The 121,896-nt window shown below is 43.3% G+C and overlaps 1 protein-coding gene across 1 annotated transcript; it reads left to right on the top strand.

Annotated features, from left to right (window-relative positions):
- The first annotated feature begins 16,334 nt into the window (after nt 1-16,334).
- Nucleotides 16,335-64,025, top strand: LOC120937693 (MAL-like protein). Its single transcript, XM_040351109.1, has 4 exons — nt 16,335-16,530; nt 55,068-55,238; nt 58,220-58,384; nt 62,137-64,025. The coding sequence occupies exons 1-4, from the start codon at nt 16,423-16,425 to the stop codon at nt 62,197-62,199; spliced, it is 507 nt and encodes a 168-aa protein (XP_040207043.1). The 5' UTR covers nt 16,335-16,422; the 3' UTR covers nt 62,200-64,025.
- Nucleotides 64,026-121,896: the final 57,871 nt, after the last annotated feature.

The following is a 121,896-nucleotide window of genomic DNA, read 5'->3' as shown; positions in this document are numbered from 1 at the left end:
CATACACACTATGGCCTGGATTGACAAAGCACTTACGCCGGCGTATCTCGAGATACGCCACGTAAGTGCAAATATGCGCCGTCGTATCTGTGCGCCGTGCCCACAAAACTAGATACGCCTGAAAATAGGCTTCATCTGACCAACGTAACTTCCCTACGCCGTCGTATCGTGGGCGCATATTTACGCTGGGCGCATTTGCCGCTCCCATTGATTTTCTATTCACATATGCAAATGAGGGAGATACGCCGATTCACGAACGTCCGTCCGTCCGACGCAGTGCACGTAAAGTCATACGTCCGGCGTAAAGTTATGCCTCATAAAGGAGGTGTAACTCGGCAGCATCCATGCAAAGGTCTGCACCAGGGAACTCAAGCCGTCGTATTTTACGTTGTTTACGTTGGACGTGAATATGGCTGGGCGTAGGTTACGTTTACGTCGTAGCCAGTGATCCGTCGTATCTAAGGGAGTCGTTCCGACGTGATTCTGAGCGTGCGCACTGGATGCGTCCACGGGACGGCGCATGCGCCGTTCGTTACTTGTATCTTTATGGCGCTCGGTCCATCATTTGCATGGGGTCATGCCTCATTTGCATGGCTCACGCCCACTTCCACTTACGACGACTTACGCCTAGGAAACCCAGTGCAGATTTGGCAGCACTGGCTTTGTGAATCCAGTGCTTGCCTCTCTGCGCTACGGCGGCATAAATATGCGCCGATGTATGTGAATCCGGGCCTATCAGTTTTCCTGCAGGTTTTTCTCTGCAGGTTTACCAAAACCATGTAGTGCAAGGGCCTGCCTGGTTGCATACAAATTGAAACTCTAAGGCCTCGTACACACGACAGAGATTCTCGGCAGAATTCACAGAGAAACTCGGTCAAAACCCGGATTCTGCCGAGAATCTCTGTCGTCTGTACAGTTTTGGCTCGATGGAGCCGCCGAGGAACTCGACGAGAAAATAGAGAACATGTTCTCTATTTTCTCGTTGTCCTCGTTCTTCTATGGGAGAAGCCGGCCCGCCGAGCTCCTCGGCGGCTTCATCCCAAAACTCGACGAGGAACTCGACGTGCCAAGCACGTCGAGTTCCTCTGTCGTGTGTACGGGGCCTTAAAGTTTGACCTCATATTAGAAGGTTTTGGTAACCTGAAGAAAAAAACCTGCAGGAAAACTGATAGTGTGTATGGGGCTTAAGGAACACAGTTTATTATTTCTCTTCACTTTAATAATACATTCCTGAAATAGAAGGGAAAGTTACCTGATGGGACATGGGCAAGCAGAAAAGTAGATTGACAGAGGCCGTAACTCTTCCCTACTCTATACATTTTAAAAATTTAAAATTATGTACAGAGATCAATAAATCAGGCTTAGAAACTGTCACACCTTGTTTCTAAAATGTATCTGAGTGATTTGGGAAAAGCAAAACCCACGACTTTGTTATGTGGCATGCATTTATTCATAATAATAATTATCCATGCCTATTGATTTTCTCCTAAACTATAATTAGCTTTGCTTGTCAGTCTCCACTAGTTATGCAGTCTTAACAGCACCTATTTGTCATGAAGAAAGATCCTTTGATTCTCCAGTGCCACCATCTTGCATATGGGACCTGTCCATGTCTCACAGTCTCAAGTCTCACAGTCAACTCCCCACTGTGCATAACGAGGCATGGCTGCACTGCGTCAATGGTCCTACTGCCTCCTGGGAAGTGTGAAGTTTCCCAGAAGGTGGGGGGCGAGGGACCAGGCCAAGCTGACATAAGGCATGACACTAGGCAATAATTATGGAAGTGAGAAAGGGTACCTGTCACAAAAAGGTACCCACACCCTGAAAAAAAAAATTTGGGAGGGATAAGGGGTTCCTTTATAATTAGGTGAAGGTCTATTTTAAATTCTTCTCCTTTGCTAGATTATGCGTGTAGTGCTACCCCCAAAGGAGCCGCTGGTTAGATTTTGGGATCGGCGTATTTAAAGCGGGGGTTCACCCTTAGAGGGCACTTTTTCCCCTTAGATTCCTGCTCGTTTTCTCTAGGGGAATCGGCTATTTGTTTTAAAACATGTGCAGTACTTACCCGTTTACGAGATGCATCCTCTACGTCGCTTCCGGGTATGGGCTGCGGGAATGGGCGTTCCTTCTTGATTGACAGTCTTCCGAGAGGCTTCCGACGGTCGCATCCATCGCGTCACGATTTTCCGAAAGAAGCCGAACGTCGGTGCGCAGGCGCAGTATAGAGCCGCACCGACGTTCGGCTTCTTTCGGCTACGAGTGACGCGATGGATGCGACCGTCGGAAGCCACTCGGAAGACTGTCAATCAAGAAGGAACGGCCGCTCCCGAAGACCCATACCCGGAAGCGACGGAAGAAGATGCATCTCGAAAACGGGTAAGTACTGCTCATATTTTAATACAAATAGCCGATTCCCCTAGACCGAACGAGCAGGAATCTAAGGGGAGAAAAAAAAAATTTAATAAATGGGTGAACTCCCGCTTTAAGTTACCTCCGTGATGTGTCCAGGGGTATGATAGTGGTGAGAGCAGTAACGGAATGTCCAGACTGTTGGTTGACATTTTCAATGCTTTATTTCTGGTCCAACATGACCAACAGTCAACTTGAGGTAGACAGGTTAGATTGGTGAAAAGAGAATAAACTTCACAGATTCAGGCCATGGATAGAAAAAAGCAGTCCTGCCTCCAATAATTTCACTTGTCATGTCGCCACTCCAGCCGGAGTGGGTAAAGTGCCCCTGGACAGACCTCTCTCACAGGCCTGGCAGCCAGAGCGTCACTTATAGCTTTTCGGGGAGGAACGGGTCTCTGCCACAGACCCGGCTCTATTGAACTTTAGGATTGGTAAGGGACTCCTGCCACAGGCCCGGTGTATCAAGAACGTGAATAGTAGAGCGAATCCTCCCCGTCAATGATCAGTCTAAATCTCCCTCAGGTAGACCTTGTATCCTTGAGTCACCGACTGACAGTTTGCAGCATACAACCTGTCAGCGTCCGGCCACCCAGATCCCCAATGGTTCGTCTAAGCCCTGTTGGATCACCTGCCCCCGGGTTCACCTCAGACCGACTCCCCATCGAACAGCACAACTCGCTTGGGATCTTTCTGATGAGTGATGGGGAACCCAGTCAATCACTGGGGTCCCTTTGCAGCATCAGTTGCTCCGGGCCATGAGGGCCCAGAGTCAGGAACTCCGTGTAGCACGTGCGCCCCGGCCTGGTAGGCCATATCGCCGTGGCCCGTGATGTGCGCACACCCTAAAGGTGGGTGCCGCACCTGGAACCAGGAACCCGCGAAGAACCCCTGAGCAATGGCCTCGCCACAGAAATACCCCTCCCCAGCATGCTCCGCAAAGGGAAAACTCCTCTAATTGGCTGCTGGGAAGAAGCGGCTCCGCCTGGACCCCTCTGGCGCCACCTGCCATCCAGAGATGAAACGGCATCTCTAAAGCACAGAATGACCCACAGAACAGTTCAGGGCTGGCGACAGCCGAATTTAAATAAATCAACATAAATGAGAGCAAGTAAGTCTCTCATCCCACTAAATTTACCATAGCACCTGTACTGATAAGTACACAGGCGCTACATGCCATTGGGAGAAAAGGCCATATTGTGATTAAAACCTAAATCTATTTATCGTCATGGGTAAATTAAATCAATGATATTATGTTGATGGAGATGCTGCGGGCTAAAGAGCTTTATAAATGGAAAAACATGTACTACCTTGTGGTATATTTGGATGCATTACCCCGCTTCAGAGAAGCGGAGTAATCGGTTCACACTATAAAATAATGTATCCCATTGTTCGTGTGTTTCATTTCTCTCCTTTATCAAGAGAACTCATGTGTACTTCTAGGCCTAATTTCTTCTCTTTTTTTCTATCCTTTGCCCTTTGTTCTTACGTTTTTCTCTGTCTAATTTTCTTATTTCTTTCTTATACTTATTCTCTCTATTAGTATTACCAGACTCTTTTATCTTGAGTCATTGGCTGCTGCACGGTGCCTGTATTGCACAGGGCGCAGGGCTAAGGCATTCACATATCACAGGGCTCAGGGGTGCATATTTCACAGGAAGCAGGGCTCTGAAGTGTAACACAAAGGCCAGTGTACAACCAACAATTACCTTCCCCTCTCCAGTATAGAGCTGCTTCCCCAAATCCCCCACTACAGAGCTCTCCACTCAACTCCCTCCCCAGGACAGGGCTTTCCTCCTAGCCACCAATTCACGCCCCCCCCCCCCCGCCCCAGTAGTCTCCTTACAGTGCAACAGAAAAGTCCTCTGTGCCACCTGGGGTGAGGCTGGCAGTAGAATCTGCTGCTGCAAGGCTGGTATGGCTCACCTTCCTTGTGTGTCATATGGATAGTACCGGGAAGGTTCTGCTTCCTGAGCTGCTCTGTAAATACAGAAACCATCAGAGAAAGTAGGTAGTGCAGCTAACATCCACTACTAACTTCTATGTTCACAAGTGACAAGCTGGTGAGTACAGGACCAGTAAAAGAAAAGAAAAAAAAAGCCCTATAGGTCCTATGATTTACTTTCAATACGTTTTCATTGAGTATGCGAGAAAAACATCATAAAACTTTTTTTTTTTTTTTTTTAACATCAGGTCCTATGCTTTATTGTTAATGACCCACAAATAGGCCCATTACATACCTCTCATCTCTGTGTCAGTTGTTCTCAATCTACCACGCATCCCAATTACTAAAATAGATAAATATAATTTAATATAAAAGAGTATCAGCAGCAGCAAGAAAGTACTTTGTAACAAGACACAAGAAAACCCCATCATCTCTGTCAAATAACATGACAAATGAATGACTTGTTTTTTGCAGGTAAAGGATGATGAATCAGACAATTTGAGTTTGCAGGATATGAATATAGAGTGGTTGCAAAAGTCATACTGGTGACTATGCCTATGTTTCCTACCCTGTTGTCAATCATTTTCAGGTAAGGCGTCTTCTATCTCTGCTAGGACATTCTGCATAATTACATTTTATTCTTTGGCAGGAAGCATGGTGGGGCCAATCAGGAAGTTTTGGAATGGCCTTTACAGCCCCTGACACAAATATCAAATAAAAACCCATGAGTAAATAAACATTCTGCGCATGCAAGATGGCCCAATATTTTCTGAAAATTGGAAGTCATAATTTTCAGAATGCAGAATAATTATACAGACCAGTTCTCAACACAAGAAATTGCTATTGCTGTAAAATTGTTGTCTGACAATAATTGCGGGGACAAATAGTTGCTATCCATGCATGAATGTAGTACAGCAAAGAAGAAAGCGGAGGAGAAAAAATTGGATTTTAGATGTTTTAGAGGAGCACCATTGGGATAGGCCTTAGCTACTGATGGTGATGATAGCCAGACTTCACCTGGCCATAAATTAGTAGAATATTTTTTGTTTCAAGAATTTTCATTCAAATTTCTAATCGCTAGTAGGGTAAAAGTGATTTTCAACCATATTGACAAGGAAGTTAGAAGGAGCAGGATGAAAAATGTTTCTTGACTAAAAAAAATTCTAACAATGCATGTGGTTTTCGTTCAGGAAAAAGCATTATAAAACTGAACATTAGGGGGCGTGGTCTAGCCGAGCTCAGGTATGGCAGCTTGAACGGAAAGCTCCCACCGCCACGGACGAAGCTCTGAACATATAGGCGCCGGTAAGAGGACCGATCATCCCATATTGGCCACTTGACATCCCGTAACCCCAGGGAATCTTTTGATACCATTTTTACCCGAAACGGAGGACTCTTGGGGCAATTACCACTACTTGATCTGTTCAGCCCTATACCGCAATGGCGGAATCACAGAATCTCCCCCTTGGGAACAACGGTGCTCATTTACTGGGAATTAATCAAATTCCCACATACGGTGATCGAGTACAGGCAACCAAGAGCGAGGTACAACGTAATCTAAACCTGGATGATTTAAACTTGGTTGCGGCAGACATAAAAACCACGCTGACAGCTGTCATTACAGAACTGAGTGTGGAGATCCGCGCAGTTACAGCGCGAGTACAAGAGGTGGAATTACATACTGCGCAACAAGGAGCAGCGCTGCGTCATGTAAATTCTAAAGTTAATGCCAATACCCTACACCTTAGGGAATTGAATCGCCAAGTAGAGGAATTGGAAAATCGCAGCAGGAGGCATAATGTGAGAGTGAGGGGGCTCCCAGAATCGGTGGAGGCAGATCAAATTACTCCAATAATAACTGGAATTTTTAACAACTTATTAGGATGACCTCCGCAGACTACCATCAATATGGAGCGCATCCATAGAGCGCTTCGACCGAGAGGCAAACCATCTGATCCCCCCAGAGACATAATCTGTCACATAGACGATTTCTTACTTAGGGAAAACATACTCAGAAATGCTAGACTAAGAGCTAAATATGTGTATGAAGGAAACGTCATCTCCTTTTATCAAGACTTGTCTCATATTACCCTGCAGAATAGGAGGGATGTGAAACCACTCCTAGACAAATTGCGTGACAAGGGGATCATATACAAATGGAAGTTCCCATTCGGTCTACAAGCCAATAATCAGGGTCACGTTGCGGTTCTGAGAGTTCCGGAGGACCTACGGTCATTCTGCAAAACAATGGATATAGAGTATATGGATCTGCCAAATTGGTATGCAGACTTTAGAGCTAAGACTCCCGCAAAAGACGAAGCTAGAGATGATCTGATGGAAACATCCTCCTCCAGGGTCCGGAGACGACGTTCCCAATCATCGGACAACAGACTGCCACCCGGCGCAGATTCGGTGAACGATCCTCGAGCTACAACTACACCTAAGCCCAGGAGGGCGAGGAAAGAATATTAATATTTTGAATTGTTTTGTTTTACTTAAGCCTAGAACTGTTTTCCGTTCTCCCTTTTCTCCTAATTTTCACATTAATTCTAGGTATAATATCTGAAGGGTTATTGAAAAGTAACTTTGTTTATACTGACAAGGCACTTTTCAAATAATATGTCTTATTTCTTGACATATTAGGTTTAAAGTGCCCTTTTATATCCACATTTTCTGGACTACTAGTTATACCAGTCTTGTGCATTAATTTACTTTAGTGAACCCGATTTGCATTATAGCAGTGAATTCCCTGCATTGGCAATGTGCTTGTTTACACACCAGCTGATGGTCGGCATGACTACCAGTTCTGTGATAATCAAACTGAGTGAGATGACCTGTACATGTACGCAACACTTGTGGTTTTTGTTCAATATATGTTTATCTATTCTTCAGTAGGGTGAATGGTTAACTTTTGTAATATATATGTCTTATTTCTTGACATATTAGGTTTAAAGCGCCCTTTTATATCCACATTTTCTGGACTACTAGTTATACCAGTCTTGTGCATTAATTTCCTTTAGTGAACCCGATTTGCATTATAGCAGTGAATTCCCTGCATTGGCAATGTGCTTGTTTACACACCAGCTGATGGTCGGCATGACTACCAGTTCTGTGATAATCAAACTGAGTGAGATGACCTGTACATGTACGCAACACTTGTGGTTCTTGTTCAATATATGTTTATCTATTTTTTAGTAGGGTGAATGGTTAACTTTTGTAATATATATGTGCCTCTTACGGTAAATATTTATTATAAACACAGTTGTGGCGGCGGGTAGTGATTTAGTCCTGTTGTTGATTTTGGACTTAGTTAGATTTCAACCCCCAAGTAGCAACAATCTTTGCCTATCTCACCTTTCAGGTATAGGGCATAGAGACATTGCTACATATTATATTTTGATTTCTATCCTCCTTCAGGAGGTTTCAAAGATACAGTAGATTATCTCTTTTTATTATTTTATTTTTGTTATTTTTCTTCCCCCCTTTTTTTTTTTTTTTTTTTTTTTTTTTTTTTTTTCCCCCTTCTTCCAGACCTGATCATTCAATTCTATTCTATTTACTGAAATGTCCTTTTCCGCTAATAATATGAATGCTGCGAAAAGGAGGATCAAATTATACTCCTTGAACACCAAAGGGCTCAATATACCAGAAAAAAGGTCAAAACTTCTGCTACTTCTAAAGAAATCGGGCTCTGACATAATTTTCCTGCAAGAAACACACTTTAAGACTGATAACTATACCATCTTTACCGATAAATACTTTCCCCACATCTTACATGCCACTAACTCCGATTCCAAGAGCAAAGGGGTTTCTATTTTGATATCTAAACACTGTCCCATACAAATTTTGGATACTAAGGTTGATAGGGAGGGTAGATTCTTGTTCATAAAAGGTACACTATACAACCAATCTGTAACCCTGGCTAACATATACGCCCCAAATAGACTTCACGCCCCGTTCTTTACAGACATAATAGAATCACTAGAACTCTTTGCTTCGGGTCTAGTGATACTAGGTGGAGACTTCAATTTAACAATGAACCCCCTTTTAGACACCTCATCGGGCTCCTCCAAGACCCCATACAGAACATTGAATTTAATTAAAAAATTGCTACACCGTCTATCGTTGCACGACTCCTGGCGCACCATGAACCCCTCTTCTAAAGACTATACCTTCTACTCCCCCCCACATAATCCCTACTCTAGGTTAGACTATTTTTATATTTCGCAAAACGGCCTGGAATTACTGGACAACACTTCTATAGATCCCATGATCCTATCCGATCATAATCCCATTACGATGTGTTTGTCCTTTGAAGACAAACCCCTTTCCCGGAAACCTTGGAGACTGGATAATTCATTATTAAATGACAAAAACATAATCCGAAAATTAGATTCTGCAATTTCTTATTACTTCAAGGAAAACTCAACGTCTGACGTGCATCCTCCCACATTATGGCTAGCTCACAAATGTGTGATAAGAGGCGAGCTGATTTCCTTGTTGGCAAAAAGGAATAAAGATAGGCGGGAACGTATAAAACTACTTACTGACCGAATAGAGATGTTAGAAAAAAGTCATAAACGCTCACTCGCATCAGATGTACTAGCTGAATTAACTACTGCCAGGAATGAATTACTTCAAATATTGGAGGAAAAAATTAAACGTAACAAGGTTTACTCGCAGAAATTCTTTTATGAATATGGTAACAAAACGGCAGACTTCTAGCTAACTCCCTGAATGCTTCTAACAAGAAATTTGACAACATCCACTCAATAAATGATCCAACAGGTAAAAAATTAACCTGTACTTCTGATATTACCAGACAGTTCCAAAAATTCTACTCTAATTTATATAATTTACGTGACACAACGCCGAAATTCGACTCAAGATCAAGGAGATCCATGATCACTGATTTTCTAAGCTCATACTGTCCCAAACCGATTGACCCAAAGATAGCCAAAGACTTGGATAAGCCCTTGGAAACAGGTGAAGCTCTTGGAGCTCTCAAACAACTTAATGTCGGGAAAAGCCCGGGCCCTGACGGTTTCTCAGTTGATTATTTTAAAACCTTTAAAGAACTCCTAATCCCCCATTTTATAAAAGCATTTAATTCTGATCCAGCCCAATGGACATCGACCAAAGATCTGCTCGAAGCACATATAGTGATGGTCCCAAAACCGAACAAAGACAAAAATCTAGTTTCCAACTACAGACCCATTTCACTGCTGAACGTGGATGTAAAGCTGTATGCGAAAATATTAGCGAACCGCCTATTACCCCTTCTGAATAACCTAATCTCTTTGGATCAAGTGGGATTCACTCCTGGGAGGGAGGCCAGGGATAATACCATCAAGGTCCTTAACATTCAAAATTGGTTACTGGTATCGAAGTTCCCGGGATTTGTACTTTCATTGGACGCAGAGAAGGCCTTCGATAGGATAGCTTGGGATTATATGCACGCAGCATTGGGATTTATGGGACTAAACGAACGTATGCTACAATATATCAACCTTCTCTACTCCTCCCCAACAGCAAGGATCAAAATAAATGGCAACCTGTCGGAGGCTTTCTCTGTGTCCAATGGAACTCGACAGGGATGCCCATTGTCACCGATCATATTCATTCTAATATTGGAACCCCTCCTATGTAGGCTCCGAGCCAATCAAGACATTGTGGGGATAACCATTGGAGATAAACAATATAAATTAGCTGCATTCGCTGACGATGTGCTATTATTTCTGACTAATCCTATCATTACACTCCCCAATCTGTTAAAAGACTTTTCCATCTTCCAAGACATGTCCAACCTGAAAATTAATTTTGCAAAATCCAGAGCCCTCAATATCTCCCTACCTCCAGACCAGGTTAATCTATGCAAAAAGAACTTCCCATTTGTTTGGGAAGATAGAGTTTTGTCCTACTTAGGCGTTAATTTGTCCCCCCATTTAAATGACATATACTCTAATAATTTTGTACCATTATTGAATGTGGTTAGATCCGATTTAACAAGATGGGATAAGGGACTATTCTCATGGTTTGGCCGTGCGAATATAATTAAGATGAACATCCTACCGAGATTTTTATACCTATTTCAGACACTGCCTATTTGTATCCCCAGCTCTTTTTTCACATCCTTTCGTAAGATTTGCGTAAACTTTATATGGGGTGGGAAACAACCTCGAATTAAATGGGACAAATTGGTGGAACCCAAGCATCTGGGAGGTATCGGAGTTCCGGATTTGCGCAAGTACTACTGGGCCTGCCACCTATCCAAGATAATTGACTGGCAAGTGCATGCTCGATCCAAAGATTGGATAGCATTGGAGGAACTTTCCTGTTTTTCAAGTGCACCTATAAGACACCTACCATGGATCAACCCCAAAAAGATCCCTCGTATAACTAAAACACATCCCATGGTAGGAGCGTCCCTGAAGATATTCAGGAATTTATGTAAGACGAAGAAAGTGTCTTCCATGTATGGACCAGTTACCCCAATCACAATAAATCCTGAAATGTATCTTCCTGACAGTAACGCATCGACACCCGATACTCTTCCAGTAACGTTATACAGAGCTACAGATTTCTTTAAGAATAATATCCTTTTGTCTCTTGAATCCTTCCAATCTACTGACCCTAATTGTAAAATCTCCAATATCAATTATGTTAAAATCACTAGATTTCTTGAAAGGCTAGAACCAATGAGTGGATGGTATAGGCCAAAGACACTATTTGAAACAATTTGCCTTAGGGAATCCCCTCAGAGCCACCTCATCTCCTTCACTTATAACCTTCTAAATTCTGACGTAGACCCTCAATTGGACAACACAAACCTTCATTGGGAAAAGGACCTTCAAGTTTCTGTGACGAATGATCAATGGGCGAATGTATTTAAACGATTGCACAAAGGCACATTGAACATCTGTACACAAGAAAACGGATACAAAATCTATTCAAGATGGTACAAGACCCCGTTGGTCATTCACAAATTTAACCCAGACACATCGCCCCTTTGCTGGCGATGTATGGTCTCGCCGGGAAGTTTGATACACATTTGGTGGGAATGCAATGTATTGGCTGAATTTTGGACGGGAGTACATAAATTGATAGTACAAATAACTACTTACTCTCCCGATTTCACGGCGGGACAATACTTACTACACTTGTCTAGCCTCTCTCACTCCGTTTACAAAGACACCATTATAATACACCTCATCAACGCAGCGAGGCTTTGCATCCCAGCAAAGTGGAAACAAAATCTCCCACCTACCATTCCGGAATGGATACGTAAGGTAAACCATATTTCCAAAATGGAAGAATTAATATATCAATCTAGAGACTCTTCAAGATCATATCTTGATAAATGGTCCTGTTGGACACACTTTGTGAATTCCGCTGAATGTCATGCCTTACTGGAGTCCTGATGGATTGTTCTGGATAAGATTGACCTTTTTTCTGGACGTTTTTAGTCAACACATAACAAAATGAAATTATAGAATATGCCTATTGATACGTAATATTATTTACTCATTTCAGTAAACAGAAAAACCTTTCTCTCCTCTCTCTTATCATTTCCCCTCCCCATTTACTTAAGTTCTGCTTTAAATATATATACTTATTAAAGTTTATAATATGTCTGTTCATTTAAACTTATGTAAGACAAGAAGTCGGCGTTTCTCAATGCAAAAGTTTGATGTGTAATGCTTTATTGAAAATGCTTGTACACTAATATTTTGAAAAATTCAATAAACATAATTTAAAAAAAAAAAAAAAAAACTGAACATTAAGAGCAAACAAAAATTTAAAGTATTTTCGAGATTGCAATCATCAATTCATTGAATGTATTGAGAATTTTTGCAGTAATGTTTGTACGAATATTTGTGCAAATGTTTGTTCAGCTTTAATATGGTTAGCATGGGTAATAGTAATATTACTATGGGTAGTATTATGGACTCTCAATAGGCAAATTAAGCTGCAGAGTCAGCAAAGAAAAATAACTAGTTATGGGAAATGTATACATGCCTTTAAACTGAGAATATATTTTAAAAAAAATCTCTTTTCCTGTCCAGACAAAGATTTCTCCCTTTTTGCCAAGTATAATCACAATAGTTTAGGATTAAAATCACTTTCGTTTGTACTCTACAACAAGATCCTTGGGGCTTTAAAACTAAAGTTTTTGAAAAGTTGTCTTTGGGCATTTACCTCATTCAAGGTTAAGTTATGGGTTTGAGAGTAGATAGATTGAAAAGATTTCATGTGTTGGATGAATCTGAAAAAGGAATATGGGACCCCCATCTATGTACTTAGAGCGCCAATCCAAGCGGCCATTCTGTCTGCTCCAGTGACTCACTGCACTTGAGTGCCGACGATTGTAAAGCCCATCCAAGCCTTGCGTACAAAATGTAGTTGACAGATGCCGCAATCCTTAACAACCTGTGTACTAAATCGATCTAGTACACGGTCTGTTAAGGTGTGCTGCATGTTTCAACTACACTTTGAAAAAGGAATATATTTTGAATAAACAAAACCCTGGTCAAACCAGGGATGACACTGTAAAGTGAAAATTAATATATCTTCAAAAATATTTCCACCCTCTAAAGGTACCTTTAAACTAGGTTAATGAAGAAATCTCTTGGCAGAGCCAAGGCTAAAGAGATACAGTACCATAAGATAAATGGTCTGCTATACTACAACATGCATAATTAACTTAGATCTGACCAATGTATAGGTTTCTACATCAGACTATTCCAAAAAGAGACAGAGTGAACTACATCTCAAGTTTAACAAGCTGAGTATAATAAATAAAACGCATACAATTAAAGTCTGATAGCTTATTTACAGAGTTCATACACCCTAAAATAGAAATCTAGACAAAGGGCTAAATACAGAGAGGTGAGATATATATGGGAGATGTTTTTAGTTTCCAAAGGATTTGTATCATCTAGTTGCAGAGGGGACATCAAAGGTGATAACTGCAGTAAAAACTTAAATAAGTTAAAAAAAAATTATTTTTTGAGTTCTTTATTGTCCTTAGTAGTCATCGGGGGCGGACTGACCATAATCTTCTATTGCCCAGGGGCCCCATGAGTTGTCAGTCCGCCCTTGGTAGTCATTCTATGTTAAACATTAATGGCAAGAGAGGACATTTTTGCTTTTTACTACATTGCACCTTAATATATTATGTAAGGGAGTTGTTCACTTAAAATACAGTCCAACGTTGTTCTGATACTGTGCGTTTCAGGATACATTAACAAAGCACATTGTGATTTGTAAGGATATTGTTATTTGTTTGCCCCCTATAGACTGATACTGTATACCGTATGTGTGTGTATATATATGTATATAAAATATATATACCGGTATATATATTGTATATATTTACTTGAGGATTTCCCAGAATAAAGCCAGTTTGATCTTGGGGACCAGATACAGCAACATTTGAATATCCAAGGCTTTTTTCTGTGAGAATGCAGTTCTGGCAATTAGCACTAAATGTATGTATTGGGTTGCTGGAGTGTGCTGGAGGGTCAATTGCTCCTAGCTGCTGACGGATCTATTTTTTCTGGGGGATCAAATGTTCCTGGTAAGGATCTACTGTTGAGGGGGATCTATTTTCTGGCTGCTGAGAGAGCTATTGTTGCTGGTGGATCTATGATTGCTGAGGGGTCTATTGTTTCTGGCTGCAGGGGATCTATTTTACTGCTGCTGAGAGAGCTATTGTTGCTGGGGGGGGGGGGGTCTATGGATGCTGGGTGTCTATTGTTGCTGGCTGCAGGGGATCTATTTTACTTATTTTCTTGTTATCATTAACAAATTCCATACAATTTGCTTAGCACCACAAAATGATATTTGGTTCTGTATTCTCAAAAAGGGGAGTACTGGAAGGCGAGTAGGGGTTTTAGGGGGAGACAAGGGTTGTACCTGCACCTATTCTCCAAGAAAAAAAGGCCTGTGCAAATCTGTATGATAGCGTTTTGTGGTGATGTGCGTTGTGTTTTACAGCATGACACTAAAATTCAGTTCTGTGAATGGGTCCTTAAAGCGGAGGTCCACCCTAAAAAATTAAATCACATAAACGGGCTCCTTAAAATACATTTGAAAATAAAAAATGTTACTTACCAGTAGTCGTCCTAACCTGCCAGTTCCTATACCGCAGTGCTCTTCTTTCTTGTCCTCCTTGCGTTGTTTTCTGGGGAATGGGGCACGCTGTCTCCTGTGTGTGTCTCAGAAGACAGCCCACCATTCACAAAGTGCCGCGCGACTCGCGCATGTCCAGTAGGAAACGGGCAGTGAAGCTGCAAGGCTCCACTGCCTGTTTCCCCTAGTTCGAATTTACAGCTCCGGCTGGTATACACAGATCACAGCTCTGCAGCTTGTCCATTCTGAAAATGACTTGCATTCTTTTCAAAGAAAACAAGGCATTCTGTGATTAGAAGAGGTGCGGATGAACATCATAAGTAGGGATGTCCCGATACTAGTATCGGTATCGGGACCGATACCGAACATTTCCCCGAGTACTTGTACTCAGGGGAAATGCTCCGATACTTCACCCGATACCTGGGCGATCAGTGCGGCAGGGGAGTTGCAAGTCTTCTCTGTGCTGTCTTCTCCCCCCGTGCTGCCTTTGTCCCCCGTGCTCCGTGCTGCCTTCGTCCCCCATGCTCCATGCAACTTTGTCTCCCATGCTCCGTGCTTCCTTCGTCCCCCGTGCTCCGTGCTGCCTTGTCCCCCGTGCTCCGTGCCGCCTTGTCCCCCGTGCTCTGTGCCTCCTTGTCCCCCATGCTCTGTGCCTCCTTGTCCCCCGTGCTCTGTGCCTCCTTGTTCCCCGTGCCCTGTGCCGCCTAATCCCCCGTGCTCCGTGCTGACTTCTCCCCCCGTGCCGTCTTCTCCCCCCCTCCGTGCTGCTCTCCCCCCTCAATCTGTCAGAATGGAGAGCGGAGGTAGGAGCCGCTAAACCCGGCTCCTACCTTTTCAGAATGGACAGAGTCAGCGATCACTGACTCTGTCCATTCACATAACTGAGCATCGTAACCTGTGTTTACGATGCTTCAGTTTATGAATGGAGGAGCTTCTCTCCATTCATTTTAGCTGAGGCTGCTGAGAAAGGGACTGGGGAATCTGTGTTCTTAGTCCCTTTCTCTGTCTTAAAGGGGAGATGTCAGAGGTCTGTTAAGACCCCTTATATCTCTCCAAGGACCCCCAACAGGGCTGATAAAAAAGAAATTGCAATAAATATTTAAAAAAATAAATAAAAATAACATAAAGTGTAAAAAAAAACACACACACTGACAATCCACCCCCCCCCCAAAATGAAAAAAAAAAATCACTGTAAAATTTAAAAAAAAAAAATACTGCCACTGTCACATGACATTAAAAAAAAGTATCGGTAATCGGTATCGGCGAGTACTTGAAAAAAAGTATCGGTACTTGTACTCGGTCTCAAAAAAGTGGTATCGGGACAACCCTAAAAGAAACCCTTTTTTTCAATCAGAGACTGCCTTGCATTCACTAAAGATCAAGGTGAATGGGGAGTGCAAAGGGAATGCAAGACATTTTTGGGAATGGATGAGCTGCAGAGCAAGCAACCTGTTGTGATCTGTGTACTCCATCCAGAGCTGTAAGTTTCAGCGTCGTATGTCCAGCCCTGACTGTACTAAACAGGGGGAATGAAAGTAAGAGTGATACTTACACAGCAACAAATGCATGTTGCACACACCTAATTAGTGTTCATTTATTTTTACAGTGCAAATGGCCAAAAATTGTTTTTGGCCAGGGTTCAAATTTTGGCACATTGGAGACCAACTACAGGTGCTGATGGGAAATGTATCATTCCATAAAGAGTTTTACAATCATCATTAAGCTGCCAAATTAACCACAGATCACCTTGCCCTTTTTATCACGCTGGGCCTGCTAGGAATGAAACAGGTTTTCCAGAGTACTACGTCTGTGGGTGTGTCTCTCTGCACAATCGTATTTTAAACTTACATCTTGCTATGCTTGGTGTTCACATAGCCAGGTGTGAGGAAGAAGCTGACATCTCTGTACAGAGCACATAGCTGTCAGAGGGAAAAATGGCAACCTCAGGAATACAGATGCCAGGAACCTATGATGTGCCCGACATTCCCTATGGATGTGGAGTATTTAGAACATTTCCATACGCATTCATGCCTTTAGAATTGGTAAGTTAACCACTTTTTGAAGGGGCTTTATGTGATAGATTGTTGTCCATAATTTATGTGCTTAAGGAATCCCATACATGTCCAAACAGATTAGCAGATTGCTTATACTGACACTTGCAGCTGTCAAATGTAAATGTTCTATGTGTGCAGCTTGTATAGAATGTATGTATACTGTGCCCAGAGAATATTCATACTTTTGAAAGTCAGTAGATTTCTATTGGTTTCAAAAAATAAAATTTGGTACATACTTTCATTCATTATGCTTAATTTTACATCAAATTAAGATATGCAAGGATTGCACATTTATGCTTCAATAGTGTGTACGATTTTATTATAGGAATAATCCACATGCTTGCTGTTCAGAGGAGCCTTACTATTTTTTGCATGATAGTCATTAAAAAAAGGTGAGTTGGAAACAGAGAAGGGGGTCTAAGCTGGGAAGAGGAGGAAAATATACATACTTTTATATCCTCTCACTTTAGATAATCTCTTTCTTTTATTAGGAATCTTCATATAAGCATTTTCTTTAAATGCTATTACAGTGCAACTTAAGACATATAAAATAGGAACCAGTATTTCTAAACAGAATTCCCCATGTTTGGAAAATAATTATAGCAATTGATAAAATAAAACTACATTTATGGCCTCATTCCCACGGGCGTACCGATGTACCCTTTGCGCCTTGTTTTGGATAATTCTATTTGATGCTTCATTTTTGGGAAAGTTTTCGTTGTGAATGATGGTTGGTCTGAGCACATGAATGCACATACCGTATATACTCGAGTATAAGCTGAGTTTTTCAGCACATATTTCTCCTCTACAAGTGTACAAAGTTTTTTGTCTGGGGGACCTACGGCTGTGAAGCACCGATTTTTTTAAAGCCGGGCACCCCTTCCATAGACTCACGTGTTAAACGTCAGTCTAGTCATGGACACAGTGAGGCATGCACATGGACACAGTGAGGCAAAGTGAGGCATGCAGATGGACACCCTAGGCTTAGAGTCAATACGTTTTCCCAGTTTTTTTGTGGTGAAATTAGGTGCCTCAGGTTATATTCGGGTCAGCTTATACTTGAGTATATACGGTACATGTATTATAAACATTTTTTTATTTGGGGACAGATTAACCAGTTTTTGTATTTTACTCCTGATGAGGAGGGACTGCTGTATGGAATAGAATAGAGAATGAAGGCTGCAGGATCATAGCCAATAGATGTCAGAGCCCATGTCCATTTTCTTCCAAACAGTTCTCCTTATGACTGCAGGGTGTACTTAGTAGTCTTAGGAATTGTTCTAAAATGTAAAGGAGCAAATGCTCATTACTAAGATTATAAGGATGCATATTATTGAGTGATTGAAGTGAACACGTGTCACCGTTTTCACTTTCCAGAGCGAACAGCCTTAATTCCTTTAGTAAAATCCCTTTGTCTACAGATCTAGGGTGATTTTCTCTATATAGTGGCTATAATAAGTAGGGTTGTCCAGATACCGATACCAGTATCGGTATCGGGACCGATACCGAGTATTTGCGGGAGTACTCGTACTCGCGCAAATACCCCCGATACCTAAATAGAATACTTTCCCCCCCCTTTCCCCCCCCGCCGCTGCCGCCGAATCGCGCCGCTGCATCGAGGGACATGGCTAGAGGGACATTGCTGCATATGTGAGGGACATGGCTGCATATGTGAGGGACATGGCTAGAGGGACATGGCTGCATATGTAAGGGACATGGCTAGAGGGACATTGGTGCATATGTGAGGGACATGGCTAGAGGGACATGGCTAGAGGGACATGGCTGCATATGTGAGTGACATGGCTAGAGGGACATGGCTGCATATGTGAGGGACATGGCTGCATATGTGAGGGACATGGCTAGAGGGACATGGCTGCATATGTGAGGGACATGGCTAGAGGGACATGGCTGCATATGTGAGGGACATGACTAGGGGGACATGGCTGCATATGTGAGGGACATGGCTAGAGGGACATGGCTGCATATGTGAGGGACATGGCTAGAGGGACATGGCTGCATATGGGGGGGGACATGGCTGCATATGGGGGGGGGGACATGGCTGCATTTGGGGACACATTTAAAAAAAGTATCGGTATTCGGTATCGGCGACTACTTGAAAAAAAGTATCGGTACTTGTACTCAGTCCTAAAAAAGTGGTATCGGGACAACCCTAATAATAAGTATGTCAACCTCTTGGAATTAACTGGTTTTCTGCAGTAATATGCCATAAAATGTGATCTGATCCTTATCTAAGTCACAACAATAGTCTTTAAACAGACAGGGTGTCCATGGCAGAACACCACCCTTTTTTCCAAAAAAAAACATTGCTAAGCACCTATAGCTTGCCGAAGAACACCTTGGCAAACCGCAACGCTACTGGGAAAATGTTTTGTCGACTGACGGAGAAAAGGTTGAAATGTTCAGGAAGAATACTCAGCACTATGTATGGCACAAAAATTGCACAGTTTACCAACATCAAACCATCATCCCAACCGTGAACTATGGTGGACTATGGAGGGAACATCATGATTTTGGCTTGCTTCACTGCCTTGGGGCCTGGACCATTTACCATCATCAAGGGAAAAATAAATTCCCAAGTTTACCAAAATATCCTACAGGATATTGTCAGGGTGACTGTCTGCTAGCATAAGTTTTGTAGACATTGGGTGATGCAACAGGACACTGACCCTAAGTATCGAAGTAAACCCACCATAGACTGGCTTCAGATAAAGAAAACTCACCTTTTGGAGTTGCTCAGTCAGAGATTGGACCTTAACCCCATAGTGATGCTGTGGAAGGACCTCAAGAGAGCCATTCACACCAGACATCCTACCAATGTGTGAGCTGAAGCCGTTTTATAAAAAGGAACACAGGTCTAATCCAAATACACCAAACGCACTTGAAGGTCTGATCTAAAGACACCAAACACATTTGCTTGAAGTCATTGCTGCCAAAGAAAGTTCAACCAACTAATAACTTCAAGGGTTCACAAACTTTTCCTCCAGCACTGTGAATATTTAATGGTTGTGTTCAATAAAGACAAAATACATTTGAGATGTTTGCTTGCTATCAACTTAAGCACATTGGGCCAGATTCAGGTAGAAGTGCGGCGGCGTAACGTATCGTAGATACGTTAGACCGCCGCAAGTTTTCATCGCAAGTGCCTGATTCACAAAGCACTTGCGATGAAAACTACGCCGGCGGCCTCCGGTGTAAGCCTGCGTAATTTAAATGGGCGTGTGCCATTTAAATTAGGCGCGCTCCCGCGCCGGACCTACTGCTCATCCTCCGTTTCGAAATTCCCGCCGTGCTTTGCGCGCAGTGACGTCATTTTTTCGAACGGCGACGCGCGTATCGTAATTAGGGTTGTCCCGATACCACTTTTTTAGGACCGAGTACAAGTACCGATACTTTTTTTCATGTAGTCGCCGATACCGAATACCGATACTTTTTTTAAATGTCATGTGACAGTTTTCAAACCACAATACAGACTAAGGATATTTTCTTTAGAATTATGAAGAACTCTAACTCAAGACATTATAAAAGAATAAAAATGAGTAAAAATGAATAAAAATGTTTTATTTGCTTGTCACGCAGTAGTAAAAAACTCAAAGAATTTTCATAGAACATGTTGATAAATACAAAAAAAGTATTCTATTTAGGTATCGGGAGCATTTGCGCGAGTACGAGTACTCCCGCAAATACTCGGTATCGGTCCCGATACCGATACTAGTATCGGTATCTGGACAACCCTAATCGTAATTCCGTATTGCCGGACAGCTTACGCAAACGACGTGAATTTTTAAATTTCGATGCGGGAACGACGGCCATACTTTATACAGCAATACGTTTGCTGTGTAAAGTTAAGGCACCCAAAACGACGACTAACCTTGCGACGGGAAACTAGACTAGCGGCGATGTAGCGAACGCGAAAAACCGTCGTGGATCGCCGTAACTCATAATTTGCATACCCGACGCTGGTTTACGACGCGAACTCCCCCCAGCGGCGGCCGCGGTACTGCATCCTAAGATCCGACAGTGTAAAACGATTACACCTGTCGGATCTTAGGGATATCTATGCGTAACTGATTCTATGAATCAGTCGCATAGATAGAAACAGAGATACGACGGCGTATCAGGAGATACGCCGTCGTATCCCCTTTGTGAATCTGGCCCCATATTCCTAATGGACAAAAATGTTCTTCTGTTTCATCAATATTATTGTCACTTATTTGGCTAGTTTTACTAAGCAAATTTATTGGGATAGGAACGGTCTTCTCAATGTGAAATCCTGACCTATTACAGTTTTGCTTATGACTTTACAAAATTCGTAAAATGTTCTCAATACATCCAGCATAAAACAGCCCGTTCACAATGCACTAAACAGCTCCTTGAGAATACTCAAAACTTCTGGAATATAATAATTTGGACTGATGAGATCAAAACAGATTCTTATGGTCCCAACCATAAAATCTATGGGCCAGATCCACAGCCAGCCACCGTAACTTAAATATTGCCATTTAAGTTACACTGCCGCAAAATTTCTACCTAAGTGCCCAATCCACAAAGCACTTACCTAGAAATTTTCGGCTGTGTAACTTAAATCCGGCCGGCGCAAGGCGTTCCTATTCAAATGGGGCGAGTCCCATTTAAATTAGGCGCGCTCCCGCGCCGGACGTACTGCGCATGCTCACGACGTCATTTTCCCAAAGTGCTTTGCGCGGTTTTACGTTGCGCCGGGTTTTGAGAATCGCGACGGGCGTAAAAAAAAAATACGAGTTGCGGTGGGAAAAAAAAATTTGAAAAAAAAAAGACGGCGACGCGGGATAGAAGGGTCTACTTTTACAAGGCCTAAACAGTTTAGGCCTTGTAAAAGCAGCCCTAATTTTGCGTTTGTAAACTAATACTTACGGAGAAAAAACGAAGCGTAAAAGCTTCGTGGATCTCCGTAAGTGCTAATTTGCATACCCGAATCGGCATTTCTACTAGAAATGCCCCCAGCGCCGGCCGAGGTACTGCATCCTAAGATCCGACAGTGTAAGTCCCTTACACATGTCGGATCTTCTCCCTATCTATTGGAAACTGATTCTGTGGATCAGTTCCAAAGATAGAAACAGGGATAGATACGCCGTCGTATCCCTTTTGTGGATCTGGCCCTATGTTTACAGAGGAGTCAACAAGACCTATGAAGAACAGAACATTAACTCTGCTGTGAAGCATGGAGGCGATCTCTGCTATGTTGATGGTGTGTGAGCTACAGCAAAACAGAAAATATACAAAAAATAGATGGCAAGATGAATGAACCATATTATCAGAAAATATTTTTGTGGAAAAAAATTGTATTTATCAGTCCAGGAGCTGCACATGGGGCACATTTGGACTTTGCAACATGTTCCAAAACATAGCACCAAGTGGACTTTCAGTGGCTGCAACAGAACAATGTTTAGGTTCCAAAGGGGCCCTTTACAAGGCGTGGAGTTCTTTTTGTTTTTTTTTAACCACGAAGATTGGGCAGCTTTTTTACAAGAGAAAATAAATTGCTTAATTTACAACTATTACAAAACACAGGCCATCATTGGTGCTAAATGGGCCAATACAATAATATTAACCACTAAGGGTATGCAAACTTTTTAACAGGACTATTTCTTTATTTCCTGTATTGCTATGGTTTGTTTAATGGCTGTATTATTCTGCGATACCTAATGGTTTAAATTATTGTGTTTGATTTCATCACTTATGCTTTCTTAAAAAAAGGTCCACTTCCTACAAATTCTACCATGAGTTTATGAACTTATGAGCATAACTCTAGGATAGATTTAATTAGGTAGATACATTATAAAATAAAAATGCTGAATTGCAATGTCTCTTTTAAGACAATACTTTGGACGTACAGCACTTGTATATTGTGTAAGTGTTTGAACAGAGATGACATATGTCTGATCTTTAGGATCTGTGGCAATATATTTGTGGCCAAGCAGTGATTCGTGATGGCTTTAGCAGTGGTGTGGCTCACAGAAGTATTGTATCAGGTCATACATTCTTCATAAGTATGAGGCAAGGACTTGCTTAAATTATACTGTTTAACTAAAATATTTAACATTATTACCCTTAGGAGTAACTAATAAGTTAGAAGAGTTAATAGTAGTAAATTAGATGTAACAGGTAATTATAAATAATTGTGTACAGAAACTGATAGGTGATTAACATTTCTTATTTTTATTCTTTGATTGTAATACTATATAACTTTGCACATTCAGACTAGCCACACTTACACTTTAAGGTTTCTGTAATCTGTATCAACATTCGCACAATAGTCATGAATAACACCCTTGTCATTATTTTTATTATGTGTGAATTTTATTTTCTGATATTTAAGCCCAACTGCAGTCAACTAAAAAAATGATCCCCTACTTCTGTTAAAAAAAAAAAAAAATGATCCTTTGATGTTGGGCTGTGACCACACTGTGAAATGTGATTGCTTGTATAGGTCTATGGCAGTGGTCTCCAAACTGTGGCCCGGGGGACAGATGCAGCCCTTTGCTTGCTTTTATCTGGCCCTTAAAGGTACTATTTTACCCACAAATACAAATAATATACAAATAATGGAGCATAATTCCCCTACTGACACCAATGATGGGGCACAATTCCTCCCAATGACACCAACGATGGGACACAATTCCTCCCAATGACACCGATGATGGGGCAAAATCTCTCCCAATGACACCAACAATGGGACTCAATTGCTCCCAATGACACCAACGATGGGGCACAATTCCTCCCAATGACACCAACAATAGGGCAAATTTCACAAAATGAATTTACCCAAGTGATGTTTTTTCATAAATAGGTGTTTTGCTAATACTTCATATTGCCATTGCGAACAGTCCTGGATAAAGCTCTAGAATATTTGGGTGCTGCAGCAACCACCAGCTGGAAACTGGTTCAAAAAGTCACAATGAGGATATTTGCCAGCACACCATGGATCGAAGTAGCGTCCAAACATATTTTTTTTATTGAAGCATGATCACATCACAAAGCAGGTAGTGCAACGTTTTGGCGTCACATAGGACCCCTCCGTGACTTCACATGCCTGACTACCCTTCATGATCCTGCGTGACTCCGAAATGTTGCACTACCTGCTCTGTAATGTGACCATGCTTTAATAAATAAATCAGTTTGGATGCTACTTGTCTATCCATGGTGTGCTGGCAAATATCCTCATTGGTGTATTGCTTAACTCGTATTTTATAGTGGTAATTAGTACAGAATAAATATAGTTAAACATTGATTATCATTTTAATTAAATATAATTCTAATGTAAACTTAAATAAATACTTGGATTAAACCTAATCTAATATATAAATGTTTTATTAGCTTTTTTTTTTTTTTTACATAAAAAAAAACACAAAAGTTCATAATCTATGTACCTGATTTGTCAAGGTGACTGCAAAAAAATTGTGTATTGCAATGATACATGGTGAAATGTGGGAATATAGTTATCATTTTACTATTTTAATTATGTGTTAGGTGTCACCACTACCATTATTAATTGTGTTACTGCCATTGCTAATACTAGCCATATTATACTTTGTATAATGGGTTTTACTCACTATACTTTTAAAAGATTGGAGGTATCATATCATGGCTATATAAATTTAAGTTCTTAGTAGGTGTGGCATGTTTTGGACTAGTTTTAATCCTTTGTAAATACATTTAAAAACAAGCAATGACATCATTAGGAACCGCCAGTTTGACAAGATGACACAAATCTGATTTGTTATATAAGGTTCACTATATTATCAAACCCATTGACATCAGAAAAGTCTTTATTTTTCTTAATTGTTTTATGACCAGTTCAGCTGGCGTTCTACAGCTAGATCTGAACGGATGGGGAGAATGCATTGTGAGCTCATGCAACTTCCTAAGAGCTCCATAATACAAGAGGAAAGAAATGATGTTGAGGTCTTGTGCTTGAAACGTATATGCACTGATCAAAGCTTTGGCTTTTCACTGATAGAAAAAGATAAATAAATACTGCCGCTTCTGTTCACTTGAATAGTTACCACATTTATTGTTTTAACACAATTTATACTGCATATCAAAAAGAAAGTGCAACTGAAATCTCAGAGTCCTGCCCAAGTGTGACCAGCCCAGCTTGGTCACTAACCAGTAACCTACTGATCCACAAATTAGTCTGAGTCTGTTTTTAACAAAATACATTGCAATTCATTTTTAAGATATTATATTTAACTAAGATTAGATATTTGTAATTCTTTTTTAAGATTCATGGGATATACTTCTATTTATTGTGCATATATTTATTAATGTATTCACACAGGTTGAGCTTTTTTTTCTGTACAAGCACACCTTACCTGGGACATTTTGTGACACACCTTGTATCTCACACCCTAGGCTGTGCGTAGTTATCCAAAAATAGCCTTTTGTAGATTTATGAAATGCTGCTAAGGAACACATCTTTAATTCAAACAAATAATATTAATATAATGAATGCTAAAAGGACTGACAGTTTTCATTTGGTCCAAATAAAATAATTAAAAAAGCAGACAGAAAGAAGAGAAAGAGATATCCTATAATTAAGTAAAAAGATTGAACAATCATTAAAAACGTAATTTATTTAATTTAAAGATCATTCATTTAGTACATGGAGACTATTCCCCTTAAAGGTCTAAAAAGCAAAAGGAAGATGGGCTATCTCGGTACCCTGGACAGATTACACTTCAAGTAAAAGTTATGCATTTGATTGATATCATTTTTTTATTAAAAACAAAGTATCCAGATACAGATTACAACAAGGGTTTACCAAATTATAGATAAAGCCATATGATATGACAAAATACATTACACTGATGCTGAATATCCTCCACGGTGGAACATAGGAGGTATTGCAATAGGAGAAAAAAATCACTGCTCCAGGTGGGTCAACTAAATGAAGGCAGACTGGTATTGCAGTCCTCAGTGCACAAACATCCTCTACATGTTTTGCAGAGTTTTCTCGCTTCTTCAGGTGGAACAGTACTAAATAAAATCTAGAGTTAAAGTAATAGGATATACAATAATAACAAGCAAAAATATAATACAGAATTCAAACATAGGAAGAGTGGGTGGGGAAATAAAGAGCTATAGTCGCTTACCAATTGGGACCCGCACGAGGGGCCAAGGACCAAGTAGCGATATCACCAACACTCCCCCACTCCCCTGTGGCGGACGTGGGGAACAAAATGGTGGATGGATGTGCAAGGGCTCAATAGCCACTAGGAAAAAAAGTTTTATATTTATAAAAAACAGTGTTTATAGATACAGTTCGAACAAGCTGAGAAGTTAGGTATGGGAGGGGGGGGTAGAAGGGGAAAGGGAAGAAAAAATAAGGGAAAGGAGAAAGGAAGCGGGAGGGTAAAAGAAAGAGGGGGTGAAGGGGAGGGGGATTGAGGGGGAATAACAGGGATATGATGAGAAGGAAAGGGTGGGAAAAGGGAAAAAGGGGAGGGAAGGGGGAGAAAAGGTTTTGCACCCATATATAAAAAAAGGGGGATTGAGAGGGAAAAAACAGGGATATGATGAGTAGGAAAGGGGGATGAAGAGCGTTTAAAGGGGGAAGGGGAAGGGGGGAAAGAGGAGAAAAAAAAAGGAAAAGGTGGAGGGAAGGGGGGAGAAAAGGTTTTGCGCCCATATATATAAAAAAATCACTGTCCTGAAAAGCTAATAATAGTGTAGTATTGTAGTACACTTTGGTAAGCAACTATATCTCTTTATTCCCCCTCCCACCCTTCCTAGGTTTGGATTCTGTATTATATTTTTGCTTGTTATTATTCATATCCTATTACTTTACCTCTAGATTTTATTTAGTACTGTTCCTCCTGAAGAAGCGGTAAGACTCAGAGAAACATGTACAGGATGTTCATGCACTGAGGACTACTATACCTCCTATGTTCCACCATGGAGTATATTCAGTATCGGAGTAATGTGTTTTGTCATATCATATGGCATTTTCTATAATTTTGTAAACCCTTGTTGTAATCTGTATCTGGATGCTTTGTTTTTAATTCAATTTTTGTATCAAAAAAATGCATACCTTTTACTTGATGTGTAGTCTGTCCATGGTCCCGAGATATTCCATCTTCCTTTTGCTTTTTTTTGCTTTGGAGACCATTTAGGGGAATAGTCTCCTTGCACTTATCTACTATTGTCTTTCAGATGATGGTACCCCCAGCTTTTACTCTCTAGTAAGCTATTTGAAAGCTTTTCCATCCTCATTTAGATAGATATGCAATGATAGCATATAAATGGCAGTAACCAATAGCAATCATTATGATCTACATTTTTGGCAGCCGCAATAATGAAAATATTAATTTTGATTGGTTCCTATCAGTTAATGTACTTTGTCTAATAAACAAGCCAACATTTGTCTTATTGTGTGTGATACTTTGTGTATAGTAACTTTACATTCTTTCTCAAAATGTTTAAATAGTTAAACAGCACAGCTGTTTGTGGTTAAAGGGGTTGTAAAGGAAAACATTTTTTTTCATAATAAGCATCCTTTACCTGCAGACATTCCTCTTTTCACTTCCTCATTGTTCGTTTTTGCTTTAGAAGTTGCTCTATTTCTTCTCTGTTCTGTTCACTTCCTGCTTGTCTGATTTTACTGACCACCGTGATGGGAGGCTTTACTGCGGTGGTCAGTAACGTGCTCACCCCCTCCTGGGAACTACATCTGTGTGGCAGGACGCTCTCTACATGTTAGAGACTTCAAGGAGGTGTGAATTACTGGATGTGCCGCAATTCATACTGGGAAATGTAGTTCTTACATGAACAAACAATGCAAACCAGGAAGTGAATGAGAGAACAGAAACTAGAATGCCGGAGGTGATATAGATGAAGGAATTTAATATGTATTTACTCGTTTTTTAACAGAATCATTACACTATTCTGTCTGTCTACCTTGCAGACATTAATTTTAGGCAATTTTTTTTTTCCTTTAGTGACCCTTTAAGTTGTAAATTTATCTTGGCATTGACTAGAAGTGTAGCCAGCACAAAGAAATAATTCAAAGTTCTTCTCTAAAGACCTAGAAGAATGACTTATTTATGTATGTTTAGACTTGTTGGGTTTGCAGGTAAAGATTTTTAGGATACAATAAATGAATAACTTTGTAATAAAATACAGATGACTTGATATGGGCCGTTCCAACCATTTTTTCAATTCCGAAATCTAAAAACCACCTTTAATTACATGCCATAAATGCATATTTTTTTGAATTGTGGCAATAACTGCAAACAACAGTTCCGAAAGCAACTTCACAATAGACATTAGAGTATCTTCTAGGCTGTAGAACTTTCTGGTCAGCATTAAGTTTCAATTCTGCGCTAATATTTCGCAATAAATAGAGCAACCCTGTAGCCAAACTTAAATTTCTCATAAAATGTGTGTCTTTTATAGACAGTTGAGATGCTTTATGTTTCTTGGCACTGCATCTCAATTGTGCACAATCATGCAAAATCATTCAAGGAAATTTATGTTGGACTTTTTTAGCAGCCAATGAGTATAGACAATAATACAAATATTTCACATGTGCAATAATGTATATATATATATATATATTTTTTTTTTTCTCTTGCATGACCGTGTTCAACACAAAAGACAAATCAGAGCAGCAACCTACAACGTCTGCTTATGTGTTCACATAAAGAAAAAAAGAAAAGGCAAAATAAAACCTTTACAGCAACAGTACACAGATAACAATAAAAAATAAATAGAAAAATAATACCAGAAAACTAACAAGCTAAACTTCCCTACATGCACCAAAAAAACACTATATGAAAAAAAAAAAAAACATTTCCATGTAAAGTTTCATGAAGCATTAAATTAACTGAAATTGAGAGCATGTATTTTAGTGAAATTTCCCCAAAAGCAAAACAGTTTTTTGCCATAATCCTAATCTGATTTCATTATCTTGACAGGCTCTCTGAAAGAATGAGTATTGATTTGATTGGTACCTTTCAGGAGGGAGGAGCAGATACCTGTGTAATACAGTTACTTTCTCCCCTCCCGGGAATAGGTCACCGCGGCCACCTACGACATGTCCGGCACTTACTCCGTCCCCCCGCTGTCTTCTGGGAGACACACAGGTCCCAGAAGACACCAGGGACCAGTGGGATCACGCAGGGCGATGTGCACATGCACAGTAGGGAACCGGGAAGTAAAGCCGCAAGGCTTCACTTCCTGATTTCCTTACCGACGATGGCGGCAGCAGCACCTGAGAGCCGAGGGACAGACATTGCGGGTGCCCAGGACAGGTAAGTGTCCATATATTAAAAGTCAGCAGCTGCAGTAATTGTAGCTGCTGACTTTTATTTTGTATTTTTTTAATGCATAATTACAGCCAATGAAAAGGGAGTGGGGAACAGGGCGAGCTGTGTTCCGTGTGTCAATGTACACACAGAGCCAGCTCAGAAGCAAGCACGTATCAGTGCCCCCATAGCAGGCAGCTTGCTATGGGGGCACTAGACGGGGGGAGGAACCAGCAGCGCTCATGGGCAACTCCAGAAAAATATGATTAGGGCTGCTCTTTGCAAAACCATTGCACAGAACAGGAAAGTATAACATAATTTTTATATATTTAAAAAATTAAACATGATCGTTTACAACCTCAGTCTGTAACCACAGCAGAGCAGGTATAATTTCTGCTTGTAATGCTGCCTTGACAGAGAGGTAAGTACCATAGTGTTCCATAATCTTCCTGTTTTGTGTATGACCTCGGAGACCAAGACAAACAGTGGATGATGCATTTTGAGTGATCCTGACATGCTAACGAGGAGTTGTAAAAAATCTTAATTATAAATACAATTTAAACCCTGGGATAAAATAGCAGTTACACTTAGGCTAAATAAAACACCCTATAATGCTTTAAAAAAGCCTCATTTACGCATTATAACAAATGCTGGAGTTTGTGCCTCATCAGGCACAAATCATTTGGCATCCTTTAGACAAACCCGTCCTTAAATGTCTTAAAAAATATATAATCCACATATATACATTTGTTTAATGATTTTAATGAACCCTTTGGAATTACCTGGTGGCTGATAATACAAAACAATGCACTCTGTCATTAACAGTATTAATTAAGCCTCCTGCACCATTATGTGTCAATATTGTGAGGCACTTTAACTAAGCAGGTAGACCTGTTTCAGATCTATCTGCACCACCCATACCAGTTTGTATTTCAGAGTGAAATTAAAACTGGAGGAGGGTCGGCACCTAACTAACACAGGGAATGCGGCAGTTTTCAATATAGGAAACTGCCACAGATCCCTGCCAGATGAGACCTGGCTTATGGAATGTGAGTTGTCTTCAGACAGCGCACGTTTCACTCTCTCTTTGTACAAGGAAAACCTGCAGAGTTAACAGGCCTCATCCTAACTTCTCACTTTGCTGTGGTGGTCCATATAACCAGTGCCATGGCAGGGACGTGTCCTTTAAGTACTGTGTACTAAAAGATTATCCTTTTTATAATTTCAGAATGTTTGGAGGTATGAATTTATATCCTTTGTGTCTATTGAGGATTATAATTAAATTCAATTTTTTGTGCCTGGAGTTCAGCTTTAAACCTTGCTGCAGCATTTAGCAGTTCAAAGTGTATTTATTACTGTATATACAGCTGCATAATGAATCCATTATTGTAACAAATAAAGAGGGTTCAATTGGGCTCTGAAATGAAAAAAATAGAAAAGGATTTGCCAATATGGTGTGTACTAGTCTCAATCCAAAGCACCTAGTTTATTTTTTGTCTGCACTCTCTTCTCTTCGCTATCTGCATAAGTCCCTTCTGACAGGTTATGCTGATACTATATCCAAGGAGTTGGCCCCCGCTTCCTCCCCAGCACAGAGTAGGTGATTGACAGCCTCAGCTGTGCATGTTTCCCCATGGGACTGTGTAGCGAGGGTGTGTCTTTTCGCTCCATTCATGTCTCAGATTACACTTGGCTCTGTGTTTAAAGAGGGGTTGTAAGCCCTCAGCGTTTTTCACCTTACTGCAATAAGGTGAAAAACTTCCTTTAGTGTAGCAAACCCCCCAGTGCCCCATGTTTTACTTACCTGAACCCTGTCTTTCCAGCACTGGGAACGAGCACACCCACTCTCACCGGTGTCTCAGGTCCTGATTGGATAGATTCATAGCAGCGCACCTATTGGCTCCCGCTGCGGTCAATGGATTTAACAGCAGGATTCGGGAGCGCGCTTGCACAGTTGTCCCTAGGGAATGGCCTCCCCGGGGGGGCACTCGATGCAAGAAGGAGCCAGGCGCCTCTGAGGGATCCCAGAAGGGGAGGATCGGGGGCCACTCTGTGCAAAACCCTTGCACAGAGGAGGTAAGTATGACATGTTTATTTAAAAAAAAAAGTGTCTCTTTAATGTTGTGCAGTGTGTGACATCAGATCCCAGCCCCTTGCTTGCTGAGAAAAAGCCTTTGATCTGAGTATTTTGAAGGGCTGTGGAGAAGAGATTGCTGCAGTTAAACAGGTACAACTTGTGTGGGAGGATTTATCGCTGTGTATCACCTGAAGCTAGCCACTTCAGTAGGTATATGCAAGGGTTTACAGTCACGTTATTACAACTTTACACATGAGCTCATGAAAAACAAGTTATCTGTCTGGTTCTTACAGTGCTGTGCATTATCTGTAATTGTTATTAAATAAGGAAATGGGAAGTAAGATGAAGTTTGTGTTTCCCCCCATGTTCGTTATTCATGCCTGCGGATTAGTGGTATTTAATTAGTTGAGGGGAACTGATTTGGAAATGTGATATTTTTCACTGTGCATGCAAAGACATCTATGGGTTTGGGAAGTGTATGTACCATTATACAGCTTTCCCCACCACTATGCAGAAGCCCCCTACCACTACTCTACCACATGCCAATCTACCTACCCCTGCTCTCACTATTCTTGCCTGTCTCCCTTACCATTCTTCAGCCATCCACATCAAGCCATCTTAATACTTTGCCACCTCTTCTGCTCTTAACACTCTGCCACCTCCACACACTCAGGGCCCCCCATGCAACCCTGCCATATGCCCACCCCTGCTCTCACCACTCTACCCTCCTCCCCTCTCTCACCACTCTCTCACCACTATCCCTGCTCTACAAACATTTCCCCCCACTTGTTCACCACTCTGCTATGTGCCATGCTCTATTCGCCCTTAACAATTACCTCAGCCCCCCCACCCTTCCCTGCCCTTACTACTCTTTCCTGCCCTTACTATTCTTCCCTGCCCTTACTATTCGTCCCTGCCCTTACTATTCTTCCCTGCCCTTACTATTCTTCTCTGCCCTTACTACTCTTCTCTGCCCTTACTACTCTTCTCTGCCCTTACTACTCTTCTCTGCCCTTACTACTCTTCCCTGCCCTTAGCACTCTTCTCTACCCTTTGCACTTTTCTCTTGCCTTCAATACTCTTAACTCTCTTACCAATATTCCCTTCCCTCAACACTCTTCCCCTGCCATCACCACTCCACTTCAGTCACAACTACACTTCCCACACCCCTGTTCTGGTAGCTGCTCTCAAATTTTGGATTGCTCATCACATTTTTGTGTCAGTGACAATGGTCATCGGGACTGAGAGAATGAATCTACCCAGCAGGGACACGGATAACCACAAATACTTTACAAGGATTCTAACGGTTTTACACTACATCCAAAACGTACTAAAAAGGTTATAGCTATACATATATTTTAGTTTCCACATTTTAGCTTCCATTTTGTTTTGCCCCCTTTTAGCAATGTCTGTGTAAAATGAGTCAAACAGGTGATTTCTGAGCCCAGGGATGCAATGGCGCCTGGAACACCGACCTTCAACTAAACTAATACAAAGAAATACCCCAAGAAACTAACTAAAGCTGAAATACTAGTTCTGATTGGACTAACCATTTATAGAAATTTGACCAATTGGAGGTCAACCATCTTTTTGTCAGCATGCTGCTTATTATATGTCAGTTGAACTTCAAATAGCAATTTGGTTTCAGAATATAGCCCCGTACCAACCAATCAGTAATGTCAACTGAGTTTTATTTCATAATAATTTGATTAGGGTTAAAATGGTGTACAGGTAATTTAGGGCAGTGCAACATGACAAATATCCTTAATTAAATGGAAGTTACTTGTTACTTATGCACTGTACTACCTTAATTGATTAATCACACGGTAATTATCAAGAACATTGTCACGTTTATTCACACAAAACTGGTTGTACAGCCCTTCCTTAATGTTGGTTGCGCCTAGATTTTCTCCACCCTGTTAAATATGTTGTCTCCTGATTTTTTTTTCTTTTTTTTTTTTTTTTTTTTTTTTTTTTTTTTTTTTCACGTCAGACTCTGCTCACATATAGCCGAGAGGTTAGCTCACGGTTCGCCCGCCCTTAGCGTCTCTCTTGCGGCTTCGCATCATTCGTGGGTTTTTTTTTTTTTTTTTTTTTTTTTTTTTTTTCTTTTTTTCTTTTTGACATTACGAATTCAACATTTTTAAACTATTAAGTTAGTATTTTCCCGCTTACCGAATCTAACTTCATTCTTTGATAGCATATCATAATTAGCATATCGTGATTAATCCCCCCCTCTTTTTTTTTTTTTTTTTTCCCCCCCCCTCCTTCTCCCCCCCCCTCCTTTCCCCCCCCCTCCTCCCCCCCCCCCGGATCTGTGTGCCATGCAATCTTCTTTATGGTTTATCTGCTTTCTGCTTCTATCGTTCCCTGGACGAACTTTTCTGTGGATTTGAACTCTTTCCACTTTTCCCAAACCATCCTGTTTTTGTCCTCTTCTCCTAACTCTCTGCAGGCAAGATACTCCATCTCTTCTATATATTCCACCCTTTCTATCCACTCTTTAATTGATGGCCTCTTTGGGTGTAGCCAATTTTTGGGGATCAGAGCCTTAGCTGCGTTTAACAGCACTGGGACCAAAGTTGTTCCATATTGTTTTTTTGTTTTTTCAGTTCCATGAAACAAACAGGTCAGCGGGCTACATAGAATCGTCTCTCCTGTTATTTCTACAATATATTTCAGGATTTCTTTCCAAAATTCCTGTATTCTCGGGCAGTCCCACCATATATGTAGCGTTGTTCCTTTTTGTTTACAATTTCTCCAACATAGCTCTGAATTTCTAGGGTGGATCTTATTCATTCTTGATGGGGTCATGTGCCATCGCACCATACATTTATAATTTGCTTCTATGGTGGTAATGTCCGCGGCATGGTTATATACTGCACCTATCATTTGTGTTTTATCAATTTTTTTACCAATGTCGCTTTCCCATTTTTCTAAAAAGGGCAATGCTTCCTGGGTCTCGAGTTCTGTTAATATCCCGTATACCTTTGATATACCGTGTATCAGGGGCTTGTCCATGCTGCATATTTTTTCTATTGGATATAGTGTCTTGTCTTCCCTAATTGGTTGTGGTAGTGTGCTCACAAAATGTTTTAACTGCATATATTCCCATTCACTCAAGCTTTGTTCCTCTTCCCCTATTTTTATCTCTTGTCTAAGTTTAATTTTTCCCCGTGTAATAATATCTTTTAATTTTTTCTCCCCTAAGTGTTTTCCAAAACGTGTTCCGTTACCTGGTGGAAAAAAATTTGTGCCTGCTAATGGAATTAATGGAGAGTTATGCTCCCATTTTTCCCGTCTCAGTATTGTGTCCCATATCCTAAATACGTTCCTTGTTATGTTGTGTGTGTTCGTGCTAAATTCCCTCATTTTCGGTGGTATCCATACGTTTCTATTTAATAGTGTCCCACTTAATATTTCTTCCATACGTACCCATTTTTTTTGTGTATGTGCGTTTGTCCATTCTACCAACCTAGCTAAGTTTACAGCAAAATAATATCTTTTTATATCGGGGAGCCCCAGCCCCCCTCCTTTTTTTTTCCTGCTCAACAGTGAATAGCTTACTCTAGCCTTTTTATCTGCCCATATATATTTCAGAATTACTGTTTTAATTACTTTGAAGAAGCTTTGCGGTATTTTTATTGGGAGCATTTGAAGTTTGTATGTTATCTTTGGTAAAATCATCATTTTGAACGCATTAATCTTGCCTATCCAGGAGATATGTTTTTTAGCTAGGTTTTTCAGGTCTTGGTTAATGTCGTTAATTAAGGGGACAAAGTTGGCCGAGTAGAGTTTTTCAACTTTAGATGTAATTTTTATACCCAAGTACGTTATAGCTTCTTTTTCCCATGTAAATGGAAACTCTTTCTGTAGTTCTTCTGCTTCTTTTTTTTCTATCCCCAGGTTCAAAATTACCGTTTTTATCGGGTTTATTTTAAAATTTGAAAGTTCTCCATATCTTTTTATTTCCTTTATTACATTAGGGAGAGATACTCTAGGTTTGGTCAGGTAAAGTAGTATGTCATCCGCATACGCCGCCACTTTGTGTTCTTCATCTCCCACTCTCACCCCTCCTATCCCCGGGTTTTCCCGGATTTTTGCTAACAACGGTTCCAGGGCTATTACATATAGGAGAGGTGAGAGCGGGCACCCCTGTCTGGTTCCGTTTTCCATGTTGAACACAGATGACACACTCCCATTGACCTTCACCCTTGCCGTCGGGTGGCTGTACAGGTTCTTTACCCATTTCATGAACCTTGGTCCCAGGCCTATGTTTTGTAAAGTTTCCATCATAAACCCCCAGTCGACTCTGTCAAATGCTTTTTCGGCATCTAAGGACATGAGTACGACTGGGGGTTTCTTTTTCGGGTCTTGTTGTAACAGTAACAGGGTCCTTATACTATTGTCTCTTCCTTCTCTGCCTGCTACAAAGCCCGCCTGATCTGAGTTTATTAATTGCGGCATTAAACCTTTTATCCTGGTTGCTAATATTTTCGCGTATACTTTCAGATCTGCGTTTAACAGTGCTATTGGACGATAGCTGGAACACAACGTTCCATCTTTTCCCGTTTTAGGGATAATAGAAATATTTGCCAAAAGAGATTCTTTTCTTATTTCTTCTTCCTCTCCTATTTTGTTAAAATAGTTACACATCTCTGGGACCAGGAGTTCGCTAAATGTTTTATAATATTTGATCGGCAAGCCATCGGGGCCTGGACTTTTCCCGCACGGGGTTTCCCGGAAGGCTCTATGTACCTCTTCTTGAGTTATTGGGGCCTCTAGGGATTCAATGTCATTTTGAGAGATTTTAGGTAATTTCGCTTCTTCTAAGTATTCCCTGATTTTCCTTTTTCTCATCTTTTCTTGCTCTTGTGTTTCCTTGGTTCTTATTGAATATAATGAACTATAAAAAGTCCGAAAGGATTCCGCTATTTCAGACGTCTTATATTTCATAAGGCCGTCTTGATTCTTTATTTTTTCGATGTAGTTTTTTTTTTTTTTTTCCCTGGATATTCTGGCTAAATGTTTCCCAGGTTTGTTCCCCCATTTATACCTCTCCTTTCTAACATTTTTGAATATGTCTCTTGTTTCAATCTTCATCAGATCTCTAAGCTGGGTCCTCTTTACAATAATCTCATGATATATTTCATTTTCTCCTCGTTCTTTATGCATTTGCTCCAGTTCAAATAGCTCAGTTGTTAATTTTTTCATGTTTAATTTCCTTATCTTTTTTTTCCCTGCTCCTATTGAGATTAATTTCCCTCTGATGTATGCCTTATGGGCCTCCCAAACGGTAGCTACCCTTACTTCAGGTGTGTTATTAAGGGTGAAATATTGATCCAAATCCATTCTCACTATGTTGTTTACCTCTATATCCTCTATAAGTTCTTCATTCAAGTTCCATGATCCTTTTCTTTGCTCTATTTCTTTGAATCTAATTTCCGCTATTACGGGAGCGTGATCTGAGATTGTAGATACCCCTATTGAAGTTTTGACTACCTCTTCCAATAACTCATGGTCTACCAATATATAGTCCAGTCTTGAGTATGTTCCGTGCACGGAGGAATAGTAGGTATAGTCTCTTTTATTTGGATATGTAATCCTCCAGGGGTCTATTAAACAGTAGCTATGCATTTTTTTTTTTAGTATTCTAAGCTGTTTAATATTTCGCCTCTGAACCCCGGATGTACTGTCCAGTTGATAGTCCATTGAGAGATTGAAATCTCCTGCTAGTATTACATGTCCCAATTTAAAGTCCATTAAGGCATTCAAAATCCCCCTCAAATATTTATGTGGTTGGCTGTTTGGGCAGTAAATATTTGCTAACGTGTATTTTTTCCCTTGGAGTACTCCTTTTAGGAACAAATAACGACCTTCCGGGTCTACTTTCCTATCTTCTACTGTAAAGGAGATATTCTTCCCTATTCCTATGGCGACCCCTTTTGCTCTCTTCTTTGGGGAGTCCCCGTAGTACCAACTAGGAACTGCCCGAGAATACAATCTGACATTAGAGTCCAGCGTTATGTGTGTCTCTTGCAGAAAAACTATTTCAGCGGAATACCTTTCAACTTCTCTTAGTACCATATGCCTTTTTTCAGGGCAACTGAGACCTCTTACGTTGTATGTTAAAAAATTTATGTTTGTCATATTTTTTTTTTTTTTTTTTCCCTCTGTCTTGGGTGTATATGTTCTTTCCTGCTGCATGACACACAGATCTGAATCCCTTTCCCCCCCTCTCTAATCTTCCCCTCTCCCTTCCCACCCAAACCCTCCCCTCTCCCGTCCCCCTCAAACTCCTCCTCCCCCTCCCTTCTCCCTCCCCCCCTCCCCTCCCCTCGTATCTTGCCCCGTTGTTCTTAAATTGGGGCTTTCTCCCCCCCACCCCCTCCCCCCCTTCGATCCCTGACCTACTGGTCATTTAGAGCTTTTTCTATTTGGCGCTCCTGGCGCTCTTTTGCTCTTCAGGCTGAGGTGGAGTTCTATTTTAGCCCGGTCTCCTATCTCCCTATACTGGGGGACTGGTGAAGAAGCGCTTTCTGGGTCTCCCCCCTCCCCCCTCCCCCGCCCCACTCCGATGGCTTACTAAATGAAGGGGTGTTCTCAGGGTCTCCCCTCTCCCCCATCCCCTACTAGTTGCTTACTGTCTTAGCCCCTCCCGTCCCCCCCCCCCCGCACCCTCCCCCCGCTCCCCCCCCCCCTTCTCCGGCAGACAGGATCATTAGTGATTTTTTGGTATTGGGATGCCTAAACTATTACAGAATTCTGGTATTTCCTCGATGAACCTCAGTCTTGCCGAAGTCCCGTTTTTCCTCCCTATCAAGCATGCTGGGAATCCCCAGTTGTACTGAATATCTTGCTCTTGTAGGATCCCCAACAATGGTTTTAAACTTCTTCTTCTTTTTAACGTCTCTTGGGACAGGTCTTGGTAAATTTGGATATTATGATGATCATATTCCAATGGCGACTTCCCTCTCAGGTTTCTCCAAAGTTGGTTTTTCTCTTCCCAGCTTTCAAATCGCACAATAATGTCTCTTGGATAATCCTGTGATCTCTCTCTGGCTCGTCTTATCCTATGCGCTCGTTCTATTCTTAGGGGGGTCGTTATTTCTCTTTCTAATATTGGGTTACAAATTTTCCTTATTATTTCTGGCAAGTCCTCAGTTTGTGCGGTATCAGGAACTCCGCGTATTCTAATGTTCTTCCTTCTATCTCTATTCTCCTGATCTTCTACTTTATACGCCTGTTCTCGTTGATTAATTTTTAATGCTTTTATTTCATCTTCTAGTTTTTTAACTGAGGTTACATTTGAGTCGACTTTTTTCTCTACTTCTTCAACTCTTTCCAATATATGCCCCATATTTTTCTCCATTCTTTCCATTTGCGATTTGATTGATCTTTCTAGGGCAGCAAACATTCCCTCCATTTCCATTTTTGTTGGTAGGAGTGTCATATCCTGGGTTTCTTCCTTATTTCCCTGTTCTAATTCACTCTCTCCATCATGGTCAGATCTAGTCTCTAAGAATGTTTCTGAGAGTGTTTCTAAGTCTGCCAGTGTGTTAGTAGCCCCCTTTTTCTTGTCTCTCTTCCTATCCTTTTCTACTTGGCTTCCTCTACCCGTTGGTTGTTTTTCAACGGGCTGGTTATCTCCGTTTGTCCCATGTGTCACAAATTTACACATCGGGCCTGGGCTTTGACTTAACCGGGGAGCCTTTGGGATTGCCCCTCCTTTCGCTCCCCTTCCCCTTGTGGTCATCTTACTCCCCTCTTGGTTTTACAGTAATCTTGTTTACAACCGCTCTTTACTGTGCCCGTGTTGCGCCCATGATATGACAACCAGAGGTCTATAGACGTTTTGTGGTAATTTCGTTTTGGGCCAGGGGGGCAAACCAATCTATGTGGTCCCCCTTTCTCTCTCTAGTAGGGGGGCAGGAAAAAAAAAAAAAAAAAGGGGGGGGGAGAAGAAAGGACAGGGAGAAAAAAACAGAGCTCCAGGAGGTTTTTCTGTTTTTTGGTTTTTTTTTTTTGAGGTTACAGAGCTGGCAGGGAGTTTTGAGGATAATAACCCAAGAGGATCCTACTGAGTCCGTCACTTGAAATGGTCTCGCGTCTACACAGCACTTTTCTACTGAATTGAACTACACATTTTTTTTTTTCCTTTAACCGATGTTTCCTCTTTTTTTCTTTTTTTTCCTTCCCACTGCCTATCAAAGCGCTCTTTTTTATCTCAGTGTATTTCCTTCAATAAGGTATTGCTGTGAGCCGTGGGACTTACATCCAGTTGGCAGGCTTTTCAAGCGTGTTTCTCACGAAATCTTGGGTGCCACATAAGTATATATCCAGTATGCCATTCAGCTGTTCAAGTTGCCTATAACATTTATACGCGGGCACCCACTACTGCCTGTTTATTCTGTCTGGGGCTTTCTCAAAGTATAATATAAATTGATTATCCAAGTGTCCCAGAGCCCAAATGTCCAAGTATCCGCATTATCGGTATAAACAATAGAGATAGAAAATTAACAAGGGAGGTGACCGCCGACAAACAAATAAAATCCATTCACCCTGGTAGTTATCCCGCTAAGCACTCGTCGCCTCTGTCACCAACCCCCCATCTTCATCCCAATCTCACAAGAAACATTACCACCTCTATTGCAGGTATCTCACAAATATCAGTTCATGAGAGAAGCGTTGCACTCACCGCTCTGACGAATATGGTGTGCTCACAGGTCCATTGATTTGGAAAAAAAAAAAAAAAAAAACTCTGAAGAGAAGGCTGGTGTAATATTTTTAAATCTTACCCGCTTGTTGGTGTTCTTCTAGGAGCCAGCTCCTTACTTACACACATCTCCTCCTTCCAATTTACTTTGAGTTACTTGAGCTACGAGGTGCTGGGTTTCATTTCTGTCGGCTTCTGCTCCCCATGTGGGGGCCCACATACCGCGGTCTACAATGACTTAGTACAGCTGCACGCGTACCCCAGAGAACGGGGGAGGGGGGGCCGCCGAGCGCACGAGCTGCTCTGCTCTCACGAAGGGCTTGGTTCACCTCGCCTCCCTCCCTGCAGCCCCTCCCGCTCTATGTGCTCCGTGTGTTTGGGCTTCCCAAGCGCCGTCCTCACCACTCTGCGCTGCAAGCCTCAATCACCGCAGCACAGGAAGAGCCGTGCACACCGTCCACGCTGCAGCCCAGGGGACTCTCAGGCAGCCGAGATCCGTAAGTAGGGGGCACGTTTACAGCACAGGGGCAGCATCTCTGAGCCGGGGGGGGGAGGTGATCAGGCGGGGAGAGGTCCGGGCCCCTCGCTTCACTTCACGTCTCCACGGTCAGCACAGGGTTGGAGAGCGAGGGCTCCCGTCTAGCAGCTCCTCCGCTCCGACCGCGCCATCCCTAGACTCCTCCCTCCTCTCGATCCGCGCGGGTTTACCTTTCTGTTGTCTCCTGATTTAATGCAAGTCAACTGGTAATAACATAGTAGTATGTACAAAGGTACATGAGGTTGCTTAGAGGTATGCCCTGCATTTTTATGTTCTGTGGTATGATTATTGGCTTTAACTGTCTGGGTGCACAGCTCAAAAGCTGCCGGTCGCTTACATGTTGGGTATTTTGGAATGTATGTGACTGTATTGAATATTGGATTTTAAACTTCCTTGTGCCAGGGACAGACAATATTCTCTCTATATAGAAGAAAATGTCGATAGTTTGGTTATATAAGCACAGTAAAATAGGAAGACAAGTTTAGAAGAAAATTGGCAAATGAAAAACTGAATTCTAAGCCATCTATTCCTTCTGTATTAAAGGGGTTGGAAAGCTTTGTGTTTTTTCACCTTATTGCATCCTATCATTAAGCTGAAGAAACACCTTGCACTCTCGGGCCCCCCAGCCCCCCCGTTTTACTTACCTAAGCCACGAAACTCGTTCCGCGCAGGGTTTCCTCCTGCTTGAGGCGGCTGGTCATTGGAGATTGATAGCAGCACAGCCATTGGGTCGCGCTGCTGTCAATCACATCCAGTGACGCGGCGCACTGGGGGGCGTAGGGCTATGGCCGCCGGCTGTTTCACGGGAGCGCGCCCGCAAGCTAACCCCCTTGGGAGAGAGCTTCCCATGAAGGGGTTTAGCGCTTGCGGGGAGGAGCCGAGACAGACACCAAGGAACCCCAGAAGAAGAGGATCAGGGCCAAAACGAACTGCACAGTGCAGCTATAACATGTTTGTTATTTTTTTTTTTTTAAACCGAAGCCATACAACCGGTAGCTATGACTAAGCATTGATATCCAATGCGAAACGCGTCAGCTGTTTTCCCCACTATGTGCTGATACTTGTAGTGCATTTTTCCTTTACCCAATAAAGGGCACGTCTTTTTTAAGAGATTGGAGTGGCTTCTGACACCAAATTTTTGGACATGTCACAAATTTCTGCTGCAATACATTATGGTGCATTGCCATCAGTTACAGAATGTTTCAAAACATGCATATTACCTTAGTATGTTGGGGTGCTATTCAAAATGAATGGCACTGAAGTGTGTCTTGTAAGACATGTCAGAGCCAAGTAGGAACCTAGGGGAAGCTTTCTGTGTCCCTGGCATTTACTGTTTAGGGCCGGGTTCATATATGTGCCAACGCGGTTTGCAGCCCGGGGTCCAGTGCCTTTCTGTTCACCGGTCCAAATTTTTGCCTAAATTCGTACCTGAACCGGAACCCAAAAACGCACAGGACTCTTTTGGAAACCGTACCGCGGCCACCCCAAACATGTGTGAACAGGCTCCATTGAGAGCTGGTCACATTAACATGTTAGCTGCACACAGAAGGTTTTCTACCTTAAAGCGAAGTTCCACCTGTTTTTTAGTTTAATAAAAGTCAGCAGCTACAAAACAGCTGCTGACTTTTAATAAACAGACACTTACCTGTCCCACGGTCCAGTGATGCGGCCGTCCGGAGCCTTGCTCCTCTCACCCTCCTATCCGCCGTGCCGTCATAGCAACTGTGGACACCTGGCCGTGAGATCTTCACGGCCGGGCGCGCACTGCGCATGCGTGAGTCGAGCTGCACTCTGCTATTGGCCAGTATATCACCTGGGACCTGTCAGGGAGGGGCCGCCTAGGGCGAGAGGAGGAGTCGCCTAGGCAGCCAAGAAGAAGAAGAAGAAGAAGAAGAAGGAGAAAGTGGGACAGGAAGTCCCACTAAAAAGAAGATACACACTCCCCCCCCCCAAAAAAATAACATGCCAATTGTGGCATGCCAGGGGGCGAGGAGTGCCTAAAGCGGAAGTTCCACTTTTGGGTGGAACTCCGCTTTAATGCATAGAAAGTGTAAAAAATACATATGCAGTGCATTGTCCCGTTGTGGACTGAAAACACATGAATTTCCTCAATTTTCAATTCGATAGTTAGTGGACCAAAGTAACAAAATAATAGATGTTCGTTATTTGGATTTATGCAAGATTTAAGGGGGGCCTAAACAACTTCTGGATGGTGCAATATCTACAACTGGCTACACACAGATATAATTACCTTCCTAATTTCATGCTGAATTGCCCAAAATAATTCTTTGAGTGGCCCTGTCACAGAATGAATCAACTTTTTTTGGAGGAGCATTGTGTGCCTACATCCAATTAGATACAAGCATATTTGGGTATTCTGACAGCTGTGTATCAGAATTAGACATGTGCATTTCCGTTCGTAATGAATGGATTTTCGTACGAATTTGTTAGTATTCGTACATTCGGATCAATTCGAACATCCGAATAGCTGAAAGTACACAAATACGAAAATTACGGAATTCCGAATAAGCAAAATAACGAACAAGCGAAAATACGAATGTATGATTGGACAAACTTACTAAAATACGAAACACCGAAACAGCAAAAGAACGAAAATGACATCTATAACGAACGATTTGCATTCCGTATTTTAAATCCTTTGTCTGTTCGTAATTTCGTATATTCGTATGTTCTCGTATGTTTTCATTTGTGTGTTTTGTAAATCCGTTTCTTTGTTCGTAAATTTGTGTACTCGAATCGTTCTTTCGAATGGGCACTGGGCAGTGTAGTTAGTGAGTGATGTATCTTACTTAATATCTTAGCCAATCAGCTTATCTCTTTTGTGCTGAGTCACATTGGACAGTGTAAAGCCTCGTACACACGGTCGGACTTCAAACAAACTTTTCTATGGATTTTTGTCCGAAGGGAGTTGGCCGGACTTTTGTTGCCGAAAAGTTTGTCTGTTTGCAGAGTGAACTTTTGTCCGATGAAAACCGAAAAAGTTTGTCCGATAGAGCGTACACACGCTTGGATTTTTTTGAAAACTTGCTCATTTTGAAGTTTGTTGGCAAAAAGTCTGACCGTGTGTACGAGGCTTTAATATGGATTAACCGCGTGTTGAAAATGAAACTAAAATACAAGATTGCGAATGACCGCGCCGCAATGTATTTACGAAAGTACAAAATTACAAATCCATTAAACGAAAATTATTATCTAACAAAATTACGAATTTCGAATCAATGAAAATAAATTCGACAGACTTACGAATCATTCAGTATAAACGAAAATAAAACTGTTACGAAAATACGAACGGGTCCGAATAGGAAAACTTGCGTCTTACGAAATACGAACGGGTCCGAATAGGAAAACTTGCGTCTTACGAAATACAAACGGGTCCGAATAGGAAAACTTGCGTCTTACGAAATTACGAATCTTTACGAATCTACGTAACGAGACGAAACAAAATGTCTAATCAGAATACAATAACCACTATTCATCCATTTATTCTGTTAAGCCTCGTACACACGACCGAGGAACTCAACGGGCGAAACCCATCGTTTTCCTCGTCGAGTTCCTTGTTAGGCTGTCGAGGAACTTGACAAGCCAATTTTCTCGATTCCCGTCAAGGAAATAGAGAACATGCTCTCTTTTTGGCTCGTCGAGTTTCTCGACAGTTTCCTCGACGAAAAAATATCTCCCAGCAAGTTTCTTGCTGTTTTTTGCAGAGAAACTCGGTAGTGTGTACGAGGCTTGAGGCATGAATGGCGGATTTGAGTAATTTATCTTCTTCTGCCCATGAGACTAAACAAGAGAAATCTAAAAATGTATAGTCAACTTAACACGTACGATTTCATAATATATGGATAAAAGTATAACCATTCAAATCTGTGATGGCCATTTCTAGGGGCTATCAGTGACGTACTTAGAGGGGTGTAGTCTGCACTAGGTGCTGACACTCAAGGGTTTCCAGGTGTCAGTTGCTCAACTTTTTCTGCTGAATGGTGTTGCAGTGTGTACAGTGGCAGTTCAGAGCCAAGGGGGGAGGCTCCTCCTCGGCTCCAGTCATATGACACAGCAAAGTTGAGGAATTCCCCCATTTTTGAAATGCCAGTGTTTTTGGAAAGTTGATGGGGGAGATATGTACTGAAGAAGACAAACGCAATATTCCCCATGCACAGGTTCCTGAAAATGGCTGTTCGATAATGCTGGATGCTGTAATGACCACAGGTTGGAAACTGTAGACAATCAGAGTGAAGAAATGTCATCAGCACACCAAGGATTCCTCAAAAGGGTCCAAAGCTTCCTTCACATGGTCCACATTCGGCAATGTTTCTGAGCCATGCAGGGCCCCTTCATCAGGCAAGTGAAGCAAGATTGTCACTAGGCTGATAAAGGGGCCCTGCGTTGCTCCATAACGTTGCCGTATGTGGACCATGTGAATGAAGCTTTGGACCCTTTTGGGGAATTTTTGGTGTGCAGATGACATTTCTTCTCTGAAGAGGGGGCTGTACTGAGGGGTTAGGTTGGGAGGAGAATTTAGGGCTGTGGGTGGTTATTTGTACTGTGGGGGATTTGTACTGGCAGGAGGAGTTTTTAGTATTCTGTACAGTAGCCTGTGCATTACCCACTCTTGACCCTGCACTCTCTGTGTTATCCACTCCTGGCCCTTGCAATCTTGGTCATACATACTCCATGACCCCTGTATTCTGTGTAGTATACACTTCTGACCTCTGTGCATTAACTCTTTCTGACCCCTGCAATCTCTGTGTTACCCACTCCTGGCCCCTGTACTCGCAGTGTTACACACTTCTGACCCCCGTACACTCTGTTATGCACTACTGAACCCTACACTCTCTGCCTTATTCACCCTCTTGTACATTTCATACCCCTGACTACTAGACTCTGTATGGCCCCTGATTCTTGGTCATACATACTCCTGACCCCTGTATTCTGTGAAGTATACACTTCTGACCTCTGCCCTCTGTGCATTAACTCTTTCTGACCCCTGCAATCTCTGCGTTACCCACTCCTGACCCCTGCACTCGCAGTGTTACATACTTCTGACTCCTGCACTCTCTGTTATGCACTACTGAACCCTACACTCTCTGCCTTATGCACCCTCTTGTACATTTCATACTCCTGACTACTATACTCTGTATGTTGGGCTTTATATGACATATTTTTGAACAACTCAGTCTTAGTACATTATGTAGTCCTGAAGTTCTTCATTAAGTTAGGTAGGTGTGTAGAAAAGCATATGTAATTAAAGGGTTTCATTATAAAAAAAAATATAGTTTTGTAGGTACCATTTAGACTCTTGCATGTCTCACAGCAATAAAGGGCCAGATTCTCAAAAGAGATACGACGGCGTATCTCCAGATACGCCGTCGTATCTCTGAGTCTGGCCGGTCGTATCTATGCACCTGATTCTTAGAATCAGTTACGCATAGATTTCTATTAGATCCGACCGGCATAAGTCTCTTACACCGCCGGATCGTAACTGCATATTTAGGCTGCCCGGTAGGGGCGTGTACGCTGATTTACGCGTCGAAATATGTAAATCAGCTAGATACGCGAATTTGCGAACGTACGCTGACGCAGTACAGATACGCCGTTTACGTTAGGCTTTTCCCAGCGTAAAGTTACCCCTGCTATATGGTGGCGTAAGTGCGGCGTACCAATGTTAAGTATGGCCGTCGTTCCCGCCACGAAATTTGAAAATTTTACGTTGTTTGCGTAACTCGTCCGTGAATGGGGCTGGACGTAATGTACGTTCACGTCAAAACCAATACGTCCTTGCGGCGTATTAGGAGCAATGCACACTGGGAGATTTCCACGGACGGCGCATGCGCCGTTCGTGAAAAACGTCAATCACGTCGGGTCACAGAACATTTACATAAAACTCGCCCCCCTGTTCCAAATTTGAATTAGGCGGGCTTACGCCGGCCAATTTACGCTACCCTGCTGCAACTTATGGAGCAAGTGCTTTGAGAATACAGCACTTGCCCGTCTAAGTTGCGGAGGCGTAACGTAAATAGGTTACGTTACGCCCACACAAAGTTACGCCAAACTACGAGAATCTGGTCCAAAATATTTTGTGTGGGTACAAGGACTGTGATTTATATGTGCTGTACATACAATGAGTAGGCTGTTTATTTTAACCATGCTCATTGTATCCCCTCCCAACTGCAATTTAGCCACCCCCACAATTCTTGCTTGAATTTTTGGGGGGTGGTTGTTAAATAATGTTCTGCAAGATATGTCAGGCATGCGACAAGCTATCATAGTACTTTATATTGCTACGTGTATCTGTTACTTTGCTCATTAGAGCAGCTGGATAGAAGTGTAAAGTCCAAGAATACAGACCTCAGGCATTTTTGCTATCTTAGTTGTCTTCAAAAAGACATTGAGGGAAATCTCTTCATGTTTAAACAATTCTGTAAAAGTAAAAATGTGCTACTTCATTCTATGACATTTACACATAAATGATACACTAAATTTTCAAAAGTGTATCCTCACTTTGTGTGTGACCCTTTCAATATGGCAGGGTCACACACAAAGATAAGATGAAAACAACAGGCAATGTATACATGAACCAAGGCTAGTGTATTGCAATTTCATTTTGTTCATGTGTATAGAGGAGCTATTAACTTAGGAATACCAGGCACACCTGTGTTCCATAGAAACTATTTAAAAATATAAAAGCTACGTACATACCAGAAGATAATGGTAAAACCGCTCCTGAAACTGTGGCAGGTTTTCTCTTGTGATGAGAATTACAATGAACCTATTACCTGAACATAAAGGAGGCTGAAATATTACAGCTCAATGGAAGGCAATCTGGGGCTTTGAGGTGCATTATAAATGCTTGAAAATGTATTCAGAAAAATGGAAATAACAAAATAAACAAACATTTTAAGCTTGTTAACCACTTCAGCCCCAGAAGAATTGGCTGCCCCATGACCAGGCCATTTTTTGCAATTCGGCACTGCATCGATTTAACTGACAGTTGCGCGGTCGTGCAATGCTGCACCCAAACAAAATTGATGTCCTTTTTTTCCGCACAAATAGAGCTTTCTTTTGGTTGTATTTGATCACCTCTGCAGTTTTTATTTTTTGCGCTATAAACAAAAAAAGCGTCAATTTTGAAAAAAAAAGCAATATTTTTTTACTTTTTGTTATAGTAAATATCCTTAAAAAATATATAAAAAAACGAATTTGTTCCTCAGTTTAGGCCGATATGTATTCTTCTACATATTTTTGGTAAAAAAATATCGCAATAAGCGTATAGTGATTGGTTTGCGCAAAAGTTAAGCCCTATACATACGATCGGATATCTGATGGAATCTAATCCAATGGATTTTTTCGTCGGATATCCGATGAAGCTGACTTTCATCAGTCTTGCCTACACACCATCGGTCAAAAATCCGACCGTGTCCAAACGCGGTGACGTAAAAAACTACGACGTGCTGAGAAAAATGAAGTTCAATTCTTCCGAGCATGTGTCGACTTGATTCTGAGCATGCCTGGATTTTTGACCGATGGACTTCCCCACAGACAATCGTTTTTTTCTATTGTTTTTTTATCCATAGGTAAAATTTAAAACATGTTCTATTTTTTTTCACCGATGGAAAACAAACCGATGGGGCCCACACACGATCGGTTTGTCCAATAAAAACAGGCCATCGGTCCGTTTTCATCAGACAAACCGATCGTGTGTATAGGGCGTTATAGTTTTATGGCATTTTTAATATTATAATTTTTTTACTTGTAGTAGCGGCGATCAGCGTTTTTTTCATGACTGCGATATTGCAGCGGACACATCGATCACTTTTGCCACTGTTTTGGGACCATTGTCATTTATACAGCGATCAGTGCTATAAAAATGCACTGATTGCTGTGTAAATGACACTGGCAGGGAAGGGGTTAACCACTAGGAGGCAAGGAAGGGGTTAAGTGTGTCCTAGGGAGTGATTCTAACTGTGTGGGGGCTGGGCTACAAGTGACATGACACTGATCATTGCTCCCAATGACAGGGAGCAGAAGATCACTGTCCTGTCACTGGGCAGAACAGGGAAATGCCTTGTTTACTTAGGCATCTCCTCGTTCTGCTGCTCCGCGACACGATCGCGGGACACCGGCGGGCATCGTGTCCGCGGGTTACACGGTCACGGAGCTCTCAGCGGGCGCGCGCCCGCTAGGCATCAGTTTCAAAGCAACGTATAGGTACGTTGCTTTTCCTGCCTGTACCATTCTGCCAACGTAAATGTATGTTAGGCAGTCGGCAAGTGGTTAAGCTGTGCACCATACATAGTTGTATGCGTAGCATGAACGCCTTTAACATTACAGTATGATATTCCTTTAGATATTATTGTAAGATAAAAGGAAAAGTGTAAATGAATAACAGACTCGCTCATATCTCTACTCTTCTAAGTCAGTATAGCTGCAACTATGACATCTCCCCCCAAAAACCACCACTTCCACCACAACGCGTTTCACCAGAAATGGTTGAATCACTCTGAGACCTAAAATAATGTATTATAAATGAGCTTATTCATGAACAAACGCACATTTCCTGAGGATATACCAGGAGGACCACAAAGTAGCCAATATTGTTTCATAGATTAAATATACAGCATACAGATATATTATTATTATTATTATTATTATCCTTATAGAAGTACTAATTGTTGGGTCTCTCTTTAGGCTTTAATTTGTTTATGTTTAACATATTACTGTGGTATTTAAAAAAAAAAAACTTTCAGGGCTATTTGTCATGCCAATCTGCAAGTACATTTGTTCTGTGCGAATGCTGACAAAATGTATTGTTACTATACTATTTTCTTTCCAGATGTTCCTAATTTCTAAGAATAGTGTGAATCTGGAAAATATCACATTATGGCCACTACATGGAGCTCTCGATCGTAGTAAATAAGCATTTATTTATTTTCTTGTTAAAAAAAAAAGCATTTCTTTCTTTTGATAAACAGCTCCTTCTAGTGGCCATAATGGGATACTTACCTGCTCATTCTATGCTTATGAATAAAGAACAGGAGCTGGCCTAGAGAGAAAATAGCCTAGTAACTTTTGATTTTGCTGGCATTCGCACAGAATGAATGTACATGCAGTTTTGCAGGATCGATAGCTCCTTGAATTTTTTTATAAGCACATTCCCAATGTAGCTGTAATAAAACAGCTAAAATTATCATTTCTGATCGGCATTCTTTCGTTTTTAGAATGTCTATTTATTTTAGGGTACCCTGATTGGATTGGTTTCTGATGTAACATGGATAGTAGGTGTAACTATTGCAGGGAATTCTGTTTTCCAGCACTTAGGAGTCAGGTTGAGTCAATGGGCCCTTAATCCCTTATGGGGAATCAAGAACCCATGGACCTAATTTCTTATGTAGTATTGGCTTCTAATTCCTCCTCCATGTAGGCAGAAGGTACAGGGAGCTTCAGAATAAACAATACCGTAATTTGTGTTGATGATACAGTTCTGCATGGCTCCCGAATGTCCCTCATATGGATGGGCTCTCTCTCTTTTATGTAACTAAATCCCTTTGTCCCTCTTTCCTCCTCAGGTTTACCTCTTATTCTTCTTGTGTTTTGACCTTTATAAAAAGTGTTATTTAACTTCTAAAAGTTTTATACAACACTATAACTTTCATACAACCTGTAAATCAGTGGTTCTCAACCTGGGGGTTGGGACCCCCTTGGGGGTCAAATGAGGATTTGAGGGGTCACCAAAGCATGGGCTGTTCCTGAAGCCTGCGGCCGCCCACTCATCCTCTTCACAGCCCATTTAGTTCATGGCATAGCTGGGGGGCAGGGACTAGAGGTCAGCTGACTGGTGAGGAATGTGAAGTGGGAGGGGCTGGAGGAGACCCTATCTGCTGATTTCAGCATAGGTGTCACTGCTACGAGAAATCACAAAGTCAGAGACACAGTGAGTAACACTACCTGTGATTAGAGTTGCCTTTAAAAGTCACCACTACCACTCTCAGATCAGCAGATGACCTTGATCAAGAGCACCTAAGTTGGCGGATCCCAACTCCCCGCCAGCACTGCCACTGATCCCAACTCCCCGCCAGCACTGCCACTGATCCCAACTCCCCGCCAGCACTGCCACTGATCCCAACTCCCCGCCAGCACTGCCACTGATCCCAACTCCCCGCCAGCACTGCCACTGATCCCAACTCCCCGCCAGCACTGCCACTGATCCCAACTCCCCGCCAGCACTGCCACTGATCCTATACTTCCCACCAGGGAGTAAGAGAAGGAATAAAAATAGAGAATACAAGGGAGAGGAAAAAAGGGGGAGGAACAAAGAAAAAGGGAGAGAAAGAACAAGACGGACATCTAGAGAGGGATGGGGATAACAAGCAAGAATTTAGGACAGAGAGAAATAAAAGGGAAAAAAAGGAGAACAAAGAAAAAGAGTGGTACATCCTAAAAGCACTATAAGGGGTTTTAATATTGTGCGAGTAAAAGGGACTCAATGAGCGCTAAATGTCCGTGGGTTAGGGGCGCAAATTACTTGTCTTACCTTGGGTGCCAACAACCCACGATAAGAAAATAATTTTACTGTTAGGGATCCCCGCAACTTGGGAAATTTTATCAAGGGGTCACAGCACTAGACAGGTTGAGAACCACTGCTGTAAATGAATGCATTTGTTGTTTTGAAAAGTCAGTATAAAGTAAAAAGAAGCAGTGAAAAAGAAAAATCACTTGTGGGTTTAACCGCTTGCCGCCTCTGCGCACGCAGATATACGTCTGCAGAATGGCATGGGCAGGCAGAAGGACGTATATATACGTCCTCTTTAAGAAGCGGTTGTTGAGGACGCGCGCACGCCCACCGCGATCTCCGTGAGCCCGCCTGCGGGTCCCGCGGATTTGATTGCCACGGGCATACCTGCGATCGTCTCACAGAGAGATAGAATGTGGAGATGTTAGTGTAAACACAACATCTCCCGGCTCTGCCTAGTGACACTGTCAATGATCGCGTTCCCTGTCATCGGGAACAACGATCAGTGACGTGTCACAGCAAGGCACGCCCCCTACAGTAAGAATCACTTCCTAGGGAACACTTAACCCCTACAGTGTCATCTAGTGGTTAACCCCTTCACTGTCAGTGTAATTTTCACAGTAATCAGTGCATTTTTATAGCACTGATCGCTGTAAAAATGACAATGGTATCAAAATGTATCAAAAGTGTCCGATGTGTCCGCCATAATGTCGCAGTCACGATAAAAAAAAAATTATTAATAAAAATGCTATAAAACTATCCCCTATTTTGTAGACGCTATAACTTTTGCGCAAACCAATCAATAAATGCTTATTGTGATTTTTTTACCAAAAATATGTAGAAGAATACATATCGGCCTAAACTGAGGAAAAACATTTTTTATACCTTTATTATAGCAAAAAGTAAAAAATATAGAACTTTTTTCAAAATTGTCACTCTATTTTCGTTTATAGCACAAAAAAAAAAAAAACGCAGAGGTGATCAAATACCACCAAAGGAAAGCTCTATTTGTGGGAAAAAAAGGACATACATTTTGTTTGGAAGCCACGTCGCACGTGGCGCAATTGTCAGTTAAAGCGACGCAGTGCCGAAACGCAAAAAGTGGCCCAGTCATTTAGCGACAAAATGGTCTGGGGCTTAAGTGGTTAACCAATCAATTTTTTGGGATAGAAATTCTCAGGAGGTGTCCCTTGCTTTCATACTTTGGTCCTAAAAGTGTTCCTCTTTTTTCCGCCAGAAAGCTGGGTAGCATGTTTTTCTGAGATGTTGGATGTAGATCCCAACTGACATCATAATCTTATGTAGGAATGGTGGTGGAAATGCATGGCCTTGGCTTGGGGGTCATCTAAAATACACTATGACCTCATCTGTCACATTGCAATGCTCACCTTTTCAGCTCTTTCTTTGTCTTTTGCTCCTTGATAAATATTTCAGTAAGTTCACACCCTAAACTGAGCAATTACAGGCACACCTTCTCACACCCAAAGACACACATAAAATCAGAAATAGTTATAACAAAGTGATAGAATCTCATGAGCATGTCACAAATTTTTTATATTTTAGCTGATCATCAATGAATGGTTATATAAATACAAACATTTTGCATTGTAACAGTAATTTATAGAAACAGAACATGATACTAAAATAATACAATTTGTTGGCTAGTGGAAGATTCCTTATATCTTAGGTGCAAGAGAATCAAGATTTTTTTTTATTATATTTTGGGTAATTTAAGGGGGCAATTGGTAAAACGTGTGCGTTTAACTTAACAGGTTCCTATTTTGACACTATTCTACACAATTCCTCACCTTTCAGTCCACTTACCCTAACAGACATGCTGTAGTTAGCAATACTTTGTAGTGCAATACCAGGGAAGAGAAGAAGAAAGCTGTAAAGGGTGTGTGGTTCTATGGTTGAACTACATGGAACCTGCTCATTCTTTGCTTATTCCTTAATTTTGAGGGAAAATACATGATATATTAGGTAAAAAAGTTTTAAAAATGTGTTTCTGCCACGGTAAAGCCTCATACACACAATCGGACTTCCATCGGACTCTTCTGTAGATTTTGGTCCGAATGGGCGTTGGCCATGAACTTGTTCTGCATAAACATGGCAGAACATTTTCAGCCAACTTTCACCAAATCACATGGTTTTTCAGCTCTTTACCACCACCCTTTGGGCAACTTCTGCTATTGTTGTCTGATCTTTAGCATTAGTTGGGAGCATGCGTGTTTGTACTTTGGACTTTAGTCAGATGGACTTGTGTAACAACGATTGGATTGTCCTCCATTGGACATTTGTTGCGAGCATTCGTCCGATGAAAAACCGAAGACAATTGTCCGATGGAGCATACACATAGTTGGATTTTCCGATAAAACACGTCCGTCAGACCGTTGTTGTCAAAAAGTCAGATAGTGTGTATGGGCCTTTAGACTTTATTCCTGTTTCTGTCAACATTAAAATTTCCCCAAACTTTCTGTGTGGTCATCGGGAAAGGAAAGAAGCAGATTTTTCCAACAGGGATACACAAGGCAACAAAAGCACATCTTTATTAGAGTTGGGAAGAGTAAGAACTTTCAGGCTTTTAATTTCTCTCACTTGCTTTGTAGTCATTGGGGGAGATTTACTAAAACTGGAGCACTCAGTATCTGATGCACCTGTGCATGGTAGCCAATCAGCTTCTAACTTCAGCTTATTCAATTAGGCTGGGTTCACAATTTTTGTGTTCGATTAACCTTTTTTTATTGAATCGATTAATCGACTAATTTCGATTAATTATAATGCACATACAGATCCAACTACTTTTAGCTGTTCTCTTTGCAGGCTGATTCCCAGGAGTCATAAAAACATGTAGCTAAGTATGATACTGGTATAAAAATGTGTACAACGATACCACTGCTGAATCCAGATGAGGAGGGGTTAACATCAGTCTGTCGGCATGTAGAAGTCCCGTGAAGGGAACTATCACAACTCCCAGTGGATGGCTGTAGAATCCCAGGTTGATAGAGGGAAGTGTAACAGCCCTTGCATGTGGTAGATAGTAAGGTCCCGCCGGCATGCAGATATGAAGGCACAGCAAAGGAGCCCTTCAGATAGACACGGCAAGCCCCGCCGGTGTCCGTGACGTCACCGGATCTCCGACAGAACTCCCTGAAGGCCTGGAAGCTGGCGGAGAGGTGAGTACCAATCAAAAGAATTTTGATCGAACAAAAAAATTTAAGATTAATCGAGGAATTAATAGTTAATTTCCACAGCCCTAGTTCACACTGATACTACACGACAGTGATACGACTTTCATCCTACTTTGCTCTGCGACATCAGTCCTACATTGATCCTACATTGGTCCGACATCCATCCGACTTTCATTAACAGGATACTACTTTAAGCCGACTTTGTGATAGTCTGACTTGTTCTTTGACCAATCAAAGCAATCCCAGAGTGAGATAAATTCCTTTTACTGCTGTTGTAATCACATGTCAGATGTCTGGTAAGGACAAGGCTCCTACTTTGGTCCGACTTCAATGATATTCAGTGGGCTGAAGTACGATCAATTTCGGACCAAAGTAGTACAGGGAGCGTTTTCAAAGTCGGACCGACTTGTGTCGGACCAGTTAAGACGGCTCTCATAGGGAAACATTGATTTTCACACGTCATGCGACATGAGCTCCTAATGTCGGAGCGTTTGTCGGACAAATGTGAACCCAGTCTCAAGCTTTGACAATAAAACCTGGAAGCTGATTTAGACTTTTACACAAAATTTCGACTTTTACAAAATCCCCTCCATTACTTCAGGAAGTGCAGACACAAAACTCAATAAAAAACAAAACAAAACACCAACTGCTTTAACTCTTACCCAAAGATTAAAAAAAAAAAATTCTACTTTAATCCTAAATGTTTTAGGAATATTAAATGTTCAAGGAATACATAATATTTTTTTATTAGGAAACGATTACCATTGTTTGTTAATATATAAATTCTGCTTTCTCATTATGGCACATTTACCTGTCGGTGTCCCTTCCTCTAGAGATGACAAGTCAGGTCAGCATTGGCCCTTGAAAAGGTGGATCGAATACTGTACAACTTTTCAGATAAATTGAGCCGATCATATATTTTGCTAGGAATGCCACGTACAAAACCTCAATAATAGTTTAGCACTTGCCTTCTGACCTAATGGTCCACTGATCATTTACTAATTTTGTAATCAGTAAATACATAAATGATTGCAATTTATATAATAAATAAATGGCTTGTTTTCAAATTAATCTTGTGCATTTTTTAAATTGTGCTTTTCTACAAGTGTCTTTAAATATTTAGCACTTTTAAGTTATTTTATCATAATTATCTCTTTCCTTTCTTTGCAGTTATTAGGAGCATGGGTTTGGATCTTGGTTGCTGCTACAAGAGTATTTTATCCTATTGTGCAAGGATGGGTCATGTATGTTTCAGTGTCCTCATTTTTCTTCTCATTGCTACTCCTGATGGTCTACCTATTTGGATTCCACAGAAACAATTGCAACACCTGGAGATTAATTGTAAGACATTTATGTTATTCTGTGTCATTTCACTTACTATGACTTTCTGAAGTATTCATGTGTAGCACTGTTCCCGTAGGGCTTGCTGAGTGTTGACTTCTTAGGCCTCTCTCTAGTTACCTGCAGCTGGTTGCTAAAAGTTTCCATTTGGTTGCTAGAGGTTTCCACTTGTCCCACCCTTACTCCTGTTTTCTTGTTATTCAATGACCAGTCCAAGGTGTTTGTGTTTTTGTATTTTATTTTGGAACTTGGATGGTAGAAGGCATTCGATCTTTATTTTTTTTAAATTGGCAAAAAAAAAAAAAAAAAACAGCAATGATTAAATACCACCAAAAGAAAGTTCTATGTGTGTGGAAAAAAAGATATAAAAATGTAATTTGGGTACAGTGTTGCATGACCGTGCAATTGTCATTCAAAGTGTGAGAGGGCTAAAAGCTCAAAATTGGTCTGGGCAGGAAGGGGGTTTAATGCCCAGTAAGCAAGCGGTTAATCAATGTGGTGAAATTTCGCTTTGCAAAAAATACCCAATCACAGGGAAAATAAAAAGCATTTTTGTTTACACATGGTAGATAGCAGAACTTCAACTCATTCACTAAGGTTTGGGGAAAATTCCCTTGCAAATGGCAACTTCCCTTGCAAAATTAACAGCCTGTTTGCCCTTTGTAATGCCGCGTACACACGACCGTTTTTCATGATGAGAAATATGCAATTTTTTAAATTGGTCATTAACCAGTTCCCGACCCCCGCATGTACATATACGTCCACAATATGGCACGTACAGGCACATGGGCGTACATGTACGTCCTCGCCTATTAGCGGGTGGGGGGTCCGATCGGGACCCCCCCGCTACATGCGGAGGTCGGGTCCGCTCGTGGAGCGATCCGGGACCACGGCGCGGCTATTTGTTTATAGCCGCTCCGTCGCGATCGCTCCCCGGAGCTGAAGAACGGGGAGAGCCGTGTGTAAACACGGCTTCCCCGTGCTTCACTGTGTCGGCGCATCGATCGCGTCATTCCCTTTATAGGGAAGACACGATCGATGACGTCATTCCTACAGCCACACCCCCCTACAGTTGTAAACACATACTAGGTGCACCCTAACTCCTACAGCGCCACCTGTGGTTAACTCCCAAACTGCAACTGTCATTTTCACAATAAAGAATGCAATTTAAATGCATTTTTTGCTGTGAAAATGACAATGGTCCCAAAAATGTGTCAAAATTGTCCGAAGTGTCCGCCATAATGTCGCAGTCACGAAAAAAATTGCTGATCGCCGCCATTAGTAGTAAAAAAAAAAAAAATAATAAAAATGCAATAAAACTATCCCCTATTTTGTAAACGCTATAAATTTTGCGCAAACCAATCGATAAACGCTTATTGCGATTTTTTTTACTAAAAATAGGTAGAAGAATACGTATCGGCCTAAACTGAGGAAACATTTTTTTTTATATATGTTTTTGGGGGATATTTATTACAGCAAAAAGTAAAAAATATTGCATTTTTTTCAAAATTGTCGCTCTATTTTTGTTTATAGCGCAAAAACTAAAAACCGCAGATGTGATCAAATACCACCAAAAGAAAGCTCTATTTGTGGGGGGGAAAAGGACGCCAATTTTGTTTGGGAGCCACGTCGCACGACCGCGCAATTGTCTGTTGAAGCGACGCAGTTCCGAACTGTAAAAACACCTTGGGTCTTTAGGCTGCATATTGGTCCGGGGCTTAACTGGTTAAAAAACGACCGTGTGTAGGCTCCAGAGCATTTTTCTCGTCGTGAAAAATGGGCATTAAAAATTTAGAACATGCTCTAATTTTTCTCGTAGTTTTTCACGTCGTGAAAAATGGTCGCGTGTAGGCTTTAACGATGGGAAAAATACGTGCATGCTCAGAAGCAAGTTATGAGACGGGAGCACTCGTTCTTGTAAAACTGGCGTTTGTAATGGAGATAGCACAGACTGAAAAGCATGAAGACTGAAAAGCGCAAATCATCTCTCACCAAACTTTTACTAACATGAAATTAGCAAAAGCAGCCCAAAGGGTGGCGCCATCTGAATGGAACTTCCCCTTTATAGTGCCATCGTACGTGTTGTACGTCACCGCGCTTTTTTCGAGCATTTTTTGTTCACGATCGTGTGAATGCAAGGCAGGCTTGACAAGAATCACATCGAGAAAAACTTTGTTTTTTTCCATGACGTTAAAAACGGTCGTGTGTACATGGCAAAAAACAACCCAATTGTCACACCAGCAGTTTCAATTAAACAACCTGCAAGGATTCAACTTTATGTGCATTCACACCGCTGGAGGGGTGATTTAACATTGATGTCTATGGAGATGGTTCACATCTCCACGCCGAACGCCGAAACGCTGTATGCCTGAAGCTCAAAACAAGTCCTGGACCCTTTTTTTCAGGCGGCTTTCGGCGTTCGGCATAGACAACAATGGTAACAATGTTTTGTAAACAAAAAAAAAGGTTAAAATGACCCGTTTTGTCGCGGCAAATCGCGGTACAATACGCTGCAATTTGTCACGGCAAAATACGCCGCGTTATAGTGTGAATGCAGCCTTAGAGCTTAACATTTCTACCACTTAAACCATTTTTGAAATGTATGAGAAGGATATCCACCTCCTATGCCTCACTAGTAGCGGCAGATTATGGTGGGTGGTCTAATTGACAGTGAAGACAGGAGAAGGTGGGCCTAAACGTCAGCCTATTATTTGGAGGTCATTACTGGCATAACTGGTCATTCTGAGTTTTGGACACTCTGGGAGATTAAACAAATGCATGCTGGCTGGTGTAGGTAGGTACCACATGTGCAGCTGGTGGTTTGTACTATTCTGTCCCATTACACGTATACTATAAGTCTCTGTTTATATTCTGTTAATGTGTGACAAGTTATGAATTTCTGAAATCATGCATATGCATCCTTGTTTTAAATGTGTTGATCTAACTGCTACGAACCCTAATATGTATGTTTTTCTCATTAGGACGTTATCTACACTGGAATTACAGCGATGTTTTACTTGAGTGCTGCTGTACTGCAAGCTTATGCCACAATATTTTGTGATTACACTATATCTGTTTCGCCCCCTAATATCTTCGGAGTTTTTCAGTGCGTTCGTGTATATTACCACTTGGATGCGGCAGCCACAGTAAGTAACACTGATGTGCTTCTATTTTTGTTTTGTCTATTTTTTGTATTGGTGCTGTTACCAAATACCCTACTGAAGTAATAGTGGGACATAAGGGAGTGTGCCTTCTATTCCAGGATGTATAGCCCTAAAAGAAGACAACTAGCAAGGTCAGAACTGGTCTATATTTGTGGTCAGCTTGACTACATGTGTAGTCACACAGATGAACCACTATAACAGTGAAGGCAATCTGGCCATTCAACAGAGATGTTATAGGAAAAATCTTAACTTGCCCACTTAAGAATGTTGGTGGCTTGTGCCAATAGAATTTAAAATAAAAAAAAAGTACTGTTAGCATATGAAACATGAGAGACATGACATGAGAGACATTTGCTCATGATACTTTTACAACTATGTAGGCAAAATATTTCCAAGTCTGATTAAAGTGGTGTTTCACCCAAAAATGGAACTTCCGCTTTAAAGAAAGGTGACCTCCTGACATGCCACATTTGGCATGTCATTTTTTTTAGGGGGGGGGAGCGGAAACCCGTTTTTTAGAGGGTTCCAGCTCCCACGTACTCCCTAGGTCTCCTTGCGACTGGGAGAAAGTCACCCCCCCCTCCCTCTCCACAATCATCTGGGACACGTCACAGGTCTGAGATGATTGCTCCGCCAATCACGGTGCACAGCGCGGATCGCGCATTGCGCAGTGCGTGCCCGGCTGTGAATCCACAGTCGGGCGCCCACAGTGACAATGCCGGCACCGCGGAGAGGAGGGGGAGACGAGCTGGGGGTTTGTTCACCCCGCATCGCTTGAGCCTGGGACAGGTGAGCGTCCGATTATTAAAAGTCAGCAGCTTCAGTATTTGTAGCTGCTGACTGTTAATATTTTTTTTTTTAGGCGGAACACCCCTTTAAGGAAATGATAGAGTGGAAATGTTGGAAAGACACTGGGATTTGGTGAGATAATTGATATTTCTGTGTACCTCTTAATAAGTAATTTACCCTAGACCTTGTGGAAATTATATACATACTTAGAGTAAGTATATGTACTTAATATGTAATATGTATTTAAAATTAAATTGAATCTAAGGTTGCTGGACTAGACCAAGGCTGCTGGCCCACATCATTCATGACAGTCTGATATTCTTTGGAAATTGCCCATTTCTAGGAAGAGAAAGAATACTGTAGGCACTGCTCTGCTAAATTCAGTGCTTGGTGCCCGAGACCTATGGTGTGATCACTGCCACTTGGGGGGCATGTCTATGACAATATCAGATTGTTGGCTTACCTAGGATCTTTGGGGACTCCATCATTGCATAGGAAAATTCAGCCAGACACAGTTAACAATTGTAACATCCCAGCGTGATATGATGGATAGCTCTGCTATGGAGGCCATTGATAAAGCAGTTTATGGACACATATACAGTATGTGAAGTTTCATACGATACATTTGACCTATCTTTGTTTCACAGTGTGCCTTCAAGTCTTATGCCTAGTGCACACGATCGTTTTTTCCTGTCGGGAAAACTGACGTGTTTTCCTTTGACCCGGGAAAACCGTCCGTGTGTATGCTCCGTAGCAGTTTTCCAGACAGGAAAACTGCAGTTTAAAAAATGAGAACATGTTCTCTTTTTTCTTGTCGCGAATCGCTGTGTTTTTTTCCCCGCAGTTTTCCTATGGGAAACACTGCGAGGGAACATACACACGGCCGGTTTTCCCAACCAAAGTTCTCCTGGCAGTTTTCCTGTCGGGAAAACTGGCCGTGTGTACAGGGGAAAAGGAACCGAGCCAGTTCTCGGTTTTCCCGGCGGTCTTTTGCCCGTCGGGAAAACCGATCATGTGTACTAGGCATAACATTTGTACAGCTGCCTAGTTGAGCAGTTGCCTAGTTGAGTGAAATGCAGTGCTCCCCCCTTGCCAGACAAGCCCCTTATATTGTAAGGGTTTGACCAGTGCATATATACAGTAGAATGTTCTTAGTTGCCCGCAGTTACTTATAAGATTACAGGCTGGAAGGCGCAGTAACTGGGTATCTGATTTCCAGGATAGAAGGAGGGGGTGGAGAGGAATGCTTTCCAATAGGGAGGTGTAGATTGATGTGGATTGAAAAGTAAACACTGTGGGAACTGGACCACATTAACACTTCCTACCCCCTAGACCAACTGTCTTCTGCCATCCCCTTTTCTATTTCACTCATCTAGCTAGCCTTGGGCCACACTAACAAGACTTGATGTTGCAGCCTCACAAGCAGGGGCCTAACTAGAAATCACAGGGCCCCATAGAAAAATGTTTTATGGGGCCCCCCAGAGCCGCCCTAGTGTCAATGCAGTGTGACCTGTGCCCCATACAGCGTGACCTGTGCCCTATACAGGGTGACCTGTGCCCCATACAGGGTGACCTGTGCCCCATACAGCGTGACCGGGTCCCCATACAGCGTGACCGGTTCCCCATACAGCGTGACCTGTGCCCCATACAGCGTGACCTGTGCGCCATACAGCGTGACCTGTGCCCTATGCAGCGTGACTTGTGCCCCATGCAGCGTGACTTGTGCCCCATGCAGCGTGACCTGTGCCCAATGCAGCGTGACCTGTGCCCCATACAGCGTGACCTGTGCCCCATACAGCGTGACCTGTGCCCCATACAGCATTGCCCCTGCCCAATACAGCCTGGCCTGCCTGTGCCCAATACAGCCTGGCCTGCCTGTGCCCCATACAGCGTGACCTGTGCCCAATACAGCATTGCCTGTGCCCAATGCGGCATGACCTGTGCCCAATACAGCGTTGCCTGTGCCCAATACAGCCTGAACTGCCTGTGCCCCATACAGCGTGACCTGTGCCCAATACAGCATTGCCTGTGCCCAATACAGCCTGGCCTGCCTGTGCCCAATACAGCCTCACCTGTGCAGAGGAAGAGGCAAGCCGGCCGGATCAGCAGAGAGCGGGATTGCCCGCTGTAATAGCTTTCATTTGAATTTCCCGTCTTCCCGGGGCTCATCGTCACATAGCCCCACCTCTTAGCCCAACGCCTTTGATGTCGTCACATGTCCGACACTGGACCGGCGTTCTGTCAATCAAAGGTGCCGGACCAAGAGGTGGAGCTATGTGACATGAGCAATTCCGCTCTCTGCTGATACGGACAGCTCGCCTCTTGCTCTCCTCTCTCTTCCCCTGGCTGGGAGACCATGCCGGCGATGATCTTATCCTCACCGGGCCCCCCTGATCCTCATTCAGCTGTGGGCCCCATAGTGCCCGCGTGGGTCGCTATGGCGTTAGTTCCGCCACTGCTCACAAGGCATTCCAAGGCAGGGTTAAAAGGAGTGACCAAGTATGCCCACTCCATATCAGTACACCAAGAACTGAAAAACCGAAAGAGAAAACTGTCACAGTTTTCCGCTAGCAATTTGGTTCTAGGTGTATCATTCCAAAGTGAGTGAACTGTAACAAAACTTTTCTATCAACAAAAACACACAAACTTTCTTGAATGAGGACACAGTGGCTGGTGTTACTGCAGTTTGGAACCGTTTAAAATACACAACTATGTATTACTGATGGCAAGATGATGTGTGGGTGGCTTTGCTCCACTAGAACCTTGCCAGTCTAGGCCATGACCTATTTTGGCTATGGAGGAATCCAGTCCTTTAGGGAAAAAGAGGTAAAGTAAGTCTTCGATATCTGCAAAATGTCACTTGTTCAGAGTTATAGAGACAAATTTATTATAATTGTTGATTATACATTTGATGGTTTATTCCCATGTTTTCTTCTTTATTCTAGGTCTTTGCTTTCTTGACATCACTAATTTATATGCTGCACAGCTTCCAGTCCTACGTCCGCTGAAAGTCCTTGGAAAAGTGAAGCAGATCAGTCTGTGAATATAAAGATCATATGGGATGACAACCAGTTCTACAAATGTGACAAAACTTCAACATCAGTCATAACAACTATAACAATATCCCCAACATTCTGGACATTTTTTTGTATATTTTTCTATTGTTTATTATAAATAAGATCTGTTTATATTCTTAGTACATTTGAAAATGATTTTAAATATTAGCAATGCATGGGGAGATCTGTTTGGTAAGGCAAGCCAACCAAAGCAAATACCTCCCAATCCATGAGCTTGGATGTTTCAAATCGTACTATGACAGATCCATTACAATGCTACTACACATTTATAGCAGTAAGGATACATGAATAGTATTAATATAAATCATGCCTCTTTACTATGAGCACTTTTCACTGTATTATGCTTTCATTTAAATATATTTATTTTTACATACTTACATACTCTTTCTCTTTCTATGGCTTATTGAGTAAAACTATGCCCAGAGTTTGCCAACCATTCCTACATTCGTTTTTAGTCAATTAGCTAGAAAGTGTTGCCTTAAAAAAATCAGATTTTGAGAGACAATTCAAAATCAGAAAAAGACCCCCTACCAACAAAACTATTTGCAATTGTTCATCTTTTATTTATTTTTTTAAACAGTTATACCTAAACGTATACCTCTTTGCTCGAGTTCCCCTTTTGCTTAAAAAGCTGCCAGAACTGTTTGGTTGAAATAATTCCAAAAAAAGTACTTTAAAATATTAAGTGTTATTTTCAATTACTTTCATTTCTATAGTTGGAAATTTGACTTGTTGATGTAATAATTGTAAATAAGTAATGGAAAAAAAATCTGTTATTTTTCTTGTCAAAGGGGATTTTTTTTTTTTTTTTTTTTGTAGAATGCAATTTCATTGCATCCAGGGCTGGATATCTATCATTATAGCCTGTAGGCAATCAACCTTTAGTGCCCAAAGTAATACTCCTTTACTAGCATCACATCTTTTACGGAAACAATATCTTGATTCACTGGTCCTAGCACGGCATAGAATATTGTTACTGTGTATATATTATTTATATTAGATGACTGAGGGAGATGACTGCGTAGGGAAAAAAATGCCTCTTTTCCTTTGTTGCCTAAAGGCCTACTGTGCCTAATGATAAACATGGTCAAGACTGTAGAATTATCTTGTGATTGCTTTAAGCAACATGTTCTCATCGCTCAATTTTTCATGCAAAAGTCCATTTATGTATAACAATATATGGTGCAGTGGAGGTACAGTATAGCCTAAAAAAGTACTGAACTCTTAGAGGTCATAGTTTTCAGGTCCTGCTGAAACCATTGAGAACATGGAGACTGAAGACATGTTTTATCATTGTTAGAAATATATTAATTTTAATATTAGTTCAGTTTTAATATTAATTTGTTGGGTGATCTCAGGATTTGTTGGCCAGGAATGCCAAAGCACCTGGTCACCAGTACAGTTCATAACTGGGTATTTGGGTCAAGCGATTGATTTACACAGTTTTTGCATCTCAATGCCAGCATTGCTTGAGTCTACTTTTATTCCCCAATACAAGTCAATAGGAATGCAGAAGCAGCTCAGAAAGAAGGTCACAAGCAGCTCTTGTATTGTTCTGTGCTCTTGCCTGAAAATGAAATATATCCAGTGATTAAAGAATTCTGCCATGACACCTTTTAAACTAGTCAGTTATTTTTACTGATGTACATAAAAATTCTGAAAACTGTACCTGTACACTGTGAGCAAAACTGTTTGTATGACACAGAAATGCTATGTTTTGATTGGCTGTTTACAATAAAAATAACACCGGAAGCTGACATTGGAGTCCCTTTATTAAACATGTCACAAAAAGATTCAGGCTTAAAGTGTATTGAAAGACACTTTTTTTAAGGTTTAATAAAACCTCCTTTCAGTTTATTATGCTTTCCTTGTCCATTTGATGTGATTCACCTTCTCTATATGCCTTGGTGACAACACTGTTAATTTTGACACCAAATTTCGATTTTGTTTTAGACATCGTCTTTTGACTAATATGCCATTTTAGTTTTAGTCGTAATTTAGTCATCTGAATTGTTTTAGTTTTAGTCGTATTTTAGTTGACAAAAATCTCCAGTACAAATGCAGGCTCCCTCTAGCTGCCTGGGAGTTCTGGAACAATGCCCTGCAAACCACAGAAGAGGAACTCCCTCATCAAATTTGTGTCTGCCTGGATGTGGTGAGTGTTTCTTCTCCCAGCAAGGTAGCAGTTATTAGCACTGTATAAAATAACAGCCTCCCAAGACCATCCAGTTTTCTGCCCTGTGCACTCCCTCACTCCCATTTACTTCCCCATCCCTACTTGCAGGTCACCTCTCCATCCCCAAAATATAATGCACACTGCCCTGTGCACTCCCTCACTCCCATTTACTTCCCCATCCCCACTTTCAGGTCACCTCCCCATTCCCAAAGTATAATGCACACTGCCCTGTGCACTCCCTCACTCCCATTTACTTCCCCATCCCAACTATGATCAACATGTACAAATATATAAGAGGTCCATACAGTGAACTTGGTATTGAGTTATTCACTTTACGGTCAACACTGAGGACAAGGGGGCACTCTTTACGTCTAGAGGAAAAGAGATTTCACCTCCAAATACGGAAAGGTTTTTTCACAGTAAGAGCTGTGAAAATGTGGAACAGACTCCCTCCAGAGGTGGTTCTGGCCAGCTCAGTAGATTGCTTTAAGAAAGGCCTGGATTATTTCCTAAATGTACATAAAATAACTGAGTACTAAGATTTGTAGGTAAAGTTGATCCAGGGTAAATCCGATTGCCTCTCGGGGGATCAGGAAGGAATTTTTTCCCCTGCTGTAGCAAATTGGATCATGCTCTGCTGGGGTTTTTTGCCTTCCTCTGGATCAACTGTGGGTATGGAGTTGGGTGTATAGGATTGTACTGTGTTTTTTATTTTGTTTTTTTATTTTTTGTGGTTGAACTGGATGGACTTGTGTCTTCTTTTCAACCTGACTAACTATGTAACTATGTAACTATGTAACTTGCAGGTCACCTCCCCATCCCCAAAATATAATGCACACTGCCCTGTGCACTCCCTCACTCCCATTTACTTCCCCATTCCCACTTGCGGGTCACCTTCCCATCACAAAATTTTAATACGCCCTGCCCTGTGCACTCCCTTACTCCCTTTTACTTCCCTATCCCCACTTGCAGGTCACCCCCCATCCCCAAAGTATAATGCACCATTCACTGTGCACTCCCTCACTCCCTTTTACTTCCCTCTCCCCACTTGCAGCCTGGCATTACAGCCAATAGAGTTTACATTTTTCTTTATCGTACATCACGGGACACAGAGCAGCATAGCCATTACATATGGGTTATATAGTGTACCTTCAGGTGATGGACACTGGCACTCTCCGACAGGAAGTTCCCTCCCTATATAACCCCCACCCATAGTGGGAGTACCTCAGTTTTTTCGCCAGTGTCTTAGGTGTTGGTGCACGTTGAAGGTTGTGCCTGCAGTTTGTCCTTGGGACCAGGGCCAGCCGACCGGATCCGTCCAAGGTGCTTCATAGCCAAAGTGGACGGTACCCGGGCCCCAATTCGTGGATGGGGTTTTGCCTATAATGCCTCTCCTCGGAGGGCTGGACTCTGGGTTCCAGGACTGGGTTTTTTAACCTATGGATACCTGCTGCCAGTAGTGCTGTATAGGTCCAGGTGTGTGGTGTTCCTGACTTGGACCCCGGTCCCTGAAGGTCTATGACCATACCCACGGTGAAGGGGGAAGATTGGGCCTCTTGCATGAGCAATACCCTGCGGCGTGGAAAGGTAAGCGGGGGGCCTACGGAACTTGGTTTGTCAGTGGGCTCCCCACAGGGGACTCTGGGGGAAAAGCCTTTTTTTTTTTATGCCTCTGTGCATGGGCTAAAGAGAAACCACAAAGTCTGCATGACTGGATGGCTCAAACACCCAGGTATACTGTTCCTCTGGCTGGGCTAATAGACTGCTGCTGCTGCTACAAGGTGTTTTTGCTCCATGAAATGTAAAGGGGAGCATGTCAGGTTTAAATTACTTACTTCCTGATGTCTGTGTGTCTCCAGCAGCTCCCGGGCTCCTCTCCCCACATGGATTCTGCTTCCTGCTTCCTGCAGAGCGGCGTCGGGAGCGCGCGTGCGCGCGCACTGTTATAGGCGCCGACGCTGCGTGGAGGGGCGGGGGACGCCCAGGGAGTTCCCTCCCCTCTGTACATCAGAGGGGAAACTCTATTTAGCCTGTCAGTTTGCTGAAGGCTGTGAAGGGACACGGAGCAGCGATGCTGAGCTGAGCAGGATAGGTTTGCCTATGTTATGCTGACACAGTGACACCTAGTGGCCGTTTTTTTGTACACACCTTGCTAAAGAGCTGTTTAAGCTCATATTTTCTCTGAAAAGCCGGTGTACTAAGTAGCAGTCAGAGTACTTAGCATTTGGTACTCTCTTAGCCCAGCATTAAGGGAAGCAATATTTGGATATGATTGAGCCCTTGGGGCTCAATATTGCTATCTCTTGTTAGGTTTTGGGAAGTTTAGTTTTCTGTCTAACATTACCCTAGCCTAATTTTTTTCCTCATTTATTTAAATGTGTGTTTTTCTCCAGCTATTACAGTTAGTTGTATATTAGCGGAGTATCTCAGATTTGTGTATTATGGCTCCTAAGGGTGCAGGGAACGCTAAAAATGCTAAAGGTGTTAAAAAGCCGAAGGGTTCCCCATCGGGCTCGGAGGATATTTCCCAGAATCCACCTGCCCCTACCTCCCCGGAGGATCCGGAGGTTGCTGCCCTGGGTGAGCCATCGGGGTTGCTAGGTGCTATGGTGGGCCCTATTCAACCAACTCCTTCCTATGTAACGGAAGAGATGTTAGCCTCCACCTTGGGTGGATTTGAAAAAAGGATGGCCGCTCTTATTACGGCCTCTTTATCCGGGAAGAAGCGGGCTAGGTCCCCGTCTCCCAGGTTTGAATCTCCTGAGGAAGATGTCCTTTCCACTGAGGAATTGGAAGATACAGGAGACCAGGCTGAGGATCACCTGGACCATTTAGGTTCTGAAGATTCTACTATAGACGAACCTTTTTCAGCTTCTCACGCAGAAAAATTGTGGGTCCAGTCCTTAACGGATATGGTGCGGTCAGCTTTTAAAATGCCTTTGCCTCAGCCTCTGGCCTCCGCTGTGTCCTCATTGGGCTCCCTAAAAGCGCCCCAAGCCAACCTGGTGTTCCCGGTCCATCCTTTATTAAAGGACCTGATATTTCAGGACTGGGTTAAGCCAGACAGGATTTTTTTGCCTCCTAAAAGGTTCGCAGTTATGTACCCTTTAGAGGAGGAGTTTTCAAGGAAATGGGCTGTCCCCACTGTTGACGCAGCCATATCATGTGTCAATAAAGCGTTAACGTGTCCGGTGGACAATATTCACATGTTCAAAGATCCTGTGGATAAAAGGCTTGAGACCTTGCTGAAGGCATCCTTTGCCACAGCGGGGGCAGTGGTCCAGCCAGCTGTAGCTGCCATTGGCGTCTGCCAGGCTTTAAAAGACCAGGCCAAGCAGGCCCTAAAGGACCTTCCGGCTCAACAGGCTCAGGACTTAGCCGATCTACCTAGAGCTTTATGTTTCGCGGTAGACGCTATCAAGGATTCAATCCAACAGGCGTCCCGCCTATCCCTGTATTTGGTTCACATGAGAAGATTACTTTGGTTAAAGAACTGGTCTGCAGAAACCCCCTGCAAAAAGCTCCTTACAGGATTCTCCTTTCAAGGAGAGAGATTGTTTGGAGAAGATCTTGACAAATATATTCAAAAGATCTCTAGTGGTAAGAGCACCCTTTTGCCGGTTAAGAAAAGGTTCCGAGGTCCCTCTTTTAAGCGCCCAACCTCTCCAGTTCCAGGGCCCTCATTCTCTAGGCAGTATCGACGGCCTCCTGGATGCGCAGCTGCAAACAGGCCCCAGGGGCAAGCTGCGGGGAACAAGAGACCCTGGAACCGTAAGCCGGTTAAGGCTGCCCCTAAGGCAGCCTTGTGAAGGGGCGCCCCCACTCTCTCGAGTGGGGGGAAGACTCCGGTTGTTCTCGGAGTTGTGGGGGGCCCAAGTTACCGACCAATGGGTTCTGTCCTCAGTAGCTCAGGGGTACAAGCTGGAGTTTCGGGAGTTCCCCCCTCCTCACTTTCAAACGTCAAGACTTCCAGGCGACCCTCAGAGACAGGCATCGCTTCTGTCCGCCCTAGAGCGACTCCTGTCTCAAGGAGTGATTATGGAAGTACCAGCAGGGGAGCAAGGACAAGGGTTTTACTCAAACCTCTTCGTTGTCCCGAAGCCAAACGGCGACGTCAGGCCTATTGTGGACCTAAAGTTATTAAACCGCTTTTTAAGAGTCCGGTCTTTTCGAATGGAGTCCATTCGTTCGGTGGTGGCCGCCCTCCAAGGAAAGGAGTTCTTGGCCTCCATCGATATAAAGGACGCATACCTGCACGTTCCGATTTTCCCAGGCCATTACAGGTATCTGCGTTTTGCCCTAAACTATCGGCATTATCAGTTCGTGGCTCTTCCGTTCGGACTAGCCACGGCCCCTCGGGTTTTTACGAAGATCCTGGCCCCCGTATTAGCCATCCTAAGGGAACAGGGCATTCTGATCATGGCCTACCTAGACGATCTTCTGGTAGTCGACCACTCAGCGGCCGGTCTAAATCGGGCAGTGTTGCTAGCAGTAAACTGCCTAGAGTCCCTGGGTTGGGTTCTAAACCGGGACAAATCGGCTTTACAGCCCACAAGAAGGTTGGAGTATCTAGGTCTGTTTTTAGATACAAGACAACAACGGATCTTCCTGCCCCAGTCCAGAGTGGACTCGATAAGGGAGTTAATCCACATAGTCCTAAGCAGCACAAGGCCATCTATACGCCTCTGCATGCGCCTGTTGGGAAAGCTAGTGGCCACCTTCGAGGCAGTGCCCTATGCCCAGATCCATTCTCGGAGGCTACAGAGAGCAATTCTCGCGGCCTGGGACAAAAGACTCCAGGCCTTGGATCTTCCCATTTCCCTTCCCTATGCGGTAAGGCAGAGCCTGTGTTGGTGGCTAGTCACAAAAAATCTTCTGAAAGGAAGATCGTTCAATCCCCCCTCATGGAGGATAGTAACCACGGACGCCAGCCTATCAGGTTGGGGTGCAGTCCTAGACGATTTAACCCTACAGGGGAAATGGTCAAGGGCAGAATCAGCCCTACCCATAAATGTCTTAGAGATCCGAGCAGCTCGGTTGGCTCTTTTGGGCTGGACGGAGGTTCTGCACGGCTCCCCAGTAAGGGTACAATCCGACAATGCCACTGCCGTAGCTTATATAAACCACCAGGGTGGCACCAGGAGTCAGGCAGCCCAAAGGGAGGTAGATCGGATCTTTTCATGGGCAGAAGCCCATGTCCCCTGCATCTCAGCTATCTTTATCCCCGGGGTGGACAATTGGCAAGCGGACTTCCTCAGCCGCCAACAGATGTCCCCAGGGGAGTGGTCCCTCCATCCCGAAGTGTTCCAGGTCATTTGCCGGAAGTGGGGTACTCCGGAGGTGGACATTATGGCGTCCAGATTCAATGCCAAAGTAGCAAACTTTGTCTCTCGAACGAGGGATCCATTGGCCTGCGGGACAGATGCCTTGGTGTGTCCTTGGCATCAGTTTGCGCTAATCTATGCCTTCCCTCCAATACGGATGCTACCCCGTCTTCTTCACAGAATTCAAAGGGAACGCAAGCCAGCGATTCTAGTGGCCCCAGCGTGGCCCCGAAGACCTTGGTACTCCTTGATAAAAAGGATGACCGTAGAGGAGCCTTGGGTCCTCCCTCTACGTCCGGACCTCCTCTCACAAGGGCCATTCTACCACCCTGCCTTACAGGCCCTAAATTTAACGGCCTGGCGGCTGAGTCCCTGATTCTCAGAAACAGAGGCCTTTCAGGGCAGGTCGTTTCTACCCTTATAAACGCAAGAAAACCAGTTTCCAGGTTAATATACTATAGGGTGTGGAAGGCCTATATTACCTGGTGTGAAACCAAGAAATGGGATCCCCGCAAATATACTATTGGGAGAATCCTGGAGTTTTTACAGTTGGGAGTGGAAAAAGGTTTGGCGGTCGGCACAATCAAGGGGCAGGTGTCTGCCTTGTCGGTCTTCTTCCAGAGATCGTTGGCTGCCCATTCCTTAATGAAATCCTTTTTACAAGGTGTTATTCGGGTGAATCCCCCGATTAAAGCTCCCCTGTATCCTTGGGATCTAAATTTGGTTCTATCGGCCTTGCAAAGCCAGCCCTTTGAGCCCTTGTCCGTGATCCCTTTGGTCCTTTTGACTAGGAAACTAGTGTTTCTGGTGGCCATGGCATCCGCCAGAAGGGTGTCGGAGTTGGCAGCCTTGTCATGTAAGGCACCTTATTTATTATTGCATAAGGACAGGGTCGTTTTGCGGCCGCTTCCGTCCTTCCTGCCTAAGGTGGTATCAAATTTTCACCTTAATCAAGATGTGATTCTTCCATCATTTTTTCCAAAGCCTTCTTCTAAGGAAGAGAGGTTACTACATTCCTTGGATGTAGTTAGAGCTGTAAAGATTTACTTGGAAGCTACAGCCCAGATTCGTAAGACGGACGTCTTATTCATTCTGCCGGAAGGGCCCAAGAAGGGCCAGGCAGCGTCTAAGGCCACTATTGCTAAGTGGATTAGGCAGACGATTATTCAGGCCTATGGCCTGAAGGGGAAGAGTCCACCCTTATCGGTTAAGGCTCATTCCACTAGAGCTATAAGTGCCTCTTGGGCAGCGTATCACCAGGTCCCTATGGCTCAGGTCTGCAGGGCAGCAACCTGGTCATCTGTCCACACATTTGCAAAATTTTATCAAATGGACGTTAGGAGGAACACTGATTCAGCCTTTGGGCAGGCGGTACTGCGGGCCGCAGTTTAATCTCCTCTTGTCCGGTGGCACCTCTTGTTTGGTTTTTTCTGGTTGTCTCCCTCCCCTCATGGAGCATTGCTTGGGGACATCCCATATGTAATGGCTATGCTGCTCTGTGTCCAGTGATGTACGATAAAGAAAAAGGGATTTTTATTAACAGCTTACCTGTAAAATCCTTTTCTTGTAGTATATCACGGGACACAGAGCTCCCACCCCTCTTTTGGGGAATTTTGGGATGCATATTGCTTGCTACAAAACTGAGGTACTCCCACTATGGGTGGGGGTTATATAGGGAGGGAACTTCCTGTCGGAGAGTGCCAGTGTCCATCACCTGAAGGTACACTATATAACCCATATGTAATGGCTATGCTGCTCTGTGTCCCGTGATGTACTACAAGAAAAGGATTTTACAGGTAAGCTGTTAATAAAAATCCCTTTTTTTTATATTTTAAAGTTGCTCTTTTGTTTGTCAAAATTAAATTTTGACACCAAAATAATTTTGGTGTCAAAAGGGTCGGCAATATTTTTGTTTGTTTATGATACTTGGTTTTATTTATAAAGACGTTATATATCACAAAAGATACATTTGCCCTGGCGCAGCGTATCAGTCATATGCTACGCTGCCGTATCTTACCTGGCGGAATTTCGAATCCACATCGATTCTGCGCCGCAAGATTCAGCGGCGTAGTGTTTTTCTGGTGGCGTATTTGAAATTGGGCGGGTAGGGGGCGTGATTCATTAAAATCAAGCGCATCCCCGCGCCGCTTGAACTGCGCATACTCCATTTTGAGATTTCCCGCCGTGCTTTGCGCGAAATGACGTCCTTTCCTGTTCACGGACAACTTACGCAAAAAAAAAAAAAAAATATTTAAATTCGACGCGGGAATGACGGCCATACTTTAACATGGCAAGTCTAAAGATAGGCCAAGAAATAGCAGCTTTAACTATACGCAGAGAAAAGACGACTAGCGACGACGTAAGAGAATGCGACGGGCGCGCGTACCTTCATGAATTGCCGTAAAAAGCTAATTAGCATACCCGACGCGGAAAACGACGCAAACTCCACCCAGCGGGCGCCAAAGTATTACACCTACGATCCGAAGGCGTACGAAGCCGTACGCCTGTCGGATCGAAGCCAAAAGCCGTCGTTTCTTGGTTTGAGGATTCAAACTAAAGATACGACGTGGAAAATTTGAAAGTACGCCGGAGTATCAGTAGATACTCCGGCGTATTTCTTTTCTGTGAATCTGGCCCATAGTGTCTGTAGTGCATCTTAAAACCCTAATACCATAAATAAGTTTAAAAATTCAAGAGAAATGCTTAAATAAAGCATTACAACTTAATTAACCCCATCAGATTTTAGTTGACTGAAATGTACTGAAGATTTTATTAAACTAAATGAAAATTGAAATTGGATTTAATTCTAATGTTATTTTTGTTTAGTCTTCGTCACAAAAAAAAATAAAAAAATGCAGCTGAGGAAAACTATGATGAAATTATTTTCGTCTATGAAATTAACACTGGGTGACAAGCTGGTAATAGACTTGGAAGTGAGGGAAAATTTCCAATTGAGACGCCTGTTCCAGTGACCTGTCTAAAATTGGATTTTCCCTCTACTGTGTCTTCAGCACAGGAAGTTAAGGGAACTCTCCCCCAAGGATTGAAACAAAAAAAAAAAATATATAGGGGGTTTAACTATTGCACTCCAGTTTTAAGCCTCGTACACACGTACGGGATTCCCGGTGGTAAAAAGTCCACTGGGAAACCCAAGGGGAAAACCAAGAACCTGCTCTGTCATTTTTTCCCCCTACACACGATCGGGTTTCCCGACAGGAAAACTGCCAAGAGAGCTTTGGTCGGGAATCCCGGCCGCGTGGATGCTCCACCGCAGTGTTTCCCATAGGAAAACTGCCGGGTTTAAAACGCCGGGAATCCCAGTGGGAAAAAAGAGAGCTGGTTCTCTTTTTTTTCCCCCTGCAGTTTTCCTGTCAGGAAAACTGCAATGGAGCATACACACGGACGGTTTTCCCGGCCAAAAGCTCTCATGGCGTGTGTACGAGACTTTAGGTATTTAGAAAAAGATAAACAAAAAAAGAAGAAAAAATAATTTAGAAAAACTTTAGACATATGAATTTCAAAGAGGGTTGTTTTCACACCTTCTCTGTTGATAATTAGCTTAGTATGGTTAACTCACGACATTTGTGATAGACAGATATCTGTTTGGATATCAAATAGCTGTGATGAAGGGCACAGGTGCATTAACCACTTACCCCCCGGACCATATTGCTGCCCAAAGACCAGAGTACTTTTTGCGATTCGGGACTGCGTCGCTTTAACAGACAATTGCGCGGTCGTGCGACGTGGCTCCCAAACAAAATTGGCGTCCTTTTTTTCCCACAAATAGAGCTTTCTTTTGGTGGTATTTGATCACCTCTGCGTTTTTTATTTTTTGCGCTATAAACAAAAATAGAACGACAATTTTGAAAAAAATGAATATTTTTTACTTTTTGCTGTAATAAATATCCCCCAAAAATATATAGAAAAACATTTTTTTTCCTCAGTTTAGGCCGATACGTATTCTTCTACATATTTTTCGTAAAAAAAAATCGCAATAAGCGTTTATTGATTGGTTTGCCCAAAAGTTATAGCGTTTACAAAATAGGGGGTATTTTATGGCATTTTTATTAATATTTTTTTTACTAGTAATGGCGGCGATCAGCGATTTTTTTTTTCGGTATTGCGACATTATGGCGGACACTTCGGACATTTTTGACACATTTTTGGGACCATTGGCATTTTTATAGCGATCAGTGCTATAAAAATGCATTAGATTACTATAAAAATGCCACTGGCAGTGAAGGGGTTAACACTAGGGGGCGGGGAAGGGGTTAAGTATGCCTGGGTGTGTTCTTACTGTGGGGGGGGGGGTGGCCTCACTAGGGGAAACACTGATTTTCTGTTCATACATTGTATGAACAGAAAATCAGCATTTCCCCTGCTGACAGGAACGAGAGCTGTGTGTTTACACACACAGCTCCCGTTCCCCGCTCTGTACCGAGCGATCGCGTGTGCCCGGCGGCGATCGCGCCCGCCGGGCACACGCACGGGAGTCGGGGGCGAGCGGGGGGCGCGCGCGCGCGCCTCCGGCGGCGCGCGTGCGCCCCTAGTGGCGGCTAATAGGCAGGACGTCCATTTACGTGGTCTCGCCTAGGAGAGCCACCTTGTGGACGTATTTCGGCGGTGCAGCGACGGCAAGTGGTTAAAGAATATGTTACCCCAGTATTTCATGTTCCTGATATTTTATTGTGTACCAAGTACCATGTACTTCTCTTAAAAAAGGATCCTGTTCTCTTTGTATTTCTTCTTTTGATCCTGCCAGTCCCCCTGCTTTCCTATTTCAAACTGCCCATGCTAGGCATGAGAGCACATCCATCCTAGCGTGGTCAGTTGTCTGGCTGTGTATGGAGCACAGCCTACCTGTCCCTAAATGATCAGACTTCTGCTGACACCCCCCCCCCCTCACAGCCATTCCCTGGGAGGATCAGTGTACTGCTTTTTCTCCAGCCCACCTATGTTATCACCTCAAAAAAAAAAGTGACATATATATATATATATATATATATATATATATATATATATAGCTTTTTTTCAGGGGGAACTTGGGGGAACTCGGTTCCACCACCTCTGGCTCAGACCCTTTTGGTGCCTGCTCACCACAATCACTTGTAAACACAGAAGTCTGGTTTCTGTGTTTACAAGTGACAGCTCTGCACTCTGTATGTAACCCCCCGAATGTTGCACTATGTATGGAATGCAATCCTGGTATTTAATGCCCCTTTAAGACCCTTCTACTGTTTGTGAAATATGAACGGGTCGTGGTTGAGTTCCTGCATCTTTTTTCTGAGAAAAAAAGCTCTGTATATATGTGTATATATATATATATATATATATATATATATATAAATATACACACACATATACATTTTGCCTTTAATTTCTATATTTAACAGAATAGGTTGTTTAACCGGTTAACGCCTGCCGCATGTACATGTACGTCCACATAATGGCACGTACAGGCATATGGGCGTACAGGTACGTCCCTGCCTTTCCGCGGGTCGGGGGTCCGATCGGGACCCCCCGGTACATGCGGCGGTCGGTAACCCGCGGGGTGCGATCCGGGACGACGGCGCGGCTATTCGTTTATAGCCGCCCCATCGCAATCGCTCCCCGGAGCTGAAGAACGGGGAGAGCCGTATGTAAACACGGCTTCCCCGTGCTTCACTGTGGCGGCTGCATCGATCGAGTGATCCCTTTTATAGGGAGACTCGATCGATGACATCAGTCCTACAGCCACACCCCCCATCAGTTGTAAACACACACTAGGTGAACCCTAACTCCTACAGCGCCCCCTGTGGTTAACTCCCAAACTGCAACTGTCATTTTCACAATAAACAATGCAATTTAAATGCATTTTTTGCTGTGAAAATGACAATGGTCCCAAAAATGTGTCAAAATTGTCCGAAGTGTCCGCCATAATGTCGCAGTCACGAAAAAAATCGCTGATCGCCGCCATTAGTAGTAAAAAAAAAAAAAATGAATAAAAATGCAATAAAACTATCCCCTATTTTGTAAACGCTATAAATTTTGCGCAAAAAAAGGACGCCAATTTTGTTTGGGAGCCACGTCACACGACCGCGCAATTGTCTGTTAAAGCGACGCAGTGCCGAATCGCAAAACCTGGCCTGGGCATTTAGCAACAAAATGGTCGGGCTTAAGTGGTTAACAAGGTAGGGATTCACATATACTTTAAGTCCACATTGCACAGATGCACAGCATTCACATTAGTCATATTAGTCATTAGTCATATTTCATTAGCAACATAGATGGCATAATCTGCTGCACATCAAGTAGTCTAATGAGATTTAGAAGCTTCTTCACATGATTGGATCTACACATATATTGTTAACTAAACTAATGACCATTTTTGACTGAATTGATGGGAAAATAATGAACCTAATTGTATATGCCCACCGACTTATTCCAGTTAAACTTCATAGACAATAACATACCAAATGTTACCTACAGATGATCATCAGTCCAATGTATCCTTGTAGTCTCATTTTTAGCCAGCAGGTGGATGCATAGGCCTACCTTATTACTTCTCTATTCTGTCTGCTTTGCTGAATAAAGCCAGAGATTAACACACACAAATAAATAAGAGCAGCGATGCAATTCCCTTCTGGATTTGTATGGATTTCCAATTAGACAGAAAAAGTCTAAAATGGAACAGCTTCTGTTGTGTTCTCTCTTTAAAAAATACTTGTAATGCACTGTGAATCCTGTGTCATACTGTATGTGCATTCTGTGTTAAAAGACAATGTACAATGTATAAAGATACACCATACTACTGCCAGACTCCCTTCTAGGTAAAAAGTCGTATGGGAGATCACTAATCCAATAAGTGAAATAATTTTTGCTTACTGATATACATTGGATATACAATTATTCTTGATACCATACAGCCTGCACCAGATAAATACATTTGCAGAAAGTGAGCTTACCTGTGTACAAAAACCTACTCTCGATACAAAACATTGAATGTGAATCACACTGGCGTAGCATCAGGGGTCGCAGAGGTCATAATGGTGACCCCACCCATGCTCCAGGGCGCCTGTGTGGCCTCCCTGTCACATTTGGTTTTACACCTGGACAGGAGAGGCAGTGGGGTTGGCATATACAGCAATGGATTCTCTCCATTTCCCTCTTGCAGCTATTAAAAGCCTGCTTCAGAATATTCAAAAGAATTAGAGAGGTATGTCAAAATGTGGACAGTTTCTCCAAAATCTTTTGAAAACCCTCTCAATATGTAAATAAAATAGGGCTGTGGAAATTAGCTATTAATTCCTTGATTAATCGTTAATTTTTTTTTGATCGATCAAAATTCTTTTGATCGGTACTCGCCTCTGAGCCGGCTTCCAGGTCTTCAGGGAGTTCCGTCGGAGATCCGGTGACATCACGGACACCGGCGGGGCTTGGCGTGTCCATCTGAAGGGCTCCTTTGCTGTGCCTTCATATCTGTATGCCAGCGGGATCTTACCTTATCTGCCACACGCAAGGGCTGTTACACTTCCCTCTATCAACCTGGGATCTACATGCTGACGGACTGATCTTAACCCCTCCTCATCTGGATTCAGCAGTGGTATCATTGTACACATTTTTATACCAGTACCATACTTGGCTACATGTTTTTATGACTGCTTTTGCTACCGTTTGGTATTACTCGCACCATTTTTACAGTTTATGTAGCTACATCAATTTTATCTCCAGTGCAATATTTATTTTGTTACCTACTTGAAGACTATAAAAGTTTTAATGCTATTCCCATTAAGCACTACTAGATTTTGTAGCAGCCTATCTGACATGGCCTTGCTAATAGTTTTATATACAAAATATTCAGTCTACATAATTTTTGTTTTATTTGTTTTGCAGTGGAGAGTAATGATGGTTTTAGAGGTGGGCCCAGCATACATAGCTTTAACAATGGCTTTAATTGTATAGCTATTCATTGTATGTTTTCTAATTTATACTGCAGCCATGGAAATAGGCTTCTCCCATAATACTTGTAATACGTCTAGCAGTAATTATGTCAGGAGATTAAAGGATAAATTCATTGACATTTGTAAAGGTACATCATACCTGACAAATGATTCTAAGGCCTTGTACACACCAGTTTCCGCGGACATGTCCGACCGTGTGTAGGGCCTAGCGGACATTTTTCCGGCCGAGCGGACAGGTTTCCAGCAGACAAAAGTTTCTTAGCATGCTAAGAAACTTGTCCGCTGGAAAGCTGTCCGTCGGACATGTCCGATGGTTAGTATGACTCATCGAACATGTCCGCTGGTTATGACGTATAACCAGCGGCCCGAAATCCCGCGCATGCGTCAAATTGATTCGACGCATGCGTGGAAGCATTGAACTTCTGCGTCAGAGAACGTCGGTGTCGTATACGTCACCGCGTTCTCTGTCCGCGGGGATTTTTGTCTGATGGTGTGTACACACATCAGACCAAAACCTCCCAGCAGACATGTCCGATGAAAACCGTCCGTGGACCGTTTTCATCGGACATGTCTGGCCGTGTGTACAAGGCCTTAAGTGACTCTTTTCTCCATAATGTGGTATAACAAGACTCTTTATCTTTTAATATTACACAGACATTTTGTTAAATCGTGCTATGCAGTCCTGGCCACATTACCATAATAAGTATCTAATAGGAGCCAGAAACCTGACAACTGGTTGGCTTGTTTGCTCTTCACTATAAATCAAGATCTGGCTTCTTTCCAAATTGGATGTAGATACAAAGCAGATGCTAAATAGCAACCTCTTTTGATATTTCCCAACTCTGACCTGTAAAACCAGTGTACTCTGTGTTATGCAGATTGTTTCATAAGATAACATTTCTGGTGTGCATAGATGTGGATGCCCATTATGTTAGTGGTATGTGTTGGTACAAGTATTGCCTAGTTCTCACAGTTTTTGTTTCTTCTAAGATGTGGCTCAGTTAAATGTGTTAAAGAAGAGTCTGCATCCAGCGAGAGATGTGTCCATTGTTATAATAAACATTGGATTTATGTGATTCAGCGGTGATGCGGCATATTTCTTTATTTTACTAGTCGCTTATTGTATGTAGTATTTAGCATTTTAACAATTAGAAAGTGGCTGACATAAGTTGTTTCTCACTGGAAATGGCAGTGAGAGGAAAAGAGCTTAGAGGCATAGATAAGGGGGGGAGAAAGGGGGGTCCAAACCCTCCCAGAGCATCAACAGTGTAGCAGCTAGTGCTAACAGCTGGGCACCTGAAGTAGGAGTCACTGCTACAGCCTGTTGGTTCAGAACGAGGGATGCTGTTACTCCCAAGCTCCAATCACATGACCCAACTGAGAGAGGACTTTGCTTACTCCGAACTGCCCTGGCCTGTCAAGTGTTTTGCTTTCTCCTGCCACAGCTGCCCCACTAATGATTGACGATCTAGCGACCGATGGAGTAAAAGTAGGCAAGAAGTTACAGGAGAAGTGGAAAATGCATAGATTCATATAATAAATGTCATGATTACGGCCTGATGGCCGAAACGCGTTGGATTTTTGACTGTTGTTCACCTATAATAATACAATGCTTTAGCTGACTACCACAGCACCAGCCTTTCTCCCTTTTTTTGCATATAATAAATATGGCAGAAGAAGGGAGATCCTTGCACTGCATGTCCTCAGGTACAGTTTTATCTCCAGCAGGTTTATGAAGAATGTTGAGCAGCACAGTATTGACATCATCAAAACGCATTTGAAATCTCTTGAGACTAAAGCTGGGTATAGTAGAATCTGGAATGAAAGTTTGTATGTAAATTCTTAGAAAACTTTTTATGATTTTTTTTAGAACATTCGAATATCATTCGAAACTGTTTCAAGATTTCAAAAAGAGAAAGTTTGTTGGGACTTTATATGAAGCACAACTAAGAGTATTGAATAAGCAATGACATGTTAATGGTTTGAAACAATTATACATAGATTAATGAAATAACATAAGCAAGAATAATATCTTCACTATTTTCTGTACATAACGACAACATGATTCACAGTATAATAGTAGTCATTTCATATTAAAAGTCATTGTAATTCATCATCAACATACTTGAGTTAATGGTGATGATGAAATCCATAATAATCGATCTCAAAATCACATGATTGCGATGGTGTAGCATAAGGCTGGGGCTCTACATGTTTCGTGGAGATATCCACTCATCAGTAGCAATATGTATCGATCTATACTGAAACAAGAAATCGGAGAGTGAACAGATGGTCGGCACAGAGGGGAAAGAGGGGGAGGCAGAGGAGGAGGTGGAAATATTTTCCAAACACTCTTACCTACAAAAAGTTGGGTATGTAAAAAGGTTGTGCTGGATGGCTGGTGTTTCAAGATTTTGTTTGCTTTTAAACTTCGATTTTGGAACAAATGGACTTTTTCAAACAAAAACCACATATACAATTAGAAATGTATACATTCGAGCAAAAGTTTCCACACTGCTCCTTTGAATTTTCTAGTCACTGCGGTCGATTTGACCCCACTAATGATTAAAAAGACAAAAAATCTTGCAATGAAAAACGAGGAATGAAATTTTATTATGGTGTACTCAGCTTAATAGCGTAGTAGGGCTCCCGGCGTGAAGTCGAAAGGCTACACTGCCGGGTTCCCTTACCCGCAATGGCGGCGGCAGCACCCGACAGCTGATGGAAACATCAGCTGCGGTGCCGACATCGAGGGACAGCAGGACAGGTAAGTGTCCATTTATTAAAAGCCAGCAGCTGCAGTATGTGTAGCTGCTGGCTTTCATTTTATTTTTTTTCCCTGGACCTCCGCTTTTACCATTTCATCTTGTATTACACCCACCATGCCTTGTAACCCATTCTATACTAAAGGATGTCGACTGTCCCTAACTCTGAAAGTCACCATTAGGTCTCAGGGGCCCGGGACTTTGCTACCAGGGCCGGTACAAGGCAGGGGCGAAGGGGGCGAGTGCCCTGGGCGGTACCATTTCCTATAGGAAAGGGGGGCACAGCCGCAAGTTCTGCCGCGGCCGTCAGTGCAGCCAGCGGCACTGTACAAATTGTGTGCCGAGTGCGCTCCTAAGTCACCTCCCGGCTCCCTTTCCTGTCTGTTGCAGCCTGCAGTGTTTGTTTACTCCCCCTTTGGAGGAGTCTCTTGGTCCCTTCCAGTGGCGTGACGCCACTCCACTCACGGCCGGAGAGGGAGGACTCGGAGCGCTGCGCAGGGAGCTGTGTCGGCGCTGCCGCTGCCTGTGACGAGCTAGAGAGGAGGAGGACTAGTCTTGACTCTCAAGGAGCCTGTCTGGACTTGTGTAAAAGTAAGGAGAACCTGCTAGAACAAATGATTAAATGGCTGGATTGGGGGGGGGGGGGAGGCTGACTGAGGTGAGTTGACCAGCACTTTTTTTAATAAAAAATGGCAGATAAAAAAAAATGTTGTGTTATTTTAAATGAGCCATGCTTGCCTTCTCTGACTAGCAAAAAAAAAATATATAAATTGCAGCCTCACTATGTCACCAAACGCAGCCACTGTGCCATCAATTGTCGCCACTGTGCCAACACATGCAGCCACTGTGCCAACACATGCAGCCACAGTGCCATCACACGCAGCCACTGTGCCAACACATGCAGTCACTGTGCCAACACACGCAGCCACTGTGCCATCAATTGTCGCCACTGTGCCATCTCACGCAGCCACTGTGCCAACACACGCAGCCACTGTGCCAACACACGCAGCCACTGTGCCAACACACGCAGCCAGTGTGCCCATCAATTGCCTCCAGTGTGCTGCCAGTTTGCCCCATCAATTGCCGCCAGTGTGCTGCCAGTTTTCCCCATCAATTGCCGCCAGTGTCCTTTGTTCTATTGCTTTAAGTATATTCTTGTTTTGAAACAATTTGAAGCAATTTGCCATCTTCGCCCTGGGCACCAAATGGCCTTGTCCCAGCACTATTTGCTACATAGATATTTATCTTCTCAATGGCAACTGTACAAGTTCTCATGAAATGGGAGGAGGTTTACATGACAGTGTATTAAGTCTATTAAGTTGTTGAGATGGGGAGAATGTAGGCACAAACTTGCATCTAGACAACTACAAGGAAAACATTTCAAGGCACCCAGATTTGTAGCTATTAATTCAGATCTTGCTTTTTATGCTTGTTTTGATGGCATCACTTTGACATGCTTTTAAGAACATTCAGAATTCATTGATAGGTAAACTTTATCTGCTGTTGCTTCTGATCTGCATTGGGTTTTGGGTAAAAGATAGGGGGCGCTAATATATAATAAAAATAACAATGAAAATCATAGGACTGCATTCCTGAAGTCACTAATCCTTATCAAATAAACAAATATGCACAAAACATTATCAAACAACATATGATTAAAAAATATTGTGAAATATCAATTACTGCAAATTATATTCAGTCCCAATCTTAAGCACAAAAAAAAAATTATGATAATAAATCAAAGTCCATAAAACACTAATGCCCAGATTCTCGTACATGGGCGTCAAACTGTGCGAGCGTAACGTATCTGGTTTACGTTAAAGTTTTACAGGCAAGTGCTTTATTCACAAAGAACTTGCCTGTAAAGTTGCGGCGGCGTAGCGTAAATCCCCCGGCGCAAGCCCGCCTAATTCAAATAAGCCGGGAAGGGGGCGTGGAGCATTTAAATTAGGCGCGTTCCCGCGCCGAACGTACTGTGCGTGCACAGTCCGGAAAATATCCCAGGGTGCATTGCTCCAAATGACGTCGCAAGGACGTCATTGGTTTCGACGTGAACGTAAATGGAGTCCAGCCCCATTCACGGACGACTTACTCAAACAACGTAAATTTTTAAATTTCGACGCGGGAACGACGGCCATACTTAACATTGGTTGCCCCTCATATAGCAGGGGCAACTTTAAGCGTCGCAAATCTAACGTAAACGTTGTAACTTCACTGCGTCGACCGCGCGTACGTTCGGGAATTCGCGGATTTTGCTAATTTGCATACTCGACTGGGAAAACGACGGAGGCGACACCTAGCGGACAAAAAAAAAATTGCATTTAAGATCCGACAGCGCAAGAGCCTTTTGCCTGTCGGATCTAATGGATATCTATGCGTAACTGATTCTAAGAATCAGTCGCATAGATATGACGGCCCAGATTAGGACTTAAGATGGCGTACATTGCGTTGCGCCGTCGTAAGCCCTTTGAGAATCTGTGCCTAAAAGTGCATTCTGTGCTTGCTGTGATATACTGATAGAGAAGTGATCCTTCACCAAACTTGAATAAACACTCAAAGTGACTGGATAAGTAATCTGCTTAACAGAGCACATTGACTTCTTTACTCAAAAAGGGAGTCAATGAGAGCTTATGTAGGATAATGCCTGCTCACATAGGCTGAAATGGAGATATTAGGCGACCTCCTCTTTAAAGGTCTCGGCCAGATATGAAATAACAATGGAAACATCCATAGCGTAATTTCGTTTAACAAAAAATGAGCAAAGATAAAACTTAGCCAAATGGCTACTCACATTTAAAAGTGCCTATCCCGGCACTGGGGCTGCTAATTGGTAGTCAGGGGATCTGCCGTGCTCCCACTGCCTCCCACCGCACTCTGTCCATGGCGTGTGTTCCACCTCACAGGAACCAACAAACAGCAGGGCCGAAAATGACGTACGTAGCGTACGACGCTATGTACGTAATTTCCGGCCCTGCTGTTTGTTGGTTCCTGTGAGGTGAAACACACGCCATGGACAGAGTGCGGTGGGAGGCGGTAGGAGCACGGCAGATCACCTGACTACCGATTAGAGCCAGCAGCCCCAGTGCTGGGATTTGGCTAAGTTTTATCTTTGCTCATGTAGCGCTACCCCCTCAGGAGCCGCTGGTTGTTTTGGGATCGGCAAATTAAGTTACCTCGTTGTCTAGGGTGATAGCAGTGAGTAGAGCAGTAAACGAATGTCCAATCAGCGAAATAGGTTTTCTGAATGCTTTATTTCTTGGCCCAACATGACCAACATCAACATAAGGTAGGACAGGAAAGGTTGATGAGGTAAGAAAAAACCTTGCAGTATCAGGCTTGGATAGAAGACGAGCAATCCTGCTCTCAGTAGTAGTAGATACAGTTCGTCGCCACTCCAGCCAGAGTGGGTGAAGTGCCCTCGGACAGACCCCTGCCACAGGCCTGGCAGCCGAAGTGTCACTTTAAGGATGCCGGGAGGAGCAGGCCTCTGTCACAGACCTGGCTCTGATGGAGCCTCTGCCACAGGCCTAGAACTTGGATGAGCTAAATGATTGAGCGTATCCTCCCAGTAAATTTGCGCTAAGGTCACCGGTTGACAGTGGAAGTGTACCTGTCAATGTCCCGGTCACCAGATCCCCGATGGTTCGTTCAAGCCCTTTTGGACAACCTGCCTCCGGGTTCTCCTCAAGCCGACCCCCCACCAAACGGCATACAGCCTGGGATCTCCTCAGTAGAAGGGGGACCCAGTCAGTCACTGGGGCCCCTCTGTGGCATCAGTTGCTCCGGGCCAGGAGGGCCCAGAGTCAGGAACTCCGTGTTGCGCGTGACCCCAGGCCAGGTAGGCCATAGTGGTGGGGCCCGCGGTGTGCGCACACCCCAAAGGTGGGTGCCACACCCGGAACCAGGAACCTGCGAAGAACCAAGAACAACGGCCTCCCCTACAGAAATACTCCTCCCCAGCATGCCCCGCGAGGGAAAACTCCTCTAATTGGCTGCTGAGGAAAAGCGGCTCTGCCTGGACCTCTCTGGCGCCACCTGCCGCGCAGGGATGGTACCGCATCCCTAGAACGCAGTCTAGCACACAGAACAATCCAGATTTGGCGACAGAGAAATTTGACACAAATTCAGAATGAGAGCAAATTATGTCTCTCATTCTCCCACTAACTTTAGCGTAGCGCCTTTACTGAAAGTAAGGGGGCGCTACACTCATTTTTTATTAAACAAAATTACGCTATGGATGTTTCCATTGTTACAGTATTTCATATCCGGCCGAGACCTTTAAGGAGGAAGTCGCCTAATATCTCCATTTCAGCCTATGTGAGCAGGCATTATCCTGCATAAGCTCTCATTGACTCTCTTTTTGAGTAAATGAGTCAATGTGCTCTGGTAAGCAGATTACTTATCCAGTCATTTTGGGTGTTTATTCAAGTTTGGTGAAGGATCACTTCTCTATCAGTATATCACAGCAAGCACGGAATGGACGTTTGGTGTTTTATGGACTTTGATTTATTATCATAATATTTTTTTGTGCTTAAGATTGGGACTGAATATTATTTGCACTAATTGATATTTCACAATATTTTTCTAATATATGTTGTTTGATAATGTTTTGTGCATATTTGTTTATTTGATAAGGATTAGTGACTTCAGGAGTGCAGTCCTATGATTTTCATTGTTATTTTTATTAATTATTAGCGCCCCCTATCTTTTACCCATATCACTAGAAGCATTCACTCTTTGAGGGGAGCAGCTTATTTTATTTACTACTATATATTTATTCACTTGGCGCAGAGTTTTCACCCTTTATCATGCATTGGGTTTTGCATTCCTATAGATTTAGGAATTCAAAACCTGTTTGAAGCAAACAAAATCTTGTTGCCATAGGCCTTTATACAGCTAAATGAATCAACTACCTGCCGTTTTTGTGATCAGATATTAAACAAACTCACTCCTTGCCAGACCAGAAGTATCAAGCCAAGACCTCTGTTAGTGGAGATAACATCAGCATCCAACACAAATAGAATAGCTAAAACCCATTAGGCTGGTTTCACACTGGCGTTCTCCGTAGTCTGCATCCTCCTGCTCAGAAGGGGATCTCCCCGCTGAACTTGCGGATAACAGGTCTATGTCCGCTCCGCTATGCAGAGTGGACACGGATGCGGACACAGCCCCGCTGTTCTTTATGGGGCTGTCAGATAAAAAAAGCACTACCTGTTCATTTCTATCTGATCTGATTCACTGTTTTTGGCGGACCGGATCGGATGGCAGCGGGTGTCAGCAGACACGTGTGCACTGACATCCGCTGCTCCATAGAGAGCAATGGTTGGTCTGATCATGTCCGCCTGAAAAACTGACAGGCGGACCCAATTGGACAGCTTGTGTAAAACAAGCTATATACTTTAGACCTTTATAATTCCATCAGGGCCGCCATCAGGGGGGTACAGGCAGTACACCTGTAGGGGGTCCGGAGGTCCCCAGGGGCCCGGAGGCCAACAGGGCCCCAGATGGCAACCCCTCTTCTTTTTTTTTATTTATTTTTTATAAAAAAAAATATATATATATATACAATTTTTTAGGGGTCCAGAGGTCCAGGGCCCCGGATGGCAACCCCCTTTTTTTTTTTATTAAAAAAAAATTATATTATTTTATTTCTTTATATATATATATATATATATATATATATATATATATATATATATATATATATATATATAGGCAACCCCCCTTTTTTTGTAATTTCTTTTTATAAAAAATAATAATAATTTGTATAATTAATATATATATATATATATATATATATATATATATATATATATATAGCCAGATTCAGAAAGACTTACGGCGGCGTATCAGTAGATACGCCGTCGTAAGTCCGAATGCGCGCCGTCTTATCTTTAAGCGTATTCTCAAACTGAGATACGCTTCTCTGTTGCTAAGATACGACTGGCGTAAGTCTCCTACGCCGTTGTATCTTAGCTGCATATTTACGCTGGCCGCTAGGGGCGTGTACGTGGATTTACACCTAGAATATGTAAATTAGCAAGATACGCCGATTCACGAACGTACTTGCGCCCGATACGCTGTTTATGTAAGGCGTTTTTCCGGCGTAAAGATAAACCACCAAAAATATGGTGCAGCCCATGCAAGGTATGGACAGCGGAACAGCCGTCATATTTTACATCGTTTGCGTAAGCTGGGCGTAGGTGACGTTCACGTCAAAAGCATTGAGTATTTCTGACGTGATTCTGGGCATGCGCGCGCATGCGCTGTACAAACGGCCCTCATTTACATGGGGTCATGGGTAATTTACATGGAGCACTCCCCTACCTGCCTATTTTGAATTAGGCGGGGTTACGCCGGGCCATTTGCGCTACACTGAAGTAACTTAGGAGACAAGTGCTTTGTGAATACAGTACTTGCCTCACTATGTTACGTCGGCTTAGTGCAAATGGGAAGCGCTATGCCGGCAGAAAGATACGCGCCTCTACGTGAATCTGGCCAATAGGGCCCAGAGGTCCCCAGGGCCCCAGATGGCAACCCCCCTTTTTAAAAACAATATATATATATATATATATATATATTTTTTTTTTATATATATATATTTGTTCTTTTTATTAAAGGGACCAGAGGTCCCCAAGGCCCCAGATGGCTACCCCCCCCTTTTTTTTAATTTATATTTTTCTTTATTTCTTATTTTTTTTGTAAAGGGCCCCCCCCCCATTTCTCAATTTGCGGCAGCCCCCCCCCCCCCACTTCTCGATTTCAGGCGGCAGCACCCCCCCCGGTTCTCTGCTCCAGGGGGCCCATGCCTGAAGCTGTGTAAGGGGCCCCATAATTCCTGATGGCGGCCCTGAATTCCATCAGGGTGCAACACTGAGGCCCCATACACACGAGAGGATTTATCCGCAGATACGTATCCGCGGATAAATCCTCTCGAGGATTTCAGAGGATTTCTATGCGATGGCGTGTACACACCATCGCATTGAAATCCGCGCTGAAATCCTCTGCCGATGACGTGTCGCGCCGTCGCCGCTATTATGACGCGGCGACGGGCGCGACGCTGTCATATAAGGAATTCCACGCATGCGTCAAATCATTACGACGCGTGCGGGGAATCCCTTTAGACGGATGGATCCGGTAAGTCTGTACAGACGAGCGGATCCATCCGTTGGAATGGATTCCAGCAGATGGATTTGTTGTGCATGTCAGCAAATATCCATCTGCTGGAAATCCATCCCAGGGGAGATTTCTCTGCGGATAAATATCCGCAGGAGTGTACACACCATAGGATCTATCCGCAGAAACCCATTTGATGGGATTTATCTGCGGATAGATTCTATGGTGTGTATGGGGCCTCAAAGTGGCTGTGCTTGCGCCCAATTCATGTATGTCATTTGTCCACACTGGACACTCCTCCCCAGTCATTTCCAAACTCCCTCCCCGGCCACTAAACCCATCACACTCACAGGCACGTGTTGGATACTGTGGGGGGCATAGCTTATGGGGAACTGAGAGACTAGTTTCCCATCAGTTCTGCTTCACTTTTGATTGAGTGCAAAGCAGCTTTCGAATCTGCCTATTGCCATGTGCTGTCAATTAAAAGCAACACAGTCCTGATGGGGAGCTAGTCTCTCAGTTCCCAAATTGCTTCAGTCCACCCAGTGGCATTGCTCATATTTGAGTGACTTTACCTGTATCCTGCTTACATTTAGCACAGGCATGGCCCACTTTGTATTTTCAGCTTAGAGTCGGTCTTAAAGTAGTTGCAAAGGTTGACGTTTTTATACATTCATGCATTATATGCATTAAGGTTAAACATCTTTCTGTGTGCAGCTCCCCCCTCAGCCCCTCCTTCATACTTACCTGAGCCCCCTCTTGATCCAGCAATGTGCACTGGAGCCTTGTCTCTCTAACCTCATTTATTGATACACAGCAGAGGGAGCCATTGGCTCCCACTGTTGTCAATCACAGTCAGTGAGCCAATAAGGAGAGAGTAGGGAGCATAGCCAAGCCACGGTTCTACATGTCTTATGGACGCATCAAGCGGGGCTTGGGAGCAAGCACGCAGCAGTGCCCCCCATAGCAAGCGATTTGCTTTTGGGGGGGCACTGGTCAGGAGGAAGAGCCAGGAGTGCTGGCAGGGACCAGAGAAGACGAGGACCGGGGCAAATGTTGTTGTATAGTAATAAACCTCTACAGTTGTTTTGCGTACACACGCATCATCAGGAGTATAAATACCTTCTTTGCAGCTACATTCAGGCTGGTCACAGGACTCCTGGCCGCTCTGCTACTCCGATCCAGGGATACAGTGGGAGGGGCCGAGATCTCCCTATGACATCAGCCGTAGAGGTCACGTAACCACTCCTGCTGCAGCCCTGGATCGGAGTAGAAGAGCGGCCGGGTGGTTGCAAAAATGGTATTTAGAGGCATGGGGCCAGATTCTCAAAGGCCTTATGACGGCGCAACGCCATTTGCGCCGTCGTAAGTCCTAATCTGGCACGGCATATCTATGCGACTGATTCTTATGCCGCGTACACACCATCACTTTATGTGATGAAAAAAAATGACGTTTTTAAAAACGTCACTTTAATTGACCGTGTGTGGGGGAAAACGTCGTTTTATGTCTTCTAAAAAACGACCAAAAAAAATTGAAGCATGCTTCAATTTTATGTGTCGTTTTTCAAAACGTCAACTTTTACTTCACAGAAATTGACCGTGTGTAGTAAAAAACGTCGTTTAAAACGACGTTTTTTCACCCGCGCATGCCCAGAAGCTACTTATGAAGCGAGCTTCAATGGAAAAAGTGGTGAGAACGTAACCTCACTTTGCTAGAACATTGTGAGAAAAACGATGGTGTGTTGGCAAATTCGTCTTTGAAAATTGAAGTTTCAAAAACGTCATTTTTTACTTCACAGAAAATGTCGTTTTTTTTCATCACATAAAGTGATGGTGTGTACGGGGAATCAGAATCAGTTACGCATAGATATCCATTAGATCTGACAGGCGTAAGGCTCTTACGCTGTCAGATCTTAGATGTCATTTTTTTTCCCGCCGCTAGGTGTCACCGACGTCGTTTTCCCCGTCTTCTATGCAAATTAGCTATTTACGCGAGATTTCCGAACGTACGCGCGGTCGACGCAGTGATTTTACGAGGTTTCCGTAAGCGTAAACTTACCCCTGCTATATGAGGGGTAAGTTTACGAAGGTCCGTCGTATGCCATGTTAAGTATGGCGTCGGGTCAGCGTCGTCTTTTTCCGTCGTTTACGTCGTTTTCCTAAGTCCTTCGGGAATAGGACTTTACGTCAATGACGCTCACGTCAATGACGTCAATGACGCTCCATCGTGAGCTGGAGCATGCGCACTGGGCTATTTTAACGCCCGGCGCATGCGCAGTTCGATCAGCGCGGGGGCGTGCTTAATTTAAATACAAGCCGCCCCCTTTGAATTACACGGCCTTACGCCGGGCCATTTACACTACGCCAACGCAAATTACGGAGCAAGTGCTTGGAGAATACGGCACTTGCTCCAGTAATTTGCGGCGGCGTAGTGTAAATGGCTTACGCTACGCCGCCACGGATTCTACAAGAATCTGGCCCTTAGTTTATAAAAAAAAACACTTATACAGTGTATTATCCCTGGATAAAACAAAGGGCTGCCAATGGCAGTTATTAAACTTTTTTTTTTAATGACAGAGTCAGGAGGGGGGGTGGCGGGTGAGACATGGAGCTGAGAAGCAGGGAGGGAGGGGTGAGGGAGACAGAGGAGAGATGCAGATGATGGAGGCATGCAAACTGGTCATGGTAGTCAGGGCTCAGCAGCCATGATTATCGTAGAGGGGGACACAGGAACTGGCAGGATCAACCTATTTTTTTTACCGCTTAGAGAAGGGCAGGTTACACAGCACAAGCACTGTTCTGTTTAACCTGCTATAAGGTAACAGGAGATCACTTTTTTTTTTTGAGGTACAAACACTTTAAGTAAAAAATATTTACCAAATTTAAGCTGTAAACCTGGAAGTTGTATGGTAACGGTACAGGTGTGTGTATCAGTGTAAGTTGTGTATTTATAATATGGGGTATCTTTATCAATATTTTCACCCAATATTATCACACCTGTTGACCATGTTTCATCATGTTTCACCAAAGATTCAATATGCACATTCACCCTGTTTATCCTAGTGAATGTTTAATAAATTCACCCCAAACAACAACTATTGAAAACAAAAATGTATTCTGTAGATCTTATTTCTAACTAAATCCCTTTGAGCCCAGGTAGTTTTTTTCATTTCGGTGATGCTTTGGTTCTGCACATTATACCTTTTAGGTTTTGTAGGGTGTTGATAAGGTTTTAGTTTGGTAAAAAGTTTGGGTACATAATTACAAGTGTTCCGTTCCTTGTTTTTTTTTGGGGCGGGGGGGATAAATAGTAGGGAAAAAAATCTGAAAAAATAAATTTATATAATTTGTACACCTCAATAAATTACCCCAAGATTTAATCAACAAAGAGGCTTATTCAGTAAAGCTAGAGAGTGCAAAATCAGTCACACTTCTACAGAGAAACCAATCAGCTATCAATGCAACAAAGAGAAAAAGCGGCACATCCAGATATGAAGATTTTTTGGGGGGTTTATTGTAATATTAAAGGTTTAAAAAAAATGACACACGGAGGATCCACACTGTTCAGCAGACGCGTTTCACACAAAGTGCTTGATCAGCAATGATGCGGACCTCGGCCGGAACCCAGTCTTGTTGCTACAGGAGTATCAAGAGATCTTTAATTTGCAGACAGCTTTGGAGTGGTTTACAATCTACTTCCCATTTCCAATCAGCTATCAAACTCAGCTTGTTCAATTAAGCTTTGGCAATAAAACCTGGAAGCGGATTGGTTTCTATGCAAAAGTGTGAATGGGTTTGCACTCCCTAGCTTTAGTAAATAAACCCCAAAGTCTGCCAATTAAAATGATATCACATTACTTGAGTCATACAAAATGCATCACAATGGAAATCACAATGTTTTCAATGGTGCCGTTTTGCATCAATGAAACTCAACATGGAGCGATTTTGGAAAGGTTTCCTGTATTACTTTGGTGTGATTCCAGCAGGTTTTTGGCCCCATGGAGTATGCAAATCACGTTGCATCCAAGTTGCACTGAATAATTGTACTGAGAATTGGATCATAATCGCATTGCAGCAGTGTGAACCAAGCCTGACAAGATTAATTACTATCCGCATACGCAATACATATATGCGACCCTACTACACTGGGCTTTTTTTCGTGGGGCCACATATATGCGTATCTCCCTTTGTGCTGGGAGCGCGCCGCATAGTGCATTCCCAGTACAGAGAACAGGGTCTCACCAAATCCCCAGGCTCCGTACTAATGATCAAGACCCGGATCTCCTGATTCCAGGTCACCTGATCACTGTGGTAGCCTCTGATTGTCTACTACAGTGATCAGTCACTGTGAAACCCGCCCCTTGGTTTCTTTCTCTCTATGAATGGAGAGGAAAGATACAATGTATCTTTCTCTTTCCTTGCAAAGAGAAAAAATAAAGTGCATGTAAAAAAAAAAAAAATGAATACAAAAATGAATGAAAAATAAAGAAAAAATACCTAGATCAAGGTTTGATCTAGGTCAGTGCCAGGGTTAGTGTTTGGGTCAAATAAGGGTCAAAGGTCAGGGTCTGTATATTTTGGGAAGGGTTTTTAACATCAGTGTCGGTTGTGTGGTATCACTGCGATAGATCAGGAGCAGGAGAATTAATTTTGGGTTGTTCTTTGGTGATATATATATATATATATATATATATATATATATATATATATATATATATATATATATATATATATATATATATAAAATCTGTTTTACTAGTTGGGGCAGTTTTCCTTTGATAAGAAAAAAAAATCAAGCCCAATTTGTCCTGAAAAAAACAAACAAGGTATAATCCACTTAGATACACAGAGTAGTTGTGATAATATGTACCGCCCTAGGCCCCTTTCACACTTGTGCAACTTGTCCTTCGACTTGGGACTGCAAAGTTGCACCCCATAATCTCCAATGATTACCGTTCCTATCTGTGCGACTTCAAATCGCAGCAACTTCAAAGTAGCCCCTGCACTTCTTTGGTCCGACTTTAATGAGACTTGAGGTCCATAGACCTCAAAGTTACACGGGCATCGCTTCAATTGCGTAAAAGTCATTGCAAACTCGCGTCAAAGTCTCACGGTCGCACAAATGTGAAAGGGGCCTTACTAACACATGTAAAAATTGCAAAATTGTGCTCAGGAATTAGGGGTTAAGCACAATGAAAGTACAGTTCCACTGGACACAGTGAGCCAGGACTAAATCTACCTAATCCTAGCACCTAGTCTAAAAAAAAGACTGCTAAAACTGCTATAAGACTGCTACGTATAAACAGGTAACATTTACAATCTGGCTATTAACAATTTTAGGCATGATGTCCTGTGCCATGCGAATATTCCAAGTAACCTTTGCACATTTCGAGCTTTCAGACCCGACGGTCAAGTAGTCAAAGCTCTTATGCCGCATACACACGATCATTTTTCAGCATGAAAAAAACGTTGTTTTTCAGCATGTCGAAAAAACGACGTTTCCAACTTCATCATTAAAACGATGTTGCCTACACACCATTGTTTTTAAAAAATGATCTAGCAAAGCGCGGTGACGTACAACACGTACGACGGCACTATAAAGGGGAAGTTCCATTCGGATGATGCCACCCTTTGGGCTGCTTTAGCTGATTCCGTGTTAGTAAAAGACGATTTGCGCTTTTTTGTCTGTTACAGTGTGATGAATGTGCTTACTCCATTATGAACGGTAGTTTTACCAGAACGAGCGCTCCCGTCTCATAACTTGCTTCTGAGCATGCGCGGGTTTTTTACGTCGTTTTAGCCCACACACGGTAATTTTTTACAACCCGAAAAACGACATTGTTTAAAACAACGTTAAAAAATGCAACATGTTTGAATTTTTCGTTTTTCAGAACCTGAAAAATGATGTGAAGCCCACACACGATCATTTTAAATGACGTTTTTGAAAAACAAAGTTTTTTTCATGCTGAAAAATGATCGTGTGTACGCGGCATTAGGAACCAATCAGCATAGTTCCTGGCAATCTGACAGCCACACAGTGATCACATTAGATTTGTTTAAAAACAAAGCTGCTGGTTCATACTATCACAGTGCCTGGCACCGACAAAGGGCATCAGAGTACTAAAAAATAATTCATTACTATTTTGTTAAAATACATTTTTTCATCATTCAGGGGGAACTGCTGGTCCATCACTAAGCTAGGTTGTTGTTCTGTATAATCACTTCATCCTTTTGCTGGGAGCAGCCATGCCAAATCCTCAGAGCTGTGTGCCAAAGGACGCTGTCGCCAAGCTGGCGGCACTGATAACTACTGATCTGTGTAAATATGTCATACAATCACTAATGCAAATACAAAACTATCAAAATAATGCTTACAAACTAATGTATTAGGTTATTATAAAATAAGTAAATATCCGAATCCATAGGCTGAAGGCTTGTCTCAAATGTACTTCAGATTTTTGTATTGTTCCTTAAATGGTGGGTGAGGCTGCTTATCTGGTATACTGAGAGCGTTCACTCCCTTCTGCTGTTGTTGTCAGGGAATCGGTTTGACGTGCCATACATTTCACACACCCAGTGAAAGGAACATAGCATGCTTTCACTACGCATAATATTATAGCAACCAATGTACAGAACAGGTTTAGAACAGGGCCAACCCTGTAACATCCTTTAGTACTAACCTGCTGGGCACGCCTGTCAATAAAAACAAGGTGTTTTCTTATTGGCTGAGATGGATACTTCATCACTATCCATTTTCTCCACCTTGTCCAATTAGGTTTGTTTTACGCCCACAGGAATGATCAAGCGTGGGTGCAGTAGTGTATTTAGGTTTTGTGCTGACCTAGTCCTGACTAAACTTGTGCACCCCCTAATTCAAATATGATCCATCCCTTCCTGTTAAGCCCTGCACTGCCAGTGCAGCCTGATCAGAGGCCTCTCTAACATAGGCCCTTTCAATGTACATTAGAGAGTCTGGGACCTGGAGGGGACTATTTCTAACAGAGTGTACAATGAACACCTTCATTTACTCTGGTCCTCATTGGACCCCCTCCTTGTACCATGACTCTCATCCCTGCCCCAACCTCTCACAAAGTAGAAATAAAACTGCCACTGTGTAGTACTCCTCTTACCTTAACTATGGGTACTGTAGCTGTGGCTGGCTCCCGCCTCCTCTGTGGCTGGCTGGCTTCTGTGTCTGGCCTAGCTCCCTGCTGTGGGTCAGTGGATGGCTGGCTGGCAAGGTGCCCCCTGCTGTGGCTGACAGAGAATGGGGACTGACACAGGGGGGCTGACAGAGGGGGTGAGGGGGCTGACAGAGGGGGTGGGCTGATGGGGGGGCGCTGACAGAGAGAGGTGGGCTGAATGACAGAGGGGAGGGGGGCCTGACAGAGTGGTGTGGGCTGACAGAGAGGAAGGCACTGACAGAGGGAGAGGGGGCTGACAGAGGGGGAGGGGGTGCTGATAGAGAGGGAGGGTGGGAGCTGACAGAGGGGGAGGGGGGTGCTTACAGAGAGGGAGGGGGCACAGACAGAGATGGAGGGGGCGGACAGAGGGGGGGGTGCTTACAGAGAGGAGGGTGCTGACAGAGGGGGCGCTGACAGAGAGGGAGGGGGTGCTGACAAAGAGGGAGCTGACAGAGGGTGTGATGACAGAGGGGGAGGAGGGGCTGACAGAGGGGGGTGCTGACAGAGAGAGAGGGGGTGCTGACAGAGGGGGAGGGGGCCTGACAGAGAGGGAGGGGGGCTGACAGAGGGGGAGTGGGGCTGAAAGAGAGGGAGGCTAACAGAGGGGGGGTGAGAGGGCAGATGAGAGAGAGACCTCAGGAGACACACAGCACGCTGGGCAGAGAGGCAGAACACCGCGATGCGGTCACTCACAGACCTGCCCCGCCTCCACACGTGACCAGCTCCGCTGGGGGGCCAATTGCAGACGCCCATGTCGGCCGCCCGCACATGACCCCATTTGGCCAGTCGCCCATCGCTAAGCTGCGAAACATTTAAAACAGGACAGGTGTTCTGTCGACTCCAGTCAGTCCGCCCCTGCAAGTGCCGCTACATCAACCCGGCCGCCGGGGGCTGCATTTGTGCAGGAGGTGGCCGCGGGAAGACCGTTCGGGGGCTTGGCTTTTTTTCATGCGAGGGCCGACTTTTTTGCCGCCCCCCAACTAGGCCTTGTCGGCCTAGGCCAAAACACAGCACTGATGTGTAGTGCATATTGCAGAAAAGAAGACCCTGTTTCTTTTACAAAAAGGCACCACACAGAACCGCATGCAGATGCGTGGGGTGTCATTAATAGCAACCCCACGCATCTGCATGTAATTTAGTGTGGCGCGCTAATGGCACCACCGCGCATCTCCTAAACGGCAGGGTGTTTTTCTGCGTGGAAAGCATGTGATTTTGCATGCATTCCTGACATGCAAATATCTGAACTTAGCCAAAGAGAATGCTTGTATTCTTTGAAAAAATACAAGGCGTTCTATAAATAGCGGTTTTGCAGAGTGAGCGACCCCTGTGGTCTGTGTGCAGTAGGGCAGCTTCTCAGCACAGGACCTGGAAGATCAGGGTGATCACTGTAGGAGCGCCGACTATGTCCCTCAGATATGAGATATCCATACTTCCATTGTGCCAAGCTTGACCAACATGTCACTCTATTTAGCTCTCTTTAAAGTGACTTAATCATAAAGGGAAAAGTAACTGGTTTACGTGATAGCTCATCCCCCCATCTTGCTGGCGAAACATTCCCTGTTCTCTTCCATCACTCTATTTAGCTGCCAGAGGAAAGTGAAATATGTATGTAGTAACATTTGATTTCGCCCCCTTCTATAAAGGGTAAAGTAACAGGTTATCTTATGCCACCCTGCACCATTTTGCATATACAGTACAGCGGGTAACATAAGTATTGAACACGACACAATTTTTCCAGGTAAATATATTTCTAAAGGTGCTATTGACATGAAATTACATGTCGATAAAAACCAAAATGAATACGTTAAAAAAATAGGTTATGTGTAATAAAATTGAATGACAGGGAAAAAGTATTGAACTACTGAAATTTATTTAACACTTCATATAAAATCCTTTGTTGGTAATTACAGCTTCAAGATGCCTCTTGTATGGAGAAACTAGTTGCATGCATTGCTCAGGTGTGATTTTGGCCCATTCTTCCACGCAAACAGTAGAGGGCCTCTTCTATGATCTTTAGTTCTTTCCATAGATTTTCCATTGAATTGGCTGGGCTATTCTAGCAGCTTTATTTTCTTTTTTTTGAACCCACTTGAGAGTGTTTGGGATCATTGTCTTATTGTCTTGCTGAAATGTCCACCCTCGTTTCATCTTCCTCATCCTGGTAGATGGCAGCAGGTTTTTATCAAGAATGTCTTGGTAAATTTTTTCATTCATCCTTCCTTTAACGATATGAAGTTTGCCAGTACCGTATGCTGAAAAACAGCCCTACATCATGATGTTCCCACCTCCAAACGTCACTGTTGGTATGGGGGTGTAACAGGCGCTCTCGCCGCCGTATTGCGTTCCACGCTGGAACGCTTACGGCGACCGCGCAATGACGTCATCGCCCGGCACCACGTGCCTTGCAATGTGGAACGCGGAAGTGCGCCTCGTATTAGTGCTTATGCACTACACCTGCCTGGGACCTATAAACAGAACAGTGTGCAAACTGCACACTGTTCTATTATTGTCGGCCGTAGCCGGCTTGGCTACTTTTAAACATGCAAGCTACTGGCAAATCCGTTCAACTGAGTACCAGCGTAACCCGAATCCATGCTACCTCTTGGTGATCTACTGCCTCCTTTCACGCTGCCCATCTTACTGCTGTGGCTGGGGACACCCTAAGATATCCTGCACCAGGGGACACTCCATGACGGAATCCCATTGCTGCTGCAATACTCTGCGTACTCTCATCCTCTGCAAACGGATAAGTACCATTACTACTATACTGCTTGGCATTACTTGTTGTGCTTTCGAATAACAGTTGTGCGATATCTTAAAGCCACATACACCGTCAGATCATTTACGCTAAAGTTACTTCTCTCAAGTAATTGCTAATTGCATATAGTATTTTCATATGCTTCATGCTTGACAATTGTTCCTACTTGCATACAGTATTTTCATATGCTACGTGCTTGACGTTCGTTGTTATTTGTATACGGGCTCCCGCCCTAAAATACTGAACATGTTCGTTATACCTTTTCTTGACTAAGGTTGGAACGTATGTTGTAATACCTCCGCCCTTAGTAGCTCAATGCATTCCTATATGTGAGAGAGATGATGTAGTGACCCCCCAAACTCCTGTTCTCTGATTGGAGTGACGCCTGGGGCCTAATACTGAAATCTCACATAACATAGGGAGGTGCATTGAATTCGCAGTTGTGGTTCACTCCCGTTCACCGTAGTTTGTGACAGGGGGTGTTTTTGGAGTGATGTGCAGTGCCATTTGACCTCCAAACATGGTGGGCATTATGGCATCCAAACAGTTCAATTTTGGTCTCATCTGACCAGACTATATTCTCCAAGTATTGTCTAAATGTTGTGCAGAAAACTTTTAACAAGCTTCTTCTTCAGCAATAGATTCTTGCATGGTGAGCGTGCATACAGGCCATGGTGGTTGAGTGCATTACTTATTGTTTTCTTTGAAACAGTTGTACCTGCTAATTCCAGGTCTTTATGAAGCTCTCCACAAGTGATCCTTGGCTCTTGGACAGCTTTTATGATAATTCTTTAAACTTCTCTGTCAGAAATCGTGCGAGGAGCACCTGGTCGTGGCCTGGTGAAGTAATGTTCTTTCCACTTCCGGAATATGGCCCCAACAATGCTCACTGGCCAACCACGTAAGCAAATGGGGCAGGAATTGGTCATATTTGGGCAATTATGTCACCACTATACAGGTTGTCAATGGTTGTTAAGGAAGCAGCAGCTTCTTGCACATTTAAAAACATAGAAACAATTCTTGCTAAAATCTACATGAAATGTATAAATCAGCATCTAGCATCATATTTGTTGATTACAAATAAACAATAAATATAATTATAACACATGCAGAAAAAAGTCTATACTGACGAAACATGTCTGGGTGGGGCCTGCATGGCAAATTTTTGTGATCCCTATACCAGGGCTCAAAATTTCAAGCCCTGAGCTTCTAGCCAGGCCTCAAGGTCTCTTTGATATTATCAGTAGCCAAGAACTACTCTATCACTCTTATGCAGACGATACGCAACTGTATTTTCGCATCTGCAACAAAAAGGATCATCATCCCAGTTTAGAGAAATGTCTCTCTTTGATAGAAAATTGGATGACAAAGAGTTATCTTAAACTCAACAGTTCAAAAACAGAACTCCTTATGTTTCACGCCAGCCGAAAGAGTCAACTGGCAACAACCTGGACACCCCCGCCCATTCTGGGCCAAATCATCACCCCTAGCTCCAAAGTCAAAAGTCTCGGGGTCATCTTCGACACCTTCATGACAATGGGTGCACAAATAGGGTCAGTAGTCAGCGGAGCGCACCATCTGTTGCGCCTACTACGCAGACTTATTCCATTTATCCCCAAAGAAGACGTAGCAGTCGTGGTGGGAACAATCGTGAATTGCAGACTGGACTATGCTAACGCCCTGTACCTCGGACTCCCAAAGTACCAAATCTCCCGTCTGCAAGTCGTTCAGAATACGGCCGCCAGACTGGTGACTGGGAAAAAAAAATGGGAATCAATCTCACCTTCGCTGAGAACCCTTCACTGGCTGCCAGTAAAAGACAGAATTGCATTTAAAGCACTCTGCCTGACACATAAGTGCATCCATGGGAAGGCTCCGCAATATCTTTGCGACAAGATAGAACCTCACAATTCGAATCGCGTTCTGCGATCCACCGACCAAAATCTGGTCAGGGTAGCAAAAACCAAATACAAGTCCAAAGGAGAAAGAAGGTTTGCTTTTCAGGGTCCTAGACTATGGAACGCTTTACCAACCAGCATTCGGTTGGAGGAAAACCACCTGACTTTCAGAAGACGGATCAAAACTCTGCTCTTTTGATGTCATGAGACACGAACAACTAGCGCCCAGAAGCGATTCAGTTCGCATGCGCCGCGCTTTATAAGTTTTTCATTCATTCATTCATTCAAGTGTTACTCGCCGCCTGTTGCCTCACCTAACCCATACACTGCCCGCCCCTAATTCTGCCCCTAAACACGCCCTTGTAGATTATCTCTTGGAATGACACTGTTAAATGTTTTATGCCGAATCAAGTTACACAATTAAATATTACCAACAACAACTTTAACAAAATGGGACAGGGCACTGAGGCAGACCAGAGGGACAGGGCACTGGGGCAGACCAGAGGGACAGGGCACTGGGGCAGACCAGAGGGACATGGCATTGGGGGAAGACCAGAGGGACATGGCACTGGGGCAAACCAGAGGCATATGGCACTGGGGCAAACCAGAGGCATATGGCACTGGGGCAAACCAGAGGCATATGGCACTGGGGCAAACCAGAAGCATATGGCACTGGGGGGGAAGACCAGAGGGATATGGTACTGGGCAAACCAGAGGGACATGGCACTGGGGAAAACCAGAGGGACATGGCCCTGGGGCAAACCAGAGGGACATGGCACTGGGGCAAACCAGAGGGACATGGACTTTTTTTTACTTCTGCAAATATTGCTCTCCCTCGTCTTATGTACAAGACTCCCTCCTCCTCCTCTGCCTTCTCTCTCTAGAACCAGGTATTTTCCCCCATTCTCTTGCTGTCTCCTCTGCAACCCCCATCCATCCTCCTCTCTCTCTCCCTCTCCTATTCTACCCACTCTCATAATCAGGAGCCCCTGTTCCCCCTTTCATTCAGTCGGCAGTGAGGAGAGGAGCTGCAGCACAGCGGGAGGGAGTACAATCCAGCACCAAGATTCACACACCTGCATAGCCAATGACACCACAACACAGCACACACTGACCTTGCACAGCATTCTGCCGCTCTCTTGTCAGGGCAACTCTTGGTGAGCGCTGTGCTGCACTGCCTACCTGGGACACCCAGAGTGGTGATAATCGCAGTCCTCCAGCTCACTTGTTCCTTCCTGCTCTCTGCTCTCCAGCTACATTGGTCAGGTTGGGAAGCCAGGCTCAGAGAGGTCATACTATCAGGTCCCATGGCTTAACGAGAATTGTAAGGAGAGCACCTGTGTACTGCTCTGCATGTGTGCGGCTCACCCGACTACTTTTCCTGGGCACACACCTTTCCTCTTCGGCCGCCAATCACAGCGTGGCTCTAAGTGTAGGCACAGATTGGACTATTGGTCATGTTATCACTCGCCCACAGCTTAAATCCACTCGCCAAATGCTAGCAGGCGAGTGGAAATTTTGAGGGCTGCCTATACGTACTATCACCGCCGAGGGAGGTAGCTATTCCGGCTGGGGAAGTGAGTGGGCAAGTGAAGGGTGAGATCTGCTGGGTGTTCTGTGTCCGCCATGACCGCAATAACCTAACCTCTTACTGCAAGTCTCCTTCATTAGAGAACTTTTTTGATTGAAGTGTCTGTGTGAATTTTATAACATGTGAGTACAATGAGTGAGGATTTGTGAGCACTTTTTAATAAATTGATTTTACATACTTCACCATTGGAAGCATTTTTTTTTTTCATGTGGATTTGATTGATTTGTGATCACCGTTGGAATGGTCTATCAACCCGGGTGGGTTATGAAGCTATTGTGCCGAACATGTGAATGTGAGGCATATTGTTTTGGTGAGTTTTTTTCCTTTGGGAGTGGATTCACAAGCACATGAGGTGTGGTTTAAAGTTTGTATCAAGATTTCTTCAAGAAAGATACCATTCATTGATCAATCACTGCTTAATCACTTGAATATTGGTCTGATTTATAGACACTTTTATATGAATTAATTTTCTTTTTAACTTTCTTTATATGTTTATGGATCATTCACATGCACTGTTAATTCACTTTCACTTGTTAATTTTTATGTGCTAATTTTCATGTGTTTATTTATGTTATTTTAATATAATCACTTTACTAGTACTGTTTTATGAAACAGAGCGCTACTATATTTTTTCACTAAAGATTCACTATATAAAACATGCAGCGTTTGATTTCATTCTGTAAAACAGAATAAAGAAAAAAGTAATTGGGAGAAAAATCCAGAAGATAGAGTGTCCCAGCACCAGCCTCGGTGTGACAGATGGAACCGCACACCACCACAGCGATCAAGCAATTCTCCTTACCGAAAGGAGTGGACCATCAAATTATAGAGAGGTCAAACTCACTAGATGAACCAAAGATGGAACTCTCAAACCAAGAGGAGTGGTGACACTTCACATGGGAGACTCCAACAGGCATAATAAAGCCAGTACCCTAAGGACGACCTCATAGACCTCCAATCTCCAGCAGTCAAGCACGTATCCACTTCCGATATTAATGCAGTTTACCTAGATTAGGTGCACTGACAGTTTTCTTGGTGTTGCTTTTAAGCTTGAAAAACAGGTCACATCATTGCCTATATATGGCCACACTACCATAATTGGGCAATGATGTCACCATTATTCCGGCTGTCAATGGCTGTTAACAAAGCAGCAACTTGCTTGCACTTGCTGCATCCTTACCAACCACTGATGTCACCCAGCCTATTCACTTATATGGCTCGGAATTCCTGGTCATGTAAGCAAATGGATGAGGAATGGAGTCCACTTTGGCACCACTTTGGCACCCGTAAAGCCAGGTCATCATTCAGCCATGGGTTTTTCCATTTGAATATTTTTATTATGTTTTCATAAGGCATACAATAACATTTACAGTACATCATTGACTAATAAGGGCCATGGCTATATTTGTGCAATGATGTCATCGCTATCCCCGCTCCTTCCTATATTTAGCCGATAACTTCTCAAAGAGCTGTCATTTGGCTAGTGTTACCGTCAAGGGCCAGCTGTGTACGGGGGGTCATCAGATTTTGGCAAGTATTTTGATTGAAGGTGGATTTATAATAAGGGCCATTTTTGGGGATTTTCATTTTTTTTAAAATGTTTAACCACTTGCTTACTGGGCACATATACCCCCCTCCTGCCCAGGTGAAATTTCAGCTTCCGACACTGCGTCGCTTTAACTGACAATTGCGCGGTCGTGCGACGTGGCTCCCAAACAAAATTGACGTCCTTTTTTCCCCACAAGTAGAGCTTTCTTTTGGTGGTATTTGATCACCTCTGCGGTTTTTATTTTTTGCGCTATAAACAAAAAAAGAACGACAATTTTGAAAAAAAATACAATATTTTTTACTTGTTGCTATAATAAATATCCCAATCTTTTTAGAAAAAAAAAAAAAAAATTCGGTCTAGGCCGATACGTATTCTTCTACATATTTTTGGTAAAAAAAAAAAAAATCACAATAAGCCACTGGTTTGCGCAAAAGTTATAGTGCCTACAAAATAGGGGACAGAATTATTATTTTTTATTATTCATTTTTTTACTAGTAATGGCGGCGATCTGCGATTTTTATTGGGACTGCGACATTATGGCGGACACATTGTACACTTTTGACACATTTTTGGCACCATTCACATTTATACTGCGATCAGTGCTATAAATATGCACTAATTACTGTATAAATGTGACTTGCATTGAAGGGGTTAACACTAGGGGGTGAGGAAGGGGTTAAATGTGTACCCTGCATAGTGTTCAAACTGTGGGGTGACTGGGGGAGGTGACCGATCTGTGTCCCTATGTACAAGAGACACAGATCGGTCTCCTCTCTCCCTGACAGGACGCTGTCTCTGTGAGAGCCGGCAATGAGAAATGATCTCATATGTTTACATATGAGATCATCTCTTATTGGCCGCACAGATCGCCTACCAAACGGCCACTCCGATTGGCCGTTCACGACAATCTGTGATTGGCTGTGTCCAAGGGACACGGCCAGCACAGAGTTTCCCCGCTGTGCGCTCGTGAGCGTGCGCGGGGAACGAGGAAAGGGGCGGACGTCAATTGACGTCCTGTTGGATTTTCAGGTCCGCGCTCTAGCCGTCATTCGGCTATAGCGCGGGCCTCAGGGCCTCAGGTGATGTCCAACAGACATCAGACACGACCCATTTCATTTCCCAGAATAACCGAGACAACACATGCTCTAGTACTGGTTCCAACATGAATGAATGAATGAATCCTTTAATGGTACCTTAGCTTTGTTATATACAGTACAAGCATGTTACAGTTAATAACAGGGACAAAGACACACTCCGCCCACACATCACACAATGGGGGGCTTCATACACATTCTTTTAGATAATGACATTCCGATGAGTTAATTACTACTCATTACCCAGACGGTCTGACTCCGCCTTTATAGGGGATAATTACTACAGCTTGACAAGTCACATTCCACAACCTAACAGTGTCATTAGCATACACAATGAACAGGACTTAGGAGCAGACCTAATTAGCACAATGGACACAAAACAGTATTAGCATCACACAATAGAATGACTAGGAGCAGACTCAATTAACACCTCAAAAGCATGTGTCCCCACATTGAATGAAAACAATCTATTGACCTGTCGGAGTCAGACTTTAACAACTTGTAATATTTCAAGGTGGAGATCACAGAGCCGTAACAGGAGCCCCCCAGGAAGAAACCAATACCCATATGACCCATACTACCATCAAGGAAGAAATACAAGGGAATATGGGGATTTTCCCAGAGGTGGCCCCAACACCCGTCCACCAGGAAGATGGAGACCAAGGACAGGATACGGAAACCCCGGATGGAGAGGGGGGAATGGCAACCGAGGGGGTACCCAGCCACGACCATCGGGAAGAGGGGAAAATCAAAGAAACCAACCCTACCAAGGTCAGGAAACTTATTCCAATCAATGGAACAGCAGACCATACAACCAAGAGAGAGAAATGGACCAAATACAAAGAGAAAACGCACCAGAGGGTGTAGGGGAGGGCAGAAGAAAACGCCCAAGACAACACTAGGGAAAGGGATATTTAACCTTAGTAATATTCAACTAACTGAAGATGAATTACGCATATTAGATTTAGGCCTTAAATATGCCCCAGAAAAAACTTTAGACCAGTTTGAGGTATACATCGACCTCCAGAAATTTCTTAGAAAACTGAATCTACGCAAATTCTTTTTGAATAACACAGAGGAGCAAGAAATGGAGGCGTCAGAATACACTCAAACTGATCTGAGAAATAACTCCACGTTCAACCCCAATACACCGGGCAACCAATGTATAGGAGCTTTTAAAAAGATGGTGGAGGGGGATTTAAGAAAATTACAGAGGAAATTTAAAAATAAAAATAAAAATGTGTGGAAAACCATTAAGGAGATTGGCAACAAGAATGATGTGATTATCAGACCAGCAGATAAGGGGGGCGGACTGGTAATTCTAAATAAAATAGATTACGAGGAAGAAATGAAAAATCTGCTGAGTGTTGAAAATACCTATAAAAAATTAAAAGGTAACCCGAAAATACGATTCATCAAACAACTGACCAAGTTTGTTAAAAAGGGTGCAACCATGGGGATACTCAATAAGAAGGAGGCAGAGTATTTGGTTTCTAATTCTACAAAGACACCGGTGATCTATTACACTCCCAAGATCCATAAGAGACTGCACAAACCCCCAGGCCGCCCTATTATAAGCGGGATCAACTCCATCTTCTCTCGTCTAGGAGAATATCTGGATACATATCTACAACCTGTTGTTAAAGAGGGAAAATCACACCTTCGTGATAGTCTGCAACTTATTAACGAACTGCAGCATATTGGTGAAGTACAAGATTTATTATTAGCCACCATCGATGTCAACTCATTGTATACCAGTATATCTCAGAGAGATGGCATTATGGGGGTGGAGAAAGCGTTACATCAAAACACCAGGCTCAAACAGCAACAGATCAACTTCATAATAGAAGGGCTAGAAATGGCCATGAAATGTAACTATTTCTGGTATAAAAAAAGCTACTATGTTCAAACTAGGGGCGTGGCGATGGGGGCACGCTATGCACCTAGCGTTGCCAACCTGTTGATGGACTGTTGGGAAGAAGAATACGTTTACAACAGAAACATCTCCCATATTAAGTTATACCGGCGGTACATTGATGATATTATCATCTTATGGGACGGGACGGCGGATAGTTTCCTGAAATTCTTAGAAGAGCTCAATTCTAACAGATACGGCCTTACCTTCACAGGTAAATGTGATAGAGAATGTATAGATTTCCTTGACCTTCAGATTTTTAAAGACGGCCCAATACTACAGACAAGAACACACTTTAAGTCAACGGACCGCAATGGGTACATTCCATCAGCAAGCTGCCACCATCCCAGGTGGAAGTCCAATATACCCAAAGGACAAATGATGAGACTGCGGAGAAACTGTAGTTCAATTGCCGACTATAAAACACAAGCTGATATAATCATAGACCGATTCAAGGAAAAAGGATACAAAGAGCAAAACCTGATAAAATTGAAGGAAGAAGTTCTAAATATGAACAGGAACAACATGCTGGCACCTAAGAAAAAGAACAAGCAAAACAAGCCAGATGTGGCATTCATAACAGGTTTTAACTCACAATATAAGGATCTTGAGCATATAATCAAAAAATACTGGCCGATCTTACAAGAGGACCACGCCCTCTCTAAAATACTAAGGAAAAAACCTAACTTCATCTACAGGCGTGCTCCCTCCCTCCGCCACCATCTTGTGCACAATGTTGTAGACCCACCGCGACCAGTTAATATATGCCCCGAACTTAAGGGCTTTTATAAATGCCAGAAATGCCTGCCCTGCAGGATTAGTCAAAAACAACCAAGACGAAAAATGAGCTTTAAGTCAAGAACTGACTTTAAAGAATACAAAATAAAAGAACTCATCACCTGCAGTACCACCCATGTAACGTATATTATTGAATGCCCCTGCCACCTACAATATGTAGGAAGAACAACCAGACCCCTCAAAGTGAGAATTCGTGAACATATAAACAGGATAAAAACAGGATATGACAAGCATTATCTATCACGCCACTTTAAAGAGGTCCACCACCAAGACCCTAGTGGTCTGATCTTTTACGGTATAGACCTTGTAAAAGATAACTGGAGGGGTGGTAATAAAACTACAGCTATTTCCCAGAACGAAACCAGCTGGATCTACCGTCTGGGATCACTGGCACCCCACGGGTTAAATAAGGACATCGACCTAAATTGCTTCCTGGCTAACCCCTGAATTATATCTCCAGGATAATTATATTGACATCCTCACATACTAATGTCTCCAATGCCTTATTCATTTATTTATTATTTCCATACAGCAATCTCTTCAAGGCCAATACCTATTCCCCCCAAGAGGGTATACACTATTTATTGACATACACATTCACAATCCCTATATTATGATATGTCTTTGCCTGATGTCTCAGCCTATATACCATAGATAATTGACGACCACCTACCTTATACATAGTCAATACACTATTATTTATTTATATTTTTCTCACCTTTATGCGCAGTTGCATCTTTTATATACACTTTCCTATATACCCCCCCTTTTTTGTATTATCCAGATGTAACTTCACAACACCTCTCTAAGAAGGCTAGGAATTTTAGCCTTCACCCAAGTGAAGCCACCTCTAACTAGTATCAACTTGTAGCTATTGAACCCTTTATGGCTACCTTTTGGGATTAGCATTCCCCTATGATTTTTACGTATGCATCTCTAGATGGATAGTTCTACCATGGCCCTAATAAACATACCCAATTATCTGTGCTGGTAATATAGCACATTGTATATATAGATTTTCTCCCATGGCCTGAGCTACCCATGATCAGTTTGGCTGTACCCCTTTAAAACAGGGCTTATGTTAATTGACCTCACGCCTGTGTCTCTAATATATATAAGATTGATACCTAATATTCAACCACTTTACTTTCATTTTATTATGTTTTATATATCTGTTTTTTGATTTCTGTAAAGAACCGCTAGTTAATGGCGCAAGTAGCAGATTAGGTTGCCTGTCTCTATATGTATCGAGTTTTACTGACTGTGGTGATGGTAGACCCGCATAAACACTGTGGATAATATGGCTATGATACAATACGGCCACAGTCAGGATAATAGGGCGTAAATATGCAAATAGGACAAACCCAAGGTTACACCTCCACTACGATCGAATTCGATGGGAATTCCGCATGAAAAATACGATTGGCTACCGCTGTTAGTGGGTGGGGGTTTGCATATTGAAACCTATTATTTAGGCCACCCTCTGCTGGATGCGTGCACCCGCTTCTGAAGACGTATTACGACGAAACACGTGTAAAGCGGATACACGCAGACACGCACGCACTTCCGGTTCTAGCTGGAGTATCAGTGGAACGCACGCCGCTCCCAGGCGATAGCCGATACTTCCTGACATACCCAGTGCAGCGACGGAGCCATGCTAACAGGCTGTTAGCTGCTCCACAGATATCTTTTTGTTTTTAACAAACTTTTATCTCTTTGAGCAACCACCCCCGCTCTAAACCTATTTTTATGTTCATATTTTTTACTATTTTTTATTATATATTTTTCTGATATACCCTGCATGCTTTTGTGAGTGCTAAATAAACCAAGCACCTATTCCAAACATACCACGCTATGTCAGTGTGTTTTTTTCTCCGGAGGGCTGCTGGTTTTTAAAAAAACAACTACCCACCTTGGATTCGGATAACACACCACTACTACATCTAGGAGGTCCCAAGTACAACTGAGGAACTACGGGAGACCACTGAGCCGTCCGAGGCTGACTACTTTGCACTTTACCCCTGCAGGGGTTAGTGCCTCTGGTAAGTGGGGACCCACAAGGGGGAGCACCGTGAACACTGCGTGCAAGTTCCACTACTGCATACCTGAGCACTCACCTTCACAGGTGCACCTATCACAGCACGGACTTTATCACCCCCTGGATGGCTTTTTTCATATTATTGCTGTAAAAAGTACTTTCACCGCATCCATATTGCTGGATTATATTTTTTCTATATTTTTTCTATATAAGCACATTATTGGACTATTACTATATATACATTTTTTATATATTTTTTATAAGTACCACAATTTTATATTTTGGCTACATGCTTTTCTTTTGTCACATGTATATGTATTTGCATTATTGTTTTACTTATAGCACATTGGAATCTTCACAGGCTAGTTTATAGCCTACCAGTGATATTTGCATATATCCCCACCCCATAACACATATTTATATGTGGTGGGGCATTTTATGTTATAATTTTTTAATATTGTATTTTCACCTAATATTTTGTCGGTATACAGGTCTGGTTTACTTACTGTACTGACCACTACACATCACCTCACACCCATTTGGGTTACTGTTCACAATTATTGCTGTGCCCAGTTGCAGGTAGGGCAGCGCCACTACCCCTCCACACGTTCATCCAGTCCTTGTAATATTTCAAGATATCCTGCAAAACATGAATTATCAGTAATGTCCCATCGCATGTAATTTATCATTATCATTTCTCAGTCACCCTATGCCCAAAAGGGGCACAGGATGACCATAGACCCAAGAGTCATTAGTTACGCTGGCACAGGAGTACCCCCCATCCTTCAAAAGTCTCTGGGTGTCACGGGCCATTCTGTTACACTTTCACTTTCAGTTAGGCAGGTAATATACAGTGCAAATTTCTTTCCTACATCCACAGATTGCAGGAAACAAAATTGCATGATTCCCCCATCAACACAGACAGTGCTGACAGGGGAATATCCCTCCTGCCCAGCAATTGTATTCTCCCGACAAACAGTGATTCTCCCTAGTGGCTATACAGCAACCACTAGTGATAATCATAAGAGAATCTGCTCATAAATGGTTCAAATCTCAGCCAGTTCCTGCTGAACCAGCTGAGATTTGAACTGTCTATGGTTGGTCTTAGCTCTTAGACAGCCCATACATTGATCACTTTTTTTCATTTAACTATTAGGTTGAATGAAAAAAAAAAAAGAAATGATCCAATTTCCCCATCTACACATTATAGGTGGATGGGGGAATCCTCCCAGTGTGGACCAGTGCTGGAATAACCAGAGTTGCTGTCCTGTCCCGGCTTTTCACAGCGCTGGTCTCTGTCTCCATGGCAGCGGCGGCAGCCCATTGGAACCCAGAGCTGGTTACTTTCTGGGGCTGATGTACAGGAGGGCCAGCACAATTTGTTGTTAGAGATGGGCTGGGCATGTTCAAAATTCCACATGTCAGAGCTTGACAGGAAGCCCACACTACACAGCGCTAATGACAGGCAGTGAGACATTTCCCGGTCCGCTGCTGCACAGATCAGGAAATGTCTCACTGCCTGTGATTAGCACTGTGGAGTGTTGGCTTCCTGGCGGGATTGGGCATGTGGGATTTCAAACACACCCGAGCCCATCTCTATTGGTTGTAGACAGTTGAGCTCCCTGCAGGTTGCTTAGCAGCAGTGGAGCCTTCTCTGACATGCTGATTGTGATGCAATCCAGGTGATGCTCCCAGTCAAATCCTAGTGTTAAATATCAGAGATTTTATTGATCAAAGCCCACACATTACAGGCATAGAGCCCACACGGCATTATCTGGATCACAACCTGATCAGCATGTCAACAGAGAAGGTTATACAGCATTACTGCTGCTAGGTGACCAGCTGGGGGCTCGGCTCTCTATAACCAATAGTGCCAGCCTTCCCCTGCATGCACCCATAATCTCACCAGCACTAGGTCCTAATAGACTGTCGCCGCTGCCAAGGAGACAGATGCCAGACCAGCGCTGTCAATGGCAGGGACAGGATAGCTGGGGAACCTCACAGGGGCAAAACACCAGGCCCTGGTGGCAAGACAACCTTTGCAACCCTGAAAGTTCTCCCACTGCTTTGGACCCTTATATTTTCTTGGTGTGCTGGTGACATATATCTCTTGTTTTCTGCCACACTGGGGGGCCCCAGTATAGTAGGAAGGGAGCTCACTGCAGAACATGTGAAAGGGCCCATAGTGGGATCGTAGTAAAGGGCCCCAGGATATATATATATATATATATATATATATATATATAATTGCATTTTATAGTTGCCCCCCTACTTTTGTCCCTGTCCCCCCATGTGCCCCCCCTAAATATGAAAGCTGGAGACGCCACTGCTCCCACACACCTGAATGAAGCCTTAGTACTGTGATTAAGTAGTCTGTTCTGAAATACAACACTAAAGACATGCTATAGACATACAAGTATAAGGTATTGTTCCTATTGTTGGATTCCTCTGTCTTTAAAGCGGGATTTCGGGCATATTTTTTTTTTCGCTATCCACAATACATTACATTCAATATTCTTTTACAATTATAAAAAAAACACGATTGGTACATAAAACAGTGTAAACACTTACCTGATATCTGCTCAGCGATCTTGTGGCCGTTTCCATGTTAGCTGTGGGCATGAGAAGCCCAGTTCCTGTGTCTTCCTGGGTTTCCCTAGAGAGGTGCATGCTGGGATTTTTAGGTACAGTAATGCACAGAGACAATGGGATCTTAAGACAGAAAGTTGAACCACCGCGGACTAAGAACTAGGCAGATTATGAAATCTGCCTAGTAACAGCCATATACAAGTGAGTAAAAAATGTTTTTTTAAGAAATGTATTATTTTTTACATTAATGGCAAGCTGTTAATAAAAAGTTAGTTTTAAGGGTGGAACTCATACGGTAGTTATCAAATAACTGTGATTTGATAGTTGGTTAGTTCTAGGCGAAGTATCAATATTTGGATTGGATGAACAATAAAGCCACATCCCAGGATAAAACACTCTCTCTTTGTTTTGTCAGCAAATTTGATGTTTCATTTAAAGCTGTAATTTGTTCTTTGTTTTGGAAGTAAACATTGACAAGGGCGTATCTAGTATTACTTATGGTGTCTTTCAGAAAGCCCTCTGTGTTTACTATTAACAACTGTTATGTGAGCGATCTTACCTGCTGCTAGATTTATCATTCTGTTCAGACACTCTTGTGATCCAGGCAACCCTCCCAGACAGCATAGCCAGGCCCCTAACAATCCAGACATATATAGTTAAAGCCTAAATGTAGTCAAAATAAAAACTAATAAAAATCAGCACAAGGGATATTGTATACTATTATTCTGATGTGTTCCTTGTGCTGCTAGCTCCTGCAAATCTTTCCTCACCCATCCTACCCACTACCCCTGCCACTGTAACTTTCCGGTGCAGTGAGGGGTTAACAGAGCCAATGGACCTGTAAAAGGCACTTATCAAGAGTGCCCAACAATGCCTATCCTTCCACCCAGCTCCTCCAATCATAGATGCCATACTATAGCTTCAATGAATGACGTGTGCTCTATAAATGGAGGACGGGTGGATAAATGAAAGCACACTGCCTCCATTCATAGATTAGGTTTTATTCATAGAAAATATAGTACAGGTTCTATAAATGCAGGAAGAGGGCAGAAAGTGTGGGCACTCTTGATGACTTCATATGATGAGTCTCTTGGCTTTATTAACCCCTGCTGCAGGGCGCAGTGGCAGGGGTAGGGGGGATTATGGAGGAAGGTTGCAATGAATGCTGGAGCCAGCAGCGCAAGGGATGCATTGGAATAATAGTAAGTAATGTCCCTTGTGCTTATTTAATTTTGACTAAGCATAAGCTTTAAACAGCACAGCTTGATCAATGAACTTCCTAAGCCGAATAACTGGTTCAAAAAGCAATCCACTTTCATCAGTACATCACAGCTAGATTTTGGGTATACAGAGGGATGCTGCATTGCTTCTAATGCCGCGTACACATGGTCGGAATTTCCGACAAGAAAAGTTCGATGTGAGCTTTTGGTCGGAAATTCCGACCATGTGTAGACTCCATTGGACTTTTTCTGTCGAAAATTTCCGACAGCAAAAATTTGAGAGCAGGTTCTCAAATTTTCCGACAAGAAACGTATGTAATTCCGACACACAAAAAAACACGCATGCTCTGAATCAATTTGACGCATGCTCGGAATCATTGAACTTAATTTTTCTCGGCTCGTGGTAGTGTTGTACGTCACCGCGTACTTGAGGGTCGGAATTTTGTGTGACTGTGTGTATGCAACAAAATTCTGTAAAAAAAAAATCCACGTTTTTTTTGTCGGAATCTCGTGTGTGTACGCAGCATAAGACATACAAACAGCTGCTAGCTTTGGTAATCTTGGCTTTTTTTTGGTGTCATTCAAACAGCTGATTGCTGAGATTCCAGAGCAGGAAGACAACAGCTTTTCAGTTGCAGGCAAATTTAATCACAGATTGCCACTTTATATGAAAAAGGGGAAAAAAATAATAAAGACAAAAGTCTGAATAATATTACATTAGTAGAAAGATGGAGAACCATTTAAGAAATGATGCTGAAATGTGCTAAAATATCATTTAAAAACAAGCTCTTGCTTTATTTGCTAAAACCACTAGATGGCAGAAGTGCCTTAATAACTAAAAACAAATAAGTACAGTAGTTTGTGTGTACCTATTACCTTTGTACTGTATATTGAATTATTTTAGAGTATATTTAACCGTTTAATTCAGTGATATGCAAGAGAAATGTGCAGTAAGCAGAATTATGAGGCCTCGTACACACGACCGACCAGTTCCCGCGGACATGTCCGACCGTGTGTACGGCCTAGCGGACCAGATTCCTGGGCTAGCGGACAGGTTTCCAGCGGACAAAAGTTTCTTAGCATGCTAAGAAACTAGTCCGCTGGAAGCATGTCTCTCGGACATGTCCGATGGTTAGTACGACTCATCAGACATGTCCGCTGGGCCGAAATCCTGCACAAGCGTCAAAGTGATTTGACGCATGCGTGGAAGCATTGAACTTCCTGGTTTGCGCACATCGCCGCGTCATCGTCGCCGCCACGTTGCCGTCACGTCACGGCATTTTCTGTCCGCGGGGAATTTGGTCTGATGGTGTGTACACACATCAGACCAAAATCTCCCAGCAGACATGTCCGATGAAAACGGTCCGCGTTTCCAAAAACTAAACATATGTGTGTACATAATTCAGTTTTTTTTTGTGATCCAGAGACGATGTATATATCAGAAAAATTAGGGGCTACAAGGGGCTGAAGCCAAATTCAGATACTGACATTGCATTAAAAATTATATTTCTTTATGTATTTAACCATGGGCGTCCGCTAATTTTTTTTATGGGGGGGGGGGCACTTCGGCGATACACAGTCGCATTTAACCCTTTCTTCAAACGCTAGCAGGGGTTAAAAGCGCCCCGCTAGCGCAGCTAAAACGATGTATAGTGCCGCTTTTTAGCAGCGCTTTACTGATAACGCGGCCAGCTGCCAGTGTGAAATAGCTCTTGAGATAATTCAGCTTCACTCCATGCCCATATAAATATAGCCTAGAGAATGTACAGACCCCTCCATTCAGCACAGATGGACCCCCCTTCAGCACAGACCCCCCATTCTGCACAGACCCCCTCCATTCAGCACAGACCCCCTCCATTTCACACAGACCCCTTCATTCAGCACAGATGGACCCCCTTTAAGCACAGACCTCTCTTCAGCACAGATGGACCCCCTTTAAGCACAGACCCCCCTTCAGCACAGATGGACCCCCCCTTCAGCACATACCCCCCTTCAGTACAGACCCCCCCTTCAGCACAGATGGAACCCCCATTCAGCACAAACCCTTCCTTCAGCACAGGTGGACCCCCCTCCTCCCATCCCATTTAGTACCTCAGATCAGCCATCAGTGCCGCACAGGCACAGCAGGTTCCCTCCCCATGTACATAACACATAAACACTGGAGGGGGAGGCGGCTTCACTCTGCTCGCTGTGCCTGTGTGACATCCGGCCCGGGACCGCTCAGACAGAGAGGAGGATGGTTGGTCAGGTGCAGTGGAGTCACCCCGGACCAGAACAATCCCCCTGCCCCCCCACTTGCAATGCCACAGCCAGCAGCTCGCCTCTCTCTCCCTGTTCTAACCTGCCTGTCACCACGGTGCTGGGTGTCTTCACTCTTCAGCACCTTCTCGATTTTCCAAGGGTGGGTCAATTGCCCCCCCTTGCCCTATAGAGCGGATGGCCATGTAGTAAACTCTGCTTTAATAATGGTACCTACAGGCAGGGGCATCATTAGGGGTGGGCTGAGGAGGCTGGAGCCCCGAATGGGTGGCTGAAAAGCCCCGAGTCTCGGGCATGACAACGTTTATTAGTAGCCCCGAGTGTGCCCGACTGACCGATGACACAGCAGGTCCCGCCATCTGGAACCTGCAGCACCTATGATGGACGTCCCACTGCTCCAATCCGGGCCCGCGGGACGTGTGATGTTCATCATAGGCGCCGCAAGCTCAGAAGGCGGGAATTACAATGCCTCCCGGCGTGCCGTGATATCTTCGGCGGCTCTCTACGGCACGGCTCCTGAGTCTCCTCCTCTGGCTGACTGGCACACCACATCCCTGCTCCGCGGCTCTCCTGAGTCTCTCTCCTCGGCTCCTAAGCCTCCCTGGCTGCATCGCTATGATGGGCACAACACAGCTGAGGTAGGTGACATCAGTGATAGTGTATGGTAGGTCTGGTCAGTGTGGGTCTGGTCTGTGTGGGTCTGGTCTGGTCAGTGTGGGTCTGGTCTGGTCAGTGTGGGTCTGGTCTGGTCAGTTAGGTCTGGTCTGGTCAGTGTAGTGTGGTCTGGTCAGTGTAGTGTGGTCTGGTCAGTGTAGTGTGGTCTGGTCAGTGTAGTGTGGTCTGGTCTAGTCAGTGTAGGTCTGGTCTGGTCAGTGTAGGTCTGGTCTGGTCAGTGTAGGTCTGGTCAGTGTGGTGTGGTCTGGTCAGTGTAGGTCTGGTCTGGTCAGTGCAGTGTAGTGTGGTGTGGGCTGGTCAGTGTAGGTCTGGTGTGGTCAGTGTAGGTCTAGTGTGGTCAGTGTAGTGTGGTCTGGTCAGTGTAGTGTGGTCTGGTCAGTGTAGGTCTGGTCAGTGTAGGTCTGGTCTGGTCAGTGTAGGTGTGGTCTGGTCAGTGTAGGTGTGGTCTGGTCAGTGTAGTGTGGTGTGGTCTGGTCAGTGTAGGTCTGGTCTGGTCAGTGTAGGTCTGGTCTGGTCAGTGTAGGTCTGGCCTGGTCAGTGTAGTGTAGTGTGGTCTGGTCAGTGTAGTGTAGTGTGGTCTGGTCAGTGTAGTGTGGTCTGGTCAGTGTAGTGTAGTGTGGTCTGGTCAGTGTAGTGTAGTGTGGTCTGGTCAGTGTAGTGTAGTGTGGTCTGGTCAGTGTAGTGTAGTGTGGTCTGGTCAGTGTAGTGTAGTGTGGTATGGTCAGTGTAGTGTAGTGTGGTCTGGTCAGTGTAGTGTAGTGTGGTCTGGTCAGTGTAATGTAGTGTGGTCTGGTCAGTGTAGTGTAGTGTAGTGTAGTGTGGTCTGGTCAGTGTAGTATAGTGTAGTGTGGTCTGGTCAGTGTAGTGTGGTCTGGTCAGTGTAGTGTGGTCTGGTCAGTGTAGTGTAGTGTGGTCTGGTGAGTGTAGTGTGGTCTGGTCAGTGTAGTGTAGTGTGGTCAGTGTAGTGTAGTGTGGTCAGTGAAGTGTAGTGTGGTCTGGTCAGTGTAGTCTGGTCAGTGTAGTGTATTGTGGTCTGGTCAGTGTAGTGTAGTGTGGTCTGGTCAGTATAGTGTAGTGTGGTCTGGTCAGTGTAGTGTGGTCTGATCAGTGTAGTGTGGTCTGGTCAATGTAGTGTGGTCTGGTCAGTGTAGTGTAGTGTGGTCTGGTCAGTGTAGTGTAGTGTGGTCTGGTCAGTGTAGTGTAGTGTGATCTGGTCAGTGTAGTGTGGTCTGGTCAGTGTAGTGTAGTGTAGTGTGGTCTGGTCACTGTAGTGTGGTCAGTGTAGTGTAGTGTGGTCTGGTCAGTGTAGTGTAGTGTGGTCTGGTCAGTGTAGTGTGGTCTGGTCAGTGTAGTGTAGTGTGGTCTGGTCAGTGTAGTGTAGTGTGGTCAGTGTAGTGTAGTGTGGTCTGGTCAGTGTAGTGTGGTCTGGTCAGTGTAGTGTAGTGTAGTGTGGTCTGGTCAGTGTAGTGTAGTGTGGTCTGGTCAGTGTAGTGTGGTCTGGTCAGTGTAGTGTAGTGTGGTCTGGTCAGTGTAGTGTAGTGTGGTCTGGTCAGTGTAGTGTGGTCTGGTCAGTGTAGTGTAGTGTGGTCTGGTCAGTGTAGTGTAGTGTGGTCTGGTCATTGTAGTGTAGTGTGATCTGGTCAGTGTAGTGTGGTCTGGTCAGTGTAGTGTAGTGTAGTGTGGTCTGGTCAGTGTAGTGTAGTGTAGTGTGGTCTGGTCACTGTAGTGTGGTCTGGTCAGTGTAGTGTGGTCTGGTCAGTGTAGTGTAGTGTTGTCTGGTCAGTGTAGTGTAGTGTGGTCTAGTCAGTGTAGTGTAGTGTGGTCTGGTCAGTGTAGTGTAGTGTGGTCTGGTCACTGTAGTGTGGTCTGATCAGTGTAGTGTGGTCTGATCAGTGTAGTGTGGTCTGGTCAGTGTAGTATAGTGTGGTCTGGTCAGTGTAGTGTAGTGTGGTCTGGTCAGTGTAGTGTGGTCTGATCAGTGTAGTGTAGTGTGGTCTGGTCAGTGTAGTGTAGTGTGGTCTGGTCAGTGTAGTGTAGTGTGGTCAGTGTAGTGTAGTGTGGTCTGGTCAGTGTAGTGTGGTCTGGTCAGTGTAGTGTAGTGTAGTGTGGTCTGGTCAGTGTAGTGTAGTGTGGTCTGGTCAGTGTAGTGTGGTCTGGTCAGTGTAGTGTAGTGTGGTCTGGTCAGTGTAGTGTAGTGTGGTCTGGTCAGTGTAGTATAGTGTAGTGTGGTCTGGTCAGTGTAGTATAGTGTAGTGTGGTCTGGTCAGTGTAGTGTGGTCTGGTCAGTGTAGTGTGGTCTGGTCAGTGTAGTGTAGTGTGGTCTGGTCAGTGTAGTGTGGTCTGGTCAGTGTAGTGTAGTGTGGTCTGGTCAGGGTGGTCTGGTCAGTGTAGTGTAGTGTGGTCAGTGTAGTGTAGTGTGGTCAGTGTAGTGTGGTCTGATCAGTGTAGTGTAGTGTGGTCAGTGTAGTGTAGTGTAGTGTGGTCTGGTCAGTGTAGTCTGGTCAGTGTAGTGTAGTGTGGTCTGGTCAGTGTAGTGTAGTGTGGTCTGGTCAGTGTAGTGTGGTCTGGTCAGTGTAGTCTGGTCAGTGTAGTGTAGTGTGGTCTGGTCAGTGTAGTGTAGTGTGGTCTGGTCAGTGTAGTGTGGTCTGGTCAGTGTAGTGTGGTCTGCTCAGTGTAGTGTAGTGTGGTCTGGTCAGTGTAGTGTAGTGTGATCTGGTCAGTGTAGTGTGGTCTGGTCAGTGTAGTGTTGTCTGGTCAGTGTAGTGTAGTGTGGTCTGGTCAGTGTAGTGTAGTGTGGTCTGGTCAGTGTAGTGTAGTGTGGTCTGGTCAGTGTAGTATAGTGTAGTGTGGTCTGGTCAGTGTAGTGTGGTCTGGTCAGTTTAGTGTGGTCTGGTCAGTGTAGTGTAGTGTGGTCTGGTCAGTGTAGTGTAGTGTGGTCTGGTCAGTGTAGTGTGGTCTGGTCAGTGTAGTGTGGTCTGGTCAGTGTAGTGTAGTGTGGTCAGTGTAGTGTAGTGTGGTCAGTGTAGTGTAGTGTGGTCTGGTCAGTGTAGTGTGGTCTGGTCAGTGTAGTGTAGTGTGGTCTGGTCAGTGTAGTGTGGTCTGATCAGTGTAGTGTGGTCTGGTCAGTGTAGTGTGGTCTGGTCAGTGTAGTGTAGTGTGGTCTGGCCAGTGTAGTGTAGTGTGATCTGGTCAGTGTAGTGTGGTCTGGTCAGTGTAGTGTAGTGTAGTGTGGTCTGGTCAGTGTAGTGTAGTGTGGTCTGGTCAGTGTAGTGTGGTCTGGTCAGTGTAGTGTAGTGTGGTCTGGTCAGTGTAGTGTGATCTGGTCAGTGTAGTGTGGTCTGGTCAGTGAAGTGTAGTCTGGTCAGTGTAGTGTAGTGTGGTCAGTGTAGTGTAGTGTGGTCAGTTTAGTGTAGTGTGGTCAGTGTAGTGTGGTCTGGTCAGTGTAGTGTAGTGTGATCTGGTCAGTGTAGTGTAGTGTGGTCTGGTCAGTGTAGTGTGGTCTGGTCAGTGTAGTGTAGTGTGGTCTGGTCAGTGTAGTGTAGTGTGGTCTGGTCAGTGTAGTGTAGTGTGGTCTGGTCAGTGTAGTGTAGTGTGGTCTGGTCAGTGTAGTGTGGTCTGGTCAGTGTAGTGTGGTCTGGTCAGTGTAGTGTAGTGTGGTCAGTGTAGTGTAGTGTGATCTGGTCAGTGTAGTGTGGTCTGGTCAGTGTAGTGTAGTGTGGTCTGGTCAGTGTAGTGTAGTGTGGTCTGGTCAGTGTAGTGTAGTGTGGTCTGGTCAGTGAAGTGTGGTCTGGTCAGTGTAGTGTAGTGCGGTCAATGTAGTGTAGTGTGGTCAGTGTAGTGTAGTGTGGTCTGGTCAGTGTAGTGTAGTGTGGTCTGGTCAGTGTAGTGTAGTGTGGTCTGGTCAGTGTAGTGTAGTGTGATCTGGTCAGTGTAGTGTAGTGTGGTCTGGTCAGTGTAGTGTAGTGTGGTCTGGTCAGTGTAGTGTAGTGTGGTCTGGTCAGTGAAGTGTGGTCTGGTCAGTGTAGTGTAGTGCGGTCAGTGTAGTGTAGTGTGGTCAGTGTAGTGTAGTGTGGTCTGGTCAGTGTAGTGTAGTGTGGTCTGGTCAGTGTAGTGTGGTCTGGTCAGTGAAGTGTGGTCTGGTCAGTGTAGTGTGGTCAGTGTAGTGTAGTGTGGTTTGGTCAGTGTGGTCTGGTCAGTGTAGTGTAGTGTGGTCAGTGTAGTGTAGTGTGGTCAGTGTAGTGTAGTGTGGTCAGTGTAGTGTAGTGTGGTTTGGTCAGTGTGGTCTGGTCAGTGTAGTGTAGTGTGGTCAGTGTAGTGTAGTGTGGTCAGTGTAGTGTAGTGTGGTCAGTGTAGTGTAGTGTGGTCTGGTCAGTGTAGTGTAGTGTGGTCAGTGTAGTGTAGTGTGGTCAGTGTAGTGTAGTGTGGTCTGATCAGTGTAGTGTGGTCTTATCAGTGTAGTGTAGTGTGGTCTGGTAGCACTTCTGCCTTGCAGCACTGGGGTGTTCTCTCTGTGCTTGTGTGGGTTTTCTCCCAAAGACATAATACGTTAATTGGCTTCTGTCTAAATTGGTCGTAATATTTGTGTATGTATACATGTAAGATAGAAACCTTAAAGTGTAAGCTCTTTGAGGGCAGGGACTGGTGTGAATGTACAGTATGTAAAACACGTTAAATATATGAAAATTTCTATGCGCTACTGTGAGTAAGCAAATATGATAATAAAGTGAAGTGAATGAGAGGGAATCTGAGGCAGCTATATCTAAAAGTGTTCACATAACACAAAAAGTAAATACAAAGTGGATAAATGATAAGCGCTTCAAAACGTGTGATGTGAATCACAACCAAGGTATATACATAAACGTAATGTGCACAGACAAAATGAGTGACTATACTCAGGTGATGCAAAGTGAATCCCAACTTACAATAATGCACAGGTGTGTACCTCTATACACCTAAGTGCATCTGTAAGCACAGAGATGTGCACAGAATGGGAATAAAGAACAAAATACAAAAATAAAGTGGTGATATGTCAGTCTATAAGAAGATGATGACTTGATGTTCAGAGCTTCTGACTTCTTTGCTCAGACAATGGTGATAAATCCACACAGGTACCGTAGTACCCTTACCTTAAAGGTGCTATATGTAGGCATATAGGGCCAGATCCTCAAAAGGGATACGCCGGCGTATCTACTGATACGCCGTCGTATCCCTGTTTCTATCTTTGGAACTGATCCACAGAATCAGTTTCCAAAAGATAGGCAGAAGATCCGACATGTGTAAGGGACTTACACTGCCGGATCTTAGGATGCAGTACCGCATCCGCCGCTGGGGGCATTTCGAGTCGAAATGCCGCTTCGGGTATGCAAATTAGCACTTACGGAGATCCACAAAGCTTTTACGCTTCGTTTTTTCTCCGTAAGTATTAAGTTGCATGTGTAAAATTAGGGCTGCTTTTACAAAGTGTAAACTGTTTACACCTTGTAAAAGTAGACCCTTCTTACCCGCGACACTGTTTTTTTTTTTTTTCTTTTCCGCCGTATCTTTTTTTTTTCCCGACGCAACTTTTTTGACCCGGCGCGATTCATGAAGCTCGGTGTAACGTAATTTCGCGCTATGCACGGCGGGAAAATGACATCACGAGCATGCGCAGTACGTCCGGCGCGGGAGCGCACCTAATTTAAATGGGACTCGCCCCCATTTGAATAGGAACGCCTTGCGCCGGCGGAATTTAAGTTACACGCCCGAAAATTTCTAGGTAAGTGCTTTGTGGATCGGGCACTTAGGTAGAAATTTTCCGGCAGTGTAATTTAAATGGGAAAAGATAAGTTACGGCGGCTGGCTGTGGATCTGGCCCATAGTGCTGTCTCTCCAGAGTTGAGATCTCTCTTGTCCCAGGAGTAATCACTCAGGCTGCTAACACTGCTGTGTGTCTCCGATGGATCAGGCTCAATACTCCAGAATCAGGGATGCAATGTGGTAGGGGAGAAAAGAAAATATGCCTCCAATAGTGTAGTAGGTAAAAATCCAAAAAGGTTTATTGCTCCAAAAATATTTTACAGAAAAATCGGGATAAAAACGTACAAGCAGTCGTTTATGAAAAGCAGGGATGGGGCGATCATGATACTGCCTTACATCCGATAGCCTCCGGCTTGTGTGGGTGTTTGCTCGGTCTCGACTCCCTACGGCGTTATGTCACGTACCTCGTGACTTCATCAGGGGAAGGTAAAACACGTTGTTATATATATGTAGCACTACCCCCGAAGGAGCTGCTGGTTTAGATTTGGACCTACCGTTACCTTACTGTTCACCATGTTTGTCCTAGGGGTCCTCCTTGAAAAGTTACAAATGTCCACCCCAACACTTGGTTTCTTTTTCTTCAAAGGTTTTATTAACCACTTAACCCCCGGACCATATTGCTGGTCAAAGACCAGAGCACTTTTTGCGATTCGGCACTGCGTCGCTTTAACTGACAATTGCGCAGTCGTGCGACGTGACTCCCAAACAAAATTGGCGTCCTTTTTTCCCCACAAATAGAGCTTTCTTTTGGTGGTATTTGATCACCTCTGCGGTTTTTAGTTTTTGCGCTATAAACAAAAATAGAGCGACAATTTTGAAAAAAAATTTATTTTTAATTTTTGCTATTATAAATATCCCCAAAAATATATAAAAAAATATATTTTTTACTTAGTTTACGCCGATACGTATTCTTCTACATATTTTTCGTAAAAAAAATCGCAAT

Source organism: Rana temporaria, chromosome 4, assembly GCF_905171775.1.
Source record: "Rana temporaria chromosome 4, aRanTem1.1, whole genome shotgun sequence".
Lineage (NCBI taxonomy): Eukaryota > Metazoa > Chordata > Amphibia > Anura > Ranidae > Rana > Rana temporaria.
The sequence above is the reverse complement of the archived record's forward strand: the minus strand, read 5'-3'. Positions and strand labels throughout refer to the sequence as shown.

Bases quoted from the DNA above. Each gene is read 5' to 3' on its own strand.
- LOC120937693 (XM_040351109.1), top strand. From the start codon at position 16,423: ATGGCAACCTCAGGAATACAGATGCCAGGAACCTATGATGTGCCCGAC. The intron at 16,531-55,067 runs GTAAGTTAACCA...CTTTCTTTGCAG, and splicing joins CATTCATGCCTTTAGAATTG to TTATTAGGAGCATGGGTTTG. The intron at 58,385-62,136 runs GTAAGTAACACT...TCTTTATTCTAG, and splicing joins ACTTGGATGCGGCAGCCACA to GTCTTTGCTTTCTTGACATC.